Below are 124,042 nucleotides of genomic sequence, written 5' to 3' on the forward strand. Positions count from 1 at the left end.
GCTTCTTTCTCTTCTAACTATCTCTATTCTCCTTTCTCTGCACACTCTCTACTCCACCACTCACAGGGACCCTTACACACTCTGTAGGAAGTAGTCACTTGGGGAGAGGAAGTGTAGTGTCAGTTTCCCTCTGATTCTCCGAGGAGTACGACACATACAGAATAGGCATCCCTGCTGAACTTAGCCAGGGCCTTGGTCTGCCAGGTTTCCTGTCCAGGACAGACCTGCTGTGTCAGTAGTCAGACGTGTATGGAGAACCTAGAGACGCCGTGAACCAGTGCAGGGCGGTATCCTAGACAGAGGAACTGACCCAGATAGAGCAAAGCAACCATAACCAAGGTCTACGTACTCTTTCTTGCAACCCAGGTAAAACTGGGACACCCTTGGACACTTCGCTTTGCCCAGGTAACTTAGTCTGGGGCTTGTGTCACCCTCGTAGGACGGGTACCCTGACACTGCAGGGCAGAAAGTGGTTAGATAGAACACGGGCACAAGTATTCTCTTCTCAAGTCTTCTCTTCAGTATTCTTGTCTCAAGTTCCGGCACAGCACACTACCACCTTGGGTTGGGGCTCTCCCGAAAAACTCCTCTACTTTCCTCAACGCTAAGCTACACCAACACTGCTACTCTACCTTAGCACTTTTAGTATCTCCAAGCACAAATCCAGTGAGAGTAAGTCTGTGTCACAGAAGTTATCTATTATCAAGCTATACTGTATTACAAGAGACTATCAGTAAAACTATTTTATTTACTCTACTGGGACTCAGTGATCATTGCACCAGCACCTACACATACTGGCTACACACTCCTTGGGTTATTTTCCCCTTTCTGTGGGTGGCGGTACCGACAGTCCGGGTGGGTCATCTTCCCACTCCAGACCACTGTGACAAGAGCCCAAGGGACCCATCACAGCCCGGCAGGTCACAAACCATTTTAGGGGGATACAGTCAGCCAAAACTAAAAGCAGGTATGCCATCACACCTGTGTGCTGAACCAGCTCTGGCTGAGCTGTATCGCAACCACCAACATATCATCTTGGTGGTTGGGCATCACCACATGATATATCTGTAAACTCATCCCTCCATCCTATAGTGCTGTACAGTGTAATTCATCCCCCAGCACACGGCCAACCTTGTTATTCTAGTGCAAAATCCCCAGTACTAGGTGATAGCATAACGGAGAGGAGTAGGTGCTGTGCTTTAAAGGGAACCAATGAGCGCAACTGTGCCGATATGGTCCCCAGCTGCACAGTATGAAAACATTGCACGGGAATTGTTAGAAAATTTCATAGACAAAAAAAACTGGAGACATATATATGAATGCTGGTTTATTATATTAGTACAAAATATATCTCATGGGGATTGGGGTTCAGCAAAGATCCTTGACTCTCTGCTCAAGATCCTGCACAATACTGGCCAGGAGAGAGGGATCCCGGTAGAAGAGGACGTAGAGCTGCCGCTCTTGTTCCAGGTGGGATGTCTGGATGGACAGCTTCTTACGATCCAAATCCTGATGGCAATCCAGGAACCACTGGTTAAACTGGGAGACACTGGATGAAAGGGATTCCAGGGTGAGCGTCAGGTCCTAATGGGAAGGGAAAAGGAGGAAATACCCAATGAGTATCATCACTTAGGGAGGCATTTATTAAGTCCAGCGTTTTTTACGCCGGACGTAAAAATGCCCCCGCAGCTCCGGTGCTACGGAGATTTATGTAGAGGCGGACTGCCTCTACATAAATCCCGTGCGCGGCCGTTGCGCACCGCCGAAAACCTACACCAGCTGAGGACTGGAGTAGGTTTTGGCGTACATTTTGGCGGAACGGATGATAAATCGCGCGGACTCTGAGTCCACGCCCTCCGTTCCGCCCACTCTCCGCCCCTTTTCCGCCCCCTTTCCGCCCCCTGGCGTACTCGGCGGAAAGTGCCGATTTGCGAATATTTTATTCGCAAATCCGCCATTTTTGCTTAAAAAAAAGACGCAAATCGGCACTTTCCGCCGAAAATCATCCATTCGCCGGATGATACATGTGGCCCTTAGACAATGGTGACCTTATCGCCTATAGAGAATGCACAACGGTCCCCATTTCTATTCATTTTAAATATAGACTTTCTTGGAAACCCCCATAAAGATTATTTTTTTCTCCCCGCTGCCATTATTTTTTATTTTAATGCCAATATAGCTGTAGGAAGATTTGGGGTTTTTCATGTCAAACCTAAGACACTTGTTGCAAAGTTCTTACTCCAGGTTAGGTGGTGATGGAGCAGTTTGCAGTTTCACCACTAGGTGTCAGTGTTATTTATAAATCTTGTTATTTCATGCACATGGGTGAGTTGGCACTCAGAACTACCATGACAGGAGCCCAAGGGACCCATCACAACCCGGCAGGTCACTGACCAATTGGGGATTACAGCCAGCTACAACATAAAGCAGGTACCAACATTACACCTGTGTGCTGGACAAGCACTGGGGCCAGGACAATACCATCTCTGACTGATCTCTGACTATATATTGCATATCGCACTCCACCACATAATGCCATACAATCATAATGTAAACTGCTGCTCGGCTATATCAGCCTTTGAGGTAAATCACTCTCAATGCAGACACATTAGAAAACAACCTGCAACACGTCTGTAAAAGCTGTTGTACTTTCTTTAGGACCCTGAACCCTCGAAAGTCTCTAACAGTGGAAGTCATTGCACTCTCCAGGCCTCTGCAGTGTGGACACAAGCTTACACACATCTGTACTGATCATTCTGCTGAAAGAGTGACCCCTGCTGGCCAACTGAGAATCATTCCGCCCTATGGGCCAAGTAGTGTTGTTTCTTTCCCATGGTTATCTTACATATGCGGCGATCAGCTTTCCTTCACAAAAATTTATATCCGGAGAAACTTCCTCTAATATACTGTATACACTTAAAGGGGTTTTCCAATTAAGAAAAGTTGGCAGAATCCGAGGTGTACCATATATGAGTAAAAATGTGCTGTTTTTAAGTAATTTAAAATTTATTTAGTGTTTTGCATTGGTTGTGTTAGTATTTTTAATCATCTTTATTAAAAGTTAAAGGGGTACTCCGGCCCAGGGGTATTTTTAAGCTATGGCCGGGGTTGGGGTGGTTATGGACGGCGGAGGTCACTTACTTACCCCCTTCTGGGTCCCGGATCGCGCCGCCCGGTACACCAGTCCCGCGGCCGCTTCAGCCGCTCAATGGCTGAGCTGCCTTGAGATGTCACGTCTCATGCGGCATCTCACACCATGAAGCGGCCGTGGGACAGGTGTATGGAGCGGCGTGATCCAGGACCCGGTGCTGGAAGGGGGTAGGTAAGTGACATCTGCTGTCCATAACCACCCCATCCCCGGCCATAGCTGAAAATACCCCTGGGCCGGAGTACTTCTTTAAGTTTCAATAGTCCTACTGTGGTCTCGGGCAATCTGTGATTTCTTAACATACTTACCTGTCTGTGCTCCCCTGATTTTCTTCTCTGGTCCCATTCCATGCTTCCTGGCGATAGCCCGCTCAGCCAATCACTGGCCGCAGGGGCTCTCCCGTTAAGAGTCGACCAGTCATTAGCCAAGGGGGCTTGTCACTCTAAAGGCGGCTGAAGACACCAGAGACCCATATGAGGACACCGGGGGAGGGGGGAGCGCAGACAGGTGAGAATATCTTTTTCTTGTTTTTAAGAAGTGCAGCTGCCATCTTTCTGAACTTTACAAAAAGTTCAGAACGAATCTGGGTTCGGCTTGAGTACAAGGAACTGATTGTTGGGGAGGGGGGAATAACCCCTTAGCATATCTACATACACACTCACCGGGTCTCTCAGCTGCAGGCTCCGGGTTCCGCGGCTCAGGGCGTGGTGAAGTTCCTCACAGTCATGTTCTAGATCTGCAGTTTGCGGTAGGGGATCATGAAAGACGTCACTCAGCGACCTCAGTTCCTGCACTAGAGATGCCGCCTGGCGCTGTAAAGCTTCGTACTTTGGGAACAGTTCTTTTTGCCTTGATGGATTCTCCAGCATCACTGACAACCTAGAAAGATGGAGAAGAAGGAGCACAGAACCGGTGAAAAGAAAGAAGTTCACTAATAAATTGAGGGAGATATAAGAGATGTCATTGCATCACTGTATTCTGCCGCTCAGTATCAGAATTACAATACAGCTAAAAATGGATGTTTTTTTGGTTTCCCCTTTTTGGAAAAAAAGTTTTGCTTGTTGTTTTATTTGCATTGTGTTTTCATCCCAGCATAGCTATGTGCTTGAGCTTTTTTTTTTTTTTTAATGTAAGGTTAGCTGTAGTTTTTAGTAGTAACTTTTTTGGCGCATTTTGACCACATTTTATGGCATTCCCTGGGAGACAATAAATTTTAGTACTTTAGACTTTTCCGGATGCATTGAAACCTATTGGGGGACATTCATGAAAACTGGCATACTCGTACGCCGGTCTTAAATGAGGCCCTGCCCCAATTGCCCCTCCAAAAGAGGCACCTGCGAGCATTGTAAACAGGCCACGCCCCCTCCCTGTCTTAAAGGGGTGCTCCAGCGTGGGGGCACTTTTTTGGGGGGGACCGGGGAGGAGGTGGCTGAAATAAAATAAGTCCACTTGCCTCCCCGGTTCCAGCGGCGGGTCGCGCATCACGGCGCTCCGGTGCCTGGTTCCTGGCCGCTTCTTGGTGTCTGACGCCGCCTGAGACGCTACGTCTCTGGGCCGCTCAGCCACTCAGTGAAGGAGGCGGGATCCGAGCGGACGTAGCGTCTCGGGAGTCGTCAGACACCAGGTAGCGGCCGGGCACCGGAGCACCGTGATGCGGGACCCGCTGCTGGAACCGGGGAGGTAAGTGATGTCTTATTTCAGCCACCTCCTCCCCGGTCCCCCCAAAAAAGTGCCCCCACGCTGGATAACTCCTTTAACACCCCCACCCGCCCATCAGGTGAGCAGGGGATAAGGCTGCGGTACAACAAGTGGCGAATCTTTGCCTTCTCCCTGGTGTACACCAGAGGCACAACCATGTTAGATCTCCCCCGTTATGTACATTTCTAAATGGTAAAAGAGTGTTTGGTATTTTTTTATGTATTACTATTATTTTTCTTTTTAATCCCCTCTAGGGCACTTATAGAAGTACTCCGGAGCAGGAGAGGTTTTCTATGGGAATTTTGCTCTAGACAGTTCCTGTGACAGACAGAGGTGGCAGCAGAGAGCACTGTGTCAGACTGAAAAGAGTACACCACTTCCTGCAGAGCATATAGCAGCTGAGAAGTACTAAAATGCTTGAGTTTATTTGAATTTAAAAATCTGTATAACTGATTTATAAACAATTTTTTTCCCCTCCTAAGTATTCCTTTAAGCACTTTTGAATTGACAAACGCAGTCAGTTTTTCAACTGAATTGGTCTGGCAAGGTCCCGTTGTGGCGTTTGCGCCACCCCCCCCCCCCCATTCTCCGGGGCCCAACCCCCGATATATAAAACTAAAATCTTTATTGGTCAGGAGTTATAGTCGTTTTCTTTAAAATTCTTAAATCATTTAAAAAAAAAAAAAAAAAAAATATTGGATACAATGGCGACAACTGACCCCCACCACATAACGATAGTCCTTTTCTAGGTTCCTCTGGATCTACCTGCACTTCATAAGAAGCCAGAAAGAGACAGGAACACTAAGGAAATACTTAGAGCTTTCTGATAGCAAACACCCTCTAAGGAACAAAGGAGCCTAAGTCAGCCGGGGGAGTCGTTACTAGAACAATCGGAAGCCTTTTTTAAACCTCTCAGGGCAGAGACTGCGGCCATTCTCACGGGACCCAGAGCAGGCGGTTTGGAGCCAGAGAAAAATGCAACTTTGCATAATAGGAAGTTCAGACAAAAATAATCAACACAATGTGGAGGGAAGAAGAATGTAAAAGTTTCATGGCCGACCCCCAGAGGAGCAGAGCGCCGAGCGGACAAACAATACACACTGCAAGCCAGATCTATGAGTATAAGGAGGTCAGAGGCCTGTCATTTCTAAAGGCCCAGCTGACTGTTTTGGTCGGAGGCCTCAAGTATTTTGGGGGGGTGTTGTGTTCCTCATGGACAAAGGTTTTACATTTGAGGCGATTGGGAAACAAACAAAACAATAGAAATTGCAGTTCAATGTTTGCAAACGTAACATAATGCACTTGGGGAGAAGGAATCCTGAGTATCGTATCGGCAGCAGTTCTGGTTAGTGAAGACTTCAGAAGAGAAGGATTTAGGGGTAGTTATTTCTAACACCTCACAATATGTCACTAGTGCAGCCAGTCCGTAGGGAAAGTACATTATGCTGGGCTGTATATAATGGTATGCTGGGTGATAATATATATATTTAAATAATGTATACACACACACACACATATATACACATACAGTGGTGCCTTGGATTATGAGCATAATTCGTTCCAGGACCGCGCTTGTAATCCAAATCACTCTTAAACCAAAGCAAATTTTCCCATAAGAAATTATAGAAATAATTATAGAAATAATGTTGTTGTTTTTTTATTCTGAACAACAGATAAAACAAATGAAACAAACATAATATCACATATTGTGCTGTTTATGAATAAGTTACTGTACAGTATAGTAATCAGCATGTGGTATATAATGTATAGTAACTGTATAATCCTGATAACACAGCAGCTGGATATGTGATATATAAGTTACTGTACAGTATAGCAGCATGTGGTGTATAATGTATAGTAACTGTATAACCCTGATAACACAGCAGCTGGATATGTGATATATAAGTTACTGTACAGTATAGCAGCATGTTGTGTATAATGTATAGTAACTGTATAACCCTGATAACACAGTAGCTGGATATGTGATATATAAATTACTGTACAGTATAGCAATCAGCATGTGGAGTATAATGTATAGTAACTGTATAACCCTGATAACACAGCAGCTGGATATGTGATATATAAGTTACTGTACAGTATAGCAGCATGTGGTGTATAATGTATAGTAACTGCATAACCCTGATAAAGCAGCTGGATATGTGATATATAAATTACTGTACAGTATAGCAGCATGTGGTGTATAATGTATAGTAACTGTATAACCCTGATAAAGCAGCTGGATATGTGATATATAAGTTACTGTACAGTATAGCAATCAGCATGTGGTGTATAATGTATAGTAACTGTATAACCCTGATAACACAGCAGCAGGTTGTAGATACAGGATGGAGCTGCAGATCCCCATAATGCAGTAGCGTAGAACAGGTTTGAAAAGAGAAGCAGGGCTGCTGTCAGAGGGCTGTGTGGTCACATGACAGCAACAGGGAAAGGGGGTGTGCTCAGTATGGACCAATCAGGATGTGAGAATCACAGAGCTGTGCAGGAGGACAGTGACAGAAACTTTATATACAGCAGTGTGTATAGCTGAGTGTAAGTGCAGGCATAGCAGCAGTGTCTATAGCCGAGTGTGAGTGCAGGCACATTATAGCAGCAGTGTGTATAGCTGAGTGTGAGTGCAGGCACATTATAGCAGGAATGGAGAGGATGGGAAACAAGGGCTTACAGAGACTGCAGGAAGCATGAAGGAATGAGCAGGGCAGATGTGGGTACAGGATAGCAGAGCTCTCTGTCCGGGGGAGAGAGGGGTTACAGCTATGGAGAGATTACCTCCACAGTCCTGTCCCCTGATGCAAGCCCCATCAGGTGAGGGAGACTTTCAGGGTCAGAGTACAGTGCTGTGGGGCCCCCCACTCCCCCTCCCACCCAGTACAGGGGGCTCTTAAACCAAAGCAATGCTCTTAAACCGAGTTACAATTTTAAAAAACTGTGAGCTCTTCTTGCAAAACGCTCTCAATCCAAGTTACCCTTAAACCAAGGTACGTGTGTGTGTGTGTGTATATATATATTATATATATATATATAGCATGCTGGGCTGTATAGCTAAGAGGTATAACAAGTAGGAAGAGGGAGACTGTGATCCTGCTGTATAGAGTTCTGGTGAGACCACATCTCACTAGAGCTGACATCTTTGATAAAAATAGAATGGATCTAAATCTGAATAGTCTGGAGAAAAGAAGAGAAAGGGGGGACATGATTGAAACCTTTATATATGTTAAAGGACTAAATAAGGTTCAGGAAAAAAACATCAGAAGCTAAATTATTTTACTGGAAGAATAGGGCTTGTGTATGGAGCTGACCCAGTATGGTTGTATCCCTGGATACCCAATCAGGTCAGCGCACATTGTCACAGGTACACTTTAAGAACTGAAGATTTCAAGAGCATAGTGCCAAGGTTGAATTATCAGTAAGCCGATCACTAGTTATCAAGCCCACAACTAGTTAAAATACAGTATAAAATGGTTTATAGCCTCACCTGGCTGCTGTGTGGTCTTTGCTGTCTATACGTAGGGGTGTCAGCCATTGAGGCGTAGCTCTTAGATCACTGGGGCCTAATAACCTTTTTGCAAGCGCACACGATTGTTTTCCCATCTCCAGTTTTACACCTCGAAGTTCTTGTTCGGTTAGGCGGTGTTGTCGCATCTCAGCCTGTAGGCCCAGCTCCACCAGCTGAAGACGGGACAGCTGACTGAGGATGGCCTCGGCTACTGGAACTTGCCTTAGGTCAACCAGTGATAGTCTATGCACTTCTTGTTGCATCCATTCCTGGTGGGCAGGTAAGCATAATCCAAGCGAAGCCTCACACACCAAGCCAGGAAGTCTCTGTGTCTGCAGGACTTCCACCTCTTCCTCTAAGGACTGCACTTGTCTTTCCAATAGGGGCAGACGCAAAGGATCCCAAACCTTAGAATTAAACAAAGAGGACTTCTTATCCGACTACATAGAACAAAAATAAAAGTCTCTGGAATGGTCAAAATAAAACCTGAAGACTGAGCTCCTACCTGATCTCCAGAAATCCCCTCCAGCCAAGCCAGGGCCTCCATGTTACCATGCAAGGTACCAAGAGCAATGCTCAGCTGCATTTTCTGAGATATCCATGCTGTTCGCACCCTCTCACTTTCTTTCTCCATTTCTTCCTTGGCTTTTACTTGTTTTTCCAAGTCTTCCTTTCTAACAGGTAACACTCCTTTGGCATTCCCTTTTACCTGTTCCCAACATGTGTCTTCAAGTCGCATATACCCCTCCAAGTCACGGGAAGAGAGAAATATACTGCCTGTAGAATGGGGTGAATGACATTGGCCAAGTTCCGTCACCACGTCTCTAAGTCTCAGCAGAGTTGAATTGCACATTGAGTTTAGAGTCGATAGTTTGTCTTTAGTGCAACTCAAGTTTCTTTCCAATTCCCTCTCCGATTTTTCCAAGGAAAGGCGGTTACGGAGTAACGTCAACCCCAAGGACTCGATCTTGTTACGGGATTGTAGTCGATGTGCTTTAAGGGTTCGCAAACTCTGAACTTCTGCTTCCAGCTCCTCCAGACTCTTCATGTCTTCCGTCTCCCATTCTCCATCTCCTTTATGACCACCTTTGCAGAGATTTTGAAGTTCATCAGCTTCTAAAAGTGGTTGGCCTGACTCCAGAAGGGTATTGTAAGCTTCTAGCTGTTCACGGCTTAGAGCATTGCGTTCATCCACCACATCACACAGCCATCCTAGGAAGAGTCCCACCTCATCGCTGCCATCACAAAGCCAGTCAAAGTCTTGGCCCTTCAGATCTTGGGCGCCAGGGTAGCCGATCATGCGTAACATCTCTACGAAATCTGACCCTTGTATGTGTTGAGGTTCTGGTAGGAAGCATGTGGATCGTTTACGAGTAAGGGTCTTTGTGGGTGGTGGAGCCTACAAATACCGAGAAGGTTAATCTTTTTGAGACAATAGAAAAGTTTTCTTACAAGTATAAACCAAAACTTTAATACTTACTAATTGTTTTGCCATTATATTCTTCCCAATGGGACTTTACATAGACCTAGACACAGAGAAGGTGGATTGAAGGGTTATACTTAGAGATTTTGGGATCAAACCCTGTGTTTGCTGGTTTGACAAACATATATCAAAGTTAAAGGGGTTGTACAGCAGTTTGCACTTATTTTTTATAAACATGCCCAGAGAGGTAGAGGATAATGGTTAGGTCCACATTGTCTTTGCCCTGTTTAGCCGTCAACCTGTCAAAAAGATTGGTGACGTATAGTTCAATGAACATAATGAAAAAAATAAAAAAATCTGAAATTTCTATTTAAAACAAAAAACAAAAACGCTGTCTGAAATTCTTCAGTTTAGGGTGGTAGCCATTTTTTGAAGAAATAGAGATTTTGATAGGGGGCTGAGAGGCAAAAAAAGCATTGTATCTATATTTATATTGTGATTGTTATTTTCAATAATAAAAAAAAAGCATCAAAAAAAGCAAAAACACCAGACCAAAAAAAAAAAAAAAAAAACTGGCATAAAATTTCATACTCAATGTGCATCTGACAGGAGCAATTTGTTAATGCAGCTCTACAAAGACACTGTACAAGTACACTGTGGTGTACTCCAATGTTCACTATGTACCAGACCAAATTCTCCTCTAGAGGGCAGTATGGTGCAAAATATGATACACAAACCTTAAAAACAGTGAGCTACATAGTTCTGTATTGCATAAACATTACTTTTTTTGCATTTTAGGTCTTTTTTGTGTAGTCATTGTTTTATTGGTCCCTAATTTCAGTTTTTTTTTTATGCAATAAAGATGTAGCGGTTTTCTATTACACGCAAAACAGAGAATGGTAAATGGCCAAAAAAAAAAAAAAAATTCTCTGACACTAAATTTTACAACTTTAAAAAAAAATCTATTTAAAAAGAATGTGTATGAACGTGTAAGTCAGTGATGGCTAACCTTGACACTCCAACTTTTGCAACACTACAATTCCCATCATGCCTGAATAACCAAAGATATGGCTTTGGCTGCCCAGGTATGATGGGAATTGTAATCTTGCAACAGCTGGTTAGCCATCACTGGTGTAAGTCTAATGGTGCGTTTACACAGACAGATTTTTGAAGCCAAAGCCAGGAACAGACTATAAACAGAGAACAGGTCATAATAGAAATACTAAGATTTCGCCTCTTTTCAAATCCATTCCTGGCTTTGGCTTCCAAAATCTGTCTGTGTAAACGCACCATAATGGTGTGTTTACACAGACAGATTTTGGAAGCCAGAGCTAGGAATTGATTTGAGAAGAGTCTTTCCTTTATGACCTGTTCTCTGTTTATAGTCTGTTCCTGGCTTTGGCTTTAAAAATCTGTCAGATAAATCTCTCTGTGTAAATGCACCATAAGTCTGATGACCTGCTCAACGTTCTTAAAGACACCTGGTACACAGATTTCAGCCACAATACAGCACTGGGTAAGAATCATACAGTGACGCATCAACTCTTGAAGTGGAAACAAAGGGGTACGTCAGGTGGGTAAGAATAGCTTCTTTACTTTTTTTTTTTTTTTTGATAACTGCAGCACTATTTTAAAAGAGTACCCCTTTAAATCCTCATCAGATTTCCTACCCAAATCAATGAAGCTTGGATTCTCTGGTGGATTTTAAGGCAAAATCTGTGTAGATATCCATGTGGAACCTGCCACATCAGTGTGAACAGAGCCTTGAGTGCAGCCCCGAAGTGAATGAAAATATTCAGAGATTCCCTTCATAGCAATAAGGCGATGAATCACTAACCTGAGGTTTCAGTGTCTTCTATCCAGCACCATCACACGTCTTCCTTCCTGGACGTCCTGGGCTGCTCACAGGTCTCTCCTCTGGCTCGGGCTGATCACCCCGCACCTGCTCTATCAGGGCCTGATCTCACATGGAAGCCAAAACCAGAAATGGATCTAACAGGAGGCAAAATCCCCTTCCTTATTCACCAAAAAATAGGTGCAAAACCCTCAATAAATTTCCCCCTTAGGGTAGTTTCACACATACCGTATTGCAGCTGATTTCACGCCGCTAGTTCTGCAGCAAAATCAGCTGCGATACTCTGTACTGTTAATAGCCTATGGCTCTGCATTCTGGTAACTTTCATTCTGCTGTGAAAATCTAGCCACTTCCTACTTAACCCATCAGCTGCCGTACTTTAAAGGGTTACTCCAGCAAAAATCTTTTTTTCTTTTAAATCAGCTGGTTTCAGAAAATTATATAGATTTGTAACTTACTTCTATTCTCCAGTCTTCCAGTACTTATTAGCTGCTGTATGTCCTGCAGGAAGTGGTGTATCTCCAGTCTGACACGGTGCTCCCTGCTGCCACCTCTGTCCATCTATAAGGGGGGGAGGGGACCATCTATATATATATATATATATACACACCAATAGCATCACTTGGTCGTGAAAGGAGGGGGGGGGGCCAAGTTGGCCTCTCGCACCAGGGCCCAGGAGACATTAGCTACGCCCCTGCCCGGGGCCAACCCCAAATACTGCTGTCCGGTACAATGGCCCTTGATGGTGGTGTGGTGCAGATAGCCAGGACAACAGGGAGACAAGGAGGGAGGCAGTTTAACAATGACTCCTTTACTGGTAGACTTGCCGGTGTTATACAGTCTTTTGGCATACAGCGGTGAATACTGGCGGCTTTGACTGAGTTACCGCGCTGGTGGAGAGTCTGGTGGTGCGTGGAGAGTCTGGTGGTGTGGGGAGAGACGAATCTGCCTCAGATCCTTGTCTGTCAGTACGTGTGGGGACACTGGTGGGCACTGTGATCCTGTGGACCTCTTCCCTAATGGTGCTTGAGTCTGTCTTTCCCCCTAGTAAAGCATACCCCCCCCCGAATTTCAGGAAGATGGGTGCCGAGGCCTACGTTAACTCGACTCCCTTTTACAGCCAAGTCCACTTAGGGTGTCTGTCTTTAGGATTCCCACTGACTGTATATGTGCTGGCCCTTTCCTGAGGGGGCACCTGACAAACTGTCTCCCAAAGTCTCTCTTTCTCTCACCTCTAGCTGTTGTTCTCTTGCTCTCTGCTCTGTTTAAGATCTTCCTTTTTGTTCCCCTCAGCAGCTTCTCTCTCTCTGTGGTGATCTCCTGAGGTGATGTTATTCCCTCTACAGCTGGTCACTTGTCTCCTGTCTCAGCTAAGCTCTGCAACAGCCAGCCTTATATAGGGGGCCTATCTGCATAATCCCACCCCCTTCTAGCAACTTCCAAGTTTACCTAGAGCAGTTCCCACTATGGTCAGTAGATGTCGCTGTAGTGTGTTGTGTGCAGTGAAAAGCATGTAACCCATTCTCTGCCTGCCAGTCACTGGTACAGAGAAATACAAATAACAGTTTAGACAATAAAACACTTGTGGACAGGTGCCATCCTCAGCCCAGCCACAGGGGTTACGCTCTGGGATACTACAACATCACCATGTTATCCAGGAAGTGACATCACCATGGTATCCAGGAAGTGAAATCACCATGTTATCCAGAAAGTGACATCACCATGTTATCCAGGAAGTGACATCACCATGTTATCCAGAAAGTGACATCACAATGTTATCCAGGAAGTGACATCACCATGTTATCCAGGAAGTGAAGCTTTGATGCAGTAGTAAGTGCAGGTAAAAAAAGCCATTTATGTGCATTTCCCTTTATAAGTGCAACGCATTACGCTGTAAAATTGCGTGAAATCTGCTGTGATGCAGTAAGTGTAAAACTAGCTTATATGGGTTTTTCTCTGTTCATTGTGTAGCAGTGTGCAACTGCAGCTCAGGTCCACCGTGTAGTGGGAGTCCAAAATAGCTGATTGGCACCGGCACCAAACCAATCAGATTATTTTGACTGAAACCCCTTTAAACTATGTCCCCTTTTTAGCAAAAATTGGTGCAAATGCTTAAGAAATGCATCTAAATGAATCAAAGTTATACAAAGGTATAAATAAAAACCAGTATTTTGAGACTCAGGAAAGGGGTCGTCTTATGAGCAAAGTAAGCACACTAGTCTTTCTTTTTTTTTTATTTTTTTTTTTTACTTTATTTTTTTTAATCCATTATTTGTCATTAGGCTCTACAGGAAATGCTGGTATGCATACAATGGTGTATATATGAGGCTCAAAAATTTCTGAAATTTTCTTTAAATAGTCCAATATTTCAGAGTGACTCTTAACATGGACACACTGTCTGGAATAATTATATAGTATCTTTATATCACACATACACACACGTCTCTGTACTGTTTTGTCAAGGCAGGGTACAAAAAAAAGCTATTTAAAGGGGAACCACGGCAAAAAATTCTTTCATAACAACCAATGCCATAAAGTTTATATAGATTTGTAATTTACTTCTACTTAAAAATCTCCAGTCTCTTAAAAATTACTTAAAAATCTCTACTTTTTAACTGCTGTATGTCCTGCAGGAAGTGGTGTATTCTCTCCAGTCTGACACAGTGCTTTCTGCTGCCACCTCTGTCCATGTCAGGAACTGTCCAGAGCAGCAGCAAATCCCCATAGAAAACCTCTCCTGCTCTGGACAGTTCCTGACATGAACAGAAGTGGCAGCAGGGAGCATTGTGTCAGACTGGAAAGAATACATCACTTCCTACAGGACATACAGAAGCTGATAAGTACAGGAAGACTGGAGATTTTTAAATAGAAGTAAATTACAAATCGATATGAAAGAAAAAAAAAACATTTAGGTGGAGTTCCCCTTTAACCACAATATGTGTAAAACCTCTATATTTGTCCAGATATCAGATCCCTAGAAAATGATTCAGGAATTAAACAACATTGTTTCTCAGCAAAGTTTTGGCTTCATCTCTGAGGAGACACATCCCCCTCTGTAGATCTCCATAGGATTCTGTCCACGGTTTCCCTGGCTCTTGATGTATATGCCCTGTGTAAGGTAAAAAGACATGGATGGTGATACGAGAAGGATGGAAAATCCTTATAATCATACATAATAATGCACCAGATGGAATTGTCGTATTGTCCATTGGCAGAACAAGTCCGACCTTTTTTTCCTCCCTTGGTCAGCCCCTTTAAGAACTTCTCAATAATACTAGAAGGAGATGCCTTACCTGTGCTTCTTATTCTTCACCAGCCATACCAGTAGAGCCGCACATATTACTGCTCCCAGTATGATGCCCACAACAAGCCAAGCTAACCCATTGTGTTTGATATCTGCAAATGGAAGTAATAGACTTGTGAGTTTTTCAAGTGTTCCAATTGGTTTAATAACTGTTCTTCAACTCTACCGATTTCCTCCACAATGGAAAAAAGGCTGGAAACTAGAGCAGAAGCAGAACTTACAGTATATAATGGAACTTCACCCCACAGGTATTAGCATTGCTTCTCTCTTTTGGCAAAGAATATTGTAGAAATGTCTACAGAAAGTGCAGCCATATTGGTTGTCACCTTTGACGTAGCTTAGAAGCTGAGACGTGATGATCAATATGGCTGCACTTCCCGTCGTCATTTTTGTAGAAATGGTCCCTGACGATATGTTTGTATGAATACTTTAATTGTAGTATCCCACTACGAGTGGTTCTTCTTATCCTTACACACCCAGGTAAAACTAGTTCACTCAGGTGCCACAACTAGTGCAGTTAGTTGTTGTGCCCTACTCCAGCCACTAGGTGTCTCACTCCGCCTGTGCACAGCTGCAGTACAGGTAGGAAGGTTTAGCCTGCTTTACTCTTTTTTGCACACACACTTCCTGAGTAGTTTAAGTTGTAGTCTGGCTCTAGACTGGTTAGGAGTCAGAGTAGTCTAGTTCCAGTTCCAGAGAGACCACAGTAGTTATGCACTGTTAGACCATAGCAGTGGGGTAACCAGAGAAATAGGAAACACCCTAGGCCGAGGATCTTCACTTAAGGACAGTCACCCCCTAAGGAAGAGAGAAAGAGGGACTGATTGGCAGTAGAGCACAGAGGCAAGTTAGCCGCTCTCTACTGACAATGCTCGACTACGCGGGAAAACTAGTTAGCTTCACCCAGAGGCCTGGGACTCATACTAACACACAGGGTGGTCTCCAATTACACCTCACACTAGTTGTACCAAAGGTCCGGTGCCCGTGTCTGGGGGTGGGTATTACCACTCCTGGACACCATGACAATTCACCGCAAAATGCCAGAGCCCACCGGCTGGTTCAACACCAGTATCCAGCGCTCTGGGCCAAGGCACCACGACCAAGATCAGAGTTATCTGTATATAAACTGGTTTCTACTCTGATTGTAAAACTAATTTTAAAAGGTTTCCTACATATAAATCTATTTCTCCATCACTTACTTATATTTTTCACCAGTGGTTCTTCGAGACTGGAGTGTTCAACCTGGCAGTAGACGGTGGATTGTTGTTCCCAACCTGCTGTCAGTATTGCTGTTTTCTGGTAGGTGCCATCACCATTAGGGAGAGTCTCAGTGAACATCACATTGTCCATAATGGTTTCTTCATCCTTCCATAAAGTTATATTGATCGGCTTTGGATAGAAACCAGTTGCTATGCACCTAAGCTCTGATTTCCATGACCTTATGAAGTAGTATACCTCCGGTTTACCTGAAATAAACATAAGAAAATTACTAAGACTATAAGTAAAAAGAAAAATTGGGAAAATTTGTTGTCAAATTTTGGTGTCCAAATAAAGACCACAATGATCACCGAACCTTTCAAGAATGAAGATCTAAGGTGGACAGAAAGGATAATACAAGGATTTAATGGTACTTTTCTTCCCTATATGTCACTTACTTTTCTTTGATAAGGCTTCCTTCCCCACCTCTAAAAGAATTTGGGACATTTTATAACAATGACTTCTCAAAGAATGACTGACGGACCGTGTGGCGACCTTATCCCTCTGTAGGATTGTCGCCACAGCCTGGGCATATACGCTGTGCCCTGTGACCCACTCGCTGTTTTTGACGTCTAAGTAAACCAAATCTTCTCCATTTACAGCCAACTTGTAAAAGTAATTTTCAGGATCTTTATTGTTTGCTACGCATCCAGCAAGACACTGAAGGGTCCCGGAATCTGAAAGGAATACAGAATACAATTATAATTACACATCCTATGTTATATGTCTCCATATGAATCTGCAGGTATAGAAGGTACAGTATGTGTCCTTGCATAATTACTGTGTGATGGCACTTTACTGGTGATGAGTAAACTTACCGAAAATTTGGGTTTGGCTGAAACCAAACGTTCAGCATTTGACTCCTGATGCATCCAACTTCTTCAGCCACCGGGAGTCAAATGCTAAACGTTTGTTAAGTTAACTCATCACTACTCTTTACTACTCTTATGCTGCGTTTACACGTAACGATTATTGTCTCGATCGTACAATTAGCAATGTCGGATTTACGATTTTTTTTTTATAACGATCAGCGTTTAGATGGTACGATATATCGTACGAAAATTCGCACTGTGATCGTTTTGCGATCGTTTAAGCCTATCTCACACATTGGTTAAATCGGCGAACGACTGTTCACACGGAACGATTTGCGAATTTTTTGCGTACGATGAATGACGATTTGATGACCTGATGAAAGATCAAAATGTACGATTTATGGTGTGTCGTTCGATCGTTCACTGCGTTTACACGTACGATTATCGTTCGAATTCGACCGTTATCGCGCAAATTCGCACGATAATCGTTACGTGTAAACGTAGCATTAGGGTACTATTAGACGGGCCAATGGGGGCCCGATAATAACGGTAAACGAGCACTGATCTGCTAGATCGGCCTCATTTACTGGGCCTATTACACGGCCGATAATCGTTTAACAAGGGCTGCATGGACATCGTTACCGATGTCCTTGCAGCCATTGCTAAACTGGCATATATTACCTATCCAAGGTCCAGGGCTCCTCTTGCTCCTTCTTTCCCTTCGGGTCCCACGTGCTGCAACATGTTGAAAAACAAGCGACTGATATAGCAGCGATCTGCTGCCGTCGCTCCATTGAATAGGAGCATCGGCAGCAGGCGCTGCTGTATCCTATGGGCTGCCCGGACGATCAGCGATCCCCCGGGCAGCCCCCCCAGCAGCTCCCCGCCGCCCCTCCCGCACTTACCCGCTCGCTGACGCCGCACTGAATAGCGGCGGCAGCGAGTAGGGAACGAGGAGCAAACGAGCGCTAATAGCGCTCGTTTGCTCCTCCAAACGACTCGTGGAATAGGGGCATTAGTCTATGTGGAAATCATGCATATAGTCATTGGCTGTATCCATGTTTTCCAGACAACCTTAGAGCTTTATCCAAGTTCAGCAGCCACCGCTAATCGAATGCCGAACGTTCGGGTTCGGATTGACTCAAACCCGAACCCGGTTCGCTCTTCTCTAGCAGCGACTGGAATAGGAACTGGTCTCATTGGTAGATAGGCATCATGTGACCAAATGATCTTACTCCATTACTTATGACTGGGTGTAGTAGCAACAAAGCAGGCATTTTTAACTAGAGATGAGCAAAGCGCCCATCCAAACAAAGTGCTTTTTTTGATTAACACTCTGCTTGTCAAGCTGACTGCCTGTCAGCGCTGCTCGACTACCTGCCGCTCCAACCTGGGTATCAGGGGAAAGCTGGAGCTAATCCTGGGAAACTGGGAGAAGTTTCCTAGGATTGCATCCAGCTTTTGCTGGCATCCTGGCAGGGCAGGGAGCGAAGCAGCGCTGAAAAACAGTCAGCTCGATGAGTGGAGCGCTGATCAAATGAAGCACTTCGTTTAGATGAGCGCTTTTGTGGTGTCCTACCACGGGTGTTACTATTGGTTACACCCTTCAGAAAAGTCTGTACTTATTGTGTAGAGGTGGTGATGAAAGTAGTACTAAAGTTTCGCCACTAGATATCGCTGTATTAGATATGTGTATCCAGATGCCGCACGGCTGAAGTGTGTAAAGGGTTATTATTTATTTGTGTGTCACATGGATCTGCGAACTAATGGGAATCTGTTCTTCTTCTCTCCTATGATCTCTCTCTTTATTTCTTTTGTTTGCACCCTTCACCCACTCACAGTGCACCTTAGATGCCCTGAAGAAGGAAGTCACATGGGTGGAGGAAGTCTAAGAGTCTTTCGTGTTGGACATTGTAAAGGAAGTACGTAAGCTAGACAGCTCTCTACGGTGGTGTGGTGTGCCCCCTGATGGTGTTATATCAGAGGATGGCCGGTCACTTGCTAGGTGTTGTAGTGTGACACCCCTCCGGTGGTGGATGGCCGAGATACAGCCGGACCTCTTATGTTGTCACGTGCGCCAGTGCCAGTTGGGCACACAGGTGTGATGGCACGCCGGCTTTTAAGGTGAAAGGCCGGTTGTACCCTTTTCCCCTGTGGTCAGTGCCCTGCCGGGTTGCTACCGGTCCCTTGGGGTAATGTCACAGGTGATGTAGTCACGGCTGGCCAGAGCAGTGTAATGACCCTCCCGGAGAGTAGGACCTGCCACCCACAGAAAGGGGAAGTGTCCAAAGGTTGCAGTATATATGCTGTGTAGGTGGTGATGAATAATCGCAGACTCTGAGAAAATGTTGAGTTGGTTTACTACTTGCAAATGTGTAGCAGGTGATACAGAAGATCTTCGATATACACTTGACAATAGTTCCAATAAACACTTGCACATAAGACAACCAGATCTGTAAGATAAGTGTTGAGTAAGAGATAGTCATGTTGGTAGAGTTGTGCTGAGGTAGAGTAGCAGAGAGGAGGATGCCGTGAGATTCTCAAGCCATGTAGAAATGTGCTCTGCCGGGATGTTGGAAGATATAATAGAGTACTTGTAGAAGAAGAAGAAGAACACCTGTGCCTGTGTATTAACCTTTACTTTAGTCTTCATGCCACCTTATGCCCACTAGCATTGGCCGAGCCATACTAATGGGTGACACAGGTCCCAGACCTTGTTACCTGGGCTGAGCGGAATGCTGAGGGTTCCCTGCTTGCACAGGCACAGCGAGATGGAGTTCATAGGCTTACTGCAACTTTGCTCCACCCAGATAAGTTTCTGGCTCTGTGGCTCTATAGTGGATACTGTCCTGCACTGTGACTTCTCCTAATCCATGGCGTTGGTTGTGATATTCTGTGGGCTAGTCCTCTCCTGAGAGGTTTAACACTGCATCATGCAAGGTATAGACACTGAGAGAGAAGTTTGTAACAGAGCACTGTCCTGGGTCCTTCCTATGCGGGATACTGACTAAGGTAGGACCACCGTGGAGCGCTATCTGGTCTGCGTCCCTCCTCCACAGAATCCCGACTAAACTTCTCCTTCACCCAAGCGACTAACTTCCTATCCAGCGTGTAAGACGCGCTGTGATTGGGTGGAAAGAGTGCAACAGAAGAGCAGAGAGAAAAGAGGTGATAGGACAGAAGAAAGTAAAGATCCTACTGTACACACAAATTCAATAACCATTTGAGGCACTTCAGCTGTGCAGCTTCCACACTTCAATACATACATACATACATACATCTGTTGGCTAGTCCTCTCCTAAGAGGTTTAACACTGCATAGGGCTTTGTGTGGGTATATAAGAGAAAGTTAGTGACAGCGTGCTGTCCTGCATCCTACCCATGCTGGGCACTGGCTAAGACTGAACCGTACAAGACTGCTGTGGAGAGCTATCCGGTCTGCGTCCTCTCTCCACACTGTCCCGAACGAAAAGCTCTTGCTCCTCCCCCAATCAAGTGACTGACTTCCTCGACAGTGTGTATAGTGCGCTGTGATTGGGTGAAAAGAGTGCAACAGAAGAATAGAGAGAAGAGGTGATAGGAAAGAAGAAAGTAGAAATCCTACTGACTTACAGAGTCTGGTACACACAAATACAATAACATTTTGCGATCCTTCAGCCGTGCAGCTTCCATACATTAACATACAATACAGCGACATCTAGTGGTCAGCTCTTAAGACTACTTTTACTATACTTAGGACCACAAAAAGTACAGACTTTTGCGAAGGGTGTGAATAATAGTAACACCCCTAGTGGGACACCACAGTGGTCGACTCTGGGCCCTGGCCCTCTGCCAGGTCCCCTACTCTGGTCAGTCTTAGCTAGAACCTCATATGGGTAGGACGCAAAACAACACACACTTTTCTTCTCAGTAACGCTACTCAACAGTATGCAGTGTTAGACCTCTTTCAAGAGAGAGCAAGTCAGAAACAACCTCAATCCACGGCGTGGACAAGGAGAGTAACAGAGCAGGACAGTAAGAAAGTAAGAAACTGATCCAGATAGAGCAAAGTTGCGCAACGCCTATGAACTCTATCTCGCAGCGCGGTTGTCAGCAGGAAGCCCTCATCCCAGGTAACAGGGTCTGGGCCTGTGTCACCCTCTAGGACAGTTCAGCCAAATCTAGTGGGCATCAGGTGGTGTGAAGACTAAAAGGTCAATACACGGGCACAAGCATTCTTCTTCTTCTAAGTATTCTTCTATCTCATCCTCTAACATCCCGGCAGAGCACAGTACTACTTGGGTTGAGACTCTCACAACATCCTCCTCTCTGCTACTCTGCTTCTTCGTATCACTCATCACACTACTCAGTCATCACGACTCTATTCTACCTTACCTTCCTGCTGTTAAGCATTGGGCAACAGTGTGAGAAGGAAATTAGCCGCATATTCACAGTATACATTATACCCAAACATAGTATAGAGCACAAAGCAAAGCATTCCTCAGCCACACGACAACATTATGCATACAGCAGCTGGGAAATGGGTACCAGGACACTGTTACTGTTTGGTTCATACAGTATTACTTACATTTAATCCCAATGTCCTTACTCATCCTGGTAGCATGTATATCTATATAATAGAAGTAACGGAGCACAAACATGTTATAGAGCTTCCATTCGACGTCAGACAGGGCTCCTCTCGACCAACTTTGCTTTAACTCAATAGAGTGAGTACTGTTGTAGAAAGAAATAATTTCAATGTCCCCGATCATCAGAGAAGCCCAAGCTGTTTTAACCTCAGTATCAGATGAGTTAAAACTTTGGAAAGTTGTCAGCTGAATGGACCCTGAGGGTGTATAAAGAAGAAATGTTACTATACATATCAAACCAGTGTATGCTGTATACTCTACCCCAACCACATCTTGCTGCTTCCTTCACATTGAAATGGAAAACTGTTCAAAAACTGTTGTTATAAAACTGTGTGCCCATGTCATTTGAATTCGTTTTTGTTTTTTCCTCCTCGTGTTTAAAAGGCCATAGCATATTTTTTCACCTACAGACCTACATGAGCCATTATTTTTTGTGACACTAATTGTACTTTGCAATGGCAAGCATAATTTTTGCATAAAGTACTCTGCAAAAACAGGAAAAAATTAAATGTGTGATGATGAAATTGAAAAAAAAAATGCATTTTTCTTTTAATTTGGAGGTATTTGTATTTACGCCGTTTGCCCTAAGGTAAAACTGATTTGTTATACATGTTCCTCAAGTTGTTATGATTACAATGATATGTAACTTTTATAACTTTTATTTTATTTCATGGCTTTTAAAAAATTAAAACCTTTTTAACAAAATTAAGTTCCTTTAAAATCGCACATATAGATTGCACATATGCGACTTTTTGATCGCTTTTTATTACAATTTTTCTGGATTTGATGCAACCAAAAATGCGCAATTTTGAACTCTTAGAATTTTTTTGCGAATACGCCGTTTACCGTGCGAAACAACATTTATTTACTTTTTTTTACACACATACTAGAAGTCCAGCTGGGGTTAGGGTTAGTCCCCCTGGGGTTAGGGTTAGTCCCCCTGGGGTTAGGGTTAGTCCCCCTGGGGTTAGGGTTATTCCCCCTGGGGTTAGGATTAGTCCCCTGGGGTTAGGGTTATTCCCCCTGGAGTTAGGGTTAGTCCCCCTGGGGTTAGGGTTATTCCCCCTGGGGTTAGGGTTAGTCCCCCTGGGGTTAGGGTTATTCCCCCCTGGGGTTAGGGTTAGTCCCCCTGGGGTTAGGGTTATTCCCCCTGGGGTTAGGGTTATTCCCCCTGGGAGACTCCTAGTATGCCTGCTCTGATCTCTCATAGAGATCTATGCAGTATACATATACTGCATAGATCCATGAGATCTAGGCTCTATTGCTTTCGGCTGGTGCAGCCAAAAGCAATAGAACGCTGGGCCGGGATCAGCGCCATTACGGCGCAGACCCCGGACGGGTAAGGATGCGAGGATCGCCCCTCCGAGACCACGTCGTGCGATCCCCCCACTAGACACCAGGGAAGTGGCAAAGGAGCATTTTAAATGCAGCTGTCAGCTTTGACAGCTGCATTTAAAATGCTAATTAGTGGGCACGGCGATTGGGCCATGCTCGCTAATTGACACGGTCCTGGGCTGCAGATAGTACCTGGGATCGCGGCAGTTCAGAGCGGGGTCGCCGCCCGGCCCCCCTCTGAACTCCCCCACCCGCAGGAGGACGTACAGCTACGCCCTCCTGCAGGAAGGGGTTAAGACACTGCTATCTAATCTATCGCCATCATGTTATAGAGCAGGAAGAGCTGAGCGCACTGATATATAATGTTGTGGGAAAATATTCAGAGATTTCTATCAATAAGTTACAAGTTATACTGAATCTTTTCCCATAAAGATATATATCACTCCGCTCAGCTCCTTCTGCTCTATGGTGGTCATAGCTTGGGTAGCATTTTGATAGTGACGGGTTCCCTTTAACATGGTTAGATGGTACACTCTATTTGATCAAATTGTTTGCTAAGAACATCAGTTAAAAAAAATGTATGTGTGATAAGTCCTGGCACTTGCAGGTTGCTGTTGCACTTTCCTGTTTTAGTATGTGACAAATGTTGATCGGTCAGTCTCGGGTTACTCAGACCTCACTGACTGTTAGAGCACACGGATGAGCGCTTCACCCCCTGATGCTCCCTTTTCCATCTTCCTGCTGTAACAATCTTTTGTAGCAGGCTGGGGAGTGAAGCACTTGGGCAAGCACTTCTTCCAGCTCTGTCTGTTAGGGTCCTATTACACGGGCTGACTTCAGCCCGATCATTTTAGTAAATGAGTGCCGATCTGCTAGATAATCGGGCGGTAGGAGCTACACTAAAAGATCTTTTACTTCTTTTACCTGCACCCCTATATGTACTGTAGGCATAGCACCAATTCCCCAAGGATTGTATGAAGTGCCATCCTATACCACCTTAAAACATCCAATTTTCTTACCTGTCCCTATGACAATACTTAAAAACCACACTGACAGTTCTATTGCGGAGATCACTGCTTTCATCTTGCTGCTGCAAAACCAAGGAGATAACCAAAAAATGAGTTTATTTGGGACACTGATCAGCATAGAATAAAGGGGGTATTTAGGGAGCAGGAGAGTTGTTATCCATCCTCTCCACCTGCTGCTTCCCTTGCCTAGTATTGGTAATATACAGGAACAGTAAACTGGGGGCAGGTGTAGGTCCTCTACTATTGTGATCATTGGATGCAAGCGAAACCACACTCACTTGTGAACCACATGATATTGCCGCAACATCGTCAACATTGTAAAACTATTGGCTAAAGAATTACAAGATAGAGGTGGAAGTGGAGTTCCAAAGAGTGAACTGAATAATCCCTTAAAGGGGTACTCCAAAGAATAAATAATATTTTCCGATCAACTGGTGTCAAAAAAATTATACAAATTTATATATGACTTCTATTTAAAAATCTCCAATCTTCCAGTACTTATCATCTGCTGTATGCCCTGCATGAAATAGTGTATTCTTTCCAGCCTGACACAGTGCTCCCTGCTGCCACCTCTGTCCATGTAAGGAACTGTCCAGAGCAGGGGAGGTTTCCTATGGGGATTTTCTCCTGCTCTGGACAGTTCCTGACATGGACAGAGGTGGCAGCAGAGAGCACTGTGTCAGACTGGAGAGAATACACCACTTCCTGCAGGACATACAGCAGCTGATAAGTACTAAAAGACTGGAGAATTTCAAATAGAAGTAATTTACAAATCTGTATAAGATTCTTACACCAGTTGATCTGAAGATATTTTTTTTCTGTGGCGTTCCCCTTTAAAGCTGTGCTATGTGTCAGAATAACTTTTGAAGCATCATCCAGGCTATAATAAGCCTTTCTATATTCATTCAGGTTTACTGGGCAACCAGTGACTGGCACAGGGAAGTGACGTCGGTATAGCGGCTGGAGAGGAAGAGGAGTCTGACTGCTGCGTTCAGGATAGCTGGAGAGGGCAGAGCTTAGAGAGAGGAAGACCGATTAGTAGGGAGTTACAATAGTCAAGACGGGAATGGATCAAGGCCACAGTCAGAGTCTGAGCCGTGTCAAGATGAGAAATGGGCGGATTCTGGACAGTGGCGGTCTTTGACACCAAGCACCCCAAGCGATCGCTTGGGGCCCCCAACATCCAGAGGGGCCCCCACGCCCCGCTCTTGTGTTCAAGACGGCTGGACAGGGCCGCTGCCCCGCTCGCTGCTGCCATCTGAACTGTAACTATGAGCACTCGTAATGAGCGCTCATAGTTACATGCAGCAGCACTGACAGGGCGGGAGACATTGGCTCCCTTCCTATCAGTCACTCTTGTGGCTGCAGGAAGTGTTTTCCCTGCGGTCACAAGTGGCAGCTTTGTCCTTGTGGTGCCGGCGCTCCAGTGACATCACTGGAGCATCGGCGCCAGGACAAGGGGAGTGCGGCCTTTTGTGAAAACCCTTCCTGTGGCCACAAGAGTGAAGAGAAGAGGAGACGCCCGGACCCAGGTGAGTATAAGTGTTTGTTTTATTGTGTTATATACTATATGGGAGGGGGAGCACACAGGGGTCTGTTTAACTGGGGGAGCGCACATCGGGGGTCTATATAAATGGGGGGAGCACACAGGGGGGCTATATAACAGGGGGAGCACACAGGGGGGCTATAGACTACTGGGGCTTCACAGAGGGGTCTATATACTACTGGGGGCAGCACACAGGGGGTCTATATACTACTTGGGGCAGCAGAATGGGTCTATATACAACTTGGAGAGCATACAGGAGGTCTATATCCAAGTGGGGAAGCACACAGGGGGGCTATATACTACTGGGGGAGCACACAGGGGTCTATATACTACTGGTGGGGCACACAGCGGGTCTATATACTACTGGGGGAAAATACAGGGGGTCTATATACTACTTGTGAGGCACACAGGTAGTCTATATATAACTGGGGGAGCACACAGGGGTCTGTATACTACTGGGGCAGCACACAAGGGGTCTATATAATACTGGTGGGGCACACAGGGGGTCTATATACTACTGGGAGAACCACACAGGGGGTTTATATACTACTGGAGGAGCACACAGGGGTCTATATCCAAGTGGGGGAGCACACAGGAGGTCTATATCAAAGTGGGGGAGCACACAGGGAGCTATATACCACTGAGGGAGCACACAGGTGGCCTATATACTAGTGGGGGTGCACACAGGGGGTATATACAACTGGGGGCAGCACACAGGGGGTCTATATACAACTGAGGCAGCACACAGGAGATCTATATACTTCTGGGGGAGCACACGGGGGGCTATATATAACTGGGGGAAAACACAGGGGTCTATATACTACTTGGGGAAGCAAACAAGGGGTATATACTACTGAGGGCAGGACACAAGGGCTATATACTATTGGGGGCAGCACACAAGGAGTATATATTACTGGCGGTAGCGCACAAGGGGTATATACTACTGGGGGCAACACACAGCGGTCTATTGTTTTGGAACGCGTGTCGAGGGGGGGCCCCCAGACATAACTTCGCTTGGGGCCCCAGAAATGCCAAGACCGCCCCTGATTCTGGAGATGTTTATGAGATGTAGGTGACAGGTGCTTGGATATGGGTGTGGTATACCCCCGGGGTGATGTTATATCGGAGGAGCGGCCGGTCACTTGCTAGGTGTTGTTACGCCGAGATACAGCCGGACCTTAAGATGTGGGCCTGGTGGGCACACAGGTGTGATGGTACATGGTACAGGTGTGATGGAACAGTACATAGTGCTTTAGTGTGTAACTAGTGAAGAAGTTGGTAGCAATGTGCTGTCTTGCATCCTTCCCATGCGGGGTACTGACTAAGACTGACCCCTGGGGCACGGGGACCTGGTAGAGGGCCAGGGCCCAAAAAGCATTACTGTGGAGAGCTATCTAGCGTATATCCTTCCTCCACAATGTCCAGAACAAAAGACTCTTGCTCCTCCCCCACCCACGGGACTAACTTCCCCTACAGCGTGTATGGTGCGCTGTGATTGGGTGAAAGAGTGCAATAGAAGAAGAAAGGAGGAAGACAATAGGAGAGAAGAAAGCAGAAATCCTACTGGTCTACAGATTCTGGTGACACACAAACACAATTACCCTTTGCGATCCTTCAGCTGTGCAGCTTCCATATATACATACATAATACAGCGACATCTAGTGGCTAACTTTTAGTACTACTTTTACCTTAATAATAATACAAGAAGTACAGGCTTTTGCAAAGGGTGTAATACAACTGCAACACCCCTAGTGGGATACCACGTAGGGAGTAAAGGATACATCCAAGTCTAGCATAACCCCCAGACATTGGAGTTATTCTAGTACCACCGACTGAGAGGGAAATGTCAGGTTTGGGTAGGTTAGAGGGAGGGAATACAAGGAGTTCCGTTTTAGAAAAATTGAGTTTGAGAAATAGAGAGGTCATAATGTTAGAGAGTGCAGATAGACAGTCACTGGTGTTTTGTAGGGATGTAGGGGTGATGCCACGGGAAGAGGTGTATAGCTGGGAGTCATCAGTATAGAGATGGTATTGAAGACCAAACCTGCTGATTGTCTGTCCAATGGGGGCTGTATAGAGGGAGAAGAGGAGGGGACCCAGGACTGACCCCTGGGGAACCCCAACAGTAAGAGGTAAGGGAGAAGAAGTAGAGCCAGAGAGGAAGCAGTCAGAGAGGCAGGAAGAGGACCAGGAAAGAACAGATAACAATATAACCCCTATACAAAGAATAGGGGATAAGTGTTGTAATGCAGGGGGGTCCTAACCCACCATCTTGAGAACACAAGTCTCCTGAGTCTCTCATTGTAATTGAGTGTACTTAGCGGCTCTGTTCATTGTCTTTGGGAGCTGCTGAAGATAGCCAAACACTGTGAACAGGGGACACAAGGTATAGGCTGGAATACCCCCTTTAGGATCCTCCCTGTTCTCCTCTATGGGGAAAGATTACATTTGCATATTGTCCTATTCAGATCAGCAGTTCCCATATTAAACTGATAATGTACCATGCAGGTTACCGTACCTTTGTAGAAGCTGCCAACTCCTGTGAGGTCTCCAAGGATTGAGGGCGATCGTCTTATCTGGACATTCAGTAGTTCACTCTCGGTTATGTGGTCAGGTGCCAAAGTTCTTCTTAATATTCGGGCTGACTTCCTTCCTCCCTCGTGTGACCTAAGTATGAAGCACCCTTGAACTTTCACTTCTCTAATATAACAAACTTGGTAGCCTTCCCTAGAAAAATCATAGCCTATTAATATCACTGCTAAGAATTCAAGGTAATTGTCACATTTTTCTAGTCCCGGCACTTAAACATTTATAGTGTATTCAAAATATAATCAGACTCTTTGCTATAACACTTAATATTCAGCTCTAGCTCCTCCCATTTGTCCCAATCATCTCTGAGATGTTTCGGCACCTTGATTGGGGTCACCTGTGGTAAATTCAGCTGACAGGACAGGATCTGGAAAGACACCCCACTATCTATATAAGGTCTCACTGCAAAAAAAAATAAAGCCATGAGGAGGAAAAGCTGCCTGTAAAGCTCAGAGACAGGATTGTTTGGAGGTCAGGAAAAGAGAATAACAACCCACCTGCAGCCCTGATCACAGTGGTTTCCATAATTCCTAAACAGAAGATGTCTGGAGAAACCAGGACCCCTCCCAGAGCTGGCCGCCCACCAAACTAAGTAATAGGGGGAGATGGGCGTTGGTAAGAGATGTGATCAAGAAACCAATGACTGAGCTCTAAAGATCCTGAGAAACTTCCAGAAGGTCACCATCTCTGCAGGCTCCACCAATCTGGTCTCTATGGCAGAGTATCCAGAATGAAGCCGCTCCTTAGTTACACAAATTATCATGAGTGCTGGTAAAAAGAAATTTGGTGATTTGTGCTATGAGCAACAAAGACAATTACATGGCCCGATAGTCTTTAAAAAAATTATGATTTTTTTCAAATCTTTCAAATAAAAGGACACAATACAACAAGCGTCTTATAGATGCGGGCAACAACCCCATAGTCAGTATAAGGTGATATGGAGCATAAACATATACATCCAAGGTATAATGGTGGTATATCATAAATGGGCTAACACCCAAACCGGCAGGGAGAAGGGAGTCAGGGGAAGAAGAAGAACAGAGAGAGAGAGGAAAAGAGGAGGAGGAAGAGGAGGAGGAGGAGGAAGAGGAGGAGGAAGAGGAGGAGGAAGAGGAGGAGGAAGAGGAGGAGGAAGAGGAGGATGAAGAGGAGGAGGAAGAGGAGGAGGAGGAGGAGGAGGAAGAGGAGGAGGAAGAGAAGGAGGAAGAGGAGGAGGAGGAAGAGAAAGAGGAGGAGGAGGAAGAGAAAGAGGAGGAGGAAGAGGAGAAGGAGGAGGAGGAGGAAGAGGAGGAGGAGGAGGAGGAAGAGGAGGAGGAAGAGGAGGAGGAGGAAGAGGAGGAGGAAGAGGAGGAGGAGGAAGAGGAGGAGGAGGAAGAGAAAGAGGAGGAGGAAGAGGAGGAGGAAGAGAAGGAGGAGGAGGAGGAAGAGGAAGAGGAGGAGGAAGAGGAGGAGGAAGAGGAAAAGGAAGAGGAGGAGGAAGCGGAGGAGGAAGAGGAAGAGGAGGAATAGGAGGAGGAGGAGGAAGAGGAGGAGGAAGAGGAAAAGGAAGAGGAGGAGGAAGCGGAGGAGGAAGAGGAAGAGGAGGAGGAAGAGGAAGAAGAACAACAACACATAAAGATACTGGGGGATCCAGGCACCTCCACAGAGTCGGGATACATGCTCTAGCAGTGTTGATCGAGTGGCGGAGGATGGAATAGGCGTATGTTTTAAGGGGAACCATTGTGAGCGAACAGTGAGCCACCCAAGATGAAAGTAAAAGTGGAGAGGAAGTGAAGTGAAGAGAAGGAGTGGGGCAAAGGTTTTGAAGTAGGGCAGGGCAAGTCCATCAGGGCCGGGTGACGGACCGATATTCTATGTAAGTGAGTGCTATTCTGCTAGATCGCCTATAACACTATAGTGCGACTTGACTATTGTGCAGCAAGGGTTATATATATAGTTAGCAATATCCATACAGCGCTAGCCCATAGTGTAAAATAATAAAGTATATTCTGCCGGCTCCCCAGTATGTTCCTGGCTTCTGCCCGCAGCCACAGCGAGAACCGCTTAGTCGGTCTCTGAAGTGACAGTCTGCTCAGCCATTCACTGACCGCGGCTCTGTCCCATCTCAGCCAGTGATAGGCTGAGCGGCCTGTCACTTCAGAGACCGACTCTGCATTTCCAAGGGGGCAGCAGGGCAGAAGCCAGGAAGATACCGAGGAGCGGGCAGATGCACTGGGGAGCGAGGACAGGTATGTATATACTTTATTATTTTCTTTACACAGTCATCAGCTGTCGGCCGCACATCACTATTACACATAGTGATGGACGGTCGGCAGCCAACGATTTTAGGTCAGGACCAAAAGATCGTTTTATCAGCTGATCGTTGTCTCTATTATGTGGAACGATAATCTGCCAAATCGGTGAAGGAACAACTAAAGGCAAATTCACAAATCAACACGTGATGAATCTTTATAGATAATCTTGCCAACACACTTACAGTTTTTCATAGTGTTTCCATGTGCAACTTTCAATACAATTGTAATCAGATCAGTCACCATTTCTTTCTTAGGTTTTTTCGCATCTTTTTTTTAGATGTTTCATGATAAACATATAATACAATAGCCTTTAAAGGGGTTATCCAGCGCTACAGAAACATGGCCACTTTTCCCCCTACTTTTGTCTCCAGGTCATGTGTGGTTTGCAGTTAAGCTCCATTTACTTCAATGGAACTGAGTTTCAAAACCACACTCAGTCTGTGCAACTTTTTAAAAAGTCGCAAATGATAAATTTTGCATAAATCCCAGATTAAAATAAAGTTGAAAGTCTAAAAAAAATAATATTCTCCCGTCAAATACAGGTTCATAAATAGAACTTAGACCAAAAATGGGCAAAAAATCCAATTATTCATCTAAAAATAGGTGCAAAGCCCATGATAAATGTCCCTGACGTTTTTTAACACAGTATGAACATAGCCCATATCTGATGGTTTACATAGTGTCTGGACCTGGAAACAGTAAGTATAGCTGTTATATAGCTGCCTTCAGGAGACTGGACCTGGATACAGTAAGTATAGCTGGTATATAGCTACCTTCAGGAGACTGGACCGGGATACAGTAAGTATAGCTGTTATATAGCTGCCTCCAAGAGACAGGACCTGCATACAGTAAGTATAGCTGTTATATAGCAGCCTCCAGGAGACAGGACCTGGATACAGTAAGTATAGCTGTTATATAGCTGCCTTCAGGAGACTGGACCTGGATACAGTAAGTATAGCTGTTGTATAGCAGCCTTCAGGAGACTGGACCTGGATACAGTAAGTATAGCTGGTATATAGCTACCTTCAGGAGACTGGACCGGGATACAGTAAGTATAGCTGTTATATAGCTGCCTCCAGGAGACAGGACCTGGATACAGTAAGTATAGCTGTTATATAGCTGCCTCCAGGAGACTGAACCTGGATACAGTAAGTATAGCTGTTATATATACAGTAAGTATAGCTGTTATATAGCTGCCTCCAGGAGACTGCACCTGGATACAGTAAGTATAGCTGTTATATAGCTGCCTTCAGGAGACTGGACCTGGATACAGTAAGTATAGCTGTTATATGGCATACAAAAGGAAAAGAAGGTAGGGATTCAGCTCACCTAGGCGTAGTCCTTGTTGCAGTAACACATAGGGTGAAGGGTGCGCGGGTGTCCGGTGCTGGCCAGGCATTGATTACTGAACATAAATAGAAGAAGAGGATGGTGGATTCCAGCACTCCAGACGTGTGGCTAAAACTTAACTTTTAATAATTAAACATTTAAATAAGATGTCAAAGAGCGGACCAACACGTTCCACGTGACTGCGCTTTATCATGGTCTGACTGCATATAAGTAAAAGTTTGATTAAAAAACATAGGACGTCCAACATATGGAAGCCACGTCATGATTCATGTGGGTGGATCCTGGGAAACACAATTTGTGTGTTTTAACCCCATAAGATCCAAAATACCTGGTGCGTATAGGATAGGGAGTAATACATGTAAGGGTAGAAACGAAATCATAAGTAGTGAAATAATAAGTCATTTTTAAAGTTCATACCCCTTGGCCTAGGTGTATCAAGGCGGAAGATAGTTTCAGCTTCTTTATGGAGCAGAATCTTGCGCCAATCCCCTCCTCGTTGTGGTTTGTTAACTTTTATTATGCCATAGAATTCAAATGTATATAAGCTACCACTATGCACTTCAAGAAAATGTTTGACTGCCCCTGATGTGTTAATGATGCCGGCAATGTGATCACTAATACCATGTTATAACTTTCTAATAGTACAGCCCACATATTTGAGATTACACTGGTTGCATCAATGATATAAACAACACGATTGCTTTCACAATTTATAAAACTAGTGATGTTGTGAGATCTGGAGTTTGTGCTATCAGTGTAGTGTTTTTTAGTGTTAGTGTGAACACATACCTGGCAGCGGCTAAGACCACACCTGAAATTACCCTTGGCGTGATTCCTATTATCTGTGTTGGGAGCCTGATACATGCTGGGAGATAAGATATCCCCCAGAGATTTGCCTTTATGTGCCGCACATCTATGACCTTGTTCTAAAATCTCCGCCAAAATGTCATCCTGTCTTAGGATCGATATATTTTTGTTTAAGATCTGTGTTATTTCAGGATACTCAGGGGAAAAAACTGTAGAAAAGGTTAGAGGAGAGGATGCAATTCTTTTTTGTTCATTTTGCCCTAATTGTTGCTAACGTGACCATGTAGCAATGTATTTCTGCATTTCTTGTTCACAATCTCTTTGGCTCGTTTTAAATAATGTTTGGTATAACCCCTATCACGCAATCGCTCTGACGCTAGTTCACACTGAGTATTATACTCAGCAGCGTCAGAGCAAGTGCGTTTTATACGGGTAAACTCCCCAACTGGTATTGTTCGAATCGTGTGTTGGGGATGGTGGCTGGAGGCATGCAGGATGGTATTGCCAGCCGTGGCCTTTCTGTATAATGATGTGTGCACACCGGTGTCTGACGTGGATGTGGTAAGATTTACATCCAGACATGCCATGTTTGTGGGGTGGTGATCATAGGTGAAGGAGAGATTCAAATGATTTTTATTGATGTATTCAATGAATTTATTGATATCAGTAGAACCCCCCCCCCCCATACCAGCAAGAGATCATTAATAAAACGACCGTACCATCTGATACAGTCGAGAAATGGATTGGATGGGGAAAAGATGTACATGGCCTCCCACCACGCCATGTATAAACTGGCGAGAGTTGGTGAGAAGCGCACCCCCATGGGGGCTCCCCTGACCTGCAGGAAGAATTCATTATTAAATACAAAGAAATTGCGTTTCAATAAATACATGGTAACATCTATAATCAGTGGCGTAGCCACCGTGGCCCGCGGGGCCCCCCGATCAGTCACTCTTGTGACCGCAAGCATTGTTTTGCTTGCGGTCACAAGAGTCTGGCTCCGTCTTTCCCACGGCTGCTGCGCGGCTGCCGGGGGTGTCGCGTCTTACCCCCGGCAGCGCGCGCATCCCAGAACTCCCTGCGCGCCTTGGGCCCTGACTTCCGGTTTCCGGCGCGCAGGGAGTTCTGGGATGCGCGCGCTGCCGGGGACAGATCGAAGGAGTGAGGATCAACGTGGGAGCGCGATGTCAGGTGAGTTAAGCTTTGTTTTTTTATCAGCCTGTACGGGTGGGGGGAAAGGAGGGGGCCATCTATGAGGGTGGGGGGAAAGGAGGGGGGCATCTATGAGGGTGGGGGGAAAGAGGGGGCCATCTATGAGGGTGGGGGGAAAGGAGGGGGGCATCTATGAGGGTGGGGGGAAAGAGGGGGCCATCTATGAGGGTGGGGGGAAAGGAGGGGGGCATCTATGAGGGTGGGGGGAAAGAGGGGGCCATCTATGAGGGTGGGGGGAAAGGAGGGGGGCATCTATGAGGGTGGGGGGAAAGGAGGGGGGCATCTATGAGGGTGGGGGGAAGGGGGAGGGGGGGGGAAGGAGAGGGGCATCTATGAGGGTGGGGGGGAAGGAGGGGGGCATCTATGAGGGTGGGGGGAAAGAGGGGGCCATCTATGAGGGTGGGGGGAAAGAGGGGGCCATCTATGAGGGTGGGGGGAAAGGAGGGGGGCATCTATGAGGGTGGGGGGGAAGGAGGGGGGCATCTATGAGGGTGGGGGGGAGGAGGGGGCATCTATGAGGGTGGGGGGGAAGAGGGGGGCATTTATGAGGGTGGGGGGAAAGAGGGGGGGCCATCTATGAGGGTGGGGGGAAAGATGAGCCATCTATGAGGGTGGGGGGAAAGAGGGGCCATCTATGAGGGTGGGGGGGGGGGGAAGGGGACCATCTATAAGGGAGGGGGGGTGAAGGGGACCATCTATAAAGGGGGGGAAAGGGGACCATCTATAAGGGAGGGGGGGAAAGGGGACCATCTATAAGGGAGGGGGGGAAAGGGGACCATCTATAAGGGAGGGGGGGGGAAGGGGACCATCTATAAGGGAGGGGGGGAAGGGGACCATCTATAAGGGAGGGGGGGAAAGGGGACCATCTATAAGGGAGGGGGGGGGAAGGGGACCATCTATAAGGGAGGGGGGGGGGAAGGGGACCATCTATAAGGGAGGGGGGGGAAGGAGACCATCTATAAGGGAGGGGGGGGAAGGGGACCATCTATAAGGGAGGGGGGGGAAGGGGACCATCTATAAGGGAGGGTGGGGGGAGAGGGGACCATCCATAAGGGAGGGTGAGGAGAGAGGGGGCCATCTATAAGGGAGGGGGTAGAGGGGGCCATCTATAAGGGAGGGGGTAGAGGGGGCCATCTATAAGGGAGGGGGTAGAGGGGGCCATCTATTTGGGGGGGCAACATAGGGGGAGAGGGAATACACAGAGGGGGGCATATATTAGGAGGTCACATAGAGTCAGGCTACCCACTAAATGAGGGTGTAAAGGGGGCAGTACAGATGTGTAGAGAGATGGAGATGGTGTCAGAGTGAGGAGCCTAATATGTCTGTCTGGCAGATTCTGTGGATTCGTGGCTCGGAGAAGTTCTCATAACGGCCCAGGACGGATGGAGAAGATGATGAAAAGGAAAGAACTCCGATCAGAAAAGACGTCCCCTGTGAGTCACCTGATATAACTGCACTGTAATGTATATGGTGTATAGAGCCTGTGTAGAGCTGGGGCCACCTCTATATGACTGGATGAGGTGATTTAGTGTACTGGATTTGGTCAGTAACAATATGGTGGTGATGGTAGTGGTTGTGGTGTGGCGGTAATGTTTCCTCCCTATATACTGGTATTACTGGTAATATTGGTCTCAGTATACAGGATTTGGTCGGTAACAGTATGGCGGTAATAGGTAATATCTGTCTTGGTGTGTGTGTGTGTGTGTGTGTGTGTATGTATGTATATATATATATATATATATATATATATATACATACAGTGGTACCTTGGTTTAAGAGTAACTTCGTTTAAGAGCGTTTTGGTTTAAGAGCTCACAGTTTTTCAAAATTGTGACTTGGTTTAAGAGCATTGCTTTGGTTTAAGAACTTCCTGTATTGGGTGGGAGCGCGAGTGGAGAAGGGGCATGGCCTGCATAGCAGGGTCTACAGCACTGTACTCTAAACACCTTCCAAATCATAGCAGATCCCCTTCAGGCTGGGGCTTACATCAGGGGACAGGACTGTGGGGGGGGGTAATCTCTCCATAGCTGTAACCCCTCTCTCCCCGGACAGAGAGTGCTGCATGTATGTGCCCACATCTGCCCTGCTCATTCCTTCCTGCTCCCTGCAGTCTCTGTCAGCCCTTGGGTTTCCCATCCTCTTCATTACTGTACAGTACAGAATAATAAATATATTTGGGGTGTGGAACCAATTGTCTGCATTTACATGATTTCTTATAGGAAAATTTGCTTTGGTTTAAGAGTGGATTTGGATTACAAGCACGGTCCTGGAACGAATTATGCTCATAATCCAAGGCACCACTGTGTATATATATATATATATATATATATATATATACACACACACACACACACACACACACACACACACACACAACAATAGCATCGCTTGGTCGTGAAAGGAGGGGGGGGGGGCCCAAGTTGGCCTCTCGCACCAGGGCCCAGGAGACATTAGCTACGCCCCTGTCTATAATGTATTCTTTCAACTCATTCGAGTAATCACTGTATTTATACAGATGATAGACCAGGGCAGCGATGGCGAGATCGTGGGGGATAGAAGAGTACAGTGCCGTGACATCACAGCTAAGCCAAGTACTGTCCTGCGACCATTGGATATTCTCAAAGGCCGTGAGCACGGACCCTGTGTCCTTTAAGTAGCCCGGGACACGTGTCACCAAAGGCTGCAAGAGCTTATCAGTCCACTTACATATATGTTCATTAAGGGAACCAACCTCTGAAATAATAGGACTTAAGAGTGGGGAGTTGGTTCCCTTATAAATTTTTGGTAATTCATAAAATATGGATAATGTGGGATAAGGGGGTATGAGATAGTCAGCCTGTTTTTCATCTAAAATACCCAAAGAGACCCCTTCTTGCACCAAATTTCTGAGATTAGCGGTAAAGTCCACAGTTGGATCACAAGGGCGTCTCTTGTAAGTGGACATGTCATTTAATATGCTGTATGCCATGTTTTCATATATGTGGGAATCCATCACCACGATTTCCGCCATCTTTATGACTATTTTCTTATTCATTTGCAGCTCTTTGATGGCTTGCTTTTCTGACCATGTTATGTTGGATTGGTTTCTATTCACACATGACTTGGTGTAAAGGTTCTTGAGATCTCTCTCCATAGCATGTTGGAACTCATCCTGCACTGTTACCCGTGACTTTAGGGGACGTGGGATTGGAGGTTTCAACATGTACATTATGTATGGCTTTGTTCTCTTCCAATCTGCCCTCATATTCTAAATCTAGTAATTGAGTTAAATTAACTTGTTCAAAAAATTGTGTGAACTAGCGTCAGAGCGATTGCGTGATAGGGGTTATACCAAACATTATTTAAAACGAGCCAAGGAGATTGTGAACAAGAAATGCAGAAATACATTGCCACATGGTCACGTTAGCAACAATTCGGGCAAAATAAACAAAAAAGAATTGCATCCTCTAACCAGATCTCACAACATCACTAGTTTTATAAATTGTGAAAGCAATCATGTTGTTTATATCATTGATGCAACCAGTGTAATCTCAAATATGTGGGCTGTACTATTAGAAAGTTATAACATGGTATTAGTGATCACATTGCCGGCATCATTAACACATCAGGGGCAGTCAAACATTTTCTTGAAGTGCATAGTGGTAGCTTATATACATTCGAATTCTATGGCATAATAAAAGTTAACAAACCACAACGAGGAGGGGATTGGTGCAAGATTCTGCTCCATAAAGAAGCCGAAACTATCTTCCACCTTGATACACTGTGATACAAAAGCTAAAATGACTGCGGTGGCATATAAAATGGCGGTCGGAGTCCACCAACCCACACAAAATGGCGCTGAACCATACAAAGATGGCTGTTGTGAAACCACATGGCTGGACATAAGCCAGCTCATGTAAACTTGTTTTTCACTTTATGTAAGTGAACAATATTTTGGATCCCACTGTTAGACGCCTAAAGCTGCTTGAAGTGACCTGTCGCTAGGGCTTGGGGATATTTTCCTGACGATACCCATTTGGGAACTCACCAATGAAGTGTGACAGTGTGGTAAGTGATAGATTATATTTTCAAAAAACTATGTTTAACTATTGCTGATTTGTCTGACTTTCTTATTATGTTCTAAAACGGAATCCAAAGAATCTCACTCTAAGCAAAACATTTTTGGCGTAGTCGGCAGGATTCCAATTATAGAATAAGAAAAGAAAATGATCATAGTTATGAACAAGTGTAAGATAGAAACCAGTTCTGAAAAGTCTTCTGATATTATTTCAGGCTGGGAGCTAACTTCGGGGACAGGCTAAAGTTATAGGACTAGGAGAAACTGTGATGAACAGCTGGGAACTGGCAGCCTAGTAGATGTACTAAGACGTTTAGAACAGGTTCCCGTGAGAAAGGGAGAAGAGTATGTAGTCATACGTAGGGGGAGTTGGATATTGTTATCGGCCTACAGACAGCAAAATATGCTGCTACAAACCTGTGCAGTGAGCTAGAACAGCAATTGTTAACCCTTCTCTCCCAGGCCCGGGGGGGGGGGCTGCCCGGGTGATCGCTGATGCCCGGGCAGCCCATAGCATATAGCAGCGTTTGCTGCCGACGCTTCTATTCAACGGAGCAACGGCAGCAGATCGCTACTATATCAGTCACTTGTTTTTCAACATGTTGAAAAACAAGCGACTGCAACGATCAGCCGACATGAACGATGTCGGCTGATCGTTGCCCTCTATTCCACAGGACGATTATCGGCCATAACGGCCTAATACGGTCGATAATCGTTCCGTGGAATAGGGCCTTAAGCTGGAGCCATGTAGCTGTAGCGGGTTTTGTATTTCTGTTTATTTTGTGTATTTCTATGCTATTTATTTTGACTGTGTATTAGGATTATATGCCGTGAAAGAAAAAGATAAATTTAAGTAACACTTTTAGGTTTTAATGTGAACCCATGTGTATATTGCCTTAAGAGTGTTGCATTTTGGGTACATTTTGTATATAAAGACACCTGGAACCCCTAGGTTTAGAGAGAGCCTGGCTCTGAGTATGTGAGCTGGGAAAGCAGGGTGCTGCTGGATACTAAGGCAGCTGCAACAAATCCCGGATCTGCTGAATATTACTTGTTTTGCCTTCTGCAGCGTCATCAGATGCTCAGCCGCGATTGGCTGAGCATAACTGTGCTCAGCCAATCGCGTCTGAGAACAGTTATGACGCGGCAGAGGGGGGCCGGCATCAGGGACGGCGGTAGCGGTTCGGCCGTCTGTCCGAAGATGACGTCTTGGCACAAGATGGCGGACATGCGCGACACGGATCAGGTATGTATAATGCACCACACTTCCGGGTACAAGTGCGGGGGTGGGGGGACACGGGGAAGGGGGCCATTCACAGACATAACATACATTACAAAGTTGTATAACTTTGTAATGTGTGTTATTCTGTGAATAATTGTTTACCGCTGCACTACCCTTTGAAGATTGCCGATGCTCAAACTAATGAAGAAGAACTTGAGTCCTCCCAGGAATTGGGGTTGGCTAAGTGGGCGCACCAAAAGTGTGAGCACCTGGCAGAAAAAGCCACCTTCTGGTGGGGACAAACCAGAGGTGTCCCCCTCAGGTTAGAGGTTATAAAAACAATACTGCAACAGTGTCCTGTGTGTCAACATTCACAGCACAGAGTAGTGCCCAGGGTGGTAAAGGGACACAGCTTGCAAGGCATATTACCTGTATAACTTTAGCAAATAGACTATATTGGGCCATTAACTGAGTAGTAATGGTGCGTTTACACAGACAGATTTATCTGACAGATTTTGGAAGCCAAAGCCAGGAACAGACTATAAACAGGGATCAGGTCATAAAGGAAAGACTGAGATTTCTCCTGTTTTCAAATCCATCCCTGGCTTTGGCTTCCAAAATCTGTCAGATAAATCTGTCAGTGTAAACGCACCATAAGGGTCCATTTACACACACAGATTATCTGACAGATTTTTGCAGCCAAAACCAGAAATGGATTTGAAAAAAGAGAAATCTCAGCCTTTCCTTTATGACCTGTTCCCTGTTTATAGTCTGTTCCTGGCTTTGGCTGCAAAAATCTGTCAGATATCTGTCAGATAATCTGTGTGTAAACGGACCCTTATGCTGGGTTTACACGGAGCGATAATTCGCCCAATCGTACGATTAACGATTTCGAAGTAACAATTTTTTTTTAATAACGATCAGCGTTTAGATGGAACGATATATCGTCCAGAAAATTCGTTTTGCGATCGCTTAAGCCTATCTCACACATAGGTAAAATCAGTGAACGACCGTTTACACGGAACGATCGGCAAATTTTTTGCGAACGACGATTTAAGAACATGTTAAAAGATCAAAATGAACGATTTTTCAATCGTTCGACGAGTTTACATGTACGATTATCGTTCGAATTCGATCGTTATCGCGAAAATTCGCCCGATAATCGCTCCGTGTAAACCCAGCATTAGGGTCCATTTACATAGAAACATTATCTGACAGATTATCTTCCAAAGATTTGAAGCCAAAGCCAGGAATGGATTTGAAAAGAGGCGAAATCTCAGGATTTCCTTTATGACCTGTTCTCTGTTTCTGGTTTTGGCTTCAAATCTTTGTCAGATAATCTTTCTGTGTAAATGGACCCTAAGCTGTTACTATTTTAAATAATAGACCTATAGCTGAGCAAGAGACTCCTTTATCGCGGATGATTACACCCAAACTACAAGTACTGCCCTTAAAAGTGGAATTAAATCCACAGACAGTGACATATTGGAAAATTACTGATACAGCTAAACCTCCCCTGCAAGCTACACCCCAATCCGTAGGGTTAGACCTGTATTGTACCCAGACTGAATCCATTATGCCTGGAGAAATAATAATATTTCCTCCAGAACATTTTGGGTTAATCTTGGGACAATCCAGCTTGAGTTTACGTGGTGTATAGGTAATCAATGAGATAACTGATCCTGATTAAATTAAAGTAATCTTACATAACGTTGGAACAGTAATATTGGAGATACAGGAGGGAGAGAAACTGGCACATTTGTTAGTCCTGTCGTACCCGCTGATTACTTTACCCAAAGGAGAAGCTGCTACACCGCTGACTGTGCGAGGCCCGGGTGGTTTCGGACATTCAGATGGAGCCAAAGTGTGGGTAAAGCAGCCGCAAGGTCGTCCCACACCGGCTGAAGTAATGGCCAAGAGTGATAACCATCCATGACTCCTGGTGAGACCAAGTATCCGTACACTCCTGCCACCAATGTGTATTTACGTGACTAATTTTGTTTCCCTCAGATTTGGATCCTAGTTATTCTCAGAGGATGTCTCTTAGCAGTGCTGCTATGGGACTGGTACGAGTCCTATCAAGACCCCCGTTGGTCCGAGAACGATCCAAAGTGAGAAGCAAGAGAGTTGGAAAGAGAACTATGGAGAACCAAGGAGAATATGGGGCTACATCTAGCTCGACAACTGAACATGACAGACTTATATTCGTACAATGTCCTGGAAACCTGTTTGGTCGCTGTACCAACTCCTGTTGCAACATGGACCAACTTATAGCAAATTCAGCTAAATGACATTGATTTAGAGCAGGGGTGTCAAACTAAAATACACAGTGGGCCAAAATAAAAAAATTGGACAAAGTCGCGGGCCAACCTTAATAATTATTGGAGCGCGAATGCGAAGGTCCTGGCACTGTCAGAGCAGCGTGCGGTGTTCATGGCACTGTCAGAGCAGCATGCGGCAGTCCTGGCACTGTCCATGGTGTGTGTCTCCCAGCGCTGTGCACATATTAGCCAGCCCTCCCAATAGTGTCTTATATAGTAGCCAGCCCTCCCTGGTAGTCTCTTATATAGAAGCCAGCCCTCCCCATAGTCTCTTATATAGTAGCCAGCCCTCCCCAATAGTCTCATATAGTATCCAGCCTTCCCCCATAGTCTCTTATATAGTAGACAGCCCTTCCCCATAGTCTCATATAGTAGCCAGCCCTCCCCCATAGTCTCTTATATAGTATCCAGCCCTCCCAATAGTCTCTTATATAGTAGCCAGCCCTCCTATTAGTGTCTTATATAGTAGCCAGCCCTCCCCCATAGTCTCTTATATAGTAGCCAGCCCTCCTATTAGTGTCTTATATAGTAGCCAGCCCTCCTATTAGTGTCTTATATAGTAGACAGCCCTCCTATTAGTGTCTTATATAGTAGACAGCCCTCCCCCATAGTCTCTTATATTGTAGCCATGGTGAGCCAGATGTAATTCTAACTCTGAATTTGGCCTGCGGGCCAGAGTTTGACATGACTGATTTAGAGGAATTGGATAAGTCCTTATTATGCTTGTTTAAACTGTCCCACATATGCAAACTCAGAGGAAAACATGATAAGAATAGCAACCGGGGCTGTGACAGATGCAGAGTTATGCTTTATATTCCCATGTAATAAAGATTATATTCCTGGTTGTAACAAATTATTTGTACACCTTCCCCCCCTGCACAGCCCCCGGTGCTAACCCAATGGATGATGCAGAACAGCAGGAAAGTTCACCAACAAGTTTACCAAAAAAACTTTTGATAGAACTGAAAGTGATTGTTAAATTTTAAAAACAGGACGCCAAATGCAATGTAATAGAACATTGACCGTCCTATAATTAGATGAATATGTACTTCTACCACCTGGATGGGTTTTATCTTGCAGTAATAGTAGCTATACTTATATACCTGCTAACCTAACCAGAGGGCTATGTGCCTTGGCTAGGTTAACGTTAACTATGGTTCCTACCCCACAGGAACGGGCTGTACACAACAGGAGCATTCAACAGCAGAGGATTGTGATTATGATGTACAGCTTCTATCACCAGCAGGATATATAGGTTTAGCTGCATCGCTGGTAGTAGTACCTGGTCTAGCTGTATATAATCAGCGAACTATAGCACGCATGGCTTGTTTTATGGTAAAAAATATAAATATTACCACTGCTATTTTAGAGGATATTTTATTAGACCTGCACTCATATAAAAAAGATAAAACAGAGCTGCCATAGATTACCTATTACTTAAAGTGACTGTACCACCAGGCCCAGGCTGAAGCACTGGAGGCGGCCGACCCACCCCCAGTGGGAAGAAACCCCAGCCCCTTCATGACGTGACTCCATTAGAATCAATGGAACCCTATCATAGAGGGGCGGGGGTTTCCTCCTACTAAGGGTGGGTCGGCCGCCTCCAGTGCTTCAGCCTGGTGGTACAGTCACTTTAAGTATGGTATCATAATCTGTATAATAGCTTTTTTTACTATGTAATATTTAAACTAACCAGGCGCCAAACAATAAAGGTAGCAAATGGCGCATACAAGGTTACTTGACCTGTCTAGGGTGGAATGTGATACAAATGCTAAAATGACTGCCGTGGCATATAAAATGGCGGTCGGAGTCCACCAAACCACACAAAATGGCGCTGAACCATACAAAGATGGCTGTTGTGAAACCACATGGCCGGTCATAAGCCAGCTCATGTAACCTTGTTTTTCACTTTGTTTTTTCACCTTGTTTTTTACTTTATGTAAGTGAACAATATTTTGGATCCCACTGTCAGACTTGATATGTTATGGGAAGCAGTCGGCAGAATTTGGCCAGTCTTGTTTGCAACATCCTAGTAAGATAAGTAATGCCTTACACATGTGGGAACCCATCTGTAGCTGACTACTTTTAATGACGCAAATAAGGGTATATAAGATGTTAAAAATGGCCATGCCTTTGGGATCATCAATTGACAGCAGTTATTGGGGACGCCTAAAGCTGCTTGAAGTGACCTGTCGCTAAGGCTTGGTGATATTTTCCTGACGATACCCATTTCGGAACTCATCAATGAAGTGTGACAGTGTGGTTAGTGATTTATTATATTTTCAATAATCTAAGTTTAACTGTTGCTGATTTGTCTGACTTTCTTTTCATGTTCTATAACGGAATCCAAAGAATCTCACTCTAAGCAAAACATACACGTAGGCCAAGGGGTATGAACTTTAAAGATGACTTATTATTTCACTACTTATGATTTCGTTTCTACCCGTACATGTATTACTCCCTATCCTATACGCACCAGGTATTTTGGATCTTATGGGGTTTAAACACACAAATTGTGTTTCCCTGGATCCACCCACATGTATCATGACGTGGCTTCTGTATGTTGGGTGTCCTATGTTTTTTAATCAACTTTTTACTCATATGCAGTCAGACCATGATAAAGCGCAGTCATGTGGGTTGGTCCGCTCTTTGACATCTTATTTGAATGTTTATTTATTAAAAGTTAAGTTTTAGCTACACGTCTGGAGTGCCGGAATCCACCATCCTCTCCTTCTGTTTACGTTTGTTATATAGCAGTCTTCAGGAGACTGGACCTGGATACAGTGAGAATAGCCGTTATATAGCTGCCTTCAGGAGACTGGACCTGGATACAGTAAGTATAGCTGTTATATAGCTGCCTTCAGGAGACTGGACCTGGATACAGTAATTATAGCTGTTATATAGCAGCCTTCAGGAGAATGGACCTAGATACAGTAAGTATAGCTGTTATATAGCAGCCTTTAGGAGATTGGACCCTGATACAGTAAGTATAACTGTTATACAGCTGCCTTCAGGAGACTGGGCCTGGATACAAGTAAGTATAGCTGTTATATAGCAGCCTTCAGGAGACTGGACCTGGATACAGTAAGTATAGCTGGTATATAGCTGCCTTCAGGAGATTGGACGCTGATACAGTAAGTATAGCTGTTATATAGCTGACTTCAGGAAACTGGACCTGGAGACAAGTAAGTATAGCTGTTATATAGCTGCCTTCAGGAGACAGGACCTGGATATAGTGAGTACAGGTGTTATATAGCAGCATTCAACAGGCTGCACCTGGATACAGTAAGTATAGCAGTTATATAGTTGCTTACAGGAGACTGGACCTGGATACAGTAAGTATAGCCGTTATATAGCTGCCTTCAGGACACTGGACCTGGATTTCTGGTAAGTTCAGTTTTGTTTTACAGCATAATAACTAAAAAAATAATGAATTTAAATTGCAAACTTGCTTTATATCACATCTACTGTTGATTTATATTTTGAAAGTTATAACAACAGGGACACTTTAAAGTCTTAAAAAATCATTATGGTAATCTTTGAGACTCCTTAAAGAACATTGTGCACATTATTGTTTCATAATGTGAGGCCCTAAAACACTGCTATAGTGAAGACTAACATTACAGAAGGAGGAGAGACCTCATGCAGACCCCCAGACCGCACATTACAATATCTACAGCAGGATGCACCTGTGCTCAAGAGTTGTGGTCGAAGAGTTGGAGATAAGTAGAGGTGAAGCTAATAAATCCTTCAGTACATCGTAATGATTGGATTTTTATGATATATAGACACACAGATAGTTCTCTACGGTGGGAGTACAATTCATGGGAAGTATTATAAGCCAGTGTGCTGGGAATGGCTTAGTCAGTGTCAGGCAGGGCCGGCCTTTGGGGTGTGCGACCTATGCGCTTGCACAGGGCGCTTCACTGCCGGCAAGATGGGAGGGGGGGGGTCCCTGACGACAGACAGCGGCAGCTGCCTGCCAGAATGCCCCTGGCCGTCCTCCTCCCGCAGTGGTTAGGACGGGGAACAGTGCTGGGGGTCATATACTCTTTTCGTTCTCGTTGTTCACTGTTTGCAAACAATATTGGTATATTTTACTAGATCAGATAATTCCGCACACAACCAAATATGTTTTTTTTTGTTGTTGTCTGCTTTGTACATATTTATATTGGGGGGGGGGGGGGTGTTTAAAAAAATACTATTAAACTATTTTTTTTTACACTTTATTATTGCATATACTGATCAATGCTATGCCATTGCATAGCATTGATTGGTATTATCAGCGATCTTCCTGTGGGTGACTCCTCTCCACTTCTCTGAACTCTTTACTCAACTAAACCAGCACTGCTATTTTACTTCACGACTTCAGCATCTCTCAGCACAGATTCAGTGAACGCAAGTCTGTATTCAAAAGTCACTCATCATCCTATTATCCAGTATTACAAGAGACATGTCAGTATTTATTCTACTGGCGGTACTGATAGTCCAGGTGAGTCATCTCTCCACTCACTGTGATAAGAGTCTAAGGGACCCATCACAGCCCGGCAGGTCACCGACCATTGGGGATCAATATAGCCAGCCACACACTAGAAGCAGGTATACCATCACACCTGTGTGCTGAACCAGCACTGGCGTCATGACAGAACTCTAACTGGCTGAGCTATATTCCACCAACATAACATCATCCCAGTGGTTGAGCACCGGGATGATGACCAGTTAATGTTATATTCAATATATATATATATATATATATAACAATTGTTATTGATTTGAAAAGCATTTGAATCTAGATAATTCATATGATACATAAAGTTCCTTATTTTATAGGAATTGGCTTTTTGCCGATATACTACTGTGCCGGCCTTACTCCCTCTGATGTAATAGTAGTCACCAGACCACTTCCTCATTTTTCAGAGATACAGAAATCTTAAAATATCCTTTCAGCATTTAGAACGAGTCGAGCATTTAAAAGAAATTTTACCTGTAGCAAAACTGTGTACCTCGTAGCTCAGGGGTCCTCAACTGACGGACCGCAGAGGCCAGCTGTTCGGACCCCTGGTCAGACCTCCTAACCTCCCCGTCCGATTAGTCCCTGGGCCGTCCCGGGACGGATCGGATCTGGGGCGGTTAGGAGGTCCCGCTCCCCACCGCAATGCCTCCCGTCCCATAGGCGTACTGTCCTTAGATTTCAGTACACCTGTGGGGCTGGGGGCAGTGTCGGTCCGGCCCCCGGCTGATACGCGCTCTCTGGGGACATCCCGGGGATTCCCCAGCAGAGCGCGCACCTGTACTTCCGGGTGCGCGCTCTGCTGGGGAATCCCCGCGACATCCCCAGAGAGCATGTATCAGCGCACAGGGGGGCTATATACTAGAGGGCAGGGGGGACCTCACAGGGGGCTATATACTACAGGGGGAGAGCACAGGGGGGCTACACTACTGGGGGGACCTCACAGGGGGCTATATACTACAGGGGGGCTATATACTACTGGGGGGAGCTCACAGGGGGCTATATACTACTAGGGGAGCTATTTACTACTGGGGGGAGCTCACAGGGGGCTATATACTACAGGGGGATAGCGCACGGGGGGGTGGATATATACTACAGGGGGAGAGCACAGGGGGGCTATATACTACTGGGGGGAGCTCACAGGGGGGCTATATACTACTGGGGGGAGCTCACAGGGGGCTATATACTACAGTGGGAGAGCACCGGGGGGCTATATACTACTGGGGGGAGCTCACAAGGAGCTATATACTACTGGGGGGAGCACACAGGGGGGCTATATACTACAGTGGGAGAGCACAGGGGGGCTATATACTACTGGGGGGAGCTCACAAGGAGCTATATATTACTGGGGGAGCACACGGGGGCTATATACTACTGGGGGAGAGCGCACAGGGGGGCTATATACTGCTTGGGGGAGCTCACAGGGGGCTATATACTACTGGGGGACAGCGCACAGGGGGCTATATACTACAGGGGAGAGCGCACAGGGGGGCTATATACTACTGGGGGAGCAACAGGGGGCTATATACTACAGGGGGAGAGCGCACAGGGGGGCTTTATACTACTGGGGGAGAAACAGGGGGCTATATACTACTGGGGGAGAGCGCACAGGGGGGCTATACACTACTGGGGGAGCAACAGGTGGGGCTATATACTACCAGGGCTGTCACCCCCTTTGTACCTAATATCAAAGTACTGGTAAGAGAGAAAAAATTCCAGTTTTCCCGCTAACAGGCAGCAATTCTGTATGTAAATAGTTGAACGTTTGTGAACAACAAAACCCGTTTCTTACTGACGTTCAGCTCGGACCTTCACCTGACAATAGACCCTGGTAAGTGGACCTTCGCTAAAAGTTGTTGAGTACCCCTGCTGTAGCTAGTTACTTAAGATTATTAGATGCTACCATAGTCCTGAAGAAGGCCCCAGAGGTGCTGAGAATTAGATGCTACCATAGTCCTGAAGAAGGCCCCAGAGGTGCTTAGCATTAGATGCTACCATAGTCCTGAAGAAGGCCCCAGAGGTGCTGAGAATTAGATGCTACCATAGTCCTGAAGAAGGCCCCAGAGGTGCTGAGAATTAGATGTTACCATAGTCCTGAAGACGTTCCTAGAGGTGCTGAGCGTTAGATGCTACCATAGTCCTGAAGAAGGTCCCAGAGGTGCTGAGCGTTACATGCTACCATAGTCCTGAAGAAGGCCCCAGAGGTGCTGAGCGTTAGATGCTACCATAGTCCTGAAGAAGGCCCCAGAGGTGCTGAGCGTTAGATGCTACCATAGTCCTGAAGAAGGTCCCAGAGGTGCTGAGCATTAGATGCTACCATAGTCCTGAAGACGTTCCTAGAGGTGCTGAGCGTTAGATGCTACCATAGTCCTGAAGAAGTTCACAGAGGTGCTGAGCATTAGATGCTACCATAGTCCTGAAGAAGGCCCCAGAGGTGCTGAGCATTAGATGCTACCATAGTCCTGAAGAAGGCGCCAGAGGTGCTGAGCATTAGATGCTACCATAGTCCTGAAGACGTTCCTAGAGGTGCTGAGCGTTAGATGCTACCATAGTCCTGAAGAAGTTCACAGAGGTGTTGAGCATTAGATGCTACCATAGTCCTAAAGAAGGCCCCAGAGGTGCTGAGCATTAGATGCTACCATAGTCCTGAAGAAGGCCCCAGAGGTGCTGAGCGTTAGATGCTACCATAGTCCTGAAGAAGGCCCCAGAGGTGCTGAGCGTTAGATGCTACCATAGTCCTGAAGAAGGCCCCAGAGGTGCTGAGCATTAGATGCTACCATAGTCCTGAAGACGTTCCTAGAGGTGCTGAGCGTTAGATGCTACCATAGTCCTAAAGAAGTTCACAGAGGTGCTGAGCATTAGATGCTACCATAGTCCTGAAGAAGTTCCCAGAGGTTCTGAGCACTTGTTGGCTGTTTTTCCTTCACTCTGGAGTTGGGTTCAGGTTAGTGACTGTGAAGGCCAGGTCATCCAACACAGTACTCCACCCCTCTCCTTACATTGCCTGGAGATGAGTTTGGGGGTGATTTTTCTGTTAAAAAACAAATACACCACATAATGGCATGTCGCTGCAGAATGCTGTGGTAGCCATACTGGTTAGGTGTGCCTTGTTATTGTTATTATCCATACAGAAGCAGATATGTCAATCTGTGCATGACCCAGACCACTGACTCTGAGCCTGTGCCACCTTTCACGACTCATCTGCTATAACCTGACATTGAGCCGGTGCTGCCTGCCACAACACATCTGCCTGAATCTGACTCTGCTATCTAACTGCCTACTTACCGCATACCCAGGGACATCGTGAGGCATCACACGCAGATGGATCATAGAGGCTGAATCATAGAGGCTGAGAGAGGAGAACAAGTGCCGCAACAGGAGCTGCTGGGGAGCGGGTGACAGGAGAGTTGCTGTTTATTTGTTTCACTGGTGTGGGCACTGCATGGGGGGGGGGGGGTCAAAAAAATGGGGAGGAGGTAACTTTAGAAAATCAAAACTCAAGTGGGGGCACTAATGGGGTAGTAACTACCAGATAAGGCAGTATTGGGAAGGATTGGCTACTATATGGGGCACTATTGGGGGCCTAAATACTATATGGGGCATTACTGGGGGAAGTAACTAGTATATGAGGCAGTACTGGGAGGAGTTACCTACTAACTGGAGCACTATTGGGGGGATTCAAAGCTATATGGGGACTATTGGGGAGCTAACTACTATATGGGGCACAATTGGGGGAATTATCTAGTATATGGGGCAGTACTGGGAGGGATTACCTACTATATGGAAATTACAGTAACTACTATTTAGGACACAATTATAGGATTACCTACTGCATGGGGGTAATAGTGGGATAACTACTGTGTGGGCGCACTATTAGGGATAACTACTGGGAGGGGGATGCTATTATGGGGTAACTTCTGTATGGGGCACTATTAAGAGTTACTGTTCCGCGAACTAATACTTCATAGGTTACAGAAGCGGGGATTATTACCATTTGGGGTACTATGTAGAGATGAGCGAACCTCAAGCATGCCCGAGTTCATCCAAACCCGAGCGTTCGACATTTCATTAGCTGGGGCTGCTGAAGTTGGACAAAGCCCTAAGGCTATGTGGAAAACATGGATATAGTCATTGGCTGTATCCACGTTTTCCAGTCAACCTTAGAGCTTTATCTAACTTCAGCAGCCACCGCTAATCAAATGCCGAACGATCAAGGTTTGCTTATCTCTAGTACTATGTGATCTTGGCATGGCAGTATTATTTTGTTATGTTACTATAGTTTTAGTAGGGTTTTCGTTTAAAGTGACTGTACCACCAGGCCCAGGCTGAAGCACTGGAGGCGGGCCGACCCACCCTTAGTGGGAGGAAACCCCCGCCCCTCTATGATATGGTTCCATTGATTCTAATGGAGTCACGTCATGGAGGGGCTGGAGTTTCTTCCCACTAAGGGTGGGTCGGTCCGCCTCCAGTGCTTCAGTCTGGGCCTGGTGGTACAGTCACTTTAAGATTTTTTTGTCTTTAGGGTAAATTTTGTTTTGTTGTCTTGCATTGTAATTTTGATTTATGTTACTTGTGTGAGAAAAGGGATTACTAATAAATGTAATTGAACTTTGTGGTACTGGCCAGTGGTCTTATGTGGTTATTTGTGACGCCAGTACTGTAGTAGTAAACAGGTGTGATGTTGGTACCTGTTGTGGCAGGTTTATTGTCCCCAAATGGTCGGTAACCTCCGGAAGTGTTGTGGGTCCCTTGGGCACTTGTCATGGCAACCTGGAGCGGTAGTAGACCCATCAGGGATGTTGGTACCGCCACTCACAGAGAAGGGGAGAAAATAAAATGTGTGTGGGTGCAGGTGCAGAGATATGAGACAGAGTCCCATGCGTTTAGTATAAAAAATAGAACACTTTACTGAACAACGTTGTAGGTGAACAGTACACTTAATATTGGTAGTGCAAATCTTGACAAATGTAGTTGCTGACAGTAGAATAATAGCAGTGCCTTTTAGAAGTAGGTGCTTTTTAGAAGTAATGAGAGGAGAGGGGTTGCCAGAGCAGCCCTGCCCAATGTAGAATCAGTACTCTGCCAGAACTCAACTGTAGATAAGAAGAGTAGATAAGTGATACGTAGACCTTTCCTGGTAGCTTTGTCCTACTGGAGTTGATTCCTGGCATGGGCTAGGGTTATCTTAGGTGGCTTCTCTCCCCTAAAGGTAGCTTACCACTGCATAACTATAGTAGTTGCTTGCTTACAGAAAGTCTCTAGCTTCATCTTTTAGTCCCTGTCGGGGGTCCTGGTGATAGCCAGACCCTGACTTAAGGTCTGCAGGGACTCTGTCTCTGTGTGTCCTCTCTCTCTGAAAACTAACTAAAGACTGACTCACTTCCTTCACCAGGTTAAACTCCTCCTACAGGGGCTAATCTAAACCCTCCTGTGAGTGCTGGGGCTGAGTGTGTGTGAGAAAGAGACTAGACAGGATAGGACAGAAAGAAAGAGCCCCTGTGACTGGTTAGCAAGACATAAAACAGTTAACCCATTTGCTCTACAGCTGCGCATAGAAGTACTAACAAACAATAGTGACACCTAGTGGGGAAAATAAGGTACTTCATCTCCCACTTGTTAACCTGAGTTAACGACTTACTGGGGTGCATAGACAAAACACTTGTGCTAAGACACCACAAATTGGCTAGAATACATCAGGAATCAGTTTCTCCCTTTTTAGATATTTAAAGTGTTACTGTTGTTATAACTTTCAAAATCTAAATCAGCAGTAGATGTGATATAAAGCAAGTTTGCAATATACATTCATTATTTTTTATTTTTTTTTAGATATCATTGAAAACACAGCACTTCCTGTGTTCTGTCTAAACACAGGAATACCCGTGTTTCCCAGGTCATCTGACCGCTCACAGAGAAGGTAGTCATGTGATTGATGGACATATTGGTACTTTGTCTCCACTACTGGGATGGGCCCAGACCCAGGCTGGTTGGGTAGCACAGAGGGTCCACACCCATTGGTGCTTTACTGTACTACTTACAATGAAAGACAACAAGGATTTAATTGAATTGCCTCAAAACGTTCAATTTGCCATAACAATTCTGAGCTTGTAAAAGACGTTTTGTTATATTAAATTGACACTTTTAGTTAAATCTCTTTATTTAGGCCTAACAATAGCCAGGTTTATATAACAAAAAATATAACAGGTTATACAGTAGGTGCGATGCAGCGCTCTTCAATACAGAAGACAGTAGACCGTGTGATACATCTCCCCAGTTGGGGGCCCCATACTTAATTGCAAACAGACTTGTGAACACAATACACCTTGTAGAGGTCCTGTGTCTTTAACTCACAGTCTCTTGGGTCGTAGGGAGGTCATTGCTACATTATTTCTGCATTGAAATCTGGGGGACATTTCCTCCTTGCACCTCAATCCTAGGCCTCCTGATCAATAGCAAGGTCCAGCTATGTCCCACAATAAAGCCTTCACAGGGTCTTGTCACAAGAACGTCCTAACTCCAAGAAGAGATTCCGCAAGTCAGGAACGGTGTGGTAGCGTAATCTAGAAACTAGAAATGATAAGTAATAAGTAAATGACAGCAGACTGGTACATAGGGAGAGAGGACCCTGCCCGCAAAGAGGCCAGAGAGGAAGAGTGCCATTGGCAGAGAAGTGGTACATGAAGCCGTGGGATTCTACAATTTGTCCCAGGCCAAATGTATACTGTAGATGGAGAAGAGTAGAAGCATTAGGATGGGGCCTTGGGGGACACCAACAGTGATGGGGGGGAGGTGGTGTGTGAGTTTAAAGGTAAAATCCAGAGAAAAAGTTCATTTTAAAGCAGGCAGAGGCAGGAAGAAACATAATAAAAAAGACTGGGGTGGGACACTGCTACAGCCACAGATTAGCTGAGCGGACAATCTATCAGCTGGGCCGGGTATTTCCCTCCAACTTGTGACCACATCGGAACTCGGGGGTGGGGGAATTAGTTCCAGCACCTCTGATGCTGCGCTGCAGAGGCACGGGGAGATGTAAGTAGCGCTTGTTAATTTTGTTCCCCCTCCCCGATTGCAAATTATTATTATTTTCTCCAGATTTCTCCTTTAAGATACTGAATGTATGGTTGGTATGGTAAGAGTGGATACAGAAGAAGGCCAAGCCTGTGACTCCAAGAGATGAAAGAGATGAAGAGGAGGAAGAAATGGTTGATGGCGTCAAAGGCAGAAGAAAGGCCATTGAGAAGGAGCACAAAGCTTACACGAAGCTTTGGAAGTTAACAGATCACTGGACACTTTGGTGAGGGCGGATTCCATGGAATGATGAGGACAGAAGAACGATGGTAGATGGTCAAAAAATGAGTTGGATGAAAAGCGGGAGGACAGTTCAAGGAAGACGTACTGTACATAGGAGGGATCAAGCAGGCACACCAACATGGCATTATACTGTATGGGAGTGACAGACACATGCTCAATGGTGGCTTTGTTTACTTGGCTGTCTCTGTAACTTCCATAGAGTTGTATGGAGCACCAGAAGGCACGCTCAGCCACCACTGGGAATTTGTAGAAATAAGATATTTACAGCTTAAATATTATTGTTGCTCAGCAAAGTCCAAGTTTTAATTCTGAACCAGCACATTCTCATCCGTCCTTCTCCATAGGATTCTGTCCATGTTCCTCCCGGCTACTGATGTATACATCCTGTGTAACAAGGAAAGACAAGGGCGGTGATAGCAGATATTTTCCTAAACTTAGGGTCTCACCTTTGAAATTTGTTGTGGTACGCTTCCTTACAGCACTCTAATATATAGAACATCCTCATAATATGGTATCAGATGTATACAACAATCATTTCATGGATCTAAACATATAAAAAATATATAAACCTCTATATGACCTAATAGTATGGGCCCATAGACTTTTCGCAAATATGATAGTTGTAGAGAGCTCATTTTTTGCACCTGGCTAACATAAAGTAACTCTCTCAGGTTCACACAAAAGGGGATGAAGTAGATTGTATTATGTGTTTTTCCCCACTAGATGTCACTGTTGTATTTATTATATGTACTGTACTATGCAGAGCTGAAGGTCTCATGGGTTAACTACTGTTTGTTTCATGTTGTGTTTTGTCCTCTGCTCAACCCAGTGCAGGAACCTGGGACCTCGTACTACCCTAGAGGGACAGGAAGCCGACACTACAGGGCAAAAGGCGGTCAGATTAGTGAATCTATACGTGCACCTGCACCTATACACCAGTTATCACTTGGGCTATCCAAACCTCGAGTGCAGTGCCTATTTGTCCGGGGGTGGGTTCCAACACCACTCTTGGCCACCCTGACAAGTGCCCAAGTTACCCTACACCCACGCAGCAGCCACAACACTGCATAGCTACCCCGGCATACACCACTATGTACTTCCCTTTTTTTAAAAGGGCACAAGGAAGTTATTCAAAGCTGTTTTAGTGTCGTGAGGAAATATTATTACTATGACTACTGATTGTACAATTGTCCCGAAGGCCAAATCTGGCCATTATTTTTGGCCCCCTGAGGAAATCCAGTGATTTCCTACAGCTGGATCGGAGAATATCGCCATAGCCCATAGGTCCTGTCAGGTCGGAGGAGGAGTCCAAGTTACTGCCATGCGTACTCATAGGACACAGGTCCATGCAGCAGGGACATATTTGCTGCCTCTTTTAGAGAGGAGCCTACAGCAGCACCGATTGCTTTAGGTGAGACGCTGGAGGAGGAGGTTAGGGCACAGTTCCTGTCTCAGACAGAGATGGCAGCAGAGAGCACTGTGTCAGACTGAAAAGAAAACAACATTTCCTGCAGGTCATGCAGCAGCTGATAAGTATTAAGAGGCTTGAGATTTTTAAATAGAGGTACATTTCAAATCTATATAACTTTCTGACACCGGCTGATGTGAAGAAAAAAAAAAGATTTTTGCTGGACAACCCCTTTAATTCTCACGATTTCAGACATGACAGAAGATGCCTTACCTGTGCGCCTTATTCTTCATAAGCCATATCAGTACAGCCACACAGATAACCGCTCCCAGTACGATGCCTGTAACAAGCCCAGTAAACCCATTGTCTTTCATATCTGTAAATGGAGCCAATAGACAGGTGAGCTTTTCTAGGTTGAATTTCTGTTATTAAACTCAGTCACACGTCCATCTAATTCAGCTTACAATTCTGCAATGTTGAGTAGAGACCAATTTCCCTCATCTAATATACGAATTACACAGGCTGACGGGCTCCAGATAATAAGTGCTGATCCCTGTGATATGCTATTGTTTACAAAGGCTTTAGGCAACGCAACTAAATGGGCGGCTAGACCTCTATGCTGTCTATGCTGTGTGGTCATCCGCACATCGGCAGACATTTTGAAGAAGAGGACAGCGGCAGACACTGAAAAGCCTGGAAAACATCAGCTGTAGCAGAGTGGGACAAGTAAGTATACACCAAGATGAATTTACACTGGACAGCTCCATAAGCATTTATTGTATTGGATGAAAGAAGCCTTGTTCACATGATGCTCCGAAACCAATGGTTTCTGGTTAGAAACTTCTGGTAAGGCTAAGAAAGGAGTTCTTGTCCAACTCCTTCTCCTCTAAGGGTATGTGCACACTGAGGAATAGGCAAGGAATTTGAAGTGGAATCCGCTCTTAATTTCCACTTAAAATTCCTCCCATAAAATTTGAACCGTTATGTCCCATTGTGTTCAATGGGATTTCTGCTCTGTTGTTCACAGAATTTTCAAGCAGAATTATGATTATTTACGAAGAGGAGGGAGAAGGAAGGAGGGGTGAGATGTGCCAGAGTGCGGCAGAAACAGCTCCTCTTTGACACTTCATTACAGTAGGATTGTGCATAATCCTCTACACGCATAAATTTCCAAAAAAGCACCATGTTCACTAGGGGACTGCCAGCTACAGCACACTGTCAGCACTTTGGGTAGGGCCCAGAAGCTGACAGATTCCCTTTAATTGCAAACCCCACCTGAACTAGAGACAAGAGTGGTGTTGCCTCTGAATGTTCACAATACAGAATACACACAGAGACTTCAAGCGGATTCTGGCGCGCCTATACTCAAACACTGAATAACCCCTCCAATATGAATATTTAAAGAAGTCCAGCAAAAATTTTTATTAAAGTATTGTTATTGCGCCTCAAAAGTTATACAAATCACCAACATACACTTATTACAGGAAATGCTTATAAAGTGCTTTTTTCCCTGCACTTACTACTGCATCAAGGCTTCACTTCCTGGATAACATGGTGATGTCACTTCCTGGATAACATGGTGATGTCACTTCCTGGATAACATGGTGATGTCACTTCCTGGATAACATGGTGATGTCACTTTCTGGATAACATGGTGATGTCACTTCCTGGACAACATGCTGATGTCACTTCCTGGATAACATGGTGTTGTCACTTTCTGGATAACATGGTGATGTCACTTCCTAGATAAAATGGTGATGTCACTTCCTGGATAACATGGTGATGTCACTTCCTGGATAACATGGTGATGTCACTTTCTGGATAACATGGTGATGTCACTTCCTGGATAACATGGTGATGTCACTTCCTGGATAACATGGTGATGTCACTTCCTGGATAACATGGTGATGTCACTTCCTGGATAACATGGTGATGTCACGACCTGACTCCCAGAGCTGAGCGGGCTGTGGCTGCTGGAGACGATGATGGCAGGGGGATGCTCAGTGTCCCTCCAGTGCCCTGTGTCCGTCAGTGTCCTCCTGCCATCATCCTCTCCAGCAGCCACAGCCCGCACAGCTCCGGGAGTCAGGTCGTGACGTCACCATGGTATCCAGGAAGTGACATCACCATGTTATCCAGGAAGTGACATTACCATGTTATCCAGGTAGTGACATCACCAGGTTATCCAGGAAGTGACATCACAATGTTATCCAGGAAGTGACATCACCATGTTATCCATGAAGTGAAGCCTTGATGCAGTAGTGCAGGGAGAAAAGCACTTTATAAGCATTTTCCGTAATAAGTGTATGTTGGTGTTTTTTATAACTTTTGGGGGGCAATGCAATACTTTAATATAAATTTTCGCCAGACTTCTCCTTTAATAAATATTTATATTATGATCCTTTTTTAAACACTTCCTGCAGCATCTATCAGAGCAGGGTGCAAGTGTTGTATATATGCCCTTCAGTGCAATAGCCATGCCCCAGCGAGATCGTAGTGTAAGCTCTCATTCATAAAAAGAATCAACAGTAATGAAGGGGTTAACATGATGCTTTTTATGAAGCTTTTTAGTACTTGCCCAACATTAGTTTCGACCTGAAGATTTCCACTATAATCATGACTAACCTCAACATTTTTAATGGAACCCTTTACATTTTGATTGGTAATTCTGTTTAAAGGGATTGTCTACATCCTCCGTCCTGCTAGACAGTCTGTTCACCCATCACTTACTTATTTTTTTCACCAGTGGTTCTCCAAGACTGGAGTGTTCAACCCGGCAGTAGACGTTCGGTTGCTGTTCCCAACCTGCTGCCAGTATTGCTGTTTTCTGGTAGGTGCCATCACCATTAGGGAGAGTCTCAGTGAACAGCACATTGTCCATGATGATTTCTTTGTCCTTCCATAAAGTTATATTGATCGGCGTTGGATAGAAACCAGTTGCTATGCACCTAAGCTCTGATTTCCAGGACCTCATAAGGAAGTATACCTCCGGCTTACCTGAAATAGACATAAAATCACTAAGGCTATACTGGAATTTAAAGATATCTTTTTGATGTGACTAGTAGGTTCTTCTCACTCTAGGCTCACATTCAGATTTCTATGTCTTCAGCAGAAAGCAGCAGCTGAGAACTGGGGTAAGGAGACTGAATAGATAATAATAAGTATGGAAGGAATTGTTAGTCTCACCATGGGCAGCAACATATCAAAAGTTATGTTGGAGTGAAATACCCCTTTAAACTACTTGGTGAACTGGTTAGAGCAGAATGCAGTCACATAAAACACTATTTAAGAGTATTCTTCTGTACACTTCTTCTACTACGCACTATCCCAGCAGAGTACACAGCTACCTAGACAAGGCCCCCAAGACGCATCCCTACTCTCTGCTCTGTATAACTACCAGCTACTTATCACCTGCACCTGCTCTTAAAGTTATACTACTACTGTATCGTATTGCACTAAAGATATCGAGTAAACTCTTCATCTGGTTAAGTGCTGGACACTTTCCTGTTTTTGTTGCACCTGCCCCTCCACCTACACTTGGGTTATCTTCTCCTTCAAAGGCAGTGCCTGTTTGTCCGAGGGTGGGTCCTGGCCATCATGACAAGTGCCCAAGTGACCCAACACCCACCTAGCAGCCACAACACCCCGGCATACGACATCTATACATCAACATTCTAGCTCGATATACCAGCCAGACCACTGCTTTTAGAGCAGAGTGGTGGTCGGTAACTTACACAATGAACTGTCATTTGTCTGTAGGAGACTAAGAACAGGGTATCAGGAGAAGGAGGCAAGTGTGGTAAATGAAAATATTAGTAACAATATTTAACTAATCCCTTTAAAGGACAACTCCGGCCAAAATCTATTTTTTTATGTTATTTTCTAAGCAAAGTTATACAAATTCCTAATATACACTATTTATGGGAAATGCACATATACTGCTATTCCCTTAATTTAGTAGATCAGGCAGGCTTCAATTTCTGTAAAAAAAAAAAAGTGATGTCACGCCCGGGGTGTATATACCTGAAGTGTCCAGCAGTATATATAGAAATTACATGGTAAAAATAACAGGGTGCTTCCTGGGCTTTAATTACAACAAAAAATCCAGTAGAAAATTACTGGTATAGACTCTAATTTTACCAAGAATCCATAGGGAGTAATTTTGTATTATTAAAATACCTTTCACAATAAAGGTATTTTAATAATACAAAATTACTCCCCATGGACACTTGGTAAAATTAGAGTCTATACCAGTAATTTTCTACTGGATTTTTTTACTGCTCTGCCAGGATCGATGTAGTGCAAACATACCCCCCAAAGACCACCAAATTCCCCTCCCCCCCTAGGCCGCCCAATCGCATGTACCAGCAGCCCCGTCCTATGTGCCGTGTATGCTTAGCTGAATTTAATGCCTAAAGCACGGGAAGCGCCCTGTTATTTTTACCATGTAATTTCTACATATACTGCCCCCCTGCTGGATACTTCGAGTACATACACCCCGGTCGCGACGTCACGCTTTTTCTTAGCAAAACTGAAACCTGCCTGGACTACTAAATTGAGGAAAATAGCACTATATGTGCATGTCCCATAAATAGTGTATATTAGGAATTTGTCTAACTTTGCTTAGGAAATAACATATTCAAAAATAAATTTTGGCCGGAGTTCTCCTTTAACCATCATGCAGATAGGGTCACACATATAATCACTGGATCATACGTGCAGCAATGGCGTCGCTACCATGGAGGCAGGGTAGGCAGTTGCTATGGGGCCCTGCAGGAGGGGGGCCCGGAGGAGAAGGTAAGAGCTTGTGTCCTTCTGCTTAACCCCTTATGTACTGCAGTGTGCACGTGACCCAATGTTTACTTACATGCTGCAACACAAAAAAAGGGGTTAACAAGCAGGAGACAAAGAGATCTCCTCTGATAACCTCTGACCTCTGTTCTCCAGCTGAGAAGTAGGAAAGGAAAATGTGCAGAGCTCCGTGCAGAGGTCAGGGGTTATCAGTGCACCAGCAGTAAAGCAGATATCTCTTTGTCTTCTGAACTTTGGGTCACTTACACATTGCAGTACATAAGGGGTTAAGCAGAAGGTAGTCTGCTCCTGCACCTATGTATTTAACCATAGGGCTCCTAATGGGCCCTTATAGGTAAAAACAGTGGACTGTCCGAGCAAACAGCCATTGGCTCAGTCAGTCACTCTTGTGGCTGCAACCAGGAACATTACAGATATATGCGCAGTGCTTCATGTGGTGCGTAGGGGAGGGGGGCCCCTTAAATTTTTTTTGCTATGGGGCCCTGTGAAACCTAGCTACCCCCCTGACGTGCAGCCACTTGCTGCCATCAGTCATCAGCCGCACATCCCCTGTATTATATTATACAAGATGGCGATCACCTTTTTAAAAGGTTTAAACAGTGCAATCCTTATTACACAGGGATGTCGGCCCTACTGGTGATTTTCAGCTGCTTCTTGCTATTACTTACATTTCTTCGATAAGGCTTCCTTCCCTGCCACTGAAAATGCTCGGGACAGCTTTTGGTAAAAATTTAGCAAAATATTATATAGGCTCTGTATGGTGGTCTTGTCTCGCTGCAGGATTTTGGTCACAGCCTGGGAATATGCATTGTGCCCCGCAACCCACACGCCATCCCTGATGCTTAAGTGAGCCAAGTCTTCTCCATTAAGGGCCAGCTTGTAAAAGTAGCTGTCAGGATCCTCATTGTATGCTACACATCCAGATAGACACTGAAGAGTCCCAGACACTGAAAAGAAGTCATAGTCAGATGTAATTTCTCATTGGAAGATGGGAACAGGAGACAGAGGTATACAGTATGGGTTACGGGTGTTTTATGGCAAAGGAAAAAAATTCTAAGGCACAATTTTTAAATGCAACAGTGCCCCTATATACTCCTATAACAGTGCCCCTGTATACTCCTATAACAGTGCCCCTATATACTCCTATAACAGTGCCCCTATATACTCCTATAACAGTGCCCCTATATAGTCCTATAGCAGTGCCCCTATATAGTCTTATAACAGTGCCCCTATATAGTCCTATAACAATGCCCCTATATACTCCTATAACAGTGCCCCTATATACTCCTATAACTGTGTCCCTATATACTCCTATAACTGTGTCCCTATATACTCCTATAACAGTGCCCCTATATACTCTTATAACAGTGCCCCTATATAGTCTTATAACAGTTCCCCTATATATTCCTATAGCAGTGCCCCTATTTACTCCTATAACAGTGCCCCTATATAGTGCTATAACAGTGCCCCTATATAGTCCTATAGCAGCGCCCCATATAGTCCTATAACAATGCCCCTATATACTCCTATAACTGTGTCCCTATATACTCCTATAACAGTGCCCCCTATATACTCCTATAACAATGCCCCTATATACTCCTATAACTGTGTCCCTATATACTCCTATAACAGTGCCCCTATATACTCCTATAACAGTGCCCCTATATACTCCTATAACTGTGTCCCTATATAGTGCTATAACTATGCCCCTATATACTCCTATAACAGTGCCCCTATATACTCCTATAACAATGCCCCTATATACTCCTATAACAGTGCCCCTATATAGTGCTATAACAATGCCCCTAAATACTCCTATAACAATGCCCCTATATACTCCTATAACAGTGCCCCTATATAGTGCTATAACAATGCCTCTATATACTCCTATAACAGTGCTCATATATACTCCTATAACAGTGCCCCTATATATAGTCCTATAGCAGTGCCCCTATATACTCCTATAACAGTGCCCCTATATAGTCCTATAACAGTTCCCCTATATATTCCTATAGCAGTGCCCCTATATATTCCTATAACAGTGCCCCTATATATTCCTATAACAGTGCCCCTATATTCTCCTATAACTGTGCCCCTATATAGTGCTATAACAATGCCCCTATATACTCCTATAACAGTACCCCTATATAGTCCTTTAGCAGTGCCCCTATATACTCCTATAACAGTGCCCCTGTATACTTCTGTAACAGTGCCCCTATATAGTGCTATAACAATGCCCCTATATACTCCTATAACAGTGCTCATATATACTCCTATAACAGTGCCCCTATATACTCCTATAACAGTGCCCCTATATAGTCCTATAGCAGTGCCCCTATATACTCCTATAACAGTGCCCCTATATACTCCTATAACAGTGCCCCTATATAGTCCTATAGCAGTGCCCCTATATACTCCTATAACAGTGCCCCTATATAGTCCTATAACAGTTCCCCTATATATTCCTATAACAGTGCCCCTATATACTCCTATAACAGTGCCCCTATATATGTAAGGGCTGTACCCTTGGTGTGGTCCTGCGCTTTTGGTAATAATGTTGTGCTCATTTTGTGTTTCTTTTGATCTTGTCTGAACACTGTCCTAATCTTTCTGCTTTGTTAATTGTTTCGTCTGCTCCACCCGTATCTCCTTGCTGAGTTGTTTCTGGCTACTTCACAGTTAACTTTATTTTTCCTTGGTTATTCTGTGACCGGCAGTCTTCCTACCAGTCAGTGTGTTTTGTTATTAGGTGTCTGTGGTTTTAGATCACGACACTGGTCCAATTACGTTCTGGACCAGACCCCTGGTCTCCTAGGAAAGATCTCCAGTGTCTTTACCATTTGTCTATCTGACCTTTTGCTCTGTTACCTGGACTATCCTTATTTTCCGCTTGCCCTGACCATTTGCTATGTGACTATCTTTTTTACTCTGATTTTGTACCACTTTGTCCTCTGGTTGTGACCCAGCTTTCTGACCCTGTGTTATTGTGTATGTCTGTCCTGTCTGCGTTCTGTGTGCCACTATACCTAAGTTGGAGACGGTTATCCAGTTGTCCGCAGCTGTCTAGTGCTGATTGTGGCAAGTAGACGGGGACAAGTGTAGGGTCCACTGTCTGTGTGTCTTCCCTGACCGAGTATACCACCCAATCTTAACAGAATAGCCAGCATATACTTATCCGCCATATTTTCTCTTGGGCATGAATTACATCCAGGATCTTGCAACCCAAGTGGAGGGGATGTCAGGCCTGGTGGTCAAGCTGGCCAACCAGGTAAATCTACTTATGGACATGGACCTGGTTACCCACATTAAGGGTTTGGCTTGACTGGCAGCTGAGCTAGCTGTCCAGGTTTCTATGGTTACACCCCCAGTTGTTGTTTTCTCGAAACCCACCATGCACCTTCCTGACAGGTTCTTAGGTGACAGGGACAAGAGGTTACTTCCTCTTTCTTTGTGAAGAAACAAATCCCTGCCCCAACCCCTATATTTTTGAGGATGAACACATGCAGTTGGGAGTTATGGACACCAAGGCCAGAAGACAACTCTGGAGACTGTTTCTATTAGCGTCCAGGTGACAACCAGGAGAGTCATCCGGGCGCACAGGTACTTCTAGCTGGTGTTAATATGCATAATCTCTCTGCTAAGCCTACTAATGTTGTACCTGTGTATTCATGCAATGTGGGAGATGACTCTGTGTCCGATTTGGATTCAAAGGGTCATCTATTATCTGCCAACAAGCCATCTGTCCGTCACCCAGATACCTCGGATGACTGGGAGATGGATAGTGACATTCTCAGTGAGACCGAGACCTGCTTAGTAAGAGGTCACTTTCCACCCACACCTGGTTTATCTCGTGAGGGTCCGGTGGGCTCTCAAAAAAAGGGGGGGGGGGGGTACTGTAAGGACTATACCTGTTGGGATCTTGGTGCGGTCCTTGAGTTGAGAAGCTTCATCGAAACAGCACTTTTGGTAATAATATTGTGCTCATTTTGAGTTTCTTTTCATCTTGTCTGAACACTGTCCTATTCTGTCTGCTCTGCTAATTGTTTCGTCCGCTTCACCCGTCTCTTCTTGCTGAGTTGTTTCTGGCTACTTCACAGCTAAATTAGTTTTGCCTTGGTTATTCTGTGACCAGCAGGTCTCCCTGTTAGTCAGTGAGTTTTTCTATGAGATGTCTGTGGTTGGAGATCAGGGGACTGGTCAAGTTACATTCTGGACCACACCCCTGGTCTCCTATAAAGCATCTCCAGTGTCTTTACCCTTGGCTGGCTATTGAGTCTAGTTCCCCCCCCCCCCCCCCCCCCCCCCTAGCAAGCCCAGCTCTTCCCGTGTTTATTCTGTGTTTAAACTTTGTCTATCTGACTTTTTGCTCTGTTACCTTGACTATCCTTGCTTTCCGTCTGCCCTGACCATTTACTATGTTGTGGTGTCCCACTATTAGTGCCTTATGTACCTGTTACAAAATTCTCTCTCAGGTTAAGTGGTGATGAGGTATTTTACAATTTTACCACTAAACAGAGAGGCCCACCTCCTGCTCAGGGGCCCACCAATGGGTAGGATCCACTGGGGGATTCCCTTGATCCCCTATGGGCCAGTCCGAGCCTGCAATACAGCAGCAGAGGAGGACAGGAGAGCTGGGATGCTGGACCACCACACAACACACAAGGTGGAAATGCACTACATGTGTTATCTGGGAATCGACAGCATAGATATATACATAGCTGTGTCGTCAGTTTCCATGGCCGAATGAATGGTGCAAGGATCGTTCATACAGCCTGGCTGCTCGATTAGTTGTGCTGCAAAAGCTGATCTCACTGATAACCACGAACCATAAACGGCCGACAATCATCATGTGTGAAAGGACCCAAACTCTACAACCTATTTTCGTTGTGGTATATATTTGCTTGTTTGGTACATAACACTTACTTTTCTCAATCCCAATTTCCTCACCGATCCTCCTAATATGTAACTGGACGTAATCGATATAGCTGGCCAGAAACATATTGTAAAACTTCCAGTCCGTCTGAGAAAAGTTCCCTTTCGACCAACTTTGTTTGAACACAATGTGACGAGTATCATTGTAGAGAGCGAGCGCTTCTATGTCCCCGATCTCCAGTGAGCCCCACAGGGTTATTGCTTCACCATCCGAAGAGTTAATATTGTGGAAAACAGTCAACGTGTGAGATCCTGAGGGAAAACAGAGGATAAGCCATACATAGTGATCCTGTATATGTGGTCTATGTGTTATATACTAGAGAGGTGCACAATTCAGTTTATTTGGCTTCAATGATTTTTATTGATTTTTATAGATTTTATAGAACATGAGACTTTACTAAATAAATAAATAAAAAGAAAGGTGTAGCTAACCAAACCATATTCCATGAGGATACACCTTAGCCACATGACCAACTTGCTATTATAGCAGTTTTTAACACTATAAGTAGTTGTACTTAACTAGTATATACAGTGGTGCCTTGGATTATGAGCATAATTCGTTTCGGGACCACGCTTCTAATCCAAATCCACTCTTAAACCAAAGCAAATTTTCCCATAAGAAATCACTGAAATGCAGACAATTGGTTTCACACCCCAAAAATAATATTTTTTCTATTCTGAAAAACATGTAGAACAGATGAAACAAACAATGAAAAACAGCTGAATATGTGATATTATAAATTACTGTACAGTATAGCAATCAGCATGTGGTGTATAATGTATAGTAACTGTCTAACCCTGATAACACAGCAGCTGGATATGTGATATATAAGTTACTGTACAGTATAGCAGCATGTGGTGTATAATGTATAGTAACTGTATAACCCTGATAACACAGCAGCTGGATATGTGATATATAAGTTACTGTACAGTATAGCAGCATGTGGTATATAATGTATAGTAACTGTATAACCCTGATAACACAGCAGCAGCTGGATATGTGATATATAAGTTACTGTACAATATAGCAGCATGTGGTGTATAATGTATAGTAACTGTATAACCCTGATAACACAGCAGCTGGATATGTGATATATAAGTTACTGTACAGTATAGCAGCATGTGGTGTATAATGTATAGTAACTGTATAACCCTGATAACACAGCAGCTGGATATGTGATATATACATTACTGTACAGTATAGCAGCATGCGGTGTATAATGTATAGTAACTGTATAACCCTGATAACAGCAGCTGGATATGTGATATATAAGTTACTGTACAGTATAGCAGCATGTGGTATATAATGTATAGTAACTGTATAACCCTGATAACACAACAGCTGGATATGTGATATATAAATTACTGTACAGTATAGCAGCATGTGGTGTATAATGTATAGTAACTGTATAACCCTGATAACACAGCAGCTGGATATGTGATATATACATTACTGTACAGTATAGCAGCATGTGGTATAAAATGTATAGTAAGTGCATAACCCTGATAACACAGCAGCAGTTTGTAGATATAGGATGGAACTGCAGATCCCTATAATGCAGTAGCGTAGTACAACAGGCTACAATAGAGAAGAAGGGCTGCTGTCAGAGGTCTGTGTGGTCACATGACAGCAATGGGGAAGGGGGGGGTGTTCAGTATGAACCAATCAGGAAGTGAGAATCACAGAGATGTGCAGGAGGACAGTGACAGAAACTTCTCTATAGAGCAGTGAGAATGGCTGAGTGTGAGTGCAGGCACATTATAGCAGCAGTGTGTATAGCTGAGTGTGAGTGCAGGCAGATTATAGTAGGTATGGAGAGGATGGGAAACACAAGGGCTTACAGAGACTGCAGGGAGCATGAAGGAATGAGCAGGGCAGATGTGGGCACAGTATATAGCAGCACTCTCTGTCCGGGGAGAGAGGGGTTACAGCTATAAAGAGATTACCGCCACAGTCCTGTCCCCTGATGCAAGCCCCAGCCGGAAGTGGATCTGCTATGATTTGGAAGGGGACTTCCTGGGTCAGAGTACAGGGCTGTAGACCCCGCTATGCAGACCATGCCCCTCCCCCACTCCTGCTTCCACCCAGTACAGGGAGCTCTTAAACCAAAGCAATGCTCTTAATCAAGATTACAATTTTGAAAAACTGTGAGCTCTTCTTGCAAAATGCTTGCAATCTAAGATACTCTTAAACCATGGTACCACTGTGTGTGTGTGTGTATATATATATATATATATATATATATATATATATATATATATATTTCCAAAGTTCACAGCTTTCTTACCTGCACCTATGACAACGCATAGAAGGAACACTGACAGCGTTATTGTGGGAATCATCGCTGCTGTAAAACAAGATATAAATCCATTTAATCTGATGACATTCAGCGACATAAACTAAAGACAACTTACAGATGTATCCGCCTCATCCCTGGCACATAGACATACTGTACTGTATCCCTGAATCTGAGATAAGTTACCCTAATGTGATACACAATCTGTCAGCTATAGCAGCAGCAGCATGCATGCCTCCTCCCTCCCCCACACATTGACTGACATACAGGGCTCAACTTTCAGTAGTGAGCTGTATGTGTCATTCAGTCAAGGCAGGGAGGGGTGGGGTGGAAGCAGGCATGCATGCTGCAGCACAGCCTCTTTGACACTAGAGCTCTGAGCTCATGATCTACAGCTGACATTTCCTTTAACATTACTTCTCATTTAATAACATAATACAATAATTGCTGTGTTGGGTTAAAGGGGAATTCCCATCTCAATTAACATAGTTATACTTCTAGGACTCATGAAGGATAAAAATGTTTGCAAATACTTTAAACGAACTTGTCTTCTTCTGATACGCTGCTCTTTCCCTCTCATTGTTGACAGCTTGTTGTCCAGGTTACCAATCTCCACTCTTATTTTAGAAGAAACACGGTAACGATGAACTGGCTCAGTTGCCACTAGCAACCAATCAGATTCCACCTTTTATTCCTCACAGACTCTTTGGAAAATGAAAGGTGGAATCTGATTGGTTGCTAGGGGCAACTGAGCCAGTTTCACTTTACACCATGTTTGATAAATCTCCCCCCATATATCTATTCTAACCAGACCTTTGCTTTTAGAGCAGAGTGGTGGTTAGTAGCCTAGACAACGAGCTGTCAAGAATGGGATGGAAAAAGCAGCATATGAGGAGAATGTATTTGCTATAATATTTAAATTCATGAGTCCTACAAGTTTCAAGGGGTACTCTAGGCATATATTTTTCCATATAGCGCTAGATATGCTTTAAACTTTTGTGAGTTTAACCCCTTAATGGCCGCCTCGGGGAGTTCACAGCGAGACCGCGCGGCGACCCCCCCTCTGAACCGCTGCGGTCCCGGGTGCCACATGTAGCCCGGGATCGCGGCAATTAGCGGGATTGGTCCAATCCAAAGTTGACAGCTGCATCTATATCCTTTATGCAGTCTCATCCCTGGTGTCTAGTGGGGTGGATCGAATCCCCCCCCCTCCCCGGGACGTTGTCCCGGAGGAGCGATCCACACATCCATCACGGGCCGGGCTCAGCGCTGTATTGACGCTGATCCTGGTTAGGCACTCGATTGCTTTCGGCTGCAGCAGCCGAAAGCAATCCAGTGCCTATCTCATTGATCTATGCTGTATATCTATACAGCATAGTTCTCTATGAGAGATCCGTATGTATATACTAGAAGTCCCCCAGGGGGAATAACCCCAACTCCAGGAGGAATAACCCTAACCCCAGGGGAGAATAACCCTAACCCCAGGGGGAATAATCCCAACCCCAGGGGGGGCTTCTAGTATAAGTGTAAGACAAATAAAGTGTTGTTATTAATAAAAAGCCCCTCCCCTAATAAAAGTTTGAATCACCCCCCTTTTCCCATGTTATAAATTAAAATAAATTAAAAAAAAATCATGTTTGTTATTGCCGCGTGTGTAATCGCCCGAATTATTGATTTATTTCATTCCTGATCTCGCACGGTAAACGGCGTAAGCGTAAAATAAATCCCAAAGTGGAAAATTGCTAATTTTTTGTTGCATCAAATCCAGAAAAATTGTAATAAAAAGCGATCAAAAAGTCGCATATGTAAAGTCAAGGGACCGCTAGAAAGAACATGTCATGGCGCAAAAAATGACACCTGACACAGCCCCATAGACCAAAGGATAAAAGCGCTATAAGCCTGGGAATGGAGCGATTTTAAGGAACATATATTCGGTAACGATGGTTTGAATTTTTTACAAGCCATCAAATAAAATAAAAGTTATACATGTTATATATCGTTGTAATCGTAACGACTTGAGGAACATATATGACAAGTCAGTTTTACCCCAGGGCGAACGGCGTAAAAACAAATTCCCCCCAAATAAACAGAATGCGTTGTTTTTTTCAATTTCACCACACACTTTATGAAAAACTGCTATGGCCTTTTAAGCCCAAGGAGGGAAAAAAAACGAAGTGCAAAAATCTAAATTGGCTCTGTCATCAAGGGGTTAACAGGAACTTATCCCAGCATGGAACAGACAGTGGAACAGACACACACGTCTCCTATGCGTGGTCTTCTTTACTCTAAACATATATGAACCCAGCAAGAAGCACTAATAAAGCTATTAATTCAGCAATTTCGTTACCACAGGTCCTTCCCCAAGGGATCATGCACGCAAAGGAGCAGGGGGGATAGGAAGTTTATTTAGTGTAGTTACTGCTGGTCCAACAAACTGTGCATAAATCAATAGTAAATTTCATTTCTAATATATATATATATATATATATATATATATATATATATATATATTAACATAACATGTTCTCACCTCTCAGATATCCAGCTGCTGTGATAGCAGGTCCCAGGCCACAAGCTGGTCTATATGCCGCTACATTGATGATGTATCAGTGTAATATATGAGTATCAGAGCCATCGACTGGCCATGGCGGAGCTGTAAGTGATGTGAACGCTTTAGCCATGTAACAGTACAATGTCTTTTGTTATTTTAAACTGCATAGTTGACAATTATTATAGGGCAAATTCTTTCCGGTAACTTTCCAGACTATTTTTGTTCTATTGAAAGAGGAACAGAAAACTCTCAGCTTACTTCTACAGGGGTATGCGTATTCCCATCTCAGCCAACAGAGTTATACTTGTAGGGCTCCGGTGGTTGTCTAGGTTACCGACCACCTTTCAGCTCTAAAAGCAGTGGTCTGGGTTGTGTATATATTGCTATAGTATAGATATTTATATATACTATACAATGTATATACACTATGGGAGAGATTTATCAAACTGATGTAAAATAAAATTGGCCCAGTTGGAACCAATCAGATTCCACCATTCATTTTCCAAAGAACCTGTGAGGAATGATTGGTTGCTAGGGGCAACTGAGACAATTCTACTTGACACCAATTTGATAAATCTCCCCCCATATCTTTATACATCTACATTATAGCTATATACTGTATTTTTCGCTTATATTTCGTAGACCTCTCCCAGCTTGTTCTCCTGATCTCTATCGTCTCTTTGACATGTCAAAAGTTTTTTCCTCATGACAGGTACTCTTTAAGGCCACATTCACACAATATATTTTTTCACTCAATAGCGGCCGTTGTTGCAGAATTGTTTACATCAGCTTGTTTTTATTAACTGTCTCAGAAGGAAGGGGGGAGGGGGAGAAGAAGAGAAAAGCTCATACACAGATTTTTGTGTTTTCAGCAGAAAGCAGCAGCTGAGAACTGAGGGAAGGAGACTGAATAGATAATAGCAAATATGGTTTGTCTCATCATGGGCAGCAACATATTCAAAAATATTTGAATGGAATACCCCTTTAAGGTGTCCATATACCTTCAATAACTTGCAGCTAAAAAGGTTTTTTTTCCATCCTCCCTATACACATGAACATTTGATATGGCTGAACATTGATGTCCTCTCCATGTAGAAGGTAGGGGTGAGCCTCAGCCTGAATGCCCGGACACTGGCTTATCCAATTATAATTATAATTATTATTATTATATTACAGTTATAATTATATTCAAAAAATGTATAGTTAACATCACTTAAAGTGACACTCTCACCCCATTTTCACACTTTTACATCATTAAAAAGATTTAAATTACTAATTTTGCTGTCTCCATACCTTATTTTAGATAACTAACCATGGTGCTTGTTCTTGAGAACTTTTATCATCTTGTTACTGCGCCACCTGGGCGAGGCTAAGTCTCGGAAGCGCCACATCCCTCCGCCCACTACAACACCGATAACTCCGCCCCCTTTGTTACATCATTTCTTCTGGCCGCTCTGCTGTAGCGGCATCCATCTTGTTTGGCCCTCCCAGCCTTGATTGGGTGAGTGATCTCGTCCTGCAGCAGCCGGGCTGTGCTTGCGTTCGCACAGCCCGCAGATTGTGTCAGGCGCAGGCATGGTAGGGCTGTGTGAACTCCATGTGTGTCTTGATGTCTCCTCTCGCTGCGGCTGTGACAGCGTATGCACAGCCAGCAGCGATTCGGTGCGCTATTGCGCAGGCGCAGTGCGGCCGTCCTGCTTCCATTGCGCCTGCGCAATAGAGCATCGAATTGCTGCTGGCTGTGCATACGCCGTCACAGCCGCAGCGAGAGGAGACATCAAGGCACACATGGAGTTCACACAGCCCCACCATGCGAACGCAAGCACAGCCCGGCTGCTGCAGGACGAGATCACTCACCCAGTCCAGGTTGGGAGGGCCAAATAAGATGGATGCCGCTACAGCAGAGCGGCCAGAAGGCAGAGGGATGTGGCGCTTCCGAGACTTAGCCCCGCCCAGGTGGCGCAGTAACAAGATGATAAAAGTTGATTTTTCTCAAGAACAAGCACCATGATTAGTTATCTAAAATAAGGTATGGAGACAGCAAAATTAGTAATTTAAACCTTTTTAATGATGTAAAAGTGTGAAAATGGTGTGACAGTGTCACTTTAAGAGATGCAGAAATCTTAAAATATTTTTTCTAGCATTTTACCTGTTAGCGAATAGGACCATAAAAGTCAATCTGTGTATGACCCGTGTGGTGTCCCACCACTGGTGCTGTCTAGACTAGAGCACCCAAGTAAGTGGTTCTCTCAGGTACGCAAGTCAGAGATTTAGTACCGTGTTTTCCCCACTAGGTGTCGCCACTTTTAGTTCTTACCTATTGCGCGGCTGAAGGACTCAATGGGTTAAACTGTTTATACCATGTGTTTTGTGCTGATCGCTCTTAGGTGCTGGTTCTGCCTATCTTAGCTCTTCTTTCCTCTCTCTCTCACATACACAGCCCCACCACTCACAGGAGAGTTTAGTTTTAGCCCCTGCAGGAGGAGTTTAGCTTTGGTAGAAGGAAGTTGGGAGTTAGTAGTCGGAGGTCCAAATGGACGGATGTGTAAGAGACTGCCTCTTTGTCAAGATTACTCTATGCAAGCAACTAAGTTCACTATGTATTGCTAAGTTAACTTAGGGGAAGCCACCTAGGAGTAACCCTAGCCCACACCAGGAACCTCTCTATACAGTGCAGAGCAGTATCCTGAAACAAGAGGAACTGTCTCCTGTAGGACAAAGCTACCGGGAACAAAGCTCTACATATCCTACTGCGCAGTGCAGGATGACTGGGAAGTCTGCCAGCTACACCCAGATAACTGATGACTGGGGCTCGTATTACCCACCTAGGTTGGGTACTTCGCAACTAAGGGGCATAGGCGGTTCAGAGCCACTATTGGTGTCCGTGAGTATGAGTATTACTATCTCTTCTTTTTACACATCTGTTCCAGCAGAGCACATTTACTACTTGGGCAGGGCTTCTCTGGCAACCCCTCTCCTCTTCTCTCTCTGCAAAGCACTTACTACTTCTACCAGCACTGACTCTACTTCTGTGTCAGCACCAGCATTTGTAACCAGATTTTGTACTGTTCTAAGACGTGTACTGTTCATCCTGAGCTACAAAACAGCAAAGATATATATTTACTAAAGGCACAGGACTCTGGCCTATTTTTTTTCTCACCTGCACCCACACGCTCCACTGTATACTTGGGTTATCTCCCTGTTCGGTGAGTGGCAGTACCAACTACCCAGGTGGGTCTGCTACCACTCCAGGCTACCGTGACAAGTGTCCAAGTGACCCTCAACACTCCCGGAGGTTACCGACCATCAGGGGAAAACACGGGCATAAAAACACCACCAGCCCGTAAGACCTAACCCTGCCCGTATATCACTTTCGGACCACTGACTCTGAGTCTGTGCCACCTTTCACAACGCGCCTGCCATAACCTTCCGTTGAGCTGGTACTGCCTGCCACTCATCTGCCTAGACCAGACTCCGCTACCTGACTGCCATATACACCTAGCTTCTGTGTCCTACAGCAGGAGGGAAAACCTAGAGAGTACTCCACTCCTGGGATGGGCCCAGTCCCAGCCGGTTGGGTAGCACAGTAGATCCACACCCATCGGTGCTTTACTGTACTACTCAAAAAGAAAGACAACAAAACAAAAGGAACATGAAATTACCAATCAAAAGTCAAAAATAGACTTCACAAGCGTTGCATGGCCTACTACTTGACTAGGTTTACTAATGCCGTGGCCTGGGGTAGCTGTGACGTGTTGTTGAAGCTACGTGGGCTTGGGGTACACTTGGGCATTTGTCACGGTGGAAAAGACCAAAGTCCTTCAGCTCTTTTAAAATTCATTTATTTTATTGTAACAAATTCTTAAATCACCAATGATTTTATGAATTTGTTACAATAAAATACGCAAATTTTAAAAGAGCTGAAGGACTTTGGTCTTTTCTCTTGTGAACACCCCGGTATCCAGGGGCTGTGCCTTCGTGCTCAGCATTTGCTATATGAGAAGTACCTGTATATTGGCTGGACGCTGACCGCACCATATGATTTTCTACTTGTCACAGTAGCCAGGAGTGGTTTTGGATTTGCCTTTGGACACACGGGCACTGAGCTTGAAAAAGGCTTGGGCAGGTGTAGGTGCAGGTGCGGCAACACAAAAATAGGACAGAGTCCAGCACTTTACCAAAGGAATACTCTTCAGTTCAATACAGGTTGAGGCTATGTTCACACTACGTATTTTTTCGTAAAAACAGCCATGGTTAATATGAAAAAATATGTTTATTTTTTGCTGTCTACGGAATCCAGCCGAGATCTCTAGGGGCGCCGCAAACAACTGACATTGTCACTGTCAGTTTTCTGCGATCGCTATCATTGAATAGCAGACGCAGAAAACCCTGTCAGTGCACACTGACTCTGGATCTTTCCGGCTGCGGAGCTTCCCATAGCGCACAGTGAAGCAAGCGGCCGGAGCCGCTTGCTTCACTGTGTGAACTGACAGGTCTTTCTGCGGCCGGAATTCACTGAGTTCCGGCCGCAGAAAACTGACATGTCAGTTATTTGCGGCCCCGTATGGGATCCCGGCCGGAGCGATGTGTATACGCTCCGGCCAGGATCCCATATCAGATAAGGTTATGTTGCGCTCCGCAAAAAGTACGACCGTTGTTGCCGATGGCAACAACGGCCATACTTTTACGTAGTGTGAACATAGCCTTAGGGTGCATTTAGAATCTTAAATGTAGCATGTAGTCAGCTCACCAGTCCTAATCTACCTTGTAGGTGCACGGTAAAGCCTGGAATCAGACAGCATGGAATTCTGAGTAAAGGTCCAGCACTCCACTCACGTTGTATCTCCTTGGAGTGCTGGACCTTTTCTCTGAATTGCATTTAGAATGTTATGTAATATTAATTGCACACTAAAGTTTCTTGCGCTCTTTGTTTTATTTCACAATTATATGTATATACACAATAAATTAGCTCCAAGATTTGGCACATTCAATCTTTACACCTTATTTAATAGTTGAACTGTATACCATTGTGGATGTTTTGGTCATAGATCGACCTTTTTCAATGCGTATACATTGGTGGGTGGTAGAGAAAAAGGAGCGCCATGTATATGATAGTGTCTGAAAACTTTGTGGTGAGTGTAGTAGAGAGAGAGTAGACGAGAGAGTGAATACTTGTACCCATAGGCAGGTTGCTGGCCTCCTTAGCATAGTCCAGGTACGTTCCTCCATGAATCCTTGGAAATAACTTGTCACAAGAACCTCCTAGCTCCAACGAGTGTGTCGGCTAGACAGGTACGGTGTGGTAGAGTAAGCTAGTGACTCGGCCCCAGTAGAGCAACAATAAAGTGAATTGTACCTCTTAGTAAGAGTCTTCTAGTGCCCTTATACGCATACACTGTAAAATACTTTGCCTTGCTTTACAATGTTAATTTTCTGTTTTACTGTTTTTGTATATTGGATTTACATTGAGTGTATTGGTTTTAGCTTTTTTTGCAGTTAGCAGGATGGTGTCTTGAAATCCGGTCCTTGGCTGGCATACTGCTCTGAGGTTATTTGTCAGGGAATATTATATGGAGCCTTTAGGAGGCAGAGACTGGTGCATGTCGGACTGTGTGACCATTTTGTTGGTTAGTCCCCTGCTCACATAGAATCCCACAGGAACAAAGAGGAGTGTGATACTAAGCATCGCGGCCTGAGAGACGTGACTGCGATGGGGACACTAAGCAATGGTGATGCTGGGAGGAAAAAGAGAGAGCTGCAAAGTACTGCTAATGACTGATCCAAAACCATCCGTGAAGACTGCAGTTTGGTTGTGGAAGATCAACATAAAATCAACTCGAAATGATATAAAGTAAATGACAGACTGGTACATAGGAGTAGATGACCCTGCCTGCAAGGGAGGTGGATGTTGCAGTAGTCCAAGTAGGAGAACCAGTTGAGGAAGAACAAATTAGATAAATGCTTTTGAGGTCGGCAGGAGGTAGTAAGTGGTATGTGGTGTGAATGACGGATAAGAATTAAAGGTTATCCCGAGACAGTAGACTTGAGACGAGGGAGAGCGCAGCCTTTGGCTATGTTCACACTATGTAAGTTGTTACAACGGCCGTGATTCCTACGGAACTTACGTAGTGCTGCAGGTTGAGGGAATCCCGGCCGGAGTGTTTACACAAAGTATACACTCTGGCCGGGATTCCTAGTGGCGCCGTAAGAAACTGACATGTCAGTTTTCTGCGGCCACTATTCAGTAAATAGCGGCCGCAGAAAACCCTGTCAGTGCACACTATGGAGCGAGTGGCTCCGGCCGCACGCTCCATTGTGTGCAGTGGGGAGTTCTGATGTGGGCACGCAGGGGCGAGATGGGCGGAAAATGACGAATTCTGTTTCTCCATGTTAAATTTTAGACAGCTGAAGAAGAAGGAAGATATAGCCTATAGATACCCTGGGATCCTGGATAGCAGAGAGTTGACATCTGGACCAGAGAGGTAGATGTGAGCATTATCGGCATAGAAGTGGTAGATGAAGCTGTGAGGTTCTATCATTTGTAGAGATGGTCCGAACCCTCCGAGGTTCGGGTTCGTATGAACCCGAACACTCGGCATCAGATTCCCGCTGTCTGCCCGCTCCGTGGAGCGGGTGGATACAGCTGGAGGACCGCCTGGAAAACTGGGATACAGCCTATGGCTATGGCTGTATCCCAGTTTTCCAGGCGCTTCTCCCGCACGGAGCGGGCAGACAGCGGGAATCATTACCGAGGATTCGGGTTCATATGAACCCAACCAGAACTCGGTTCGGACCATCCCTAATCATTTCCAATAATGTCCAAGGCCAATTGAATAGAGAAGAGTAGAAGCATTAGGACGGAGCCTTTGGGGGACACCAACAGTGATGAGAGGGAGGGGAGGAGGTGCTGTGTGAGTTTTAAATGTTGAATGTATAGTTTGTATGGTAAGAGTGGAAACAGGAGAGAGCCTGGTCAATGGTGTCAAAGACAAGGAGCAGGAGCACAGAGAATTGACATGAAGCTTTAGCAGTTAATAGATCACTGGCCATTTTGGTGAGGGCGGTTTCGATGGAATGGTGGCAGAATCCAGATTGTAGGTGGTCGAAGAGTGAGTTAGATGAAAAATAGGAGGAGAGTTCAAGGTAGACATACATAGGAGTGATCAATCATGCACAAAGCCATGCCATCATACTGTATGGGAGTGACAGGAACATGCTCAACTGTGGCTTTCCTACTTGGCTATTTCTGTAATTTCCATAGAGTTGTATGGAGCACCAGAAGGCACGCTCATCCACCACTGGGAATTTGTAGAAATTTGGTATTCACAGAGTAAGCATTATTGTTGTTTAGCAAAGTCCAAGTTTCATTTCTGAACCGGCACATTCTCATCCGTCCTTCTTCATAGGACTCCTCCCATGCTCCTCCCGGATACTGATGTATACATCCTGTGTAACAGGAAAAGACAAGGACGGTAATACCAGAAATATTATATTTTCCTAAACTTAGTGTCTCTTCTTGGAAATTTGTTGTGGTACGCTGCCTTACAGCACTCTATTATGTAGAACATCCTCATAATATGGTATCAGATGGTGTATACGACAATCATTTTATGGATCTATGCAAAAACATATAAACCTCCATATGATCTCATAGTATGGGCCCATAGACTTCTCTCAAAATTTGATAGTTGTAGATGTGGTGTACCACCAGGGGTGTTCCTTGCCTTTACACCCCTTGCAAAAGCCTGTACTTCAAAGTATTGGTGTTAGTGAAGTATTACTTAAGTTCTACCACTAGATGTCGCTAGTATATGTACTGTATGCCTAAGTCTTGCACAGCGGTAGCAGTTTAAGGGTTATTGTCTCTGTGATCTGTGCACCAATGAGAGCTCTTTCTCTTTTCTACCTCTCTCTTTCCTCCTCTCTATCCTCCTCCTCTATCCTGCACTCTTGTAGGAAGTTGTCACATGGGGAGAGGAAGTGCAGCCACACCTTTGGGAGTCTTACTCTGGATTCTGTAGAGGAAGGACACAAGCCAGAATGGTTCTTACAGCGGTCAGACTTATGCCAGGTCCCCTGTTGGAGGACTCACAACTAGTCAGTGTCGAGTGTAGTCTGAGGTGTGATAGTGAACAGACACACATGGGAAGTAAGAGCACTCTCTTCTTGAAAGCAGCACTTCTATACACTATGCAGTGCTAAACACACTAAGAGAGGATAAGTCAGGGATCATCCCAGCCCACGCCGAGAACCAGTCTAAAAGTGCAGGACAGTAGGAACTGATCCGGATAGAGCAAAGTTGCTAGAAGCCTACGTACTCTATCTCGCAGCACGGGTGTCACCAGGAAACCTTGGCCACTCTGCTCATCCCAGGTAATGAGGTCTGGGGCTTGTGTCACCCTCTAGGAAGGGTCACCTGACACTGGTGGGCAATAGGTTGTGCAAAGACCAAAAGAGTCAAAACACGGGCACAAGTATTCTTTCTACTTTCAAGTATTTCTATCTATTCTACTTCTCAAGTTCCGGCAGAGCACAGTACTACTTTGGCTTGGGACTCTCTCGACATCCTCCTCTCTACTTCTCTGAACTTCTTCTACCTCTCAGCACATGACTTTTTCAAGCTCTCAGCACAGATCTGGTTACTAAAGTCCAAGGTATCTTATCAAGCCAAAAGCCTATTGTGTGTCACTGTATCAAGTATTCCTGCAGTTAAGAAGAGTTTATTTATTGTAACGGGACTCTGTGATTCTTGTCCAAGCACCTACAAAGTTATTGCATCTTCCTTGGCTCATCTCCCCTTTCTATGGGTGGCGGTACCGATAGTCCAGGTGGGTCACGATTCCACTTTAGACCACCGTGATAAGCACCCAAGGGACCACCAAATTGCCCGGCAGGTTACTGACCACAGGGGAAAGGGTATAGCCAGCCTCACTAAACTAAAAGCAGGTGTGCCATCAGACCTGTGTGCCCAACTGGCACTGGCGTCATGACAGCATAACACCTGGCTGAGCTATTCTTCTACCAGCCACTACTACAGTGGAGTCACACTTCACCATCTGGCAAGTGACCGTCCGCACCTCCCAGCGGGGCATCACCACAGAGAGCTGTAACACAGTTCTCTCAATGTGATGAGACTATTTTTAGGTCCCATAAATCACCATTTCCAGCCTGATTTGGACAGGGATTTAAGACGAGTGAACCAATTTGGAATTTATTAAATTTGCGTTCGAATTTCCCACAAATTTCAAATTAGTTTGAATGTGAAACCTAAATCATGTAGTACCTCACACCAGGTCAATCTAAGAGAGGAGCACCTACCTGTCCCTGTGAAGACTATCTTTGACAGGTGTCCCCCCTGCTCCTGTATTGGCACTTAGAATCTGATTTGGAAACCTAATTGAATCCAGCATTATATATGAACAAACTGGAGCCGAGATGAGTTTCCAGAGATTTGCTCATCTTTAGGTGGGATCATATGTTATTTTTGTTGGACAGCCTGCGTGAGTCCAATTTTAGGATCCTTAGCTGGTCCTATGTACTCACCTTTGTCCAAAAGGGAACACAGAACCTATTCTGAGCTGTTTAAGTGTCAGGAGAAAATATTATTACTATGACTCTAATTTATTTCAATCCAAAATAGATAATTCTCTACCGATCGTAAAACTGGTGAAGTTACACTGTAAGACGGCCATGTCAAATTCTGCCCGTGGGCCAAATCTGGCCATTATTTTTGACCCACCAAGGAAATCCATAGCCCATAGTTCCTGTCAGGTGGGAGGAGGGGTCCGAGTTACTGCCGTACTTACCCATAGGATGCCGATACATAATTGGAAATGTAGGAGCAAGGGGTTAAAGGTGTTATCTGGCGCTTAAAAACCTGATATTGTGCTGCAGTTATAAGAAAATTAGAAAGGGGTGCTCCAGCGTGGGGGCACTTTTTTTTGGTGACCGAGGAGGTGGCTGAAATAAAAGACGTCAACTTACCTCCCCGGTTCCAGCAGCGGGTCCCGCATCACGTCCCCGGTTCCCGGCCGCTTCCGGGTGTCTGACACAGCCCGAGACGCTACGTCTCAGGTCCGCTCAGCCACTCAGTGAAGGAGGCGGGATCCGAGCGGACTTCAAACGGATCCCGTCTCCTTCACTGAGTGGCTGAGCGGACCTGAGACGTCACATCTCGGGCCCGCGTCAGACACCAGGAAGCGGCCGGGAACCGGGCACTGGAGCCCAGTGATGCGGGACCCGCCGCTGGAACTGGGGAGGTAAGTGGATGTCTTTTATTTCAGCCACCTCCTCCCTGTTCCCCCCAAAAAAGTGCCCCCACGCTGGAGCACCCCTTTAATAAAGGACTTATTCTCACCTTACCATGCCTGGTGTCCTCCTGAGGTGTCTCCGTGTCCCCTGCTGACCGCTGACATCACCACTTTGGCAATGAACTGGTATAGAGGGGACAGTGCTGCGGCCAGTGATTGGCTGAATGTGTTGTCACTGCCAATACAAGTTCATCCTGAAAGTGGTGGCGGGCATAAGTCAGCAGGGGACCCGGAGACACTGCAGAAGGACACCGGGCATGGTGAGATGAGAATAGGCCCTTTATTTTCCTTATAACTGCACCAAAATATTAAATGTTTTTAAGCATCCAATAATCCCTTTAATTAAATCTTCAGGGAGCGGCCTTTACCTTCCTATCAAATGTTTGTCATGACATAGCATTTTATTATTAACATTCATCATAGTGTACAGCGCCTGGAGATGTGTTCCTGACATTGCCTGGAATGCCTCAATAATTACTAAAGTTGTCCTGCAAATTTGTCCAAGTTTTTGATTTTGGCTCACTATGTATTTGAGTTTGACACCCCTGCTATAAGACATACAGTAGGTATGTCTACACCATGTCATTTTTTTAAAGGGGTTCTCACCCTTTAGAATTTTTTCCCCCTTTGCACACAGCACAAAGTAGGATCTATTTGTCTTTTCGAACCACAATGTCCATTACATATTCTCGTGTAGAGATAAGGTCTAAAATTCTAAAACTATAAAAACTACCATAGTAATGGAAAGTTTTGTTCTCTATGAAAAAATACAACAAAACCAAAAAAACTTAACTTTTGAGGTTGAGTTCATGGGAAAGTCCCACATCCTAGATGTTCATAACAGCATTAGTTCTTATGGTAGAGAGGCCTTACCTGTGCGCCTTATTCTTCATAAGCCATATCAGTACAGCCACACAGATAACCGCTCCCAGTACGATGCCTATAACAAGCCCAGTAAACCCATTGTCTTTCATATCTGCAAATGGAGGCAATGGACAGGTGAGTTTTTATAGGTTGAATTTCTGTTATTAAACTCATAGTCACACGTCCATCTAATTCAGCTTATAATTCTACAATGTTGAGTAGAGACCAATTTCCCTCATCTAATATAAGAATTACACAGGCTGACGGGCTCCAGATAATGAGTGCCAATCAATGTGATCCGCTATTGTTTACGGAACTTTTAGGCAACTAAAAGTTTCTGGTTAGAAACTTCTGCTTAGCGACACTTTGTTATGCTGGTCAAATTTATTTCCATACAGCCCACTGATTTTAATGCATTGCAGCCTGGGCCAAAAAGAATGGCTGCCGTTTTCGATTAAAGCAGTGGCTGTTCTTTAGTAAAAAAAAAAGTACTATGTGTGAACATAACCTCAAACTGTACCCAGTATTCTACGCGTGGTCTTAGGCTAGGTTCACATCACGATTTTGCTATCCATTTAATGTATCCGCTCTATGGGGGAAAAAAACGGATGGTAAAAACGGATGCTGTTGTACGCCATCCGTTCTGATCTGTTCTCCATTAACTTACATTATAAAAAAAAACGCATCCGTTTTTCTTTTACATTTTGAAACATAGACAAAATTGTTTCCTGTACATTTTGCAAAACGGATACAGTGAGACGGATTGTAAAATCGTCATGTGAACCTAACCTAACAGGGTACATTCCCAGTTGTTGTTAAAAAAAAATTTGCGATAACTTTTAAAAAGATATTGAAAATTTTTAATAATTTGATCTTGTTCATGACCTACTGGAAAAACCTGCTTTGAAGTTAGTGGCCAAGTTTCAGTCATAGTCTAAAAGATAGGTACCCTGCCCCATTACTTGCTGGTGTGTTCGGATAAGTAGTTTTTCCTATTTCTGAAATAAAAGGGTGTCCTGAGACTTCTGACAAGTATATGTATATAATGTTGACTAGTGTTGTGCACCGTGCTTGACCAAGCACCTTGTGGCGGTCGGATTACTGCTCGGGATTAAAGGGGTTATCCAGCATTAGAAAAACATGGCCACTTTCTTCCAGAGTCTCCAGTTTGGGGGCAGGTTTTGTAGCTCAGTTCCATTGAAGTGAAGGAAGCTTAATTACAAACCACACCTGACGTGGAGACAAGAGCAGTGCTGTGTCTGGAAGAAAGTGGCCATGTTTTTCTAACTCTGGATAACCCCTCTAACATGAAAATTTTATAAATATTGATATTCTGAGCCTTTTTTGAACACTACCTGTAGCATCTATCAGAGCAGGGTGCAAGCGTTGTAAGTATGCCCTCCAGCGGAATAGCCGTGTTCCAGTGAGATCGTTGTGTAAGCTCTCATTCATAGAATGAAAATCAACAGAAATAAAGAAATAAAGAATCAAACGAATCAACAGTAATAAAGAGATTAACATCCTTTCCATGAATGGGAGCTTACACTATGTTATAGCCGGGGCACGGCTACTGCACAGAGCAGCGTCCCTGTTCAACATTTCCCCAACATTCCCTGGCATTTTGAAGGGATGGGTAAACCAAATATACGAAAACTAAATGCAATACGTTACTGCAAGACATATTGTTTACACGTCCCTTCAAGAGACAAAATCTACAAAAATTAGAATAGAAAAATGCAATGGTTAAACCAGGCAACCTCCGCTCCGCCAAGCAGGGGGCACCTGGTTAATTGTACGAGTCTTCCATTAATATAAATGGAGTCGAACACTCAATCATTAAAAAATGCTCAACTCGAGCAATGAGCACTCAAGCACGTATTTACTCAACAAGATTTCCACTATAATCATGACTAACCTCAACATTTTAATGGAACTTTTTACATTTTGATTGATAATTCTGTTTAAAGGGGTTGTCTACATCCTCCATCCTGCTAGACAGTCTGTTCACCCATCACTTACTTATTTTTTTCACCAGTGGTTCTCCAAGACTGGAGTGTTCAACCCGGCAGTAGACGTTCGGTTGCTGTTCCCAACCTGCTGTCAGTATTGCTGTTTTCTGGTAGGTGCCATCACCATTAGGGAGAGTCTCAGTGAACAGCACATTGTCCATGATGATTTCTTCGTCCTTCCATAAAGTTATATTGATCGGCGTTGGATAGAAACCAGTGGCTATGCACCTAAGCTCTGCCTCTGGTGTCAGTGACCTCATGAAGAAGTATACCTCCGGCTTACCTGAAATAGACATAAAAAAATCTTTTAGATGTGACTAGTAGGTTCCTCTTTAAGAAAACTACCAATAGAGGTGACAATGGTCTCCCAACTCTCCACCAACCAAATTTAAGTAAAAAAATGGAAGGAAAGTTAAACAACTTGAGGGAAAGGATGACACAAGGACGTAGAGTCTGATCCATCCTGTAAATCAGGGGGCATCAGTGAAGACTCTTGATTGAGTACTTCATTGGAATTTTTTCACTGATCTCCCTGAGCTAAGTGATTACTGTGTTTTGTTGGTTGATTTGTCATTGCCCCAACTAGCCAGAATCCTGCTCCACACTGACGAGGGGCAAATAGTCTGAATCGGCTGTCTGTGGATGGAAGCCTGCCTTGGCAAGCCCTTGTCATGTCGCAATACTCACACCTTGAGTTAGACATTGACAAAAAGGGGCCACCTTGTTGTTTCCCTTTTTATGTTACAATACTCGCAACCGAGTGTGACTTAAGGGGCTACCTATCAGGGTGGTGTGGTGCTCTCCCCATCATGGAGGCACCCTGTGGCAACAGGCTAGAGATATCTGGCTATCCCGTGTTTTGAGACTCGCAACCGAGGCTCCACGGACTCGTTTTCCATCCTGTAAATTAGTGACAATTTTTGAGTTGATGCCTGTTTACTGAGCCTATTACACAGCTTTAAGGGTACGTTCACACGTACCGGATCCGCAGCAGATTTCTCGCTGCAAATTGGCAGCGAGACTGGCTGCGGATCCTGTACTGTGAAGGTGCCTGTATGGGACCCGGCCCCTTTAACCCCCTGCATCCCGCCGCTGGCTGCCTGCAGCCCCGGCTCCTTTAACCCACCGGCCGCTTGCAGACCTTTAAACCCCCGGCCGCCGCCCGAAGCCCCGGCCCCAAGCATACATTACCTGCTCGGCGCCGAGGATGTGGGCGACGCTCCTGGATCCCCTCGCTTCCCATCAGCCAATGAGTGATTGGGGAGCAAGGGTAGCCGGGAGTGTCTCACACAGCCGCGGTGCCAAGCAGGTAATGTATGCTCGGGACCCATTCACCTTCACAGTACAGGATAACTAAAATAGTTATACTTGTGTAGTATACTTGTACCCGTCAAGATAAATATTTTTACAAATATATTCATCTAACAAATTTGTCTTCTTCTCCTGATATGCTGCTCTTTCCCTCCTATTGTTGTCAGCTGGTTGTATAGGTTACCAACCACCACTCTGCTCTAAAAACAGTGGTTTTGCTGGTGGATTTATAGAGATAGTACACCTATTTATGTATATTAGGCAATATGTATACACTATGGGGGATATTTATGAAGACAGGTGTACCAGTATGGTGGTCTTCAATAAAGGCACATCCTCTTTTTCCTGGCTAGATTTACTAAGAGGAGCACTGCTCCTAGTAAATCCAGTCGGCCCTGCTTTCAGCAGGTGTAGATTTGTATCATGATTTACACCTGCAAGTGAGCGTAAATCGTGACAAATCAGGAGGCCACGCCTGCTCCCCACCTTGCCGCACCCCCATGCAAGCCCGTTAGGTTAACATAGAATAGGGCAGGCATATGCCAGGGAGGTGGGGCAAATCTGCGCCGGTGGGGCAAGGCGTACGCCTTGGCCGCTGCGTGTATGGGACCCGGCCCCTTTAACGTCCGCGCCGCCGGGGTCGGGGCTGTGGACGGGGGGCCGGGGCTGCGGACGGGCAGACAAAGGGGCGGGGGCTGTGGGCTTTCGGCCGGCGGCGTGGGGGTTAAAGGGGCCGGGTCCCATACACGCAGCGGATCCGCTGCGTGTATGGGACCCATTCAAATTCACAGTACTGGATCCGCAGCATATTTCGCTGCAAACTCGCAGTGTGAAATCCGCTGCGGATCCGGTACATGTGAATGTACCCTTAAGCATCATGCAGATAGGGCCACACAAATAATCACTGGATCATTCGTGCAGCCGCTTGCTGCCATCAGTTATAAGCCGCACATCCCCCATTACACAGGGCAATGATTACCTTTTAAAGAAGTTAAAACAGTGCAATCCTTATTATACAGGGATCTAATTTTCAACTCCTATGTCTTATCACTTACATTTCTTCGATAAGGCTTCCTTCCCTGCCGCTATAAATGCTCGGGACAGCTTTTGGCAATAATTTTTCAAATAATTATATAGGCTCTGTATGGTGGTCTTGTCTCGCTGCAGGATTTTGGTCACAGCCTGGGAATATGCACTGTGATCCGCAACCCACACGCCATCCCTGATGCTTAAGTGAGCCAAGTCTTCTCCATTAAGGGCCAACTTGTAAAAGTAGCTGTCAGGGTCCTCATTGTATGCTACACATCCAGATAGACACTGAAAAGTCACAGACACTGAAAAGAAGTCATAGTTAGATGTTATCCCTCATTGGAAGATGAGAACAGGAGATGGGTATACAGTATGGGTTATGGTTTTTTTGTGCAAAGGAAAAAAGATTCTAAGGCGCGATTTACATATGCAAGTCCCACTTCTAGCATTCTTTGCACCTGTCAGAAAGCTCTAAGGTTAAATGGTGGATAAAGTACTGTACAGTTTCCACACTAGGAGTCAGTGTTTCTTTTAGTTAAATGTCCTTTTATGCACAGCTCAAGGAGTTAATGGGTTAATGTCTGTTATACCACGTTTTATGTGCTGACCACTAGGAGGTGCTCTTTCTTTCTCCACTTATTTTCTTTCTAGCCACCAACTCTAGTTGGAGTCTAGCCACCAAGGTAAGCAGATGCAGCAAGAGACTAACACTTCTTTCACAACGACTACTATGTTCACTATGCAGTGCTAAGAACCAACAAGGGAGAGTAGTCACCAAGGAACACCCTAGCCCATGCCAGGAACATGTCTAAAAGTGCACGGCAGTATCCTAAAGAAATAGGAACTGACCTCAGTAAGACAGAGCAACCAGTATATAAAGGTCTACGTATCCTACTGCGCAATGCAGGTAACTGGGAAGACTCGGACACCTAGCTACACCCAGATAACCACGACTGAGGTTGATACTGACCTACTGGGACAGATTCTACGCTACCATAGGTCAGAAGGCAGTCAGACAGTGTCTAAACATGAGTAAGATTATCACTTTACTCAAGATATCTCTCAAGGTTCCGGCAAAGTACAAGGCTAAACTGGGTTGGGGCTCCTCTGGCAAACTTATCTCCTCTACTCTCTACTAAACAAGCACTTCTACAACTTTTTCTTCTACTCTCCTCAAGCACTAAGTCAAGCACTTAAGTCTGTCTAAAGATTTCTACTGCCTGTGAAACGTGTACGGTGAAATTACAAAACTTCACTGTAAAGTTGTTATATTTTTATTCTAATGCATGGGACTCTACTCATCTCTGTTCCCACCTGCACCTGTACACACCGCCACACACCGCCGCACACCTTGGGTTATTTTCCCCCCTTGTGTGAGAGGCGGTACCAACGCTCTGGGTGGGTCAGTTGCCACTCAGAGTTGACGTAACAAGAGCCCCACAACAACCTGGCAGGTTACCATTTTGGGAACACTACAGACCGGCCATACACAAACAAGCAGGTACCAACATCACACCTGTGGGTTCACGACAACTAACACTTCTGGCTGAGCTAATAAACATCAATGAATAGCAGCCACAGAAAACTGACATACCAGTTTCTCATGGCAATGCTAGGGATCCCGGCCGGAGTGTATACTATAGGGGGGGGATTTACGAAGCGTACACCAATGAGAAGGTGCAGATTCGCCCCTTCTCCCTTGCGTACGACCAGCTTAAAGCAGGTGTAGATTTGGTACACCGGGCGCAGATTTGGACGCCCGACCGGCCGGATTCACTAAGAGGCGTACGCCTCTTAGTGAATCCTGCCTGGAAAAGGAGGGCTGGGCTTAATATAAGACTGGTAAAATGTTGAGGTATAACCTCACACTAGCGCTACACTAAATTATGCTGCTGTTCGTCAAAGGAATGAACACCCGTCAGTTCATTAAGGGTTAAATGTAACAAAATAGTAAAATCGACAGTAAGCGCAATATTAGGCAATCCTAGGTATGTAATAGTATATTATACCGTGCATAGAATATTTAGTTGGGAAATAGATTAGGTTAGTTACCTGATTATCCCCTCTAACAGCGTTGTTCGAAGTTTCCACTGTATGCTGTAGATCCAGTATCTATGCCGATTGTAGATCCTTCTGAAATGCTCAATACCGTATGATTCGCAACAGGGTAGTAAATGTCACCCCCGCTGGAGGTGCCCCGGCTGGCGGCACTACTCCGCAGTTTGTTTGGTGGCTGTTAACAGTTCAAAAATATTTTTTCCGGGAGTCGAGTGACGTCACTACTAGTACGGGTGCTTGGAAAGTACCAAGCTCACTAGGGGACTGCCAGCTACAGCACACTGTCACCACCTCAGAAATGGCCCTGGTGCTAACAAATTCCTTTTAACTGACACTTGGAAGTTATGCCCCCAGCAGGTTTAGGGATGGGAGGAGAAGTTACAAATGAGTGCACATGTACTGTGTACATAAATATTACAAACAAATATGCACAATACATAGAAAGATATAAAGAAATGCACATTACCTATATGTAAACATAGTACACAAAAACTCGCGCACGATACAAACATCATATACAGATATAAACAGATGCATATTACATATATGCATAGATAATATACACACACATGCACCATACACACAGACTCGCATACATATTTCCTGTACACACATTTATCTCTGATACAGGAAAGCTTCAGGTACAGCTCACATGCTGTCAGACTTGTAGCTCCAGGAGCTGCTCCAAGGCTGCAGCCCCTCTCCCCTCCTCCTGTGTCCCTACTGCCAGCAGCAGCACAAAGAGCAGGTAGAGGCAGCCTAAAAGGGCTGTGGGTTGTTTAGCCGTGGACGGCTGAGAATGATCATGTGTAAAAGGACCCAAACTCTACAACCTGTTTTCGTTGTGGTATATATTTGCTTGTTTGGTACATAACACTTACTTTTCTCAATCCCAATTTCCTCACTGATCCTCCTAATATGTATCTGGAAGTAATAGAAATAGCTGGTCAGAAACATATCGTAGAACATCCAGTCCGTCTCAGACAGGTTCCCTTTCGACCAGCTTTGCTTGAACACAATGTGACGAGTATCATTGTAGAAAGCGAGTGCTTCTATGTCCCCGATCTCCAGTGAGGCCCACAGGGTTAATGCTTCACCATCCGATGAGTTAAAACTTTGGAAAACAGTCAACATTTGAGATTCTGAGGGAAAACAGAGGATAAGCCATGTGTAGCCATCCTGAACATGTGGTCTAAGTGTTATATACTAGAGAGGTGCAGAATTCATATGTTTCCAAAGAAATGTATACTACCTTCAAAAGTTCACAGCTTTCTTACCTGTATCTCTGACCACACATAGAAGGAACACTGACAGCGTTATTGTGGGAATCATCGTCTCTGTAAAACAAGATATAAATCCATTTACTCTGATGACATTCAGTGATGTAGATAAAGGGCAATTTATAGATGTAGCCACCTCATCCCTGGTACATAGACATACTGTACTGCATCACTGAAGCTGGGATATGTTACTCTAATGCAATACACAATCAGTGAGCTATAGAACATGCTCTGAGCAGCAGTATGCATGCCTCCTTCCTCCCCCACACATTGACTGACATATGGGACTTGTCTTCCAGCACTGCGCTGTATGTGTCATCCAGTCAAGGCAGGGAGGGGTGGGGGAGGGAGCAGGCATGTATGCTGCAGCACAGCACAGCCTCTTTGACACCTGAGCTATGAGCATGATCTACACCTGACATTCCCTTTAACATTACTCTTCAATTATTCACCCAATGTAATACAATAATTGCTGTTTTGGGTTAAAGGAATATTCCCATCTCAGCTAATAGAGTTATACTTCTAGGAATTGTCAAGTTAAATATTTTTGCAAATACATTTATATTACATTCTCCTGATATGCTGCTGTTTCCCTGTAAATGTGCACTGATCTGATTTATTTGGGCCTAATACACGGGTCGATAATAGTTTACCAAGGGCTGCACTGACTTTGTTAGCGATGTCCGTGCAACCCTTGCCCATACAGTAAATACTTCACCTGTCCACACTCCCAGTCTTCTCCTGCGCTCTGTATGTATCCTGGCACAGCGCGCTGCAGCTTCAGAGTGGTCTGTCTGAGCTGACAGGCCGCCTAGCCAATCACTGGCCATGGCGGTCCCAGACAGTGATTGGCTGAGCGGCCTGTTAGCTCAGACAGGCTGCTCTGAAGCTGCAGCGCACGGTGCGGAGCGCAGGAGAAGGCCGGAAACATGGACAGGTGAAGTATTTACTGTTTTAGCAATCATCGGCAATGTATCGCTATTACGCGTAGGCCGATGATTTTAAGCCTAAGCCTAAAGAAGCGATCAGCCGACACTCATTTTATTGGCTGGCCATTGTCTCTATTACACAGAACGATAATTGGCCCGATTTGGCTGATTATCGCTCTGTGTAATAATGTGGTGTCCAACCACAGGTGTTGCTATTGGTTACACCCTTCGCAAAAGTCTGTATTTATGTGTAATGTATATGTGGTAATGTAGCAGTACCAAACTTCTACCTCTAGATGTCGTTATTACAAGTATGTATAACTAGATATTGCACAAGGTTATTATTTTTCTATGTATTACATGGATCTGTACACCAATGAGAGTTCTTTCCTCTTCTCACCTATCACCTTTCTCTTTATATCTTTCACAGGCACTCCTCACCCACTCACAGCACAGCTTACATGGGCTGTACGAAGGAAGTCACATGGGTAGAGAAGGTGCCAGTTAGTTGTGGTCTAGATGTTGAGAGCACAGAGCACATGCAAATGCTAGACCTAGACACAGTTTTCCCTCAAGCAACACTAGTAAACACTATACAGTGTTAAGAAAGGACACTCGCTACTAGAAAGGACAAGTCAGGGATCATCTCAACCCACGCCGAGAACCAGAAGGAACAGCCCACCGCTGATCCCAGGTAACAGGGTCTGGGGTTTGTGTCACCCTCTAGGACAGGTCGCTTGACACTGGTGGACAATAGGTGGTGCGAAAACCAAAGAGTCAAAACATGGGCACAAGTATTCTCCCTACTTTCAAGTATTTTACTTACTCTAAAGTTCCGGCAAAGCACAGTACTACTTGGGTTGGGAATCTCTCAACATCCTCCTCTCTACTTCTCTAAACTTTCTACCTCTCAGCAGGCAACCCAGCCAGCACGGCTATATCTCTTCTTTCACTCTCAGTATAGATCTGGTGTCTTAAGCCTAAATTACCGTATCAAGGCAAAGCTGTATTATCTGCTACCTGTATCAAGTATCTTCACAGTAAACAAGATTATATTTATTGTAACGGGACTCTGTGGTTCTTCACTAAGCACCAACACAGCAATCACATCTTCCTTGGGTCATCTCCCCTTTCTGTGGGTGGCAGTGCCAATAGTCTGGGTGGGTCACTACTCCACTCTCGACCACCGTGATAATTGCCCAAGGGACCCCCAAACAGCCCGGCAGATCACTGTCCACAGGGGAAAAGGCGTAGCTAGCCCACCTAAACTAAAACCAGGTGTGCCAGCATACCTGTGTGTCCAACCGACACTGGCGTCACAACAAACCATCAATGGGCAGAAGTGTACCTCGGCCAACCACCACATCAGTGGAGTCAGTCTGTTCCACCTAACCTGTGATTGGCCGTCTGCCACCGCACACCAGCGGGGCAGCATACTTTCCCACCAGCTACGCCGACACCACAATAGGGCCCTAAGTCTGTTGTATCAAGTCAAAAAATCCTGCTGAGCAGCTGCTGGGGAGGTCTGGGGAGATTAGTGTAGCAGAGCGGTTAGAGGGAGACAGAGCGTGAAAGAACTCGGGAGACGTCAGATATCACACAGCACGGAGCAGAGCGTGGAGGAATGACGGACACTCGGGAAACGTCAGATATCACACAGCACGGAGCAGAGGGTGGAGGAATGACGGACACTCGGGAGACGTCAGATATCACACAGCACGGAGCAGAGCGTGAAGGAATGACGGACACTCGAGAGACGTCAGATATCACACAGCACAAAGCAGAGCGTGAAGGAATGACGGACACTCGGGAGACGTCAGATATCACACAGCACGGAGCAGAGAATGAAGGAATGACGGACACTTGAGAGACGTCAGATATCACACAGCACGGAGCAGAGCGTGGAGGAATGGCGGACACTCGGGAGATATCAGATATCACACAGCACGGAGCAGAGAATAAAGGAATGACGGACATTCGGAAGACGTCAGATATCACACAGCACGGAGCAGAGCGTGAAGGAATGACGGACACTCGGGAGACGTCAGATATCACACAGCACGGAGCAGAGTGTGGAGGAATGACGGACACCCGGGAGACCTCAGATATCACACAGCACAGAGCAGAAGGTGGAGGAATGACGGACACTCAGGAGACGTCAGATATCACACAGCACGGAGCAGAGCGTGAAGGAATGGCGGACACTCGGGAGATATCAGATATCACACAGCACGGAGCAGAGAATAAAGGAATGACGGACATTCGGAAGACGTCAGATATCACACAGCACGGAGCAGAGCATGGAGGAATGACGGACACTCGGGAGATATCAGATATCACACAGCACGGAGCAGAGAATAAAGGAATGACGGACTTTCGGAAGACGTCAGATATCACACAGCACGGAGGAAAACGTGGAGAAATTACGAACAATCAGGAGACATCAGATGTCACACAGCGCAGAGCCGAGAATGAAGGAATGACGGACACTCAGGAGACGTCAGATATCACACAGCACGGAGCAGAGCGTGGAGGAATGACGGACACTGAAGAGACGTCAGATATCACACAGCAGAGTAGAGCGGGGAGGAATGACGGACACTTGAGAGACGTCAGATATCACACAATATAGAGCAGAGGGTGGAGGCATGACGGACACTCAGGAGACGTCAGATATCACACAGCATGGAGCAGAGCGTGGAGGAATGACGGACACTTGAAAGATGTCAGATATCACACAACATGGAGCAGAGCGTGGAGGAATGACGGACACTTGAGAGACGTCAGATATCACACAGCACAGAGTAGAGGGTGGAGGAATGACGGACACTTGAGAGACGTCAGATATCACACAGCACGGAGCAGAGCGTGGAGGAATGACGGACACTCGGGAGACGTCAGATATCACACAGCACGTAACAGAGCGTGGAGGAATGACGGACAATTAGGAGACGTCAGATATCCCACAGCACGGAGCAGAGCAAGGAGGAATGATGGACACTCGGGAGACATCAGATATCACACAACACGGAGCAGAGCAAGGAGGAATGATGGACACTTGAAAGACGTCAGATATCACACAGCACGGAGCAGAGCGTGGAGGAATGACGGACACTTAGGAGACGTCGGATATCACACAGCACAGAGCAGAGCAAGGAGGAATGACGGACACCCGGGAGACGTCAGATATCACACAACACGGAGCAGAGCAAAGAGGAATGATGGACACTTGAAAGACGTCAGATATCACACAGCACGGAGCAGAGCGTGGAGGAATGACGGACACTTAGGAGACGTCGGATATCACACAGCACAGAGCAGAGCGTGAAGGCATGACAGACACTCAGGAGACATCAGATATCACACAGCACGGAGCAGAGCGTGGAGGAATGACGGACACTCGGGAGATATCAGATATCACAGAGCAGGGAGCAGAGCGTGAAGGAATGACGGACACCCGGGAGACGTCAGATATCACACAGAGCAGAGCCTGGAGGAATGACGGACATTTGGGAGACATCAGATATCACAAAGCAACGGAGCAAAGCGTGGAGGAATGACGGACACTCGGAAGACGTCAGATATCACACAGCACGGAGCAGAGCGTGGAGGAATGACGGACACTTAGGAGACGTCAGATATCACACAGCACGGAACAGAGCGTGAAGGAATGACGGACACTTGAGAGACGTCAGATATTACACAGCACAAAGCAGAAGGTGGAGGAATGACGGACACTCGGGAGACATCAGATATCACACAGCACGGAGCAGAGCGTGGGGGAATGACGGACACTCGGGAGACGTCAGATATCACACAGCACGAAGCAGAGGGTGGAGGAATGACGTCCAATTAGGAGACGTCAGATATCACAAAGCAACGGAGTAGAGCGTGAAGGAATGACTGACACTTGAGAGACGTCAGATATCAAACAGCACGGAGCAGAGGGTGGAGGAATGACGGACACTTGAGAGACGTCAGATATCACACAACATGGAGCAGAGCGTGGAGGAATGACGGACACTTGAGAGACGTCAGATATCACACAGCACGGAGCAGAGGGTGGAGAAATGACGGACAATCAGGAGACATTAGATATCGCACAGCACGGAGCAGAGCGTGGAGGAATGACGGACACTCAGGAGATATCAGATATCACACAGCACGGAGCAGAGCGTGGAGGAATGACGGACAATCAGGAGACATTAGATATCGCACAGCACGGAGCAGAGCGTGGAGAAATGACGAACAATCAGGAGACGTCAGATATCAAACAGCACGGAGCAGAGCGTGGAGGAATGACGGACACTTGAGAGACGTCAGATATCACACAGCACGGAGCAGAGGGTGGAGAAATGACGGACTCTCGGGAGATATCAGATATCACACAGCACGGAGCAGAGGGTGGAGAAATGACGGACTCTCGGGAGATATCAGATATCACACAGCACGGAGCAGAGCGTGGAGGAATGACGAACAATCAGGAGACGTCAGATATCACACAGCACGGAGCAGACACTCTCACTTTACCTCACTTAAATGTTCTCTCCCTCCTCTTTTCTCTCGTTTAAAATCCTTATCTTCACCATTTTCAGAGTCTCAAAAGTCCCCCCCCCCCTCGTGACAGCAAGAGTCAGCCGCCCACCCTGCCCAAAGGAGGAAGCTTCGCCTGTTCAACCCTCTTAACCCTCCTCTCTCCCCGCTCCTCTCTCCCCGCTCCTCTCTCTCTCTCTCTCTCACTCCCTATCAAAACTATTATTAATACATTGCAGGCACTGGGGCTAACCGGAAGATCCTCTGATCCGGGGGCTCCACCATCTGCACTGCTGACAGTCACAGATTCAGTAGTACTGCTACCTGCCAGGCTGCATTATATATCTATATACATCTACACTATATCTATACTAACCAGACCACTGCTTTTAGAGCAGAGGGGTGGTTGGTAGCCTAGACAATAAATGTCAATCATTGGAGGGAAAGAGCAGCATATCAGAAGAAGGCAAGTATACTAAATGAATGACCTACAAGTCCTACAAGTTTAAAGGGGTACTCCGGGCATATACTTTACCATATAGTGCTAGAGCTGCTTTACTTTCAATGCTTTAACAGGAACTTATACCAGCAATTTTACATTAGTTGGTGAATCAGATGCACATATCTCCTATGCGTGGTCTTCTTTAGTCTAAACATTTGTGATGCCAACCGGAAGTACTAGTAAAGCTTCTTCAGCAGTTTTGTTACCACAGGTCCTTCCCCAATGGATCATGCACGCAAAGGAGCAGGGGGGATATGACGTTTATGTACTGTAGTTACTGCTGGTCCAACAAACTGTGCATAAATGAATAGTAAAAGTAAGTATAAGAAATTTTGTAATATATCTTATCAGACAAATGGGCTTCCTTCTCCTGCGATCAGCCCCATCTGCTAAATTGTCATTCACTAAGAAAAAAAAAGATCAATTCCATCTTGCAGCTCAATGAGATATCAAACAAGTCTATGGAGGGGGGAGGGAAGCCAGAAGCTTAAAGTGACTGCAAAGAGACTACACTGTGTATTAAACTTACCCAGGGCTTGATATACAGTCTACTAAGATATGTTACCACTAAGTTTTTCTTTGGCCTTTTGCATAGTTTTTTTTTTGCATAAAATTGCATAATTTATTTATTTTTTTGGCACCAAAATTATGGCCACCTAAATAACGGCCATAAGTTGACCAAAGAATGACATGGTGGGAACATAACCCTATTCTGTAATGCTCCATAGTAGACCAGGATCCCTACTTCTGTGCCTGTGCAGTATATGGCAGACATCATAGCGGCTAGGCTCCACCCACTAGATCAGGGACGACTCAAAAATAGAGCTGGAGGACAACACTAGTAAAATATTTAACGGCAGCTTCTCATGTTTACACATGGCAGCTTGTCCTGAAAAGTTACCAGGAATGGCAGCTACTCTTTGTCTCCCTTCTAGGTATTGGTTCCTTTAATCCAAAACTTAGAAAAATACAATGTCAAAGGGGCGGTCCTGAGGCCCTGAAGTGCCATGGTCTGTAACGCCTCCTCATTCCCCCCTCCCGTCCCTGTCTCCTTGATTTACAGTAAGGAAGAAAACCATGGCACTTCCATACTCACAGAGATCCAATGCAGTAATGGTGCATTTACACAGGCAGATTTATCTGACAGATCTTTGAAGCCAAAACCAGGAACAGACTATAAACAGGGAACAGGTCATAAAGGAAAGACTGAGATTTCTCCTCTTTTCAAATCCATTCCTGGCTTTGGCTTCCAGAATCTGTCAGATAAATCTGCCTGTATAAACGCACCATAAGGTTCATTCATCATTAGCTTTAAATTGGTTTTCCAGATGTGAAAGAAAGAAAGATGTGAAAGAAAGTTATCCACATTTGTAAGTTAAAAAAAACTCCAGTACTTATCAGCTGCTGTATGTCCTGAAGGAAGTGGTGTATTCTTTTTAGGCACAGTGCTCCCTACTGCCACCTCTGTCATAGTAACATAGTTAGTAAGGTTAAAAGACGACAGAAGTCCTAGGGAAACCCTACTGTGTTGATCCATGTCAGGAACTGTCCAGAGCAGTTACAAATCCCCATAGAAAACCTCTCCTGCTCTGGACAGTTCCTGACATGGACAGAGGTGGCAGCAGAGAGCAGTGTGTCAGACTGGAAAGAATACACCACTTCCTTTTCCTTAGAGGTAGACTGTCCTGACTGTGAAGATCCTCGGCATAGGTAAGGGGGTCTCTCCTATGATCCAGTTACCCCACCTCTTGGATTTAGCACTGCATCTTAGATAGTTACTTGCTCCTAGAGGTGTAGTCCCTGTAAGTAGTCACTACAGGGCCGGACTGGCCATAGGGCACTTAAGGCAAATGCCAGAAGGGCCGGTGGCCTCCAGGAGGGGGGTCCCATGCGCCTCCTGACCCGGCGACCCCTTTCCCCTTCTTTCCCCTACTGTAGGGCCATTTATAGGGGGGGGGGAGAGAAAGGGCCATCTATAAAGGGGGGGGGAGAAGAGGGGGCCATCTATAAGGGGGGGGAGAGAGGGGGGCCATCTATAAAGGGGGGGGGGAGAGGGGGCCATCTATAAAGGGGGGAGAGAGGGGGTCATCTATAAAGGAGGGGGCAGAGGGGACCATCTATAAAGGGGGGGAGAGGGGGCCATATATAAAGGGACAGGAGAGGGGACCATCTATAAAGGAGGGGGGAGAGGGGGCCATCTATAAAGGAGGGGGGAGAGGGGGCCATCTATAAAGGAGGGGGGAGAGGGGGCCATCTATAAAGGAGGGGGGAGAGAGGGTCACCTATAAAGGGGGGGGGGAGAGACGGGGCCATCTATAAAGGGGGGGAGAGAGGGGGCAACCTATAAAGGGGAGGAAGAGAGGGGCCATCTATAAAGGGGGGAGAGTGGGGGACATCTATAAAGGGGGGAGAGAGGGGGCCATTTATAAAGGGGGGAGAGGGGGCCATCTATAAAGGAGGGGGGAGAGGGGGCCATCTATAAAAGCGGGGGAGAGAGGGTCACCTATAAAGAGGGGGGGGAGACGGGGGCCATCTATAAAGGGGGGGGAGAGGGGGCAACCTATAAAGGGGAGGAAGAGAGGGGCCATTTATAAAGGGGGGAGAGGGGGCCATCTATAAAGGAGGGGGGAGAGGGGGCCATCTATAAAAGCGGGGGAGAGAGGGTCACCTATAAAGAGGGGGGGGAGACGGGGGCCATCTATAAAGGGGGGGGAGAGGGGGCAACCTATAAAGGGGAGGAAGAGAGGGGCCATTTATAAAGGGGGGAGAGGGGGCCATCTATAAAGGGGGGAGAGGGGGCCATCAATAAAGGGGGGAGAGAGGGGGCCATCTATAAAGGGGGGAAGGGGGGCCATCTATAAGGGGGGAGAGAGGACGCCATCTGTAAAGGGGGGGAGAGGGGGGGCATCTATAAGGGGATGGAGAGAGGGGGCCATCTATATAGGTGGCTATCTATAGGGTGGACAACACAGGAGGGCCTTTTAGTCAGTATGCAGTGGTATTAGTCAGTATGCAGTGGTATTAGTATGTGGGGGTATTAGTATGTGGTGGTATTAGTCAGTATGCGATGGTGTTAGTCAGTATGCGATGGTGTTAGTCAGTATGTGGTGGTATTAGTCAGTATGTGATGATATTAGTCAGTATGCGGTGGTATTAGATTGCTTTCACACACACCGGATCCGCAGCAGATCCGCAGTGGATTTCATCTAAATAACTGAACACAGCATCAAATCTGCACCATCAAATCTGCCGCGGATCTGCTGCAGATCCGGCTTGTGTGAAGGCACCCTTAGTCAGTATGTTGTGGTATTAGTCAGTATGTGGTGTTAAACTCAGCAAGGTGACCGGGGCCAGAAGCAGTCTGTCTCTGTACACTGTAGTGGTGACGACCTGTAACTGCAGCACCACTACACAGTACAGAGATAGAAGCTTCTGACCCCATTTACTGTGTTATTATCTGTAATTCCAGTCATGGCTGTGATGATACAACATGTAGCCGTGCTGCACTCACAACATTGTCTCATAACTTTTCTCCAAGTGGCGAGTGGGCCTGTGTGCTCTGAAATGCCAGGGCTGATTTTCAGTCCCAGTCCGGACCTGTGGCTGTGTACCGATTTAGTTTCTTCCACTATACTGTACATGGAGTCCCCTGAGCTATATACCTCTTCTATGTTAGCCACATTTGGGGAGGTAGAGTCCTGCCTAGGCTCCCTGTTCTCTGTCATTCAGAGGAAAGGGTTTAGTATTTTAGCATAGCGCTATGTGGCGGGTTCGGGGGTCCTTGGGGTTGGTGCAAAAAGTCATGGAAAGGGTGCACAAGGAGATGTGAACCCTCTTAATTAATGGTTCATCCAGTGAAGTTAAGTTATTATGTGGTTTCACAGGGAGTGGTTCTGTATTATGGGCTCCTGACTGGCTGGTTTCCCGGAAAGTGGTTCTGTAATATGGGCTCCTGACTGGCTGGTGTCCTGGGAAGTGGTTCTGTATTATGGGCTCCTGACTGGCTGGTGTCCTGGGGAGTGGTTCTGTATTATTGGCTCCTGACTGGCTGGTGTCCTGGGGAGTGGTTCTGTATTACAGGCTCCTGACTGGCTGGTGTCCCGGCGAGTGGTTCTGTAATATGGGCTCCTGACTGGCTGGTGTCACAGGGAGTGGTTCTGTAATATGGGCTCCTGACTGGCTGGTGTCCCGGCGAGTGGTTCTGTAATATGGGCTCCTGACTGACTGGTGTCCCGGGGAGTGGTTCTGTAATATGGGCTCCTGACTGGCTGGTGTCCCGGCGAGTGGTTCTGTAATATGGGCTCCTGACTGACTGGTGTCCCGGGGAGTGGTTCCCTATTATGGGCTCCTGTCTGGCTGGTGTCCTGGGGAGTGGTTCTGTAATATGGGCTCCTGACTGGCTGGTGTCCTGGGGAGTGGTTCTGTAATATGGGCTCCTGACTGGCTGGTGTCCCGGGGAGTGGTTCCCTATTATGGGCTCCTGTCTGGCTGGTGTCCTGGGGAGTGGTTCTGTAATATGGGCTCCTGACTGGCTGGTGTCCTGGGGAGTGGTTCTGTAATATGGGCTCCTGACTGGCTGGTGTCCCGGGGAGTGGTTCCCTATTATGGGCTCCTGTCTGGCTGGTGTCCTGGGGAGTGGTTCTGTAATATGGGCTCCTGACTGGCTGGTGTCCTGGGGAGTGGTTCCCTATTACGGGCTCCTGACTGGCTGGTGTCCTGGGGAGTGGTTCCCTATTACGGGCTCCTGACTGGCTGGTGTCCTGGGGAGAGGTTCTGTATTACAGGCTCCTGACTGGCTGGTGTCCTGGGGAGTGGTTCCCTATTACGGGCTCCTGACTGGCTGGTGTCCTGGGGAGTGGTTCCCTATTACGGGCTCCTGACTGGCTGGTGTCCTGGGGAGTGGTTCCCTATTACGGGCTCCTGACTGGCTGGTGTCCTGGGGAGAGGTTCTGTATTACAGGCTCCTGACTGGCTGGTGTCCTGGGGAGTGGTTCCCTATTACGGGCTCCTGACTGGCTGGTGTCCTGGGGAGAGGTTCTGTATTACAGGCTCCTGACTGGCTGGTGTCCTGGGGAGTGGTTCCCTATTACGGGCTCCTGACTGGCTGGTGTCCTGGGGAGTGGTTCTGTATTACAGGCTCCTAACTGGCTGGTATCCCCTGGAGTTGTTTACAGGATCCGGACTGGGTGCTTAAGAACTTTTAATGGTATGGAGGGCTCCTGAGTCGGTGGTTTGTGGCTGGGGGCAAAAAAACGAATAATTGGTAAAACAACTTCTGGTGACTGGATGCTTTAAGCCTCAAGGACCCCCTTCTGTCTAGTCTTTTACTAGTTAGCATGGCAGCCTTCAGTCACTTTATATATGCCGTCCTGGAGCTGCCCTCTATATAATGCATATGCAGCTCACTCTGTAATAGTTTCAAGATATAGAAAGAGTGACCGGCACTATCGCAGTGTGAATGAGGTTCTATTAGTATGCCCCGCTGATATTTTGTCTTTTAATAGTCAGAGTGGGGTGTTCCTCTCCATGAACAGTAGATTCCAGTCATATAACAGTAAGTACAAAGAACTTGTCTGGAGAAGCGTGCTGACGCACTCGAAACAGCTGTCGCATACGTTTGCCGCATGGTGCTGGCGTCCGAGTCACCCGATTAGACTAGAATGCTTTTAATAAATTAAAAATAAAAGTCACGTTTTATGGTGAGTGCCCTCCAATTATCCTTTGTACTTACTGTTATATCACTCAATAGAGAACTACAGGATAAAAATATGGTGTTTCCTTTATTCATGTGGTGACTGGAGGGCACGGCCTGTCTGTATCCAGATGAGTTGGCCTCCTACTTTCCTTATTACTATATTATGGGGGGAGTGTAACTGACTTTATACGACTCCATAACAAGCAGGGGCCCCTACCAACTGGTTCATAGAAAATTGAATTGCTCTAATGCAGCTATAAGAATAGCTGTTTATTTGAGTAGCGATGTATCATTGTAATTACACCCACACTATATTATATCCCATAATGCGGCATCGCCCATCATTAACATGACATACTCTATGGTGGGATATTTCCTAAGGGGTAACCTGTAATGTTCCATCCTGGTACACACAGAAGTCTTCCCTATAGTGTTCCCTTTGCATTGAGCCCATACAGCTTAGTTACAATGAGCAGCTCTGGCAATTATTCATGGTGACACAATATTTTGTTCTCTCACTTTAATAATTTACAGTTTTATAACACTGTAGGGGTTATGGGTCCTTAAAGTTACTGAAAAATAAATTGGTTGCTTCGGGTCATCACTGTAGGTGTTTCCTGGTATGGGGGGTTCTTGATGTGGCCCCTGGTAAGGAAACATAATCATCCCTGTATGACTACCACTCTAATGGGTGGGGAGACATAACACCTTCCAAGACTATTCCTGTAAATGGGCAGTGTGATTGTTCTCATTGATTTATGTCATTTATTTTTTCTGTTACTGAATAGCTTGTTAAAGGGGTACTCCACGCAAAATGTATTTTTAAATATGTTATTACATAAAAAAAAGTTAGACAAATCCCTAATATACACTAATTATGGGGAATGCACATATACTGCTATTTCCCTCAATTTAGTGGATCAGGCAAACAAAACAAACAAAACATGACGTCACGTCTCAAGAGTCTCGGCAGGGTCCAGCAGGGGGCGCATGTAAAAGTATAGAATTAGAATAGACGTCTATTCTCCCTCCCTCCCTGTGCTGGTAATGTCCCCCCTCCCTCTGCCCGGTCCTATTACACCTTCTGCAGCGGGGTGAGCGCTCCTTATCTGATACACACCCCAACTAGACGCCCGTCATCCCCCCTGCCCGGTCCCATGAAGAAGCGCTTACCCGCCGCCTGGTCCCAGCAGGGTGAGCGCTCATATACCTCCCCCCAACTTGCTGGCCCTCATCTGAGCCTGCCGCCCCGTCCCGTGCACGAGCGCTCACCAGCGGCCTGGTCCCGACACCTTCTCCCAAGCAGCTTGCTTCATCTGAGCCAGTCTCAGCGCTCACCCCACCGCCCGGTCCCGTGCACGATGAAGCAAGCTGCTTGGGAGAATGTGCAGGACTCAACATTGTACTAGGGCTTTCAGCAGTAATTTACACAGCGTCACAGAGACATCTGCCCATGGGAGCCCAACCTAACAATAACCAATCTTAAACAATTTATTGTAAAACAGCAGAACAATAAAGTAACTTTTATATTGGTTAAAATAACATAACATGTCCTCACCCCTCAGATATCCAGCTGTGGTGATAGCAGGTCCCAGGCCACAAGCCTCTCTATGTGCCGATATATTGATGACGTATCAATGTAACATGTGTATCAAAGCCAACGACTGGCCATGGTGGAGCTGTAAGTGATGTGAACGCCTCAGCCATGTAACAGTACAATGTCTTCTTACATTTTTGCCCCTATAGTTAAACATTTATATAGGGCACATTCTTTCCAGCAAACTTCCAAACTGAAGAAAGACCAACTATTTTTGTCTTTATCGAAAGACGAACAGAAAAATCACAGATTACTTTTAAAGGGGTTTTATATATACAGTATATATATATATATATATATATATATATATATATATACACATCTCAGCCAACATAGGTATACTTGTAGGGCTCATCTACTCAACATATTCATTTAGCAAAGATCCTTCTCCTAAGCTGCTGTTTTCCCCGCATTGCTGACAGTTTGTTGTCTAGGACAGGGTTTCTCAACCTGCGCCGCAGGTTGAGGGGGTACGTGGAAGGTGAGGGGGGGAAATACTTTTGTTTTGGGTGCACAGACGCTGCTAGTACTGAGCAATGTCCCGGCACCTATCCCCGCAGCTGCTCTCACATCCTTCCCCCAGCAGCAGCTCACCAGCGTTCTGTGGGGTACGGGGCTTGGTGAGGCTGCTAGGGGAAGGATGAAGTCGGAAGCAGCAAGCGTCGGATCGGGTAGCAGCGTCCAGCCGGGGGCTCCAGGAGGACATGCGGCAGCCTTGGGGCGGAGAGGAGATGCAGCGGCAGCAGGGCCTCAATGAAAGTCAGTGGCGAGGGGGTTGTGGTGCTACCCCGCCCGGGGCTCCTGCACTGGATTGTGGACCGGGAGATAGTGCGCCCCCCATGTCCACCTGCTGCCACCGCTTCTCCCCGGTCACACATTGGATTGTGGACTAGGAGAAGGGGTCCCCACCTCTTACGACTGACGCCGCTGCCGGTGGAAGTGGAGTGCTTCATCTCCCGATCCACAATCCACTGTTGCAGGAGCCCCGCGCACCACTACCCCCTCGCTGACCTGGTTCCCTGACCGGGAGCTGGCTAGACCCCTCTAAGAATACCACATCCCCCTCCCCCCATGCCATATACCCCCATCATCTCCTCTTTCCCTCCTCTCTACCCCCCATCATCTCCTCTCTCCCTCCTCCATCTCCTCTCTCCCTCCTCCACCTCCTCTTTACCCCCATCATTTCCTCTGTACCCCCATCATCTCCTCTCTCCCTCCTCCACCTCCTCTGTACCCCCATCACCTCCTCTGTACCCCCATCACCTCCTCTGTACCCCCATCACCTCCTCTGTACCCCCATCATCTCCTCTCTCCCTCCTCCACCACCTCCTCTCTAACCCCATCACCTCCTCTGTACCCCCATCATCTCCTCTGTACCCCCATCATCTCCTCTCTCCCTCCTCCACCACCTCCTCTCTACCCCCATCACCTCCTCTGTACCCCCATCATCTCCTCTGTACCCCCATCACCTCCTCTGTACCCCCATCATCTCCTCTGTACCCCCATCACCTCCTCTGTACCCCCATCATCTCCTCTGTACCCCCATCACCTCCTCTGTACCCCCATCATCTCCTCTCTCCCTCCTCCACCACCTCCTCTCTACCCCCATCACCTCCTCTGTACCCCCATCATCTCCTCTGTACCCCCATCACCTCCTCTGTACCCCCATCATCTCCTCTGTACCCCCATCACCTCCTCTGTACCCCCATCATCTCCTCTCTCCCTCCTCCACCACCTCCTCTCTACCCCCATCACCTCCTCTGTACCCCCATCACCTCCTCTGTACCCCCATCATCTCCTCTGTACCCCCATCACCTCCTCTGTACCCCCATCATCTCCTCTGTACCCCCATCATCTCCTCTCTCTCTCCTCCAGGGCCGGCCTTTGGGGTGTGCGAGCTGTGCGATTGCACAGGGCGCCTCATTCCCGGCCAGCAGGGGGCGCTCTGGCAGACAGCTGCACATCTAACTTAGAAACAGAAGTTATATGTGCTTTCTGTCTATCTGCCAGAGCGCCTGGCCTCCTCCTCACATAGTAGTTTGTTTGGAGCGCTCTGGCAGAAAGCACATCTAACTTCTGTTTCTAAGTTAGATGTGCAGCTGTCTGCCAGAGCGCCCCCCTCCTGCCTCCTGCAGTGGTTTAATCCTCCTCTCCACTCTCCATGCTTGCTGCAGGGCATCTTTGTTGCTGATTGGTGGAACTGTACGAGCTCCCCTGCTGTTCCACCAATCAGCTTAGCTGCTCTGTGAAGAAAGACTGGAGGCCACAGCAGAAAGTGAGAGGAAGCGCCCCTCCCCCGGCTGACCCGTCCTGACAGAGCAGCAGCAGACTGTGAGTAATGTCTCTGTGTTACCTCTGTCTCTGCTCATGCCGTGATCCTGTAAGGTAGCTGGGAGTGGGCTGTGAGGTGGGGGCAGCACAGCACTGAGGTGGGGGCAGCACAGCACTGAGGTGGGGGCAGCACAGCACTGAGGTGGGGGCAGCAGTCCTGTCACAGCCAGGATGGAGGAGGAGAAGGGGATGAGACCATTGTCCTGCTGTGTCTCCTTATCTGTAACTGATTTATCAGGGCAGGAGAGGTTTAACCCCTTAAGGACAGAGCCTGAAATGGCCTTAAGGACCGGAGCAAATTTTATGAATTTGACCTGTGTCACTTTATTCATTAATACCTTCGGGATGCTTTTACCTATCCGGCTGATTCTGAGATTGTTTTCTCGTGACATATTGTACTTCACATTTCTTGTAAATTGGAGTCGATACTTATAACGAATCTTTATGAAAAAACCCAAAATAGCGTGAAAAATTGTGAAAAAATGCATTTTTCCAACTTTAAAACTTTTCTGCTTATACAGAAAATGGTTATACCACATAAATTATATATTAAATAGCATTAGCAACATGTCTACTTTATGTTGGCGGCATTTATTAAACTATATTTCATTATTTTTAGACAATAGGAAGCTTAAAACATTAGCAGCAAATTTCCAAATTTTCAGTAAAATTTCAAAATCAGATATTTTTAGGGAACTGTTCAGGTTTAGGGTACAAACCCACACACCGTATACACAGCAGATACGCAACAAATACGCAGCAAATACGCAGCAGATTTGTTGGTACAGATTTGATGCTGTGTTCAGTTATTTAGATATAATCTGCTGCGTTTTTGCTGCGTATTTGCTGCGTGTTTGCTGCGTATTTGCTGCGTATCGCAGCAGTAAATACGCTGCTTATACGGTGTGTGGGTTTATACCCTTAAAGTGTATTTGAGGGGACTGTGTGTTAGAAAGCCCCACGAAGCACCCCATTTCAGAAACTGCACCCCCTAAACTCTGCAAAAGCACATCCAGAAAGTTTTTTAACCCTTTAGGGGAGTCACAGAAATAAAAGCTAAGTGTGTAAGAAATTTGAAAATTTTAATTTTCTGTGCAGAGATTTTATTGTAATCCAATATTTTTCATAATTATAAACCTATTACCAGAGAAATGCACCCCAATATTGATTGCCCCGTTTCTGCAGTTTATAGAAATACCCCATATGTGACCCTATTGCGCTATTTGACGCAACCACAAGCCTCAGATATAAGGGAGTGCCTAGTGAATTTCAATGGCTCCGTTATTTTTGGTCATTTTTGACTGTACCACTTCAGGTTGGCAGAGGCTCTGGGGTGCCAAAACCTAAAAAACACCCCTAAAGGGACACCATTTAGAAAACTACACCCCTCAAGGAATGTAACAAGGGGTGCGGTGAGCATCTGGACCCCACAGGTGCTTCACAGATTTTCCAAACAATATGGCTTGAAAAAAGACTAAAGTATTTTTTACACTAAAATGTTGTTCTAGCCTTTTTTTCATTTTCACAAAGGGATAAAAGGAAAAAAAAAACACAAAACATGTAGCGCAGTTTCTCCCGAGTACGGAAATACCCCACATGTGGACATAAAGTGCCAAGGGGGCGCAGGACGAGCCTCCAAAGGGAAGAAGCGCCAATTGGCTTTTGGAAGCTGGATTTCACTGGAATGGATTTCAAGGGCCATGTCGCATTTACAGAGCCCTCGTGCTGCCAAGACACTGGAAACCCCCCACAAGTGACCCCATTCTGGAAACTACACCCCTCAAGGAATCTAACAAGGGGTGCAGTGAGCATATGGACCCCACTGGTGACGGGCACAAATGTGGAAAAATGTGACGTGAAAGTGAAAATGTTCATTTTTTCACTTTCATGGCACAAATGTGCCCGTCATCCAGGGGTCCATATCCTCACTGCACCCCTTGTTAGATTCCTTGAGGGGTGTAGTTTCCAGAATGGGGTCACTTGTGGGGGGTTTCCAGTGTTTTGGCAGCACGAGGGCTCTGTAAATGCGACATGGCGTTCATCATCCATTCTAGCCAAATCCAACCTCTAAAATCCAAATGGCGCTCCTTCCCTTCGGAGGCTTGCCCTGCACCCACATGGCGCTTTATGTCCACATGTGGGGTATTTACGGACTCGGGGGAAATTGCTCTACACATTTTGTGTTTTTTTTTCTCTTTTAACCCCTTGTGAAAATGATAAATTCAAGGCTAGACCAACATTATAGTGTAAAAAATTTAATATTTCATTTTCACGCCACATTGTTCCACATTTGTGCCCGTCACCAGTGGGGTCCATATGCTGACTACACCCCTTTGTTACATTCCTTGAGGGGTGTAGTTTCCATAATAGGGTCACTTGTGGGGGGTTTAACTGTCTTGGCAACACAGGGGCCTTTTGAATGCAACATGGCCCCTCGAAATCCATTCCATCCAAATCCAGCCTTCAAAAACCAAATGGCGCACCTTCCCTTTGGAGGCTTACCCTGCACCCGCATGGCGCTTTATGTCCACATGTGGGGTATTTCCGTACTCAGGGGAAATTGCTCTACACATTGTGTTTTTTTTTATCTTTTAACCCCTTGTGAAAATGAAAAAATCAAGACAAGATCAATGATTTAGAGTAAAAATTAAAAAAAAATTACACTAAATGTTGGTCTAGCCTTGATTTTTTTCCATTTCCACAAGGGGTTAAAAAAGAAAATGAACACAAAACGTGTAGGGTAGTTTCCCCTGAGTACGAAAATACCCCACATGTGGACATAATTTGCCATATGGGCACAGGGCAAGTCACCAAAAGGACAGAGCGCCATTGAGAGGCTGGAATGGGGGATGGAGGCCATGTCGCAATTACAAAGCTCCTGTGCTGCCAGAACAGTAGAAACCCCCGACAAGTGACCCAATTCTGGAAACTACACCCCATAAGGAATCTAACAAGGGGTGCAGTGAGCATATGGACCCCACTAGTGATGGGCACATGTGTAGAACATGTGCCGTGAAAATAAAAAATACCATTTTTTTCATTTTCACGTCCCAAATGTGGCCGTCACCAGGGGGCCATATACTCGCTGCCCCACTTGTTAGATTCCTTATGGGGTGTAGTTTCCAGAATGGGGTCACTTGTGGGGGGTTTCTACTGTCCTGGCCGCACAGAGGCTTTGTAATTGCATCATGGTATCCTCTAATGGGAATGGCGGCCATACCTACTTAGCTGGGGAAAAGGGACAATTCTAATTTATTTGGGGGTATTAGGCCAATTATTAGTTTATAAGGTAGAAAATGACAGGTGTCCATCAAATTCAACCTGTGTTGATCCAGAGGAAGGCAAAAACCCCTCGTGAGGCAGACGATAGTAGCCTCATCACAGGGGAAAAATTCCTTCCCGACTCCATAATGGCGATCAGAATAATCCCTGGATCAACGTGACCCCTGAAATAGGAATAAGGGACAGAATTTAGATAATGTAGAACCCCAATGACGTGTGGTGCGCCTTGGAGCGATCCAGTATGCAGAGGATGGAAGGATCAGGACAGGCGTCACACTGGAAAATGTTGTCCTTCCTGATCCCCCTGTTACGCCACACTCTGCACTTCTTCTGGGGTCTCCCTTTCTCCAGTGTGGGGGACGTCACCTGGAAAATGTTGTCCTGGTGCGATACGGGGTCCTTCATATCCAGAAGCGCTGGGTCCGCTCCATGGCTGCTAAATATTAGGGCTCTATTACTACATCTGATATGTTAGGATCGTGCCGCAAGCTACAGTAGCTCGGGCAGCGAGGGACCGGAAGAGGGGGTGCTGGTATAAAAGTTATCCCCGTACAGGTGGTGGTGACCTTTATCCAGCAGTGGGAAGATCAGTTCCCGGACGATGTCCCCACTAACTCCGAGGATGGGGGGGGGGGGAGTGGGCATCTGGGGGCTGGATTCGGGTGTCCCTTCCTTCATACATTCTAAGGGTACGTGCACACTGTGGAATCGCGAAGGATAACCCTTTGTGCATTCCGCAGTTGGCACCCGCCGGCGGACTGATGCAGGCGCACGTCTCCACACGTGTCATAGACTCCATTCTATGCACGGGCGGATTCCGCTCTGCGTCCAACGTGTTGATGGAATGACGGATGATGGAATCCACCCATGCATAGGATAGAGTCTATGACACGGGCGGAGACGCGCCCCTGCATCAGTCCGCCGGCGGGTGCCAGCTGCGGAATGCACGAAGGGTTATCCTTCGCCATTCCGCAGTGTGCACGTACCCTAAATCTGTAAGTGTACCCTGAGGTACTCTCACAGAGTTTGTAGAATTTCACGCCATACCGTCATCTCTTATTGGGACGGTACTGGCAGAAAAGACGTGTCTGGGGGGCAGCGTACGCTACGCTACCCCCAGACACGTCACTTGATGATGAGGAGGATGAGGATGAATGGAGGAACAAAGGACCCCCCATTCATCCTCACTGGCTGTTTCGGTGTCGGAGGCAATAATAATGTATGCGTCCGATACCGAAAACACCCTGGGGGCCATCTTTATATGGGGATTGGTATATGGGGTATATTGGGGTATGTAGTGGTGTAGTGTAAAACTTTATTCAATGTAGTGTGGTGTAATGTAGTGTTTTTTTACGTGTTTTTTACAGTATACAAAAGTATACAAAAAAACCTACGCCAAAAATGGTGTTGCTGATAAATGCCGCACTTATGTTCGGCACTTATCAGCAGACCGTGGCAGTAGGATATAAAAAAAAAACACCCTACGCCAAAAAGGAGGAGTTGCTGATTAGCAGCGCACTTTCGTGCGATGCTGATCAACACTCAGCGGCGATAGGGTGCGGAAAATAGAAAAAAAAAAAATTGGGAAAAAATTTTTTTTTTTTACTACATTCTGAACATCCCTGTAGTGGCTGATACGTGTATTACACTTATCAGCCGCTAGGGGGCAGCAGAGCGCAAGATCCGAAAATAGACGACGCTGGAGCCGGAAAAATACGAAAAAAGACGACGCTGGAGACGGAAAAAGCCGATCGGGACTCACGGAAGAAGCCGAAGTCCCGACAAGATGAAGAGGACGCCGGGAACCCGGAAGACGCCGATCAGGACCCCGGGACAGGTGAGTAATGTACAAATACCTGCTCTGGACCCCTCAGCTACCTAGCTGAGGGGTCCGGAGCAGGTATTTATTACTTGTGGGGACTTTGATCGCCGTGAACGGCCGGCCGGCTGGCCGGCCGTTCACGGCGATCGGGACGGTGGTACCGTGACCACCATTACTTTTTACAGTAATGGTGGTCGGTGCCGTCCTCGGACAGCACCGACCGCCATTTTTTTCCGGGTCATCGGGCCACCGATGGCCCGGAAAGGTTCCGATCGCCGCTATGGGCTTATCAGCCAATAGCGGCGATCGTCGGCATGGGGGGGGTTAACAACCCTCCATGCCGACAGGGAGAGATGGCCTGCTATGTATTATAGCAGGCTATCTCCCCCGATCGGGACCCGGCCGGCCGCGGCGCCCGTTTAAAGGGCTGACGTACCGGTACGTCATGGGTCCTTAAGTGACAGTGATCCATGACGTGCCGGTACGTCATGGGTCCTTAAGAGGTTAAAGCGTAACTGTCATGTTTTTTTTTATTGCAGAAATCAGTAGTATAAGCGATTTTAAGAAACTCTGTAATAGGTTTTATCAGCCAAAAAAGCCTCCTTCTGTACTCAAGAAGCAATCTCCCAGCCTCCCCCCCCCCCTGACTTCTTATCTGTGCATTATCAGGCAAACACGAAGCCAGTGAAGACGGGCTCTGCTCTCTCCATTGTAAGCCTATGAAGGGGGGAGGGGCCAAGGGAGATGAGGGAGCAGGAAGAGGTGACATGAAGGGCAGCTGTTTGTAGACTCTCTGGGCACCTAAACCGCAGGAGTCAGGGGTCAGAAAGGTCAGTGCTTATCTATGAACTTACTGAGAGAAGATTGCAGGGTGTTGTGCTGTGCAGGACTGCTCCGTGCTCAGTCACTCCTAACAGCCCCTCCCCTCTCCATAGCCACATAATGGAGACAGAAATCCTGCTTCATCTGCAGTGAGGGGGGAGGCTGGGAGATTGCTTTTTCACTACAGAAGGAAACTCTTTTAGTACATAAAACCTATTACAGAGTTTCTTAAAATCGCTTGTACTATTGATATTTAATGTTTTCAGAAAAATTACCCTGAAATGACGGTTACGCTTTAACCCTTACACTGCAGCTAATGATACAGAAATATATGGTGAAAAGCAGTGAAAGATTTAAACCTGACTTGCTGTAATAAATAAAAGTCACAGCTAAGGAGGCAGGAAAATCCATAGGTGTGTACACTATGGGGGTCCCTAATACACAGGACATGATGAGTGCAGCCAGTGCCATACATCAGCAACAGCATCCACCCCAAGACATATCCCATTCACTTTAATTGTAGTCAGCCAGTGACTGGTCAGGCCACTTCCCATTGATATACACAAATGTAACTGGACTGAATAGTGGGATATGCTGCACTATTGTGTCCTGTTACATGTGCGTATACCAGCAGGACGCGGTCTGACCATAGACACCTGCTGAGGTGACCTGAACGCGGCCCAATTATGGTGGGAGGCTGATAGCTAAGATACACTGCACACATGCTGCAGCAATCTAATATATATATATATATATATATATATATATATATATATATATATATATATATATATATGTGTGTGTGTGTGTATTATAAAATAGCCCTTACATGTCACATAGCATTTTTCAGAAAAACTACCCATTTGTTTTCAGCGGTTTTCCCCCTTTTGTGGCCAGCAGGTGGTGTTAGGCGGTTTTCACATTTGTGTCCAAACATGGATGAAATCGCGCTTTCCTCTCCAATAGCCGTGCAATGTTGTGGGGATTATTGGCAATATTTCACGGCTCTTGCAATAGGGACGTTGTTTTCCATGTGTTTAAAAATGCATTCTGAATGCAAATATGGAAACACAGCATTAGATGTACATTTTACTTGCTCAGGAGGATATCTGTAAGGGTGACTTTACACAGACAGATTTATATAACAGATTATTGAAGCCAAAGTCAGAAACAGACTATAAACAGAGAACAGGTCATTAAGGAAAGACTGAGATTTCTCCTCATCTCAAATCCATTCCTGGCTTTGGCTTTAAAGTTTGTAATTGTGTGGGGGCTGTGGGGGTACTTGTTTGTATGGTTGGGGGGTAGTCGAGTAGTTGTGTGAATGGCTGGGGGGGGGGGGGTAGGGTAGTTGTGTGTAAACCTGGGGGATAGTTTTGTGCATAGGGGGAGGGGTAGGGTAGTTGTGTGAATAGCTGGGGGGTTAGTTGTGTGTATGGTGGAGGAGGGGGTTGAGTGATGGGTGTTCCATGTCGTCTGCAGTAGGGATGGTCCAAATCTTCTGAGGTTCGGGTTCGTATGAATCCGAACTCTCGGCATCAGAATTCCTGCTGTCTGCCCGCTCCGTGGAGAGGGATGGATACAGCCAGAGGACCGCCTGGAAAACTGGGATACAGCCTATGGCTATGGCTGTATCCCAGTTTTCCAGGCGGTCCTCCCGCTGTATCCACCCTCTTCACGGAGCGGGCAGACATCGGGAATCATTACCGAAAGTTCGGGTTCGTTCGGGTTCGAGGCTGAAGGAGGTTTATGTTACCTTAAAGGGGGGAGGGGGGGGGGGCGCCGAAAAAAGGTTTCGCACAGGGCGCTATTTACCCTAAGGCCAGCCCTGCTCTCCTCCACCTCCTCTCTACCCCCATCATCTTCTCTCTCCCTCCTCCACCTCCTATGTACCCCATCATCTCCTCTCTACCCCCCATCATCTCCTCTCTACCCCCCATCATCTCCTCTCTCCCTCATCCACCTCCTCTCTACCCCCATCATCTCCTCTCTACCCCCATCATCATCCTTTCTCTCTCCTCCACCTCCTCTCTACCCCCTCCACCTTCTCTCTCCCTCCTCCACCTCCTCCCTATTCCCATCACCTCCTCTGTACCCCCTCCACCTTCCTATCACCTGCTCTCCCCCTTCCTCCTCCCTCCACCTTTTCTCTACCCCCTCTTTACCCCCATCACTTCCTCTTTCCCTCCTTTTCTCTCTCCCTCACCCCCTTTACCTTCTCTCTTTTCCTCTCCAGTTACCTCCTCTCTCCCCATCACCTCCTCTTCTCTTCTTCTCACCCCTTTTACCTCCTCTTTCTTTCTCTCCCCCTTACCCCCTCTATCCTCCTCTCCCTCATAACCTCATCTTTCCTCTTTCCTTCCCCCTTTACCCTAACTACCCTCTTTACCTCCTCTCTCTTCCTCTCCCCTCTTCACTTCCTCTCTCCCCCCTCTGCCTCCCTCAGACCTCACTCTGCAGCCCCAGGCCTGGACGTGATTTTTCCTGTGGCTCAGAGGCTGGAGAAGAGAGGAAGACCCGCTCCATGCCCTGAGTAGGCGAGTATGACTTTTTTATGTTATGGTGGAGGTGGGGGGAGTGGAACAGTGGGTATTGCTATGGGGGCAGGGGGCAGTATTATGTGGGCACAGCAGGGAAGGCGGCATTATTACTATATAGGGGCACAGCAGGAGACATTATTACTATATGGGACACAGCAGGAGTCATTATTACTATATGGGACACAGCAGGAGACATTATTACTATATAGGGGCACAGCAGGATACATTATTACTATATGGAGGGCACAGCAGGGGACATTATTACTATATGGGGCACAGCAGGGGACATTATTACTATATGGAGGGCACAGCAGGGGACATTATTACTATATAGAGGTACAGCAGGGGGCATTATTACTATATGGAGGTCACAGCAGGAGGCATTATTACTATATGGGGGCACAGCAGGGGACATTACTTATATGAGAGTGCAGCAGGAGGCATTATTACTATATGGGGGATCCTACATATGGGGTCAACCTACACACCTAGTCACTTTACTGCAGATGACTACTATATGGGAGCCTGTAGTTAGGAAAAAGGGAGGGAAGTTAAAGGAAAAGTCAGGAGCCTAATATGTTTATCTGGCAAGAGATGAATTGTAGCTGCAAGAAATCATCAGAGTGATCTGGGCCAGATGAAGAAGAAAATATGGGGAGGTATCTGACTAAATGAAGAGATACCTGGCTACATGAGGACATATTTGGCTGCAATGGGGGGAGGTATCTGGCTACATGGGGGGAGATATCTGGCTTCAGGGGGACATATCCAACTCCATGGGACAGATCTGGCAGTAAGAGGCATATCCAGCTTCAGGGAACAAATCCGGCTGGAAGAGATATCCACCTACAGGAGACATACCTGACATCTAGAAACATATCTGACTGCAGGGGGCATACCTAGCTACAGACAGCATACCTGGCTGCAATGGGCATATCTGACTCCAGGGGACACATCTGGCTCCATGGGTCATACCTGTGCCTGCAAAGGATATATTTGGCTGCAGGATACATATCTGGCTCCAGGGGCGTACCTAGCTGAAAGGGACATATCATGCTTACCTGCCCGCGCTCCCACCTGCTTCTCTGGCTCAGGGCTCACTGACAACCTGCTCAGTACGCTGTCCTGCTGCAGCCGCTGATTGGCTGGGCGGGCCGTCAATGACCCACGAGACTAAGAAGCAGGTAGGAGTGCGGGCAGGTAAGTATGATCTGTTTAAGGCCAGGAAGATAACTAGTTAAATAGGCAGTGCCTACATTCTCGCAGTGGAATGAAAATCTGCTGTGAGGATGCAGAGCCATAGGCCATAACAGTAGTGTCACAGCAGATTTTGCTGCGAAAAGTATGTGTGAATCTACCCTGAGGCAATGTTATTATTGGATGGCATCCTTGGGGGTACTCGGCTGGAGCAGCTTGTCGCATGGGGGTACTTGGCATGAAAAGGTTGAGAAACACTGGTCTAGGAGGTCACTGACCACTACAATGGTTTGTGTATATATGTCTATAGTATAGATTTTTATTTACTATACAGTATATATACACTATGGGGGACCTTTACGTACGCTGCGCCTACGTACGCTGAGTCCTACAAGTATAACTATATTAGCTGAAGTAGGAATACCCTGATCAATATACAGCCTTGTATAGGAAGCTGGCAGGCTCACCTCTCTATGTGGATGTGTCTGCTTCAGGGTACGTTCACACTTACCGAATCCGCAGCAGATTTCATTTAAATAACTGAACACAGCATCAAATCTGCACCATCAAATCTGCTGCTGAACTGCTGCAGATCCTGTAGGTGTGAACGCACCCTAAATCTCCAGGATTCCAGTGCGCTAGAACATTGTGCAGGTTGTTCCTTCATAAGAAACGTGAGACCCTAAAATGGTGGTAGTGAATGTAACATATAGTCAGGGTTACAGGAGGAGGAGAGACCTCCTCAGTGATAGTTACATCCCCCAGACCACACGTGCAGACAGTATCTAGAGCAGGAAGACGATGAGGATGGATGGGGGTCGGTGCACCTGTGTGCTGTAGATAAGTTTGGGGGGGGGGGGGGGGCTGTACAGGATTCATGTTAAGTCATTGTTAACAGTTTAAACCGAATCTGGTTGGTAACAGGTAGTCAGTGAAGGAAATAATACAGAGTAGAGGATTGGTTGGAGGAAGCAAGGGTATTAGATGGAAGGACAGAGAGGAGGATGGTGCAGTAGTACAAGCAGGAGATGGTGAGGCATGTGCCAGCAGTGTTGTGGAGTCAGCAAATTAGAGGAATGTTTTTGAGGTAAAAGCGCAGGAGGAAGTAAGTGGTGTTGTGGTGTCCCACCACTGGTGTTTCTTGTCTTTACACCCCTCACAAAAGCCTGTATTTCAAAGTAGTAGTGGTGATGGAGTAGTACCTAAGTTTTGCCACTAGATGTAGCTAGTATGTATATTGTATGCTTAAGTATTGCACTAAAGGGTTATTGTTTGATTCCATCTCTGCCTGACCTTCAGGCGATGTGCCCGGATAGGATCCTATCCTGGTTTGCCTACAATCAGCTTACCTCCTTTATGCGTGCCTCTCGGGTAGGTCTACCAGCTAGCCCTGACCTCACAGACTTTCATACTTGGATCTTGTCGTTGGGGGAGGAGTCGGGGACATTGTCTAGGCTGTACTCCATGCTCTTATCACTGAGCAACACAGATAGAGCTCCCTTCTTCTCAGCTTGGGAAAGGGACCTGAGCGTCACCTTCTCTGAAGATGAACTTAAAATTTGCACTAACACAGCTTGTCCCTTGACTCTCAATCCAAGGAGAAGTATTATAAGCTTATGTCTCGCTGGTATAGGTGCCCAACTTTGCTGCACCGCATATATCCTGAGGTGTCAGATAGGTGTTGGCGCTGCCTTGCTGATGAGGGCTCGCTCTTACATGTCTGGTGGGGTTGTCCCTTGATCCAGCGCTTCTGGCAGGGGGTCTTTGTTGTGTATGAGAAATACTCTGGCAAGCTGATTCCACCTATCCCCCAAATAGCTCTTCTCTCTCTCTTGCCGGGCACCCTGGCAGCCCAAAAGAAAAGCATATTGAGGCATATGTTGGCCGCTGCAAGGTCGGTAATACCACGTCACTGGAAATCAGTAGTAGCCCCTTCTATGTCTGAGTGGCACCGTGAACTCAAAGCAATACAGAGGTCTGAGGAACTGGTGGCGGAGGTACATGACCGCGCGGAGAAGTGTTCTAAACTGTGGACACCTTGGATCCTTTTTGAGAGCTCCACGGACTTCCCACCTTTATTGTCCTCTTAGGTGAGAATGGTTCTTTGCATCCCCAGCGGGGGGTGGTCTTACCTTTCCTGATGTCTGTGAGTGTTTTTGTCTTCCCTGTCGTGATGTGTCATTGTTCTTTAGAGTTGTCCTTTCCCCCCCACTTCCCTTTCCCTTCCCTGTTTGTCCTCTTTTGTACCGTTCTTGTTTCTTACTTGACTCGTGTTCTGTGTCAGTTGCACATCCTTGTCAGTGCGCATGTCACACATCATTGGGCTCCATGGTTACCGGAATGTAGAGTCGCTGTGGCCCTACTGTATACTATACAATGCTGCGGTGTGTGCAGCATTGTATCGTATACAGTAGGGCCACAGCGACTCTACATTCCGGTAACCATGGAGCCCAATGATGTGTGACATGCGCACTGACAAGGATGGGTTAACAAGACAAGGGTTAGGCCTATATGTCCTATTTTCACTATATCTTGTGACATGCTTACCGATTGTTGTACTATAAGATTTAATTGGCAGTCTTGTCTAAGCTGTTCTTTTTGTTTCTATTTGTAACTATCGATTGGAAATGTGATGTCAATAACTGATATTTTATATTGTCTGTTTCAATGTTTATATGAAAAATCTTTAATAAAATGAGAGTTCCCATAAAGGGTTATTGTTTCTGCGATTTGTGCACCAATGAGAGCTCTTTCTCTTCTCTTCTCTACCTATCTCCTTTCTTCTCTTGCATTCTCTTCTCAGCCACTCACAGCACATATTACATATGCTGTAGGAAGTTGTCACATGGGGAGAGGAAGTGTAGCTACACACTTAGTGAGTCTTAGTCTGGTTCCTGTAGTGAGAGGACACAAGCCAGAACAGTCTCTACAGCAGTAAAGTTGGGCCCTGGCTTATGCCAGGTCCCCTGTTAGAGGACAAGTCGAGTCTTAGTCTAGATGTTAAGCAGAGCAGACGTATATGGGAACGGCCACTCTTTTCTTGAAAGCAGCACTTCCTTGCACTATGCAGTGTTAAGTACTGTCAGAGAGGACATGTCAGGGATCATCACAGCCCACACTGTGAACAAGTCTAAAGGTGCAGGATAGTATCCTGAAAAAAGAAGAATTGATTCAGATAGAGCAAAGTTCGTACTCTATCTCACACGCAGGTGTAATCAGAGAACTCTGACCACTGTGCTCAACCCAGGTAACAAGGTCTGAGGCTTGTGTCAACCTCTAGGACGGGTCGCACGACACTGGGGGGCAATAGGTGGTGCAAAGACTAAAGAGTCAAAACACTGGCACAAGTATTCTATCTACTCTCAAGTATTCTACTCATTCTACCTCTAAAGTTCCAGCAGAGCACAATACTACATTGGGTTGGGACTCTCTCAACATCCTCCCCTCTACTTCTCTGAACCTCTTTTACCTCTCAGCATGCAACTCAGCCAGCACGGCTGCAATACTCTATAAGCTTTTAGCACAGATCCTGTCACTAAAGTCTAAAGTGTATTATCAAGATAGAAGTCTGCTGTATATCACTGTATCAAGTATTTCTAAAAGTAAAGAAGTTATTTATTTAACTGGACTATTTAACTGGTTATTCTCTAAGCACCTACACAGCCATTGCATCTTCCTTGGGTCATCTCCCCTTTCTGCAGGTGGCGGTACCGATAGCCCGGGTGGGTCACAACTCCACTCCGGACCACCGTGATAAGCACCCAAGAGACCCCCAAACAGCCTGGCAGGTTACTGACCACAGGGGAAAGTGTATAGCCAGCCTATCTGAAATAAAAGCAGGTGTGCCACCATACCGGTGTGCCCAACCGACACTGGCATCACAACAACATTACACCTGGCTGAGTTATTCCCCGACCAACCACTACTGTAGTGGAGTCACACTTCACCATTTGGCAAGTGACCGGTCGTCCACTGGTGGAGCACCACAGTGTGAATGACAGATCAGAAATAAAGTATATCCCGACACAGTGGACTTACAGGAATGTTACGTCATTGTACTAGGGTATGTTCACACTGAGCAAATGGGGCAGAATTCTGTAATGGAACTCTCAGAGAGATATAGCATGGCCTAGGCTGTTTTACACACCCAGGTATAGAGTTTATCCCCACCACATTTTTTGTGTACGCTAGAAAAACGGATGCATTTTGATCCGTTTTTTTTATTATAAAAGTTAATGAAAAAACTGATCAAAACGGAGGCGCACAAACGCTTCCTTTTTTTTTTAAATCAATTTTGCAGAAAAAAAAAAAAACAAACAGCCTAAAACAGCTAAAAAGCTACGCCAGGGGAGGATTTTAAACAAAAACTGAAAATTTGCACATGACAAATCTAATGAAACAAGTAGTTAATAGAAAACCCCATTCCCTCCTAGTGCAAAGATTAAAAAAAGGCGCAAGAGGCGGAGAAGGGTGGAAAATAGCGCGAAACCCTTAGTAAATCTTGGGGAGATTTTTATTAAGTCACAAAATCTTATTAACCAAAAAATAAAACAATAAATAAAAAAAATAATGCAAACGCAATGATAAATGTCCCTTATGTGTTTAGACTGTTTGGGTGTGTGCACACCACGGAAAATCCGTGGCAGATACCACAGCTCACACTGGCTTGCAGACGGTGGAATCTGTCAAACTAATCTGTGCACATAACCTTACTCAGCAGACAAAGCTGAATCCCCAATAAAATGTTGAAAAACCCCTGCTGCCCCTACTTCAATCTTTATTTATAATTTTTTAAATAGAAAAGAAGATTCATGTTTAAAATCATATAAAATCAAGAAGATTACTTTGGAACTAGATTTGCATTTCCAGGGAAATACATAGGAGGAGATTTATCAAACATGCTGTAAAGTGAAACGGGCTTAGTTGCCCCTAGCAACCAATCACATTCCACCTTACATTTTCCAAAGAGTCTGTGAGGAATCAAAAGTGGAATCTGATTGGTTGCTAGGGGCAACTGAGCCAGTTTCACTTTACACCATGTTTGATAAATCTCCCCCATAGTGCTTGAAAAGAGCACCCCTTTAACAGTGACTTCCCTTTAAGAGAAACTTTAACCCTTGATACCCTCCTTTTAAAAGCGACTTTGGTACAGTCCCTTTTATGAGCGACTTGGGTACAGTCCCTTTAAGAGTGATTTGGGTACTTTCCCTTTAAGAGCGACTTGGGTACCGCCCCTTTAGGAGCGACCTGGGTACTGTCTCTTTAAGAGCAACCTGGGTAATGTCCCTTTAAGAGAGACTTGGGTACCGTCCCTTTAAGAGAGACTTGGGTACCGTCCCTTTAAGAGTGACTTGGGTACCGTCCCTTTAAGAGAGACTTGGGTACCGTCCCTTTAAGAGTGACTTGGGTACCGTCCTTTTAACCTCTTAAGGACAAATGACGTAACTGTACGTCATCCATCCGCTAGGGGAGTTCAGAGGGGGGGGCCGTGCCACAACCCCGCTCGGAATTGCCACGATTATCACATTCCTGATCTCGCACGGTGAACTGCATAAGCGCAAAGACCCACCAAAGTGCAAAATTGCGCATTAAATTCACAAAAATTGTAATAAAAAACCGATCAAAAAGTCGCATATACGCAATTAAGGTACCAATAAAAAGAACACAACATGGCGCAAAAAATTACAGTTAGTGACGCAAAAAATAATTGCTCATGTGGGTCTGTAGGTAAAAAAATGCAAGTGCTATGGCCTTTTAAACAAAAGGAGGAAAAAACGAAAATGCTAAAACGAAAATTGGCTCAGTCCTTAAGAGGTTAAGAGTGACTTGGGTGCCGTCCCTTAAAGAGCGACTTAGGTACTGTCCCTTTAAGAGCGACTTGGGTACCGTCCCTTTACGTACGTAGTGCGGGTGTCGGCTCTGCTACACGGCTGCCTCAGCTATGCTATGTAGTGCGGGTGTCGGCTCTGCAACGAGGCTGCCTCAGCTCTGCTACACGGCTGCCTCAGCTCTGCTACGTAGTGCGAGTGTTGGCTCTGCTACGCTCATCTCTGCTATGTAGTGCGGGTGTCGGCATTGCTACACGGCTACATCAGCTCTGCTACGTAGTGCGGGTATCGGCTGTGCTACACGGCTGCCTCCGCTCTGCTACGTAATGTGGGTGTCAGCTCTGCTACACGGCTGCCTCAGCTCTGCTACGTAGTGCGGATATCGGCTCTGCTACACGGCTGCCTTAGCTTTGCTATGTAGTGCGGTTGTCAGCTCTGCGATACGGCTGGCTCACCTCTGCTATGTAGTGCGGGTGTCGGGTTGACTCAGCTTTGCTACTTTACTGACTGAATTCTGCTACTTATAATGGTAAAGATCATTGCTCGGTTACCATGACAATCTTACTCATGTCAGTGAGACAAAATCGTTAAGGACCTTCCATCTTCTATTGGCCAATAGTGGACATGTGACTGTGTGGATGTTGTGAAGCATTGACTGACAAGACCTTAGAATTTCTATTGGCTGCTATATTTCAGCTATTTGCATATGTGCTGTGATTGGCTGTTAGCGTTTACAGTGTGGCTATTATTTTCTATGGGAAATTAGGGGTCTACAAATGTAAATTTCTTAAAAACGACAAATCCGATCGAAACCAAAAATGGATAGCACACCTGTCACTGCCGAGGGCTTCGAAATGCAGTTTGAACGGAGTCTGATTCGGGCTGTATTAATCGCAGAAGAATGGCTGGAAGAAGAAGAGGAAGAAGAAGAAGAAGAAGAAGAAGAAGAAACCGAAATAGAATACGGATTACAATATAGTGCTTTTTCAAGCCCTATAATTATTCCAAACAGAGGGATAGATCCAGGAAGATTACATCTATACAGAATTTCTAGAGGGGGTATCCTCAAGAATGCTCCCAGGTCATCTAATGCTGCTTACATTGGACCCGCTAAATTTTAGCCCCTTGCAAAAGATACTGTTTCTCCCTTGTCCATTATTTTCTAGTTCCCATACATCCAAAACCTACCACTACAAGCAGAATTTGGACTCAACAAACTGTGATATCACCTACTAACCGCTCCTCTAAAGGAATGACTCTATTATTTATTTATTTTACTAGCTGGAGCAGTGCACCCAGCGGCCCCCAACACCTTACAATCCCTAACCACATTCATACCACAAATTAAGCAGTCGTGCCCCTCACACATCCACTGAAGTCCAACTTGGTACAGCGGGTGTCCCTATATTAGGGACCTTATCCACTCCACCTGCCTGGTCTTCAAACTACCGGGCAATCCAACTCCCATACCCTCATGTGCCACAAGGGCTGAGAGTCAGATCCCCCAATCCTTGCACACTTATGCGGTAACTGAGGACCCCTGCCAAGAGTCCCCACCAACAAGATTATACCACTAATTCTGTGGGGCGCCCGCCTCTATTTTCATTTTGTTTCAATTGACCTGCTTAGCCACAATTGGTCAACCCATTCACCCTAACAGGCCACTGACCACAATGCCCCCACCAGCACCCTGCTATCCATTATCTATTACTATATCTCCACCTAACCTACTTTTGCTACTTAACAATCTTTATTTCCCCCATAAAATTCTCTTTACCACAATTAATATTTATTAATTCTATACATGGACAGGGATTGGCAGTCTCTCAGCCCCAATTTTACAATCTTGGCCACCTTCCAGCAATCCCGGAGTATACCCCCCATTCACTTCTCAATCTTCGGACAATTTTACCCCTCTTCATCCCCATTATCCCCCTTTTCCTGATCCCATCATAATAACCAATTCTAACTTTATTACCCAACCATCCCCTCCACCACCCCCATCCCTAGTTGCCCCTGGTGAGAAGAGAGAACCAACAAAACAAGACAAAAAAAAAAAGCGCATCATGATTTATGCCTCGCTCCCCTGCCTGCCCATTGGGCAAGTGGGGGATATAGCAGACGTACGCCAGGGAGAGGGGGCAAATTTGGTGTACGCCCAGGACGCAGGCTTTGTAAAGGTCTCTCATATGTCTATGTATCTACATTATAGCTATATATACACCAACACCAGCCAGACCACTGCTTTTAGAGCAGGGTGGTGGTTGGTAACCTAGACAACGATCTGTCAATAAGGGGAGGGAAAGAGCAGCATATCTGGAGGAGATGAGTTTGCTAAATAAATGTGTTTACAAAAATATTTAACTTGATGAATCCTACAAGTAGAACTATTTAAGTCAAGATGGGAATACCCCTTTAAGTACCTAATCAATTTTCAAATCAATTATAGGAAACGGACAAGCTCACCTCTCTATGTGGACGTGTCTGCGTCGATCTGCCTGGATTCCAGTGCGTTGGAGCATTGTGCAGGTTGTTTCTTCTTACAGAGGGAGGAGAGACCTCATGGGGGATGGTTACAGACCCCCAGACCACAATGGTGCAGATGGTATCTAGAGCAGGAAGGCGGTGAGGATGGATGGGGGTGCACCTGTGTGTTGTAGATAGGTGGAGAATTATGTGGAGATTGTGTGAAGAACTGATCCAATAATAATGGTAATAAGATGTACCTGTATAATTCTCTATGGAGGTCTTCTGAGCTCTGCAAGTAGCAATTCATGTATAATGGGGCTGCAGTAAGATGCGGCCCCTCAAAAAGCCATAAACATTGTTCTATCTGCTCCATGTTCCTTTTACCTTCAGAAGTGTGATGAACATAATACAGTGAACCTCTCCATAGGATCATCCCTTTAAGAAGACTATGTCCCTATCCAGACTATATTATCCTCCTACTTTGTCCTTATCCACTATATATTAGTCATAATGGCAATCTCCTTTGAGAGGACCTTCAACCTGGAAGACCATTTTACAATGTAAGCATGGGTGGTCATTAGAGATGAGTGAACCGGTTCGGCTGGTATAGGATCCGGGTTGTATTTTCCAAAAAGACCGAGTCCGATCGGATTTGGATTTTTGGAAGTCCGAATTTTTTTTCTTGCTTTCTAAAATGGCAGCCCCCATCTTAGAAAGCAGGAAGTGTTCCAGGCGGGAAAAGCGCTTTCCCATGATGCCCGGAACACTTCCAATCAGCAGGGATGTTACACCGGTGACATCGGTATAGCTTTAAGTGCTATACAGATATCCAAGTACTATAGTGGCAGCCTTGTGAGAGTGTATATGACATACGTGTTTTCCTGAGACACAAATATTGACTACTGTTGCTCCTGCCTGGCCTCCATGTTGACTACTGCTGCTCCTGTACTGGCCTCCAATGACTACTGCTGCATAGACCCTGTAATGGTGAGTTTCCTGCATAGACCCTGTAATGGTGAGTTTCCTGCATAGACCCTGTAATGGTGAGTTTCCTGCATAGACCCTGTAATGGTGAGTTTCCTGCATAGACCCTGTAATGGTGAGTTTCCTGCATAGACCCTGTAATGGTGAGTTTCCTGCATAGACCCTGTAATGGTGAGTTTCCTGCATAGACCCTGTAATGGTGAGTTTCCTGCATAGACCCTGTAATGGTGAGTTTCCTGCATAGACCCTGTAATGGTGAGTTTCCTGCATCGACCCTGTAATGGTGTTTCCTGCATAGACCTGTAATGGTGAGTATCCTGCATAGACCCTGTAATGGTGAATTTCCTGCATAGACCCTGTAATGGTGAGTTTCCTGCATAGACCCTGTAATGGTGAGTTTCCTGCATAGACCCTGTAATGGTGAGTTTCCTGCATAGACCCAGTAATGGTGAGTTTTCTGCATAGACCCTGTAATGGTAAGTTTCCTACATAGACCCTGTAATGGTAAGTTTCCTACATAGACCCTGTAATGGTGAGTTTCCTGCATAGACCCTGTAATGGTGAGTTTCCTGCATAGACCCAGTAATGGTGAGTATCCTGCATAGACCCTGTAATGGTGAGTTTCCTGCATAGACCCTGTAATGGTGAGTTTCCTGCATCGACCCTGTAATGGTGAGTATCCTGCATAAACCCTGTAATGGTGAGTTTCCTGCATAGACCCTGTAATGGTGAGTTTCCTGCATAGACCCTGTAATGGTGAGTTTCCTGCATAGACCCTGTAATGGTGTTTCCTGCATAGACCCTGTAATGGTGAATATTGAAGGCTAAAAAAAAAATTGACTTTGAGATATTGAAAACATAACGATATTACTGACATGTAGAGCCCTAAATTCAACCAAATACACTACCCCCGTATCATATAGATGCTTTAAACTATGAAATCCGAAGAAATCCGAAATTCGGTCAAACCGAACATTTTAAAAAAATCTGGAAGTCCGGTCGGAACGAACTTTTGAAAAGTTCGCTCATCTCTAGTGGTCATCTCAAAGAGTCATTTACCAAAAGGAATGCAGAAATATATCCTGGAAAAATAGATCCTTAAAGCGTACCAAAAAACTTTCGACATGATAGAGACATGTTGAAAGTTTTGATCAGACTAGCACTTCTCTCCCAGCGTAGGTTCAGGACTTGACAGGTCAGAGCTCAAAGAACTTACACAATATTAGGCAGGTGGTTGTAGTTCTATGGATAGGTCATGTAATTCAAGGCACTGAGATGTTTTTTTCAAATTTAAATGTAGGGGGGGATTGCAGGGGGTCTGACCTCTGCACCCTGTGAGGATCGCTAGATAATGTCCTGGCTCCTTTGTTATGAACAGAGCTGCGGGTCAGCATGTTATCCACAGCTCCTTTCATTCTCTATGGAGCCACCTG

At 45.7% G+C, this 124,042-nt stretch overlaps 3 protein-coding genes across 8 annotated transcripts; all 3 read right to left on the bottom strand.

The window, feature by feature from the left end:
* Window positions 1-1,368: 1,368 nt before the first annotated feature.
* Window positions 1,369-11,671, bottom strand: LOC138766576 (HAUS augmin-like complex subunit 3). The gene is made up of 6 exons (XM_069944167.1): window positions 11,621-11,671; window positions 9,841-9,886; window positions 8,866-9,759; window positions 8,340-8,767; window positions 3,811-4,027; window positions 1,369-1,584 (listed from the first exon to the last, which is right to left on the bottom strand). Exons 2-6 carry the CDS (start codon window positions 9,853-9,855, stop codon window positions 1,369-1,371), a joined length of 1,770 nt encoding a protein of 589 aa, XP_069800268.1. The 5' UTR covers window positions 9,856-9,886; window positions 11,621-11,671.
* A 2,792-nt stretch (window positions 11,672-14,463) lies between these two features.
* On the bottom strand, window positions 14,464-40,966 carry LOC138766660 (T-cell surface glycoprotein CD1c-like). 4 transcript variants are annotated; one of them, XM_069944274.1, is made up of 9 exons: window positions 40,856-40,966; window positions 31,760-31,835; window positions 28,066-28,214; window positions 23,993-24,063; window positions 21,578-21,619; window positions 16,598-16,876; window positions 16,142-16,408; window positions 14,932-15,034; window positions 14,464-14,747 (listed from the first exon to the last, which is right to left on the bottom strand). In XM_069944274.1, exons 4-9 carry the CDS (start codon window positions 24,054-24,056, stop codon window positions 14,666-14,668), a joined length of 837 nt encoding a protein of 278 aa, XP_069800375.1. In that variant the 5' UTR covers window positions 24,057-24,063; window positions 28,066-28,214; window positions 31,760-31,835; window positions 40,856-40,966; the 3' UTR covers window positions 14,464-14,665. The 4 variants fall into 4 exon arrangements, with proteins under 4 accessions (XP_069800375.1, XP_069800372.1, XP_069800374.1 ...); XM_069944271.1 differs by having other exon boundaries at window positions 21,578-21,835; XM_069944273.1 differs by lacking the exon at window positions 28,066-28,214 and having other exon boundaries at window positions 21,578-21,835.
* A 10,890-nt stretch (window positions 40,967-51,856) lies between these two features.
* LOC138766659 (uncharacterized) lies at window positions 51,857-87,937 on the bottom strand. 3 transcript variants are annotated; one of them, XM_069944269.1, is made up of 10 exons: window positions 87,680-87,937; window positions 84,767-85,045; window positions 82,411-82,683; window positions 66,658-66,717; window positions 64,361-64,621; window positions 60,106-60,384; window positions 57,356-57,622; window positions 54,899-54,965; window positions 53,483-53,601; window positions 51,857-52,473 (listed from the first exon to the last, which is right to left on the bottom strand). In XM_069944269.1, exons 1-9 carry the CDS (start codon window positions 87,930-87,932, stop codon window positions 53,520-53,522), a joined length of 1,821 nt encoding a protein of 606 aa, XP_069800370.1. In that variant the 5' UTR covers window positions 87,933-87,937; the 3' UTR covers window positions 51,857-52,473; window positions 53,483-53,519. The 3 variants fall into 3 exon arrangements, with proteins under 3 accessions (XP_069800370.1, XP_069800369.1, XP_069800371.1); XM_069944268.1 differs by having other exon boundaries at window positions 54,899-55,001; XM_069944270.1 differs by lacking the exons at window positions 51,857-52,473; window positions 54,899-54,965 and having other exon boundaries at window positions 52,785-53,601.
* Between the last annotated feature and the right edge of the window lie 36,105 nt (window positions 87,938-124,042).

Source organism: Dendropsophus ebraccatus, chromosome 10 (assembly GCF_027789765.1).
Source record: "Dendropsophus ebraccatus isolate aDenEbr1 chromosome 10, aDenEbr1.pat, whole genome shotgun sequence".
NCBI lineage: Eukaryota > Metazoa > Chordata > Amphibia > Anura > Hylidae > Dendropsophus > Dendropsophus ebraccatus.

Excerpts from the sequence above, each read along its gene's own strand:
- LOC138766660 (XM_069944273.1), bottom strand. The coding sequence starts at position 24,056 with ATGAAAGCAGTGATCTCCGCAATAGAACTGTCAGTGTGGTTTTTAAGT. Across the intron at positions 16,409-16,597 it reads GGAAGCCTTATCAAAGAAAA|GTAAACCGGAGGTATACTAC; the intron begins GTAAGTGACATA and ends TGTTTATTTCAG. Across the intron at positions 15,035-16,141 it reads ACCACTGGTGAAAAATATAA|ATATCAAACACAATGGGTTA; the intron begins GTAAGTGATGGA and ends TTCCATTTGCAG.
- LOC138766576 (XM_069944167.1), bottom strand. Across the intron at positions 8,768-8,865 it reads AGGGGATTTCTGGAGATCAG|GTTTGGGATCCTTTGCGTCT; the intron begins GTAGGAGCTCAG and ends TTTAATTCTAAG. Across the intron at positions 1,585-3,810 it reads GCCTGCAGCTGAGAGACCCG|GACCTGACGCTCACCCTGGA; the intron begins GTGAGTGTGTAT and ends CCTTCCCATTAG.
- LOC138766659 (XM_069944268.1), bottom strand. The coding sequence starts at position 87,932 with ATGTTGACTGTTTTCCAAAGTTTTAACTCATCGGATGGTGAAGCATTA. Across the intron at positions 66,718-82,410 it reads ACCACTGGTGAAAAAAATAA|CAGCGATGATTCCCACAATA; the intron begins GTAAGTGATGGG and ends CTTGTTTTACAG. Across the intron at positions 64,622-66,657 it reads ATGCGTTGTCATAGGTGCAG|GATCTCACACGTTGACTGTT; the intron begins GTAAGAAAGCTG and ends GTTTTCCCTCAG.